This window comes from Sciurus vulgaris (assembly GCF_902686455.1).
Source record: "Sciurus vulgaris genome assembly, chromosome: 4".
NCBI classification, from domain to species: domain Eukaryota; kingdom Metazoa; phylum Chordata; class Mammalia; order Rodentia; family Sciuridae; genus Sciurus; species Sciurus vulgaris.
In genome coordinates, this window is record NC_136464.1 from 52,627,940 (window position 1) to 52,772,118 (window position 144,179).

The 144,179-nt window shown below is 38.9% G+C and overlaps 2 protein-coding genes across 3 annotated transcripts; one reads left to right on the top strand and one right to left on the bottom strand.

The window, feature by feature from the left end:
- Nucleotides 1-579: 579 nt before the first annotated feature.
- Nucleotides 580-38,180, top strand: DUSP29 (dual specificity phosphatase 29; the record flags this gene model as incomplete). Of its 2 annotated transcripts, XM_079135967.1 has the most annotated exons (4): nt 580-654; nt 12,035-12,268; nt 24,806-25,026; nt 34,423-38,180. In XM_079135967.1, the coding sequence occupies 3 exons, from the start codon at nt 12,069-12,071 to the stop codon at nt 34,650-34,652; spliced, it is 651 nt and encodes a 216-aa protein (XP_078992093.1). In that variant the 3' UTR covers nt 34,653-38,180. The 2 variants fall into 2 exon arrangements, with proteins under 2 accessions (XP_078992093.1, XP_078992092.1); XM_079135966.1 differs by lacking the exon at nt 580-654 and having other exon boundaries at nt 12,027-12,268.
- A 1,413-nt stretch (nt 38,181-39,593) lies between these two features.
- On the bottom strand, nt 39,594-121,317 carry KAT6B (lysine acetyltransferase 6B). Its single transcript, XM_079135921.1, has 16 exons — nt 121,203-121,317; nt 103,895-104,003; nt 93,777-93,892; nt 93,456-93,537; nt 90,882-91,014; nt 87,250-88,181; nt 86,120-86,241; nt 84,392-84,507; nt 81,824-81,965; nt 78,525-78,686; nt 75,459-75,552; nt 49,732-49,963; nt 49,298-49,457; nt 48,369-48,707; nt 45,696-45,987; nt 39,594-43,383 (listed from the first exon to the last, which is right to left on the bottom strand). The coding sequence occupies exons 4-16, from the start codon at nt 93,529-93,531 to the stop codon at nt 40,835-40,837; spliced, it is 5,349 nt and encodes a 1,782-aa protein (XP_078992047.1). The 5' UTR covers nt 93,532-93,537; nt 93,777-93,892; nt 103,895-104,003; nt 121,203-121,317; the 3' UTR covers nt 39,594-40,834.
- Between the last annotated feature and the right edge of the window lie 22,862 nt (nt 121,318-144,179).

Here is a 144,179-nt window from a genome sequence, read left to right on the forward strand (position 1 = left end):
ATCCTTTATCTCATTCAATTCTCAGAAAAACACAAGAGGATGGTATTGTGATCATTGTCTTCAATGAAGCCCAGAAAGTCTGGGGACCTGGTGGAGGGGTCTCCAGGAAGTGGCATAATGCAAACTATCACCAAGAGTCTTTCTCAGAATTTCATATATCACTCTGCACAATGTGGTGTCTATTCCATCAATCCCTCAGCAATGGCTCTATATACTCTCAGAAAAGACTGGAATAAAAAATTCTTCTGCATGCTGGATGCTTCCAGTCTCCCATGGGTTATATGCCAGCAGACAAACCTCCCCTGTCCTGGCCATTCTGGTCCCCAGACACCTGGTCTTGTCCATCCCAAGAAAACAAAACTGGGAAAATCCCCAGTGGCCTCATGTCCCGCATCTGTGGCTGTACTGGGGACAAGCATATGGGCTCCAGGTACAGGACTTCCTAAGTCAAGGGTTTCAGGTCACACTGGCGAATCATTTTGCAAGCAAATGCCGCAGGTCTCCTCTCCGATTGGACAGCACGCAAGGTCAGTGTCAGCAGATCTGACCCTAAAAATAGGCTCTCTGATTCCAGTCAGTGTGGCTGGGTGTGTGGCTGCCCACATGCCCCATAGACCAGTACCTCTTGACCCAGCCAGGCCCCAGCGCACACAGGTAAGGCCCTTGGGTGGGGAGGCTGGCACTTCTTGGGTTCATTCAAGTGTTCTTTGGAGGCTTGGGAGTGAGAGAAGCCCTTTTTCTTCTATTTCTGGAACTGTGGAGAACAGCTGACATCCTTTCAGTACAAAAGGCTTCTTGCTACCCCAGCATTTTCTAGAGACACAATGGAATTTTCTCCATTTTCTTCCTTCTGAATCTGTTTTCAGTTCAATGGCCATTTCTAAAGGATAACAGTGGGGGTCAAAACTCATCGGGCCCTTTCAGAAGCACTGGACACCATTGTATCGTATTTCACATTCCGACGGTTCTACATGTGTCTATTTAACCCGCAGAGAGGGAAAAATCTCGGGGTAGGGGAGCAGGGGAATAGAGGCACTGGAGTGACTTAGGCTGCACGTAGGGCAGCCAAAAGGCCAAAGTACATAAACCCCCAGGGATGAGCATTCTCTGTGTGTTCTGGGTAATGCTAAGCATCATCCGGACACTTAATATTTTCCCAGTCTTGGTGGGAAGACAGGGCTGGGGGTGATGCTGCCCTGGTAGAGATGGGGAGGTTGGTTCTTGGAGGGACTGAGCCAAAAGACCAAGACAGCACCATGTGTAGATATGAAGAGGAAAGACATCCTGTGTCTCAGGGCTCTTCAATTAGACTCTGGTATCCTTGTCCTGTGGCCCACAAAGGTCACTCATGGGCCTGGCACCCAAAACTGTTGAGACTACGGGGCTCTACCTGTTCAGGAAAGCTCAAAACATTCCAAAGGGGAAAATTCCCAAGTACGAAGGGAAAGGATGTGAGGAGCATGTCTGGAGAGGCCACCAGCACCCAAAGGTCCCTAATATGGGTGCTCTTTCTGCTGCCCTGACATATTTCTTGTGGTTCCTCCTTGTTTTCATCATGAGACAATCATTTTGGTCCCACCGATAAATCAGAGGACTCTGACATTTACAAGCACCACTTAAAGGGCTTCTTAGCCGAGTCTTTTACAAGGCCTTGGACTTGGGGGTGGGTGGGAAGTGGGAGAGTTAGGGGAAGATCAGTTAGTCCTGAAGGCTCTTCAGGGGCAAAAGCAGATCTGTGCTGAGGATGATGGGGAGGCAGTGGTCTTCTGCCCCTGATAAGCTGGAAGCCCTGAATGGGGACATTTCAGCCCTAGACAACACCTGGATTGGAGGGGAATTGGGATCCTTTCTGAAGGTGGATTCCTGTGCCTACTGTCAATTCTCCAGGTTAGATAAGAAGCATAGAGGAGGTTGGAGAGGCTGGAGGCTGGGCTGTTAGCATTTCCCGGTAATCCTACTGAGGACCAAAGGGGTCCAGGTAGGAAGGGGGCAAGCTGCCCTCCACCAGCCATGGAGCCAGAGCTGGCCTTCCCAGACACTGCAGTGTTTCCTGGTGCTACCCATGTGCCCAGCACTGTTCTAAGAGTTCTCTTTGTAAGTATTAATTCATTTCTTCTATGACAGAAGGTCATCACTGACCCCATTTTCAGATCAGGAAACAGAGGCACAAAGAATTAAGTGATCTGCTCCAGGTAATACAGCCAGGAGAGTGGTAGGGCCTGGAACCCAATGTGTCTCAGTATAAACATTGAGGTTTGGTGCTCCTTGACAGGATGAGGGGTAGTGGTGGCATCTCACTTTGCTGCTCTAACCTGGCCCCTCCCCCAGGGAGGTCTGGGCTTGGAAACAGTTGCACCAAGTGCTGGGGCCAGGGATCATAGCTCTGTTTGTCCTCCTCAGCTGACTACAGAGTTGACAGTATTTGGATTTCTGCTTCTGGTGACCCTTGATGTTTCTGAGCTCTCCTCTTCCACAGGAAAGAGGAAACAATGGCTTGTAGCAGCCTAATATGGCCATTAGATATTAACTAGTCAGAGAGAGTCTTTTCCCTACTCCCAAAAGCCTTCCTTGCACTTTACTCAGGAGTGAATGAGCCCCAACATCACAGGAGGATGATGCCCTGCCCAAATGGTTCCAGTCATCTTTCCCTTCACTGAACTCAAAACACAGCTCTACTCGCCTCCTGGCTGCCTCCATGACCCTGCTCCATGAAACATTCTGAGGCCATGTTGATGTATCAAGGTTTAGATTATCTCCTTTAATCCAACAACCAGTGAATGGATAATATCTCCATTTAATACCCAAGGAAGCTGGAGCCCAGGGCCAGTGAGAGCTCTTTTCACAACACTCTGCACTCTGCTTGGGAGAGGAGAGCACACAAAATTGAAAGGCTCAGACTCATTCTCTGGAACTCATACCTTGTAATCAGGAAGAGTAAATTATCTGTTGACCCAGGTTGGGTGCCAGGCTGCTAGGACTGAGGACCCACTTACTAACTTGGTCTAGTGTTTCCTAAGCCTCTCTGACCCTCATTCATTTTCTCATTTGTAATGTGGGGATCATTATTCCCCATCTGGGATGTTTAGAGAGTAGATCACCACTGGCACATAAGAGAAGTAACCACTTGTGTGATCACTTTCCTGTGTCTGGACAGAGCTTCAATTTCTCTGCAAGCTTTTACAGCACCAAGAAGCAGCCTGGTCTTCATGGTACCCAAAGACAGGCCTCATGAGGAATAGTGACCTAGAACAGGAAGAAGAGGGGCCCCTGGTGAAGGCCACACCCTCACACTGTCTGAACCCCCCCTGCCCTTCCCTAAAAAAGGAAGGCTTATTCTGAGGTGACGCTCAGTGGGGAATGGCTCTTAAAGGATTCCAATGCTATGAGTGGCCTGTAGTGTTTCCAAAATCTCCAGCGGTAGCCAAGGTTCAGTTTCTCAGGTGTCAGGAACTACAACTGGCCTGGTCAGACATCAAGGCCCTCGTTTCCCTCATCAGAACTCCTTCTCCACAGCCCAAATGTCCATCCCAGTCAGCTCCCTTGTCTGAGAAGGAAGCTGAGTGTGAGCCTCTGGCCTCCTCTCATTTCCGGGAGGCCCACCTCTGCCAAACCAAGATTGGGTAAATCAATTAGGAGTTCATAAATTACCACCCCGAAGCGCTTTGAAACCATTTGAAGAGTTAATCAAACAAGTTCATGACATCAACACCATCGCAGAAAGAATATTAAATTTCCTTTTAAATGAAAGCTTTTCTGTTTTTTAATAAAAGGATTTTATATTAATTCACATAATTGCCTCCTGTTAACATACTTGCCAGAATCCAAAAGGGAAAAAAAAAAAATTCTGTTAAACTTGGACTATGTCTGATACATTAAGAATTAAATTATAGGCAACAAAAAATTCCTGGGTTTTCATGTCCAAGTTTTAATTTTTAAAAAAATTCACCAACTTTTATTTTCTAGTTGGGATCCACTTGGGTAGATTTAAAATGAATAAAGACAAGTACTGACTTGTGGCAAATTAAAAATATGTATATATTTATGTATGGACACTGCTGCCAAATTCCATCCCCCCCACACCCCAGCAGTAGGTAATACTCTACTAACAGTCATTTACCCAACCACAATAACGCTTATACTCTTCCCCTTCTTTAAAAACACATTCCAAGCCCGACTTGGGTGGTGTTATGGAAGATATGTAGTGTGTACACATTTCAATGCAGACTAAGTGTCCCCACAAACCCTGCATTAGGAACATAAATGTGAAGGGAAGGCAATTTTATTTCCAAAGATTAGATTATAGACTGGTCTACCATGCCAAAAGTCTCTAGAAGGCAAAGACCTCCCTGGTCCAGCCCATCCCCACCCCCACCCCCCCCACCCCCGCCCAAATCCCTTCTCACACTGGTCTGGCCCAGCCCTATGCATAGGGACACAAGAGCAAAGATTTGGGGGCAGGTCCGGGTCTCACTTGGGAGATCAACTCAAGGAGGAAATGACACCGCTTCCCATCCCCACTTTTCCTCCCAGAGTTCCCCAAATGCTGGCTGAGTTAACCTAGACTAAGATCGGGCTAAGGGGAAGTCCAAGTCCTTGGCTCTGTCACCAAAGCTTGGGGATAAAAAGGAGTGCTGCCCTCTGCATCTGAAGTCAGAAGGGAAGACATTTCCAGGGGGATTTAGCCCCAAGTCTCAGAAATGCACACTTGCAAGGATCTCTTCTGAGGTCCTGTATCTGTGTGTTTTTCTTAAAGAAATATAAGCTTCAGGACCCACACAGCCTGGACTTTCCCTGGATTCCCAGGAAACATGAGGGCCTAGACTGACCTCCTGACACAACCGAGTCCTGGTTGCTGTCTTCAGACACCTCTAGGACAGGACCTGCCTTCAGAGGTTCCCACTTTACAGGAAGACAGTTGGAGCCTCAAGAGAGGAGTGAGGAACACTGTCCAGGCCTTGTCCTTAGGGCTGCCTTCTAGGCCCATAGGTTTAGGGTGAGCATCTTCTACATACAGAACAATTCTAAAATAGAACTTTTTTTTCCCCTCCATGTGCTCAACTAATACATGTTTATCATAGAAAACTTAGAAAAGATGGTTACTTAAAAAGAAGAAAACAAAAATCACAATTTTATTGGCCTGAAACAGCATATAGCCAGTGTTAACATTTTAGAGATAAGTATTTTTTTTTTTAATTTTTTTAGTCGTTGATGAACCTTTATTTTATTTATTTATATGTGGTGCTGAGGATCGAACCCAGTGCTTCACACATGCCAGGCAAGCACTCTTACCACTGAGTCGCAACCCTAGCCCTAGAGTCACATATTTTTATATGATAATGGGAACATACTGTGTATATTGTTTCATAAACTTGCTGTCTCTTCCTTCACTGGCACAAGCCTTTTTCTTTTATTTCTCAAAACTACCACAAACATAGCTGTTGTGTAATGGTTTTGCAGAAGGTTTAGGGTAACAACAAGAGCGCTGATGTAGCCATAGGGCACCACCAAGTTGACTTTGGGATTTCCTGTTACAGTACTCCCCTGGCTGTTTCTCCCCTGAATCTCTTTATACAGTTTCTGGTCCCAAACCCTCACCCACCAAAGCACCCTCTCATATCCCTTCTGGGATATTCTAGAAAACTCAAAACTCTCATTTTACTGTACAGAGCAATCTGTCCTCTGGACCACTTTCTAGGCCTTCTGTCAGATGGATCCTCACATGGTGTTTCTGTTAACTAAGAGGCCTGTACTGTGGGTCTTAAAAATGACAGACTTTCTTTATAAGCTCTCTTTCCTAAGCACAGCTTCCTGGCCAGTCTGCAGACTCAAGGACTCCACTCAGAAATTTAATGTTCCCATTGAAATGAATTATGCATCTCTCCACTGTACTTCTCCCATCTTCCACCTTAGGAAGCAGAATAGTACAGGTTGGGAGTTTTTGTGTTTGTTTGAAAAGGCATCTTTACACTTCCAGTTATAGCTCTGTTTTATCAAAGAAACCAACACTCAGGGAGGATGACCTGGGCAGATCTGTGTGTCCTCCATGATTATAGGGGCCAAGAAAGGAGAGCAGGTCCTGACATAACAGCAAGAAATAGAGGGGGAGCCACAAATGAGAAGTCACAAGCAGCTCCCTGCCCAGACTGTTCTGTTGGGCCAGCACAGTTAAGAAATATAGACATGGTTGTTTATTATAAAATGTGATTATTTATTAAAAGAAATCTAAAATAGAAAACAGAAAGAAAAAAGAATCTCCTTGAGGTCCCACCACTTGTCCATGGTATTAACATTTTGATTATTTTTTCTAGTTTAAGAAACAAGAAAATTACATAAAGTTTTGGTTTGGGGTTTTTGTTTGTTTGGTATCAAAATTGTTGTTTTTAATTCAGATCAAAATCTTTCTTCCTTGGGTGAAGGAAACCTTTAACCAAATGCAAGCTGTTACCACCGAAAATTCCTGGAAATAGCTCTCCAAAGCAAGGCTGCTGCTTCACACAAGGAAATGACACTCAAGACCTTAGTGGCCTGAGTACTACTTGGCCTCTTGCATTCTCTGCTATCACAATATATTTCTTTTTCCCTTTTCTTCTTTAAATTTTTACTTAGTTGACAAGTAAGAATTGTGTATATTTATAGGATCTAATATTAAGTTTTCATATAGGTAACCCACAATATCTTTAAATGTTTTAAAATTAGCTATATCTTAGTTTAGATTCCCTAAAAAGTAGACCCCAAGATCAGGGTCTGGGTGCAAGCTGTTTGTCTGCAGCAGGCTCCAGGAAGTGTGGGTTGGGTACAGGGGTCCCAAGAGGAGGAAGGATAGGAGTGAGCAGGTTACTTCTCTGGGTAACTGGGGCTCTAGCACATGGAAAGGCCTCCAGGGAGAATGTGTGGGGAAAGCTTCAATCCTGAGGTCCACTCAGGATTGGAGAAGCTGGAGCATTGATCTACCCGCTCCTGCCCTTGATCATGACAATTTCTGGAGTGTTAACTCCCCTCCTTCAGACCAACATAAAGACCAAAAAGTACCTTCCAGCAGGGAAACACAGGTGCTTGCGGTAGAAAGTCATTTGGGTATCAGGAAACTGTCCAGTAATGCTGCAGTGACTTGACACCACAAGAAGAGCATCTGCTACAGCTGCCTACACTTAGAAATTAAGAGATTTCTTGTAAAATTCTGGCTTTCTGGCTTCTCATAAAATCAGAAAATCTGGCTTGCATTCCTACATGGAAGCGCAAGCTGCTGCCACCATCAAAGGGGACATTTACTTTTTAATGTACCACAGTCTCCACCACTCCCTAACATTTCTTGCTTCGAGTCAATAGTCAAGTTATTGCTTGCTCTTTTTTTTAACATCCAAACACACTTCCCTCAGCTATGTTATCTGCCTGGCCCCTCCGTGAAGGGGACAAGCAGTCTTCAGAATTGGCATTCGAGGGGCTGGGGATATAGCTCAGTTGGTAGAGTGCTTGCCTCATAAGCACAAAGGCCCTGGGTTCAATCCCCAGCACCGCAAAAAGAAAAAGAATTTGCATTTGATTTCCTGGGACCAAATCTTTAACATGAAGCTGCAACAGGAACCTGGAGGCCTCTCTTGACAGCTTGCCCAGCTCTCATTATGACATTTAGCCTGTGATTGATATTGTATGTGTCACAGAGACCTTGGCAGTTAATCTCTGGGTCGAATCTATGGAAACCAAACAGAACAGATTTGTCTTCCCCTTCCATTCTGGCTGTGATCTGGAAAACAGACTCTCTTGGCCTCTCTGAGAATTAGAGATTTGGGAGCCATGCAGAGAGGGATGCACACAAGCCGCCTTTAGGATTTGGAAAGATTACAGGTCTGTGGTTTCTGGACGGCTCCATGCTTTGTTCTCTTCCCCCATCAAATCGGCACGACGGAGGATAATAGATCCCAGAGCTCCCTCTGCGTGCCAAGTTGCTCTGGGTAGACCGCACCACTTCCTCTTCTGTCTGGAAATCCAGCCGAGGCTTTCAGCACAGAGGTGGGGCCCGGGATGGCTCTCTCCACAGTATAATGAAGGAGGACCAGCCTCACCCAGGGTGAGGTCAACTTCAGTGATCAAAAAAGATAGGCGGAGGTTTCAGAATGGAATTGACTTCAGCATCTCCCTAAAATGGTCTCTTCCCAATCCTCCTTTCGTGGCAGGCAGGGTTCACGAGGGCTTAAATCACCACACTGAGGTGCATGGTACCCAGCTTCTAAGCAGTTCAGTACAAGAAGAGTGCGCACCATGGACGGGCTGAGTTCCAGGCCTCTTGGAATTAAGGCCCCCAGGGGCCTGCAGCAAGGAAAGCTATGACCACGCGCTTAGGAGCTGGGGATCTGTTCCTGCAACAGAAACTTCGGACACCCCTTGAAATAATTTCTCCCTTCCTACATGGGAACACCAATAGACAGGTCCCAGGGTCAAGTTCGGGCCTAACCAACCACTGGCTGGAGGAAGCAGGATTCATCCTATTCTGTACTTTTCACCTCTGCACCTGACTCTGGATCAACCGGAGTCCTGCTTCAGCAGCTCTGAGTCCCTAGCAAGGCCTCACAGGCCTTTGTCATTCATTTAACCAGCACTAAACCATTCCCTTGTTCAAGATATATTTCCTGAGCATTTTCTATGTTACAGACACTGAGACTACAGAGAGAACACCACGGAGCCTCAGACCAAGGTGGCTCCTTCAGGGACTGAACCTGCATTTGGGAAAGCCAAACCCCATCCTGATAGGAAGAATGGAAAGCATTTAGACTGAGCACTCTTATTATCCTTCTCGATACCTCCTTCACACACACACACACACATGCCCTCTCTTGCTCTCTCTCTATATATACATATATATGAGAGAGAGAGACTTATATATACAAATATATATATATATATTGATTGAACGCAGGGATGCTCTACCGTAGCGCTCCATCCCCAGCCCTTCTTATTTTTTATTTTCAGAAGGGGTTTCATTAATTTGCCCGGCTGCCCTCCAACTTTTGAACTTCCTGGCTCCAACCCCCAGTAGCTGGGATTACAGGTGTGTACCACCATGCCTCCTTGACTCTTTAGTCACACCTCAAACTTTTTAGTGATCATCAGACTCTCCTGGGAGTTTGTTAAAATACAGACTTTGAGGTTCCGCTGTACAGCCCAGGAATCTGTTTTTAGGCAGTGCCAGATGACTCTCTCAGAGGTGGTTTTTACATCACACTCTGAAAGGTTCCCCTCCGCTCCATGTTGCCCTCACCATCCACCCCAGGAAGCAAGGTGTTGAAGGAGGAAGTCACAAACCCTGGCTTCCCAGATCCCCACAGACACACACTGCTAGCTCATGATCCTTTAATGCATCAACTATGGACTTGAGAGAATCAAACCTGAAAGCAGTAGTTTCACCCTGTTCCTCTTCTTTTTAAGTTTTTTCTTTTTTTCTTCTTTTTCTTAAGAGATGGGTCTCACTATATTAACCAAGCTGGCTTTGAACTCCTGGGCTCAAGCAATCCTTCTTTCTCAGCTGCCTGGGTAGCTGTTACTACAGGACTGTGCCACCCATGCCCAGTACCTCTTTTAAAATTTTTATTACAGATCATTCCAACCCACACGAAAATAGCAATCACCTTGAAACCATCATTCGAACTCAACAGCCACCACCCATAGCCAATCCTGCCTCACATACCTCCATCAAGACCCCACCTGCCGGGCTGGTATGTATTCCTAAAAGATAAGGCCCTGTGGTCCTCTGAATCTCTTGCAAATTTCCCATCAAATCTAGACCCTGAGGACTCTGCTAAGATTCACATTTTGCTTTTAAAAGAAAAAAATTGGGGGGCTGGGGTTGTGGCTCAGTGGTAGAGTGTTTGCCTGGCACGTGTGAGGTGCTGGGTAATCTTGAGCACCAAATAAAAAAAAATAAATAAAATAAAGGTACTGTGTCCAACTACAACTAAAAAAATTTTTTTTAAATATATATTTTCTGGTTGTCAATGGATGTTTATTTATTTATTTATTTATGGTGCTAAGAATCGAACCCAATGCCTCACACATGCTAGGCAAGCTCTCTAACACTGAGATACAACCCTAGCCTTCACATTTTGCTTTGATGAGGCCACTTGACCAGTATGTTCTCCTAACAAAAAGCAAATAATGTCTGCTGTTTCTTCTTATTCTCACATTGTCAGCAGTCAATACTCAGTGCCTGGATCCAGTAACTCATTGGGTATTGTAAAATAGTGCTTCCTTCCTTCTTTATTAATCTGGAATACTTTCTCAAAGAGAAAATTTCCTATATTAGCCCAGTACAGTTTGTATCAGAAAGGAAGAATAAATGGTAGATTGTTTTCCTTTATTTATCCAGTTTATAGCACTAAGGCCATGTGGTATAAACACCCTCAATTTACAATTTTCCTCATCTGTAAAATGGGGATAACAATAGTGCCTTCCTTATAAGAGTTGTTCACATTAAATGAGTTTATAATTGTAAAGAATTTGGAACTGTCTAGCAATAAGTACAGTTCTTCCTCAGTATTCGTGAATAATTGAGGATAGCAAAATCTGGGAGTACTCAAAATTCAAATCCTTCATAAAAAATAGTATAGTATTTGCATATAACCTATGCACATTCTTCTATATCTCTCACATCATCTTTAGATTACTTATAATACCTAATGCAATGTATATGCTATGTGAATAGTCTACAGCATAAAAGTCTGTACATGTTTAGAACAGATGCAATTTTCCTTTTTTCTTTTTCTTTTATTTTTTTTTTATTTTTTTTTTTTTTTTGGTACTAGGGATTGGACCCAAGGGTACTTTACCACTGAGCCACATCCCCAACCCTTTTCATTTTTTATTTTGAGAATTTCAAGATAGGGTCTTGCTTAGTTGCTTAGGGCCTCTCTTAAATTGTCCAGGCTGGCCTTGAACTTGCACTCCTGCCTCAGACTCCTGAGTCAATGGGATTACAGGTGTGCACCACTACATCAGACCAGTTTTTCTTTTCTGAATATTTTCAATCCTCTGTTGGTTGAATCATGAATTTAGAATGTGTGGATATGGAAGGCTGACTGTATTTGTCAAATAAATAACATTCCCTCCCTGCCACATGCCTATCTCTACACTTCTCAGTCATTTCACCCTTTTCTCCTTCCCTTTAGTCTCAGAGCATGAATACAACTTTCCTTCCTAGGCTGTCTGGCCATACATATACCATTCACTTGGCTCATAGAGCATACACCACCCTATTCCACACTGAATTCATTTCTTTGGGGACAATGGAAACTCTTCTTCCACATTCCACTAGCAGAGCCTGACAAGCTCTCCAGACACTGGTTTCAATCTATAGACAGAACCGCTTCTAGCATGTACATCTCTTCTGACCCCCTGATAAATTAATGCAGCAACAACCAGCCTACTAGTGTGAGCGCTGGGAACAGGACCCCAAATGTCCTAATGAGCTGGCCACCCCTCCTGCAGCAGCTTGCCTCCCACCTCAAGGCTTCTGAAGCCCTGCTTCTGTACTCGGCTGTGCAGAACCAGACAGACCTGCTCTGCATTTAGCCATGTGCCCTTTTCTGCTGGCTGAGTGCTCCCTGCGGCTATCAAGGATGCCACAGTCCTGCAACACCAGGAGGCTCCTGAACTTTCCTATTTGAGTTGAAAAGGGCCCAAAGTAGGAAATTCCAATCAGATGACAGAAAAAGTAGGCACCAAGAAGGTGGTAAAGTCTAAAAGCATGGTAGAAAGGGACTGGCTGTGTGGGAGGATTTCTTGAGCAAAAAGCCTATCCTGGGTCAGCGGCAAATCAACCTCGGTACTCTCTGGAAACGCTGGAAGGTTGGGGAGTGCTGTTTAGCTGCCATCTTGGCCTGCCTTGCTCACCTGTGTGGCCTGAGATAAGCAAGTGGGAGCAGAGCAAGCCAGGGACACATAAGCCATATTTTAAGCTCAGTTTCTTCCCACCTCTTTCTGTAACGCCTGTTCCCTACTTTGGCATTCCCTGCCAATGCCCATCCTGACCCTCTCTCATGACCAGTTGCAGAAAGGAAAGAAACTCCCTTGACTTCAAAATGACATCTGGAGAAGCAAAAACAAGCCTCAAAAATGTCTACCCATCTGCCAAGAGGCTGTCCCTGAAGGCGGAGGAGGACAGGGAGACAGAGGAATACTGCACCCCTGGAGCCTTCGAGCTGGAGCGGCTCTTCTGGAAGGGCAGTCCCCAGTACACGCACGTCAACGAGGTCTGGCCCAGGCTCTACATTGGCGATGAGTGAGTACCCAGCTCAGCAGCTCCTCCCCACGTCACTGCCAGACCTCCCAGCAATGGGCTTGGCTTTTATACTTGTTCTGCGAGAATTCTATTGGTTAGGGCTGGATTCACCTTAAGAAAGAAAAGAAAAGAAAAGAAAGAAAGAAAGAGAGAGAGAGAGAGAGAGAGAGAGAGAGAGAGAGAGGGAAGGAGGGAGGGAGGGAGGGAGGGAGGGAGGGAGGAAGGAAGGAAGGAAGGAAGGAAGGAAGGAAGGAAGGAAGGAAGGAAGGAAGGAAAGGGGCTGAAGCAAGATAGGAGTTTATTTCTCTCTTGCATATAAGTCCAGAGGCAGGCAAGCTGGGGCGAACATGTGACTGCGTGATCAGCAAGGGCCCAGGCTCGTGTGCTCTGTTCTGCCATCTTGAGACCCTGGCTTCCTTCCTCAAGGTTGCTACAGGGTCCCAGACTGCTTATATGGCTCTGATCTTCAACTATACAATCAAGAAAGAAGGAAAAGTGGAGGGAAAGAAAAACGAAAAGGGCAATTTCCCAAGGAGAAGTCCCACCCAAGACTTCTCCTGCCCCTGGCTACAAGGGAGGCTGAGAAATGCAGTCTTTTATTTTAGCTGGGTATAAGAGCAACAAGATTAAAAATCAATCCTCAGGTCAATAGCATAGGAAAACTCCAACCTGTGTGCCTGAAAGGATGGTAAGCCTTTCACATCCCCTTTTCTGAAAAATGCCTACTGTAAATACTACTATTATTAATGGCTATTATTTATGAAACACTATATGCCAGGCACTTCACTAAGCCCCCTGCATGTATAACCTCATTTTATCCTCATGATAACCCAGTAAAAAAGATGATCTAATTACTTCCATTTTAAAGGTAAGGAAACTGAACAGTTTAGTATGCCCATAGTTTGATAGCAGAGAGCTACAGTTCAAGTGCAGTTCTTTCCAACCCAGAAACCTTGGTCCTAACTACCATTCCAACACCTCCCACTCCATCATCCAGTACTTTGGGGCAGAAGGGGCAGGACACCTGTGTGTGATATTAATACATATCTTGCTGCTTAAAATCTAGAGATAAATTGCTAGCTATGAGAATCACCCAAGGATAGTGCTATGGATTGGATAGGAGGTATCCCCCAAAAACTCCTGTGTTAATGATGAAACAATTAGATTACAAGAGTTGTAACCTAATCAGTGGATTAATCCACTTGATGGATTAATCATTTGAAAGTACTACTGTACTGGGTGGGGCATGGTTGTAGAGTAGGTCAGTGGGGGGTGTGCCCTTCGGGATTATATCTTGTCCCCTGGCTTCTATCACACTTCTTTGCATCCACTTTGAGCTGTGTAGTCTTCTCTGCCACACCATTCCACCACAATGTTCTGCCTCCCCTTGATCCCAGAGCACTGAAGTCAGATGACCAGAGACTGAGACCTCTGAAACCATTAGCCAAAATAAACTTTTCCTCCTCTAAGGTGTTCTTATCAGGTATTTTGGTCATGACAACCAAAAGCTGACCATCTAGCAGAATCCCTTGTCTTCTTTTTTTGCATTAATATTTTGAAATGTGAGAAGTTATAAAAATTACATGCCTTTTACACTAAATTAAACAAAATAGGGGGTTATAAAAAGAACTGCATACTCGTCTGTCCCCTCTTAATTCTACAGCTAACCAATATTAAGTTCACTTGGACGCTTCTACTACTTTACGTATGTTATTGCGAACATCAGGAAAAATATATATACAAAGGGTTTTCATTTCTTTTAAACAATTTCTTTAAAAAGCAATCATACTATACTTACTGTTCTGCACTTTTCATACTCCATAGTCTAACTGCACTACAATTATTCTAATCATTTCCCAGTTGCAAACATTAGGGGAACACAGGTGAGGGGTATACATGAACGCTCTGTACTGTTTTCTCTTTTGAATTCAGTTTTATTGGAGATAATTCACGTATCATAAAATTTATCTTTTTAAAGTATACAATTTAGTGGTTTTATATATTCACAAAGTTGTGCAGCCACTGTCACTATCTAATTTCAGAACATTTTTTATTACCTCAAGAGGAAACTGGGAATCCATAAGCAGTCACTCCTCATTCCCTACCTTGCCCCAGCCCCTGGCAACCACCAATCTACTTTATGTTTTTATGTTTACCCCTCCTGGAAGTTTTGTATAAACGAAATCATTCAATGTGTGGTCTTTTGTGATTTGGCTTTCTTTCACTTTGTATACTCTTCAAGGTTGATCCAAGTTGTAGCATACAATAATATTTCATTCCTTTTATTGTCAAACAGTCTCTGTACTATTTTTTTTTTTCCTTTGGCACTAGGGATTGAACCTAGGGGCTCATGCATGCCAGTTAAGCACTCTGCCAGTGAGCTACATGTCCAGTCCTTTTAAAAATTTTATTCTGAGATACAGTCTCGTTAAATTGCTCTGGTTAGCCTCAAACTTGTATTCCTCCTGCCTCGGCCTCCTGAATTCTAAATTCCTGGGATTACAGGTATGCATCATCATGCCCAGCTCTCCATATTATTATTTTTGAAATTTTTCTGTAAGTCTAAAATTAGTTTCTTTTAAAGGTATACTTTAGCCCCAAAATATCACTTTAAGAATGTAACTGGGCTGGAGTTGTGGCTCAGTGGTACAGTGCTTGCCTAGCATGTGTGAGGCACTGGGTTTGATTCTCAGCACCACATATAAATAAAATAAAGGCCCACTGACAACTAAAAAAATATTTTATAAAAAGACTTACACCATCCCTGCATCTTTGTCCATGCTCTTCTTTGCCCTTCACCTCATCTCAGTGCCCAGATTCTCTGCAGTCTTCCAAGTTCATGTGTCACTTCTGTCAGGAAGCTAGCTCTCCCCCACAGTGGGAAGTATGTTTTTTCCTTCTATATTTTACATATTACATTTTTCTTGCCTATAGCTTATAATAACAACAATAATAGCTACACTGTATTGAATTCTAATGTGTCATGCTCTGTGCTAGGCATCATTTAAATGCCACAATAGCCCTATGAAGGAGATAGCATTATTACTCCCGTTTTACACATGGGAAAACCAAGGCTCAGAGTGTTCATTTGTTCAATCAGTAAGCATTTACTGAGTAACTTGCTGGGAACTGTGGGGGATACAAAGAGGAAACTGAGACTCAGTTGGGCTTAAGTGATCAGCCCAAGGTCAACTACCTAAGTGGTAGAATTTATGCTCAAAACTCAGATTTTAAAAAAATGTCATCAGTAAGAGAAAGACACTATTTTATTTACAGATGAGTAGAGAAGATACATAAAGAAATGTATCAGGGAAGTGGAGTGGAAGAAGAGTGGGATTTGAGTCTTGGATCTGCAGATTACCAGTTTTGTGACCACTTTCCTTTACAAGGCAATCTTATGGGACCTATCTTATGGGGGAAGATTAAATGCATTAAAACAAGAACTAGAGTATCCGTATGCAGTGAGTGTTCCGTAAGTGCTTGATAGTATTATGGATCTAAGAAAGATCACGGCAGGTGAATTCTAAGCCTGGTTTTGGAAGATGGGTAGGATTTCAAAGGAATTCCAGATAGAGGGAGCAACATGAGAAAAGCCATGAAGGGGAGAACAAAGCGGGTGAGTGATCTGGAATACAGAGGATGATTGTGGTAGAAAGACCTTTTAGAAGGTCTGGGCTAATCCAAATTCTACTACTGTGTGGTCAGTTTCTATTAGCTGTGCTATCCAACAGGCCACCCTGGCATCTCAGTGGCCTTCCTCAACAATGGTTTACTTCTCACTCATGTTACAGTCCATTGTGAGTCAGTTGTGACTATGCTCCATGGACCCTGGAGTCCAGGGCCCAGGTTGATGGAGCAGCCCCTACCTGGCATATTGTTGGGATATTTTTCTCCCTTGCAGCAGAGAGAAAAGAGAGACGTGGCAAACCCTAACCTGATGTAGAAGTGACATGGACCATTTTTGTCTCCATTTCATTGGACAAAACAAGTCCATGCCAACATCTCACATTAAGGGGATGGGAAATTATAAACTGCCCTTAGGAGGGATAGCAGATATTCCAAATGATAACAACCTACCACAGCCAGCTGGTGAGTAGTGGTTTTGGGTAAGGCCTTTTACCTTTCTGAGTCTATGAGTTCATCTCTGAAATGAACTCAGTCACTGAGAAGCTTCAAAGAACTAAGGAATGTGAAAGCATTTTGTAAATTATAAAGAAACGGATAAACACAAATGTTTTTGTTACAATTGGTAGTAAAAAAGAAATCCAGAAAGTCAGGTAAGGGATAGCTTGTGGAAGGCTGAATGTAGGGAAAGTACTTCCTTCAGGAAGCCATGAAAGTGTTCGAGAAGAATTCACTCATTCTGCTTAAGAGAGTGCCAGACAAGGAGATGTGCTGGCTTCCTCGACCTCTGACTATAACCTTGCTTCTGCCAACAACAACAACAAAAAGTCACTTTCCTTTCAATTCAAGCCAGCCCTGTGTAATTGAGGCCCAAGATAAACATATACACTCGGTCCAGGTAGGCTACATGGTCAGGTATGTGGGAACTTGCTGGGGAAGGGAATCCAAAGACAGCATGGCCTGGTGCAGGCCCCATCTCAGCTCAGGGCTCCCTCCTGCTATAGCCACTTAACAAGGTTAACTAGACTCCCAGAGGCTTATTGCAAGTGCAGTGAATTCCACTGCCAATGCAAAATACTTATCAAGTATAAATTATCACAGGTGAGGCAGATTCTAGAAATCTGACGCAGTGTGTGGAAAAAGTAAAGAACAGGCGCCAGACTTTACCACTAAGGGCCCTTCCACTCAAGAGCAGCCTTGGGACAGAAAATACTCTGGACCAAATTTCTCCAATGAGATCCTATCATGAAGGCAAGGCCAAGTGCTGAAGGAAGGATCCTCCTTGCGGGCCTTGTCCACTCGTTGTCCTCCTCCCTTCCACAGACACCGTCCTGGCCTTCCTCTCAAATGAAGGTTTTCCCAGAGGATTCACTCAATACCGTGCCTAGAAACTCCAAGTCCTCATTGCTCACCAGCTCTCAGGGGAAGGGAGAGGTAGTCCCACCGCTGCAGCCTGATAAGAAGAGGCCTAGACAAGGAGGGTCTACAGTGTCCGTGGAGGGGGCAGGATCTGACCAGTAGGCCACGTTGAAGATACTCCCATAGGAAAGTCTTCCTCATTCAAGGTACAGCCCCTCTCCACCCATTTCCCATAACTTCGTAGGGGTCTGAGTTGGCCACAGTGGGAACTGTGGGCTCTGCAAAAGCTCTCCCACAGGACTCAAGGCACAGAGTTCAAGTCCCTGTTGTTTGTGGTCACTAGCTCTGTGTGGCCTTTGGCAAAACATTTTATTGTTCTGGGACTTGGTTTCTTTATTTGTTAAATAAAGGATGATTTCAAAGGTCCCTTCCAGCTCTAAAATAAAATTCTTTAAGAAATGTCCTATTAAATAAATTAAGCTTCATTAGGTTCAAGCACATACTTGTTTTATTACTTTTAAGTCATTCAAATTAGATTCAAATTAGGTTAACCAAGTGTTGCCCTCCAGAGAGCCAAGGACTCAGAGATAAGAATAATTCATCGCCTCTTATCAATCAGCAGTCCCTAAATGGGTGCTTCAAAAATGCTTGAGTATGCTTGAAAGCACTAAGTTTCTGTAATTTAAATACTCTCACTTTAATCTTTTTCAGATCTTTCATTTGCTTAGCAAAATCTTTTTTCTTTTTCTTTTTTCCCCCTACAGTCAGCAGGAGGGGAAATATCCTAGCTACTCTCAAAGTGATTGCAAATTCCTAGGCAGGGCAGCCTGCAATGATAAGGCTGGGCTGAAACAGGATAATTGAGAAATCTCCCCTCTCCACAATGTGGGCGTCCCTGTGAGCCAACACCAGGTGCTGTTAAGCTGTTCTGCTATTTGAATAGCAGAGGCCCTAAGCAGCTCCCATTTTTATTAAAGCTATAGTTGCCTCTAAGGTCTGGTTTTTAGGGTCATCAATAGCCAGCTGCCTTCCCCACAGAACCGGATTCTTCCCAAATGCCTATGGCCAGCTGCCGACAGCTGAGCTTGCTTTCCAGGGAGCACTCTGCTCTGTCTTCTCAGTTCTGACTTTATGCTCCCAAGCAGGCCAACAGCCTCAAAAGCCAGAGACATCGCCAGGATTTGCAGCTGGAGAGAGTAGAAAAGGAGGTGGAGGCAGATCCTCAGCTGAGAGCCTTTGGTGTTACCTGGACAGCTGTGACTCCTTTTCCCTCCAGAAAAGGAACTAACTCAGCTTCCAGGCACCAAGCAGAACTAAAACTTAATCTGCTTTTCCAAGATATGGCGTGGTAAGTTTAGGATGCAGCAAAAGCACACCACGGCTAACAATTTAACATGCTAGAGGATACCTAAAGGAATCAGAAAAACTAGACTCCGAAACTTCAACTACTGAAACTCAGTTAGGCCCAACTGGGCACCAGTCATGGGAAAGGTGGCCTAATGGGAGATACCTGAGACGGTGGTCTGGCCAAGTTTCATGCATAATGAAGCCTTCTCAGTCAATGCCCCAAACAACAATAAGATTCCCTGTAGGGCTGGGGATATGGCTCAGTTGGTAGAGTGCTTGCCTTGCAAGCACAAGGCCCTGGGTTCAATCCCCAGCACTGCCAAAAAAAAAAAATTCCTTGCACAGTTAGTAAGGAAAAGCATTAACATGACATCATTTCTCAAAAAACCAGGCCCCCAGTGTGTAGTCTCTCTCCTCCATTCTCATCTATCCTTAGAGGACTGGAGATTGGGGGAGTGAGACAGACAGGAAGAGATTTCTAACAGGAGTTTAAAATCCCAAGGCTGCCCCATTTCTTTGCAATAGTCTGTCTCTCCTGAGTACTAAGGAAATAACATCAATAAAATCATGGTACACATTAAATAGTAAATGAATACATGACATGTTCATTACTTAAAATCTACAAAACACAGACAAAAAGAAAATTAAAAATTCTCTATAATCCTATTACCCAGAGATAAACACATTTTGATGCACGTTTTTCCACTGCCTTTTTTTCCTGAATTTTTACTTTAACCTATCAAAGAAGCCTGAATATTAGATAACTTCACAGAGAACTCGAAAGGAAGGTACTGACAGTGTAATTGGTTCTATTCAGCAAGCAAGGCAAACTGAGGCCCCCAAAGGTTTCACAGTGTTAGCTCAAGCAGGAGTTTAAGCTGTCACCCTGAACAGCCTCTTCACCTACGAGCTTCACCATCAATGAGTGGCAGCACCCTAAGAAACTAAAAGGCCAGGGAACTTCACCTTCATATTAGGTGAGGTAACTGAGATCAGAAGCTCAGAAGGTGCTCACTGTTTTAAAGTCCACCTGCAAGGAATAGGCACAATCAAGACTCCACTGGAGATGAAGGATATCATCAAGGTCACACCCATAAAATGACATTTGACCACCAACAGTGTGACATGCCAAAAGATAAAAAGGTGCGAGATTGTAGGATACAGATCATCCTACATACAGTGAGGAGTACATGAGGGGTGTGGGAAAGCAATGGGTCTTCCTGACACCAGGACAGGGAGAACTGGCCCAGTTGCAGGTGGCTTTTCTTCAATGCCCAGTGCAGAATCCTGAAACATGGAAACATCTTGTTTTCCACCTGAAGGAAGCTGGCAGAGGGTTTGCACAAACATATATATGCAGGGTTTGGGCCTCCTTCCCTCTGTGTAAGGGCGTACATGAATAAAATGAATTTTATTCATTTATATATATATAAATATATATAAAAATATATATTTATATATAAATTTATATATATAAATATATATAAATATATATAAATATATAAATATAAATATATTTATATATAAATATATAAATATAAATATATAAATATATAAATATAAATATATAAATATATATAAATATATAAATATATATAAATATATTATATATATAAATATATAAATGTAAATATATAAATGAATAAAATAAAGGTCTATGAACATCTAAAAACAATTTTTTAAAAGTAAACTGCATGAGTCCAACACATGGGTAACAAAATGTCCAACCTCAAAGTTCAGACAAGTCAACAAAAGTGAAACATTAGCCAGGCTGAGCAGTACAAACCTATAATTCCAAGTAGGGCAGCTGAGGCAGGAGAGAGGAGAGTTCTAGGCAAGCCTGGGCAACTTAGGGAGGCCTTGTCTCAAAATAAAAAAATAAAAAGGGCTGGGGATGTTGCTCAGTGGTATAGTGCTCCTCAGCTCAATTTCCAGTACCAAAAAAATAAAAAATAACACATCTCTATTTTTTGCCTATTAAGTTTGCAAAAAATAAAAATCACAATGTAAATCTGAACCAGTTTTCTAGAGGGTCACTTAGTAACAAGAACGAAATATATTTTAAAATGTCCATACCATGAACCCAGCAATTCCACTTCAAAAAAATGACCCCTAAGAACATAATCAGATGTTTCCTAAGAAATACAGCAAAGTGATGGGTGAGATAAAATTGGGAGATATATATGTGTGTGTGTGAGAATAGCACACAGCTATCAAAGGCCATATGTTGACAAAGGAAGACATTTATAATATAGCACCATGTCAAAGATTCTGAAACTATACATACAGGCATACTTTGGAGACATTGTGGGTTCAGTTCCAGGCCACCACAATAAAGGAAAAATCAAAACAAAGCAAGTCAATCAAATTCTATGATTTCCCAGTGCATATAAAAGTTGTGCTTACATAATAGTATAGTCTATTTAGTGCGCAATACCATTATGTTTATAAAACAATGTAAATACTTCAGTTCAAAATGTATATTGCTAAAAAATGCTAATAATTATCTGAGCTGTTGGAAAAAGGATGCCAATAGACTGGGTTTGCCACAAACCTTTGATTTGTAAAGAATGCCATATTGAGGTTGGCCATATAGCTCAGTGGCAGGGCACTGCCTAGCATGCACATGACCCTGGGTTCTATCCCCAGCACCAGACACACAGACAAAAAGTATCTGTGAGGCACAATGAAATTAAATATAACAGTACAGTATTGCATTTAAAACACCTTTCTATAAAATACACAAATCTATCCACAGAAAAACACCTGGAGGCTCTTACATCAAAAGGTTAAATACAGGCCAGGCACAGTGGTACACATCTGTAATTCCAGTGGCTCACGAGGCTGAGGCAAGAGGATGACGAGTTCAAAGTCAGCCTCAGCAACTTAGCAAGGCACTGAGCAACTCAGTGAGACTCTGTCACTAATAAAAATATGAAAAAAAGGGCTGGGGATGTGGGGATGTGGGGATGTGGCTCAGTGGTTAAGTGCCCCTCGGTTCAATCCCAATTAAAGTACAAAAAAAAAAAAAAAAAAAAAAAAAGGCTAATAATAAACTCTTGTATCTCTAGCAGGTTATAAATGCAGTTTTTTTGTTTGTTTTTTCCTTTTCTTTTTTGTTTTCCACATTCTACATTCAGCATATGTTATTTTTGTAATTAAATGGCGTATTTTTAAAAAATGAACAAATTGATCAAATTTAGGATTTTTCTTAAACAATAAGACACTACAGCCCCTGCATCATCCAGATTCTAAAAGTAAATTCCTAAATCTATTTTTTTCCCCTGAAGTCTCTTCAGCAGATACACATAAATGGTCCTAGAAGAGGGCCATGTGGCCTTTTCTCTTTGTCCCTCACCTCAAAATGCCCCTGTTTCTTAGTCTCTTTCCCACATAACTTATCAAGGCAGAGAATGTATCTGGCCCCAAAATTTTAAAAGCAAAACACTTAGTACCAGACAACCACCCTCAATCCCTACCCCACTTCCAATAATTGTGGAGCTAGGCGTCTAGCCCAAGTGGGGACCAGCTGCTGTGTGTCTGAGATCTAAGAGGCACTGTTTGATTTGCAAATTCCCCATTCTGCTGTGGATGCTCTTCCAAGCCGTCAAATAGACTCTGAGTAACTAAGCTGGGGGTAGTCCCCTGAGTGGTGTGTGAGGACATCATCTCCCCTTCCTAGCCCAGATAGCCAAAGAGACCTGAAAATCTGCTGTGGGCCTCAGACACCCACCAGGTCAAATGCTCCTCATGAGCCCTTTCCTCACCGACACAGCCAAAGACAGCCCAACAGAGTGAATAAGGAGGTGTCATGCAATGAATCTTATTGCCTATCTATCCTGAGGCTTGACCTTAAAAGCAGCAAAGTGCAAACTGTTACTTATTCAGATTTTCATTTCATTATCTTAAAACCCAATTCCTGAACTCAGAGAGAATAGTCTTTCTGATGGGTAGAAGCTTCCTGTCAAAAACAGTTAATTTTAATTTTTCCACTGAGTTCAACCTCAAAGTGGGGTTGATTGCTACTCAGTAAAGATGGACTGCATTAGTGGAAGCTTTAATTGAGTGCAGATCTGGGTTCCAAAAGCATAATGTGTGTTGTATACATACTTTGGGACAAGAAGAAAAATGAAAAGCAGATCTTTCTGAGGAAAAATTGAAAGCAGAATGTGTTCCACAGTCAGGATGCCAGCACCAAGGCAGCTGGAAGGCTTGGTAGAACTCCCCACTTCCCCACACAACAGTCCAACGGGCTGTTTACAAATGTTTCTAAAGGCTCAACGCCTGTGCTCAGGTGTCTTCTTCCCAGACTCTAGACACCATCATGGTTCCTCTCATTGCAAACAGAAAGCTCCAAGAAACTAGTAGAAACAGCAGCACCCTTGGCAGAGGGGTCATGGCATGTGCTTCTGATGCAGGACTCCTCTCGGCCCAGGGTGTTGGTCCCTGTTGCCATCCAATATGGTCACTTTAGTCCACATCCTTTTCCCAGTGGTTCTGAGATAAGCTTTCAGCTGAAGCACAATGCCACTTTCTGTCCTCTTATTGTTAAGGTTCCAGGCCATGTCACCTCTTCCCTGAGCTGCAGGGTGATCTCTGTGCTACTGAGGGAGATGCCTTCTTAAAGCCAGATCCAATCACCCCTCTGTGACATCACCCTAGTCCAAGCCTCCTTCCTCTTTTGCCCATACAACTGCAACAGCCTCAAACAAACCTCCCTGCTTCTGCTTTTGGTCCCTCTTTAATCCCTCTCCACACATCAGCCAGATTGATCTTTTTAAAAAGTGAGCAGTGCTCACCCTTCCCTTAAAACCCTCTAAGGCTTACAATAAGATCCACACTCTTCCCTATGGCCTACAGGGCACACCAAGTTTCCACCTCTGCCCTCTGCTTACTACAGCCACACTGGTTTCCTTTCTCAGTACTTTTCCTTCAGCCTGAATGAAACACTCTCCCTCAACTCCCTCCCTCCCTTACTTCAATGCCACCTCCTGGCAGAGGCCTTCACCAGCTATCCTACCAAAAGCAGGACCATGGTCCTTCTGTATCATGCCATATGGCTTTAGTTCCTTCATAGCTCTTACTACTGAGATCTTGTTTATTTGTTTGTTATTTGCTATCTCTAGTAGCACCTAAGTTTCCTTGATTAACGTGTTTCCTTCTGTAAAATCAGCACCAGAACAATGCCTGGCACTCAACATATTCTAAATCATTATTTGGGGATAAATGTTTGACTGCAGAAAGTAATGAACACTTCCTGAAAGAACTTCATTATCTCCAGTATCTACACCTTAGGCTGTTAGTTCCATGGCTTGGCCTGCTCTTGCTTCTATTCCCCTCCATCACCAGGCCCTGACCCTTGTAGTAGGGTAGGCTCAAGAAGGTCCCATTCCCAAAAAGCTCTCCAACCATCCTGACCCCAGCAGAAACAAGTCCTGCTTCCTCCACGATGTTGCCTTTCGGTCTAGCAGTGTTCTGAGGCCACATGACCTTACTCTTTGTTCTTCAAAATTCTTGTCCAGAAAACTAAATGATTTCTGTGCTGGCTTCAGGAACTTTCCGCAAGTTAATTCAAACAATGGACGACTCAAAAGCTCTTCTCAGAACAATGCTTTGCTCAACTAAGCCAAGGACTCACCAAAGCAACTGTTTCACATTGTGCCCACCAACTCTGTGAATATCAAAAATTTTGCCCAATCTCAAATTCTCACAAAGAACAGCCTTTAACCATTATTTCTAGTACTGACCTCCAAACCCTATAAATATCCAGAAGGTTCAGAGAAGAAGCCTCTTTAAAGGTCTCCTGGGACTCTATGAAGGAGGCCCAGATGAATAGACTATTCTGGAAGCCTTTTGGGGAATCTGCCTGGCCCAGTTTAGCAGTAGTGTCCAGCACCAGGCTTAGCTGGATTTGGTGAACGATGAAAGAATGGATGAATGAACAGCTCAGCCGCACCATCCTCCAATCCTGCCCAGCCAGAGAAATGAAAAGGCCAAATGGCGCGCACGGTCCAGGGGTTGGTCCAAGCAGGGCTTTGGGACTTCATTTGAAATCACCTTATTTTAGAAAATGGAACTGGGTAAAAAGAACCGTGGACGGCCTTCCAAAGTACCCTCCTCGACTCTATCCACCCCAAAGTCCACCCCACTCATCCCCATTGGCGCCAAGCACTGCATAGCAGGCCTATCTCTCTCCCTTGCGCCCAGGGCGACGGCGCTGGACCGCTATGGGCTGCAGAAGGCAGGCTTCACGCACGTGCTGAACGCGGCCCACGGCCGCTGGAACGTGGACACCGGGCCCGACTACTACCGCGACATGACCATCGAGTATCATGGCGTCGAGGCCGACGACGTGCCCACCTTCGACCTCAGCGTCTTCTTCTACTCGGCAGCTGCCTTCGTCGACTCTGCGCTTCAGGACGACCGCAGTAAGAGGCCCCCCCCCGCCCCCCCCCGCCCAGTCCTGGGCCCGCCCACCAGCCCTGGGCCCGCCCCATAAGAGGCCCCGCCCCCACGGGGGATCTGCGCATTGTAACCGCGTTTGCAAATCAGGTGCTCTGGGGTTGCATATGATTGTGGAGGAGATCTGTGAGCCTCTGGAAGTTGTCATGGTTTGAGGACCTGCCTCACCGAGCATGCTACTGGTGGGGTTACGACTTTGAGGCCCACTGGGGAATCAGAATCGAAAGAGTTTAGAGCAAAGTGCTATCTATCATTAGGTGTGAGTCTTCCCTAAGGAGTATCAGTCATCCTTCAAAAGGAAAAGGTGAGGTCTAGAGGTAGAGCTCAGTGGTAGAATGCTTGCCAATTGGAGGCTCTGGGTTCAATCCTCAGTCCCCCTCCCCTAACCCCGGAGAAAAGTGGCCAAGACATTAATCAAGTACAGGGAACTGCCTTGGGTGAGAATCCATGAAAAGATTAAATTCTTCTAGTCTCACTAAATTTCCAAGCGCACTGCCTACCCTCTAATTCTAACACTCTGTGTAGCAAGACCTCCTATAGCAAACTGACAACCTTGGCTAAATTGGATCTGAGAATCTGAATTTTGTACCCACGATGTTCAATTTTCTAACCATTAATTACCCATCTTCTAAATCATAGTACTAGTCCTTGTGCTTAAAATGCAGTTTTAGCTGCCCTAATTCAGGAAAGGCTACAGGCTATTTTGGAGAAAAGGGCACAGATCAGGCATGTACCAGGGAAAACAATATGCAGTTATTGCTGCATATTGTATTTTGGCATTCCACAGAGGCCAGAGGAACTTCAACTCCCTAATCTGTGCTCTGACTTCAGCTCCATGTGTCACATAATTCAGGGTATCCAGTTACTGAAAGCCTTCTTGCTGTAAAGGTTGGAATCACAAGGCTCACTGACCGACCAACTGACCTGCTTCAGGAATTTGCAACCTGGGATTGGGCCTAGGCCAGTTCTGCTAGACAGTCATCCCATACTGACTCTGGCTCCATAGCCAGCCATAACCCCTAACAATTTGTCTTTATCATGGTTCAGAAAGCAATGTCACAATGGAAAAAACCCATGGAACTGAAGTGCTTGTGTTAAAGAATGTCTCAATTCTAAGTCATCCTTTTACAAGTCTACTTATGAATTATCTTTTGTGTTTTGTACATTCTGGATTTCCAAACAGGATAAAAAAAGTAACTGAACTCTGACTCATCACCAGAAGGTAAAGTTTGCCTCATGGTGTTTGAAGTTAACCAAAAACACATTTGACATGAAAAAAAAAAAAAAAAAAGCCTACAACAGTTTAATCTTTCAGTTTCTGTTTTATGTGTTTGCTTGCCATTTCTATGTCTTAGAACTCCCCCTTAATGGAAGAGGCCTGGCAGACTTTGGAGAAGACAGGACTGGGTTCAAATTCCTGTTGCAAAACTTACTAACGACGTGATTTCTCTGAGCCTTGGTGTCTCCATCTGGTGATGAAAATATTTACCTTGTGAGGTTATAATGAAGATCAGCAGTAACACACATAAAGCACTTGGCATAGAACCTGGTGCACAGCAGGCTTTCGGATGCATTTGATAAAAAGAGGTCATGTACTGTGAAGCTTATAGCTTCGCCAGCATATGCACATCATCATAATAAAGTTTCCAATCCTAAAAAAAAAAAAAAAAGAAAAGAAGGAAAAAAGGCATTCCAACTTTGAACTTGTATGATATATACTCACATGAAAGCTTGTTTTAGGTTCTTGGCACAGCCTTTGAGAGACTGCCCCCACTGCCAGATCAGGAAAGAATCAGGATCTCAAGTCACATGGTTAGGCCTGGACAGATCACAGATCACATGAAGATATATCAGGCTGGTGTGGGTCATGGCCCTTAAACCAGGTGGGAAGGGTCAAGGGAGAAGAGGATATACAGAGGCTAGAGAATGTGCAGGCAACAGAATTGAGGGGTCGGGTGTGAGGCTTAGACCAGTTGGCCAGAATCAAGGAGCAGGATGAGCCTGCATTGCCAGGTGGGAGACTGGGCTCCACACTCAGTGCCCTTTGCCCCTGAATGTCTAAAGACTTCCTCAGGCCAAAGAATCAAACATCAATCTCAGAACCAGGCAGAGCAGAAACAAAGGTAGTTGTGTATAAGGCAGTGGGATGTGGGAACAGGGATGAAGAAAGTCCTGTGCCCTCTTCAAAGCCAGCAGCTGCTGCTTTATTCCAGGCGGAATTTCTTGTGAAGATCAGTGCAAATGTGGTAGATTTTCTGACTTTTCAGGAAAAGTCTCTAATCTGGATTTTACTATAAAATCACTCACCAAATGGTGACAGCAAATTGATGCAAAGGGCAAAACCAAAGCAACCCAATGGCCATCAGCTTGTCACCTGTGTCCTGAATGGGCAGAGTATCAAACCAAAATGCTGGGTTAGCTTAGCAACAGCACTGCCATAGACTCCAGAGTAGGCAGATGACAGGTGCTCAGCCTGCCTGCCCCACACAGTGGGTGGCCTGGTTGTATCTAGTCATGCACTGGAAAACCAAAGGACACTTCTGTAGCATTTCAGAGGCAGACCCAGCTGTGTGTTTCTTATTATACTCCTGATGTAACAGGTGTTGATGAACAGTCTGGCCCAAAGGCAGGCCTCTTCCTCTCCTCCCTCGTTCTTATCTTTCCTATCCTCTATTGACTAGTTTCAGCCAAGGGTACACTGTTCCCTCTCCCTATCCCTTACACCCAGTCGTACTCATTCTTTTTTTTTTTTTTTTAATTTAATTTAATTCTTAAATTTTTTATGATGGGATTGAACCTAGTGCTTCACACATGCTATGTGGTTTTGGTTTGTTTGTTTATTTTGGTACTGGGGATTTCACCCAGGGGTCTAACCACTGAACCACATTCCTAGTCCTGTTTATTTTTTTTATTTTGAGACAGGGTCTCACTAAGTTGCTGAGGGCCTAACTAAGTTGCTGAGGCTGGCCTTGAACTTGTGATCTTCCTGCCTCAGTCCCCTGAGTTGCTGGGATTACAGGTGTGCGCCACTGTTCCCAGCAAACCCCATCCCTTTTCATTTTCTATTTTGAGAGGGTCCCACTAAATTTCCAACACTGGCCTCAAACTTGTGATCCTCCTGCCTCATCCTCCTGAGTTGCTAGGATTACAGATATGTGCCATAGTGCTCAGCATAGTCATTCTTTTGAAAAAGCATTCCTGGTGGTGCAGGGAACTGTATCCTGGCCAATCATCATGCCCAGGGGCCCACTCCTACCTTCACCCTATGCTGATTTGACCTTCTAAATAAACTCTCCAGAAAGCCTGTCATGCTAGAAAAATCTTAGAGATAACCTAGTCTGCTGTCCAGTCCTGAGAGCTGGGAAAACAGAGGCCTAGAGAAGTCGAGTGACCTGTCCAGGGTCACAGAACTAATCAGAAGCAGCATAGTCAGGACATGCACTTGTCAGGGAGATGGGTTCCTTCCATCACTGAGGCTTCATGGAAGTGTCTTTGGACCTTATATTGAGCATCTGGTGACTGTGGTATGTAAGAGGTTACCAATTATCATTGGAGGCAAGGCATGCCAGCTGGTTACAGGATCTGACACAAGTGAACTCATCCTTCTTCATCAGATAAAGAAGCTGTGACAGAATACATTTGGAGAGCCTTCACCATTCCCATGTGGTTACCAGGGTTTAAAGATCAGATTTCAGAGGCAAGCGCTCTACCACTGAGCCTCATCTCCAACCCGGTTCCTTCTTTCTTAAATCAACAGTCTTTAGCCTGCTGTTGAAGTCATTTTAAGATCTATTATGGGCCCAGTCATTATGAATAAATAGATGAAGTCTGCTTCCAGCAGGAGGTTGATTCTCTGGCTTTGGTTGATTCTCTAAGCTTTAACCAGACCAGATCACCAAGTGTCTCCTATCCTCCTTCAGCACACATGCCCCAGCAGTCCATAACATACTTTGTCCCTTTCCTGAGGCCCTCCACATCCCTGACCTGTTCTGGAGGACCAGGGGCACTAGCTACCCTTCTGAACATGTTGCTCAGGGAGGTAGTTGCAAGGCAATAAGCGGGAGGAGGTGCTGATGAGGACACACACCTGGCCAGGGGCAGGGGGAGGGTTTGTGGAGGACAGGCTTGGCCTCCGTATCTGATGTGAGTGACAGAGGCTTACCTTCTCTGGTCACTGCTGAAAACATGCAATTGAGGGGCAGTAGAGAGTATGAATTTGGTTTTCTTCCTACAAATATGAGTCTCTTTACCCTTTTGGTAAAAGGATAAAGGGGAAATATTTTATGGAAACTAGCATTTTCCAGACATAAATTGTGACCTATTAATGGATCAAAAAAATCTATTTAGTGGGTGTTTCTTTTGGAAAAATTGAGTAAATTAGAAATGAATGGAAAATATCAATATGCCTTGCATGCAGTGCAGTGTGGATTACTTTTGACGGACACACACACACACTGGCCAGTTGCTTGTGCTCAGATCCTGGGTCTGCCACTTCCTAGCTCTGTGACTTGTACAAGTCACTTCTCTGCACTTTAGTTACCTCATCTGTAAAGTGGAGAAAATAAGTTTGTCGATGTCATTGGGTCACTGTAAGAATTGACTATGACAACATATGTAAAGTGCTTCAAAGGGTATGCAGGTGTCAACTGCAAATTTTATCCTGCTCTATTATTTCCTGGGGTTGCACAGAAAAGTTTAAAAGTCAGTGATCTAGAAAATGCCAGCTCTGACAATGCTGCCTTTGCTGAGGACCCTACCAGTGACCATATTCAACTCACAAAGTCTCCTGCTTTCGCCCTGAGGCCCATGCTGGGATTAGGCCTTCCCAACTCTGCAGAGAGCTGATTCCCACCACCCGATGCTGAGCTCCAAAAGGGTGGTGCTTGGCAGAGCCACTGAGTAAAGAGGGAGCAGAGGCCTGAGATTCTGGGGCCACTCCCTGAGAGGAAAGAGGTGGGGCCCAATCAACCTCCAAAGAACAGTAGGCTCTTCACCTTAGGGAGGCCCATCAAGCACTCATGGCTGACTGCATTAATGCCAAGGTCTTGAAAACCAAATTCAGCTCCAGGAACTCCTGCCACAGTGTCCCTCCTCCCTCCTTTCCTGTTCCCCACCCCCACTGCTTCAGGCCCCCATCCCCATCTGTCTCCCCTACCTCCCCCATCTTCCGCCTTCCTCTCCCTTCCCCCACTCACTTAACAGACTTCAGGCTCCCTAAAGGCTTAATGAACTACAGCTTTCATCTGTTTTAGTATTTAGTCATGACAGAAAGAATTACTCTTTTTTGCCAGGAGAGGAAGAAACGCTTTAGTTATCAGCAGAGCTGGCCAGGGGCCAGGCAGCCTCTGGAGCAGCCCATGGGGATTAGAATGCCAGAGGTAGACACGTGTTGGCCTGGATGCATCCACACCCCAGAAGCACAGTTATGCTGGGTAAGAATGTGGGGCCAGCATCCCCTAAGCCCTATGCAACAATAAAGAGGGGGACCTGCTTCCTGCCTCCCTCTTTGGTCAAGGTGAAGAAGGGAAAGCTCTAGTAACACACTTGGGAGCCCAGCACCATGGAGAGGTGGGATGTGAGGGCCTGGTTAGCTTGTGGAGATCAGTCAAACAAATTGTGATAAAAATGAAGAACCATTTACAGAGCACCTCTCTGTACCAGGCACTGCCTGTGGAGAGGCCATTGTCCTTACTCTTGGCCAGAATTTGCAGGCTTTTCCAGCCATGTAGGGCTGGAGAGAAAATCCCATGTACTTGGTGTTTAGCACAGCTTGGATTTCTCATGCTACCTTAGCTTCTGACCATCATCACTCTCCTGGGCATTGGTCCCAGGGGTAAGGTGAGATGGTGGCAGTGAGAGGGACATGCAGAGCCACATTCATGCAGCTGTGCTTATATCCTGTGATACTCCATAAACCCACCAATGTCCATGAGTGTCTTCTTGGACATTTCTCCAGGTCTCAGGCCTGAGACTCAGGAGCAGGGCCACCACTGGGATCATATAGCTCAAGCAATCCCAACCACTGAGACCTCAGCAGAGAGATTCCACAGGGACAGGAGACAGCACCCACTGGCAGGTTGGAGTGACAGTTCGACGGGAATCTCACTATCTCAGCTGAATCTCATTGCTCTGAGCACAGATAAAGCAATGAATGAGATTCTAGTGGCTGGCACACAGTAGAATATATATGTGAAATATATGTTGCATGAGCTATTTCAAGCAAAAGATTTCTGAGTGACCTCTAGCAAGCATTACACCCCCAGCAAGCATTACACCCCCTGAGCCTGTTTCTCCATCTACAAAGCAGGGATGATGTTAATGAATCTTCAAAGGCTGGCCCAGCACAAAAGGAGATAAAGTGAGCTGATGCTCTAGGTGAGCTTTAGAGCGCCACCCATTGGAGGCCTGAAGGAGGGGAAGCTTCTTAAGCTCCTGGCTTCTCAGGGAGGCCCAGCTGTGGGTGCCAAAGGGGCCAAAGAGCTTTTCTCCTAGATCTCTGTGTTCCCAACTTTTTGGATTCAGAACTCTTTTCCACTCTTAAGAACTAGTGAAAATCTCAAAAATCTTTTGTGTATGTAGACTATATCTATCAGTAGTTACCCTACTAGAAATAAAAACTGAAAATATTTAAGATATTTGTTCATTTAAATATAGTAAGACCCATTGTATAGCAACTTCATTACATAGTTTTATGAAAAGTTATGTGTTCCAAAATAAGTTAGGGAGAAAACTGGTATTATTTCACATTTTTCACAAATCTCTTCAATGTGAGGTTTAGCACAATTCAGTTGGATTCTCATATCTGCTTCTGCATTCAGATTGTTGTGATATTTCAGTTGAAATATATGAAGAAAATCCAGTCTTATTTACATATGTAGTTGGACAAGGGACAAGGGAGGAGCATTTTAATAGGCTTTTCAGATAGTTGTGGATATTCTTCTTTGAAACTATACCAAATCTCAACAAATGAAAAAATTTTAAGGTCACTTGTGATGTGGAATCACAAACCATATCAATGACCTTCATAGACTATCACATTAAACTCCATTGGTCTGTCCTGAGTGAATCTTTTGATATAATAATATAATGTCCTACACCATTCATTTGAAAATACTGGTTCATTAAGTTATATGGGTCTTTCAAATGTGACATTTTTCATTGTAGATTATCCAAAAAGCCACATTTGTTAATATCATCATCTGTCCTAAAAGAAATATCATGACGTATTAAGAAACTCTCAATCTCATAGTGATAGATACAGGTTTTCCAAAATTCTAATTTTGTTTGAAAGCCTGCATTTTATCCCTGGCAACAAATGCGTCAATTGTTTTCTTTGAAATGACAGGCTCACTTTGTTCACTTTTGAGGAGAGTACTGCTAAATGCCCAAGTTTGAATACCCATGGTTTTTCTGTCATTTGTTCATTCAAGGAAAAATGTGTTTCATGAAAACAGCAGCTATTCAGCTGGCATCTCAATCTTGCACGTGCTTTTCCTTGAGATATCCATTGTACTTTGGTATGTGGCCAAAGTGCTTTATGTATACAGCCCATTTCATCACACAGAATATTAAGAAGAAGTACACCCAAGGGCTGAGATTTGATAAAACTCATTTTTACTGCTTCATTGAAGTTATTCTTAAGGGAAATTGCTGCTTGCCCCCTGAGAGTGTGTGGTAGCAGCCAGCCCAATGCTTACTAGTTTAGCTGGTGCCTGTCCCATGATCCCTGCTAAGATAGCAGAAGTTCTGCACGCCATTGCCTTTGTGACTGTCACAAAGGCAATGTCAGCGTGCATGTCAACACAGTGAGACAAATATCACCACAGTACTATGATGGAAATCATCTTGACTCCATGCATCTCCTGAAAGTTTCCTGGGAACTCCCAGAGATCTTGGAATACACTTGGAGAACAGCTAGTATAAACAATAATGTAGCTAATTTAAGTTGTAAGAATATTCATCCCTTGCCTTTGGCACATAACAGTAAAACTACTTTCATTTTTTTTTTTTAAAAAACTCAAGCATGTAATTTTACAGAATTAGATTTGCTCACTGCTGATCTGATTTTGCTCCACTCTTGACAGTTGAGGAAATTAGAGCTCCAGAGATTGAGTGACTTACCTATTTGTTAGCCAACTGGCAGTTAATGGCAGAACCCTGTTTGGAACCTAGATATGCAAGAGATCAGGCCAGGGTAATATGGTCTCCACTGGCCATGTGGATGCTCACAGATGCCACAGCAAGCAGACCACATCCTCTGGGCTGCTCAAAGGGCCTTCGGGGACTGAGGCAGCTATCTCCTTATCCAGGGTCAAATCTAGCAGCACTGTAGATAATGCCAAAAGTGCACATACCTCTCCACTCCACATCTAGCCCACGCATGGGATGGTCATTCCAGGGTCTCCCAGGGAATGTATTCTGTCTACAGTTGCTTATGGATCATCTCTACAGAGGAACTTGGTATAGACACAAGAAAACATAAATAAATGAATGAATCCTTCATATACAAATCTGTAGAGATACTGTTAAATGGAAAAGGCAAGGTATAGAAAAGGATGTAAAACTTGCTACCACTGAGGCAAAAAAAAAAAAAAAAAAGAAGAAGAAGAAGAGAAATAAACCTGGTTTGTTATGCATATGCACTGATTCCTCTCTGGAAGAAAAAAACCCATAATGCCTGTTGCTTCTGGAAGCTGAGGCACTGGAGTCTTTTCTGGGCATCTTTTGTTACCTCTTGACATTTGAACCCTAGTGACTACCTTATTCAACATAAATAAATGAGCGTTGAACACACACACACAAACCCATAAAATCATTTTCTTCAGCACACTGACTTAGGAGTTCTTAGAGGTATTTAGGCAGGTTGAGAGCCTTAATTTCACTTCCCTCTTCCCCTTCCTAACTGAGGCGACAATATAAATAAACATCTTCTGTTTATTTATTTATTTGTTTAGTACTGGGGATTGAACCCAGAGGTGCTTTACCACTGTCCTAAGTCCCCGGTCCTTTTTATTTTTGAGACAGGATCTCACTAAGTTGCTCAAGCTGGCTTATGAACTTGCAATCCTCATCCCTCAGCCTTCCTAGTCACTGGGATTACAGGCATGCACCACAGTGCCCAGCAACTAATACCGTTTATTGAGTTTTAATAGGTGTCAAACAGCATACAAAGTGCATTATGTAAAATTGCCTTCACAAAGAAACAAAAAAAGAGATAATTTCCCCATGCAGATGAGGAGCTGTGGGTGAAGGTGGGCAAGCCAATCAGAACTGAGCAGGACTCCCTGGGCCTCATGCAAGTCCTTCTCTACAGGCCAGCCACCCCTTCAGTGTGGGTTTTCTTCTCCCCACTCCATCTGCAGATAAGATCCTGGTTCACTGCGCCATGGGTCGCAGCCGGTCAGCAACCCTGGTCCTGGCCTACCTAATGATCCACAGGAACATGACCCTGGTGGATGCCATCCAACAAGTGGCCAAGAACCGCTGCGTCCTACCCAATCGGGGCTTTCTGAAGCAACTTCGAGAACTGGATAAGCAACTGGTGCAGCAGAGGAGACAGGCCCAGCGTGGGGACGTCCCAGAGGAGCCATAGGGCCCTCTTCATCGCCAAACACTGACTCTTGGGATGGAAGATGAAAGGCTGAAATGGCACTGTCCTGTGACTTTGGTCACAGAGAAGGGACAGTGAAACCAAAGCTTGACTTCTTCATAATAATCTTATTAAACTTCCCAGCGTGTGCTGAGAGCAGGGAGGCTTCAGAGCCGCCTCCTGGCAGAGTCCAGGTCTCAGCCCCGTGGGGGGAGACTGGCGCCCGGCTCAATTGGTTGCAGATGAGAGCACCGTTCTGCACAGTCTCCTGTGATTTTTTTTTTTTTTTTTTAAGATGGAAACAGAAAAGGATTTTAAAATGTGTGGGAATTGTGTTGTGATTAAATGTTTGGCTTTGTCTGAACGAAAAGTCACATTCTTATAAAAAATAATTTTAAAATAGAACTTGATTTTCTATAAACACAGAAAAGTGCCTGTGCAGCTGTTACAGGAGAGCTTTCACAGGTATCAGGGAGGGGGTGCACCCGCATTCTTTACCCATGGAATCCCCAGGTCACCATCCTCGGATGCTGCTGTCCTGGCAGGGGTAGGGAGTGGGGTCCTAATCCCCTTAGAGCCCCCTGCCCTCGGCTTCCTGCCTGCCTCAGGGAGCCAGGGCTCTTCTGAATGGTGGCCAGAACTGCCTGCCACTACTCAGACAAATTCAATAAATTGTGGCAAATTTGGACAAGAATTTGGCTTTATAATCTTGCACAAAATGAGGGAAAGGATGACACTTCTCAGCAGACCAGGATCCTGCCTCTAGTCAGAGCAGCTGGGACTGGGTTGTTTTCAGTCCCATCAGGAAGTATTTGTAAAGGGGTTTGCTGTGGCATGGGAGGATGGGGCAGCCAGTGGGGCTCAGGGCTGAGGTCGGCTCTCACAGCTAAGCCGCTCACTGTGAGCATGTGTGCTCTTTGTTCTTGAGAAAATAGTAGCAGCACCAAGTGGGTAGTGGTGACTTCTGGAGCCAGGAACCTGAACCAGACTGAACCCAAAGAGAGATGCTGGGGGTGAAGATACTAGCAGTCAAGGACCAGAAATGGAAACCACCTGGAAAAAGCCAAGAGCATGAGTCCTCTTGGGAAACAATGAAAAAGGGTCAGGTCTCCAGTTTGGTTGTGATTCTCAATAGAATAAAAGAGGGAGTTCTTGCTAGAGGGAGGTAAGAGTCCAGGGAATCAGCAGCTGGATAAAGCCACCCAATAGTCTCCCTATGACCTCAGGGAAGTTGTGTCCTGAGCCCTTATACCAGGACCTGGTTCCTCAGGACTGCCTGGTTCTGCTCTGGGAGGGTCACCTTGGCCCAAGAGAAGTCTGGTCCTCAGATTAACATGCACATGAAGGGGATTCCCCTGAGACGTCCCCTCCCGGCCATCAGGTAAAAACCCTGAAACATTGCAAGGGAATTGCAAAGCAAAAAGGCAAAGCTGAAATGGAAATATGTTTAGTAAATTGATCTTGGCGGTAAGATTGAAAAGATGGGATGTTCCATCTGAAATTGGGACAGGGCTAAATGGGACAGGGATCAGCCACAACTCTTGTGTGAGGGAGAGAACAGTGTTGTAGGGGCATAATGACCAAGGGTGATGGAATTGCTTGACAACTCAGGTTGGGGTGTAATGGGAGCCATGTATGGGCTCTTGGGAAAGAGATGCAGACGGAAAGACTCATAGTGATCTCTACCTAGGTTTGCCTATCATGGCATTCCAATGGCTGCTCTCTGAACAGTTTTCTCTTAGGTCTGATCTATTCCATGCCTCGACACAAATCATTACTTCTATTTTAATGAACTATTTACATTTAAGTGAATTCCCTTTAGGGAGGATGTGTTTTCTTGAGCATCTACCACCCCTGTATTTCCCTGTATGCCACCATCTCTTTGTAAAGCTAAGTCCTGCTGAGGGCAGAAGCAGCAGAGAACTTAACACTAGAGGGTCTGACTCTTCTGGTGACTCCTGAAAGCCAGAGATAGAAGAAAGAAAGTTTTTCCAATAGTGTTTCACATCTTCACAAGTAAAAGGTTCATTCGATCCACAAATATTTGTTGAGAATGTACTATATGCCAACAGTTGCATTATAATGGAGGCCAAAAATAAAAACAAGTGTGGGTTGTAATAGAAATACAATAAGGGAGATGGGTGCTAAGGTGGACAGCAATAGGGAGCATGGGGAGAGCAACCTACTTTAGAAGCTGGGTGGTGAAGGGCAACCTCTCTGACAAGTAAGCTTAGGTTTGAAGTCAGCACACCCTTCCAAGGTGGAGGGAGCACTCTAGGCTGAGGAACTGCAGATCAGGTGACAGGGGAGTGCAAGGAAAGGGGTAGAGAGGTTAGGTTTTATTCCCAGTGCAAAGAAAAACCACTGACAGATTTTAAGCAAGGAAATGGTGTGAGCTCTTTCAAGATCACTCCAGAAAAAATCACTTTGGCCGAAGTGTGGAGAATGGGTTGCAGGAAATTGAGAAGGGAGACCAGAAGATCAGTTAGGGGGGGTGTTACAGGAAAGAGGAAGGTGGCCTGGACTGACGATGCCAGGATTTGCGTTCAAGATTATTTTGGAATTATGCAGGAAGAGGGGAAGACTTGCTGAGAGGAGAGAAATGAAGGTTAGCGAACTGGGTATGACTTCAGTATGGCATGTCCAGAAGACACAGAAAGGTGTCCCGTCATTTGATCAAGACTCTAGAGCTCAGAGGAGTGTGCACAACTGGAGATACAAATACAGTGAAGGAGTAGAACCTGAAGTCACCATAGTAGATAAGGACACCAAAAGAGGATGCTTCAGGCCAGAGTGTTGCAGAACATGAACATTTGCAGCCGGGCCCAGGTGGAATCTGGGAATGGGAACAAAGAAGGTAGCAGGCATCAGGGGTGCCTGGGCACAGACACTGAAGGCACTGCTGGGTAACATAACGGTACTTAAACTTTCAGTATATCAGGCTGACTGCAGAGCAAGGCTTGCTTGCAACAACAAAGGAACCTATATTTATATAGCACTTAGCAGTTTTTACAGCATTGTGTATTCATTAGCTAAGCCTTTAAACCAGAGAGATGACCAGTTAGAGCCTTTTCACGGGGTACAGTATTTTAGGAGAAAGAGTTGTGATTTGGGAACCCTGGGTTTGTTTCAGCTTACAAATTTTAGCTGGGTGAGTTCAGGCAATTAGGTTAGCTTCTTTGAGCCTTGATTTCTTGATCTGTAAATGAAAATGACCGCCCCATTTCCTACACAGGGTGAGCGTGTGGATCAGGCAGAAGGACTGTTGGTGAAAGCTCTTTGTGACAACGTTGTGAGTTGTTATTTCTAAAACACCATGTTGGTGAAAAAGGCCAAAGTCCGAGGCCCATGTACCTAGGGTGGTGCCACGAAAGTAGGTTGGCAACAGTCACGTTAGACTTTCATGAAATAAATGAACAAGAACACATTACTGGTTTTTAAAGATGTGGCCTGTGAATGAATCCCAACCTAATGGGGAGTGTATTCAGTTGTGATGAATCCAAGTCCTGTTTTCCAGGATCTGTGGTGTCACATTCAGGTCTGAATTCATTCATTCAGGTGCCTCTAGTGCTGTCTTGATTCTGGTGTGGCAGGTTTGGGGCAGTGACTGGGATTTGTCTACAAGCTCGCTAGAGGGCTGTGGGGGCAGGCAGGAGTGAGCACATTGGAGCCCCGCATTCCACAAACCCAACAGTGTAATCAGCAAAGGGAACAGAGGGGAGTCTCCAGAGTCCCCCAAAACTTAAAGCAATAGGAAAGAGACTGAATCATGACAGTTTCAAGGTGGGGCCCGTGGGAGTCCTGCTTCCCAGGCTCAGGCAGCCTCATGCCTGATGGGTGGCCATTTCTGACCTGCTGCAACCATGGATTCATACAAGCCACACACGGCCCAGTGGGTGGATGGGAAGTCTCCTTTTGCCACAGTAGCCCTTGCAGAAGCATCTTCCTGGAAGCTCTCCCTCCTACAGGCGTTGCCCACTTTGCAGGTGTGGAAGGAAGGGACTCAAGGGTAAATTGTGGATGTTAAACCCAGTATGACTGCAACTAACTGAAAGAAACTGATGATGCAGGTGAGAGCACAAGGCCTAGCTCTGCCAGGCATCCTCCCTCCACACGGACCCTTTATCCTGGTGTGTGCACTCTGTCCTACCCTTTCAGGGTTTTATTTTGAGATCATTTTAAGGTTTGTATCTAGAATCTGTGTAACACCTAATTATTATGTGCTGAAACAACAGTAGTGACTTGCTTAGTGGAGAGTTATGAACACCTATTTCTAGACTTAGTGCTTGAGTAATGTTTAAACTCATGCAAAACTTTCTCCGAATGCCATTAAATAATGTTTGTGAATATTTTCCCCCTTGGTCTGACCTTTTAGACTAAAGAAAACATACAATCAATCATTCACAACAGAGCAAAACTTTCACACTTAAAGGAAATAAATTTTCAAACATACAATCCCAAATTGGGTGTTTTGGTATTAATCTTCATAAAAATGAAGCTTGCTATCATGGTACTAGGCCTGAGGGGAGTTTATACAGACTGTACAAACAAAGCAGCTGGATATTTGGGACATTTGTGCAGGATCTCTTTGCAAATGAAGATCAAAGTCAAAAAGAAAAAAACAAATTCACTTTATTTTAAAGACAATGATTGGCATACAGAAGGTATGCACTAGCATAAAATAAACTTTCATGAAAAGCATTAAAATCCATTATAAATTAATTTATTAAATAGGTATTTGGTATATGTGATGGTTTTATTAGATATTACTTTTATTTATTGCCAACCCCTCCCCAAAGTCAAAACAAATCAGAAAATCTCATAACTCCAATTTACACTAAATAATTTATTTTCCCAAAATGTGTATGTGTTCTGAGATGTGACACATGATACAGTTCAATTGGTCATTCTCTATCAATCATAATATGACAGGACACAAGAGGCTAAAAATGGCTCATCATAATTTATTTTATGTTAAAATGTACAGCTTTTTTTGTTTGTTTTTGTTTTTTGTTTTTTTTTGAAGTAACTGACTAAAAAGATAACAGATAAATACAAGAGTGTCGCTGGCTCCTATTTTATACAAGGATTACGCCTCTCCTGCTTGGCCCTTACTGTCACCCTGTACAGGTACAAAGGCTACAAAAAAGGAAGCAATATAAACAGACACAAATAACTTTTTTGCTTTTTTTACATGCGATTTGTAAGCTTAGTTTGAGCTATTCACAAGCTACTTCTCTATTTTTCCTTAAAAAATAACTCCAATATTTTATAAAGATAGAAAAATCTACAGATGGAATGAAAATGTAAAGTTAGAGGCATTTCCATAAAATAGCAACTTTACACCAAATTCACTATTTTTTTAAATTCTGCCAAGTATTTGGACATATATGAAATGTTTCAAAACCTGACAGATAAACACTGAGATATGCTTCATTCAATAAACAGAAGTCTGCATTTATAAAACAGAAAGCTGCCTTTTTCCCCAAAGAAATCTGTCACCAAAATGGAAAAGGGTCTCAACTTTACACCAAACATTTAGCAATAAAACCCTCTTGACTAACCAAATGGGAATAGCTTTTATAGCTCTTTACAGTTTTATAATTAACAAAAATATAGTTTTTTTAAAACCCTCAAATTAGGGCACCCTAATCAAGGCAAAAAACTTAAGAAATGGCTTACTGTTAGCACAACACTTGTACAGTACTACAAAATGCACTGTCACTAACAAAGACATTAGCGGCATGCTGAAGTGTCACCTTAAACAAAATATACAATAACTGAAATGCTAAAGGCATTTACATGGAGTGGACAGGGAAGAAAAAAAAGCTCTAGGTTCAATATTAAAACAGATAATCTGGGGGCTTGATATCCACATTGTTTAATGGAAGCAGGCACAACCAGTGGCTGCCTCCAGTTGTAGTCCAGAGAGGCCTTCCTTCGCAGAGAATGTCATATAAAAGTAACAGAAACAAAGGTACCAAAAAAGAAAAAGGAAAAAAAGAAAAACAACTTGTATAAGGCTTTCTGCTGCATACAGCTTTTTTTTTTTTTAAATAAATGGTGCCAACAAATATTTTTGCATTCACACCAATTGCTGGTTTTGAAATCGTACTCTTCAAAGGTATTTGTGCAGATAAATCCAATAGTGACACCCAGTGGGTCTCATGGACTGCCCAAGTTGTCTACCTTCTCATGTAGGACCCATTGAGAGATTGTTTGGACATGCCTGTGTTCATGTAGCCGTGATGTCCAGGGGCTGTGTACATCATGTTACTGTGGGGTGGAGTCTGCATTGGCTGCTGGGCATATGGCTGGGTTCCCATCATGCCCATCTGCATCTGCATAGGGTACTGGGGAGTTTGATTCATGTAGCCATGATTGCTGTGGTAGCCACTGTTCATCATTGGCTGGGACATGCTGTACCCATTCATGGCATTTAGAGTGTTCATGTTCATGTTCACAGAATTGACATTGTAGGCTGGGGCTGGCATCAGGTTCACACTCATGTTCATGCCTCTTTGCATTGTTAAAGTTCGTGCAGGACCCTGCATGGCTACAGTCTGGGAGCGCCCATAGATTTGTGACTGATGGGTGGCAGCGGCTGGTGACAGAGATGCCGACTTGGTTCTCATGGAGACGTGGCCCTTGCTGGCAATCTGGGTTTGCAGTCTTTGGCTGTGGGAAATGCCAATATTTGATGCAGCCATGTTCCGCTGCAAAAGAGGCGGTGGCAGATTCATTGGAGGAGGAGTCAGGTTAGGGGGTGGGGTCATGGTAGCTTGTGCTTGGGGTCCCCCAGGGACGGAGTGTGGAGACTGAGAAAGCTGAACAAGCCCTGTGTTACTTAATGGTGTGGACAAAGAGGCACTGTTTGCATAGGAAGTCACAGCAGCGGAATGGCTGTAAGGCAATGAATGATCAATAAGTGTATTAGTTAACTGCTGCAGTTTGGCAAGGCTGAAGGTGGCAGATGGCTGTGGGTAGTGCCCAGCCCCAAAATCACTTTGACCCATTCGCTCATATAAGCCAATGTTGGCGTTGCCTGTCTCGGGGATGTCAGCCAGCTGCATCGGTGGGGTGAAGTTAGCAGCCATGCTACACTGAGCCAGCTGCTGGCTGCTGCTCGGAGGCCTCTCCACCACACAGCCTTGGGGAGACTTGACGCTGCAGGTTGGGGGAGAGCTGATGCTGGTTTGTTGCAGCATGCTACAGCTCCCGCTGATGTTGGACATCTGCTGGGTGACGGCACAGCTGCTCTGTGTCAGATTGCTAGAGGTGAGGTTGCTATAGGAGCAGCTGTTCTGTGAAGAGCCGTTTCCACAAATGCTGCCACCCATAGTAGAGTCATAACTGCTTGGATTTTCATAGTTCTCTGTTGTGCTCTCAATACTGCCCAGGTCACTAAATCCACTATCCACAACTTGCTGTGAGTGATCTGAAACCGATGGGACATCCATCATTGGACTGGTTTCCATGTTCTGCAGAGATGGTACTGAGATGGCACTCTGATCTGGGCTGATCTGAGCATAGCTGCTCTCTAGGGCAGGAACACTTGGACTATTGACAGAACGGACTGACTGGCCAGGATGGGAATGAACTGATGACACTGGGCTACTGTGATCTGACTGTTGGCAATCGTCCAGTGTGGCAGCAATTTGTGGACTTTGGTCTGCATGGGTGTAGTTCTGTAGGCTTCTGCAGGCCTCTTGAGTCTCGGCACAATCCTGAAAGGTGTCGTCCTGTTCCCTGTTCTCCTGGGTTAAGGACTGAACTGCCTGAACAGTCTCCGAGTCGATTTCCATGGTGGCTGTGTTTCCCTCTTTGAACTCAGAATCTACTTCACTATTCTTTTGGTCCTGCTTCTGTGTCTGTTCCTCTGGGGGCTCCTCATCAGACTCAGGTGCATTTTCAGTATCCCCAGCAAGCTCTTTAGGCTCAGTGTTACACGAAGCTGCAAGGTCAACGCCACACTCCATCAGGACCTCTGGATTTGCATGACTAGGTTGAACACTAAGGTCTAAAAAAGCCTCCTGGTTTTCCAGCACTTCTTTGAAGGTTTCCCTTGGGAGTTCTTCCTTCTCCACTGCGGCAGACTCCATGTGACTGTCATCTTCATCATCTGCATCATGATCCTCATTGTGAGATGGCTCTTCATCCTCCTCTTCTTCCTCTTCATGATCATCTAAATGCACAGTGTCTTCTTTATCCATGGAGATTCCTGGTTCCTCTTTTTCCTGACTTTTAGCACTATCCTGGTCTTTTCCTACAGTTTCTTCTTCCTCCTCCTCCTCTTCTTCCTCTTCCTCCTCCTCCTCCTCCTCCTCTTCTTCCTCCTCCTCTTCCTCAGGTTTGATGGGGTCCTCATCTGGCTTTTCACCTGGTGATTTATTTGGACTTACAGGTGCACATATTTCTTCCTTTCTGTTTCCATCCCGAGGCAGCAGGGTTTCCACAGTCTCCCTCACCTCTTCCCCAATCCCGATGGGCATGGGACTAATTTTGTCTTCCAAAATCTCCTTCTGCTCTTCCACTGTGACCTGCTCCTCAGGTTCCATGGGTGTTTCTGGTGGGGTATACAGGTTCAGTTTAAATCCAGTCTTCCTCTCTTTGTTTTGCCTCCACTTAGAAAGACCACGCTTTGTTCCTTTTGGCCACACTTGTTTGCACTTTAGAGGTTCAGGATTGTCTTTGCTCCCTTCTTTCAAGTTATTTGCATCATCGTCTATTTTGTCTTAGTAAAGAGACAGAAAGGGGAAGGAAGACAAGCAAATTTTTAGAAAGCATAGCCATGGACAACTTGAATTCATTCCTCTAAATTCATTAGCCAGCAGTGCTTTCAATTTAGCATTTTAAGAGTTGATGGTCAAGATAATCAAGACTAATGTAGAATAATATTGTTGCATAAATCAAGTAAATAACCTAGGCCTGGGAAAACATTCAAGTTTAACCAACAAGACATTCTATGATGCAAAAGCCTCAAGTTCCACAACATTAAAAAAAAAAAAATGAACTTGAACATTTAGAAATTAGGAAATTCTAGGGAAAGGAATTAATGCTAGCTTATATCCAAATCATCACTGCATTAGAAAAATAACTGCTATATCTATCCTGAGGAAATAAACTTTTGTGGATATTTACTCAATTTAAAGGATCTCAGATGACGTTATTTAATTTTCGTTGAATGTTTCCTCTGGCATAAAAATAAACTGTGTACCTCTGAAACGAATAAATAACTAGATTCACAAAACACAAATGCATCTGTAAATCACCATTTTTAGGATTATCTTTTTTATTTTTCCCTTTGGCAGTATAAGGGATTGAACCCAGAGGCTTTCTGCACATGCTCTGAGCTAAATCCACAGTCCTTTTTAAAGTTCTATATTGAGACAGAGTCTCACTAAATTGCCCGGCTAGCCTGGAACTTGTGATCCTCTGGCCTCTGCTTCCCGAATAGCTGGGATTACGGTCGTGTGTCACCACACCTGGCTTAGGATCATCATTTCTGCAAGCTACAACCTGCAATATAATGACCATGAAATTACTGAATATTGAAAATATAAGTATTCTTCTTATCACTAACTCTGTCCACATTGTATTTTGGATCAGTTTACTGCTCAACTGGAAGATTTAAATTGTAAAAACAATTAGAAACACACTGTGATTGCAAAGTTCATTTCAATTCAGTTAACCTTATTTTTCTGTACCTATGTGCACATGTGAATATAAATAAATGCTTATATAAATATAAGTGAACAAACACATGAATATATTTACACATACATAATTATAAATAAATATATAAAACACCCAAGTCTTAACCGCTTTAAAGACCATACTAGTCCCCTAAAATAAATAGCCAATTTAAAGGGAAAGCTCTAGAAGGAGCAACTAGAAATGCTATTTTTGGCCAGATATGGTGGTGCACTCTTCCAGCTACTAAGGATACTGAGGCAGGAGGATAGCAAGTTTGAGGCCAGCCTTGGCAACATAGCAAGATCTTATCTCAAAAAAAAAAAAAAAAAGAGAGCTGAGAAGGTAGCTCAGTGGCAGAATAGCCCTGAATTCAATCCTCAGTACTCTTCCCCTCTCCTCCAAAAGACAAAACAAAACAAAAAAATCAACATCACCAACAATAAAAAACAAAACTATCAAACACATTTTGGAGAACACAAATAAGATCTAATAAATGAGGAAAAGAGATCCTTTGTGTCAGAATGGAGTGATTTCTAATTCAATCAGTGCATGGCAGGGTAAGCTCTAGCTCATTTTTGTAATACAAGAACTACATATAAACTTACCTGCCAGCATTACATTGAAAATGGCCAGTTGAAAAGAACATAAATGTCATGTAGGATGATCTTCCAGAAGTGCCAAGTACCAGGCCTAAGTTCATGTTCATATTTTTTCCTTTCTATCCACAATGGCAGATACAGCCATGTCAATGGCCACAGAATCCACATTCTTACTCTACATGCTACTGATCCTACCATCAAAGACAATTCACTGGTAGTTTGTTAAGTTTTTTAGAGCATGGGGAAGGGATATCCCCTGTCAACTTAAAAGGAAGAACAATTTCCTGATTTCTATATTATCCTATATTATCAAAGCTAATATTGATGGTGTGGGTAAATTCATGTTTCTTGATCATAGTATCCTCAGATACTATTGATGATTACAATGTATCACTAGTTTACTAATAAGTGTTTTCTAGGAAAGGAACTATTCTTATTAAATTCTCACACTGATGATAATACTCTGATTTCCAAAACATTAAGTGAAGAAGAGTACATAATAGAATCAAGGAAATGCAGGGTGTTTCTTATTAACAGACTTCAAATTTTTGAAGCTGAGCTAATTTCTGGGAAGACAAACCCACCTAGAGGAACGTTCTGGTCTTAGGAGTTGTTTAACATAAAATCCCACTGCAGGGAGAAAGGACAAATGAGCACTTATTTCAGGTGCGCTGGCATGACCTCCCAGATGCCTTTGGTATCAAGTCAGACTGACAGTCATAGGGTAACGTTTTTATAACCCTCTACTTACTTCTACACGGGTCAGCATTCTTAAAGCAATGATTGTCTTTTCCTTCCTCTTCCTCTGTTTGTCTTTTCTTCCCAGGCTGGTGTTGGAATGCTTTTCTCAGGACTGGCTTCCTGCCATCTTCCTCCACTTCAATCTCACAGGTAGGCTCCAGCTGTGGCATTGGCCTCTCTTCATCTGAGTTGTCAAAGGGCTCATTCAGTACTTCTGTCGTCTCAGAAATGGTCTCGGTTGTTACACTGCTGTTGATCCTTCTGCGTTTACGACCCCTTTTCTTTTTTAGTACAAAAGGCCTCTGAAATTAATTCCAAACATAATACATAAGAGCTCATGAGAAATTAAATGGTTGTGTCAATATGCAGCAAACATGTATTGAAAATGCGCCTGAGAATCTTACACGTAAAGACTTCTGTAAATGCCTTTGTACTTAACCTTCTATTTGATGTTTAACATCCCTCTCGGGCTCCAACTACAGAGGCAAGTGTTTTCCAAATAAAACAGTTGTTTACTCAAGCAGATGCTTTGAGAGGGCACATCCTAGCAGCTTGACTGTATATTTTAAAAGCTAAGCTTTGCTTTTCTAGCATGTATTTTCCAAGTGGTACTTGCTGGCTTCAATATCCTAGACATCATAGATCTTTGTAGGGCACCATGGACCCCAATGTTTCCATAAATGTTGCAATAATTAACTAGCCATTGAATCACTCATTTAATGCTTGGAAACCCACTACATGCAAAACACTATGGAAAACATGATGGTATACAACAGTGGCTTACTTGTCCCGTTTCACAGGACTTCAGGAACTACAAAAGGGGAGGAAGGAAAGGGTACTTAAGGAAAGTATTACTCTCCTGCTTAAAAAGCCCACAAGGTTGTGTAGTGGTACTTACTAAACAAATGATAATTCTGCTGAAAATTTTAATATGAAAGGCAGCTAAAGAAGATAGATTTGTATTCTCCAGGGCTGGGGAGATAGTTCAGCTGGTAGAGTGCTTGCCTCACAAGCACAAGGCCCTGAGTTCGATCCCCAGTACCACAAAAAAAAAAAAAAAAAAAAGATTTGTATTCTCCATATAAGATATAAAAATATTTCTTCTATTTGTACTAAAGGTTGGCACAAATGACTCCAAGATCATAAAAAAACTAAAAAAGTATTTAATAATACAAATTAAATCAAGGAATAACAGGTAGATTTGCTGTTAAAGTGTAATCTGTCAATAATGAGCCCCCAAATTGTTGGAAATAAACTACAAAGAAGGGTTCACTAAATTTGGTTAAAAGCCACCTAGAGCTGGGAGCATAGCTCAATGGCATAGCTCTTGCCTATCACGTGCAAGAACCTGAGTTCAATCCTCAGTATAAAAAAACAGAAAATCCAACCTTCAGGTAAACTGTATCCAAAAATTCCTGTCTTACATTATTAATGCTCTGAATGTTCTTGACAAACACACCTAGGCCTGTTAATCATATTCTATAGTTTAACATTTGTGGTTATTGATACCACCCCCACTGGTCTGTCTACCCTCACAAACCACTTGAATTTTCCCAAACACAAGTAGGAAACATAAAAGAACTGGTTTTCTTAAGGCTGAGTCCATTTATATGGTAGTGGTCCATGTCATGCCTTGGATAATTCTGGATTTTCATATTTTTAGGACAAGTTTCTCTCGTTATATACATAAGATATGAATGCACTCTCCTTGTAAGAAATTAAAAAATGGGCTAGAGTTGTGGCTCAGTGGAAGAGTGCTCGCCTAGCATGTGTGAGGCTCGCCTAGTATGGGTTCAATCCTCAGCACCACATAAAAATAAAAGTATTGTGTCCACCTACTAACAATTAAAGGAAATTAAAAAAACATTATTCAGAAGCCTGAAGTCCACTTCATGGGATGTTCCTTTCTACTACCTTCCAACAATTACCCTCCTACTAGTTGCCAGGCTTAGAAGAAAGCACTGATCTGGGAGTTGAGTAGCAAGCTGCTTGATAGATACTATATAGTAGTGACCTTGGCATGGAGCCTTACCTTGTATCCTGTTATCTCTATTTGTTTTGGCTTTACTAACAAAACCTGGCCCCCCTTTATGTCACAGATATTGCTGACAAAGATATCAGATCTGGGATAGCAGTTACCTAAAAACAAAATCAATTGTTTACTTTCTATATTTCTGGAAATTAGATGGTATAATTTAGAAAAACCAGTAGGTTACTAAGATATGAGGAATTTAATTAATGTGCCATAAGCCACAAATACAAAACATCAGCCAAAAGGGCCCCAAAATACCTTCTAACAATTCTATGCTGAGAACAAGAGAGAAGCAGTAGCAAGAACACCGGCTTGCAATGACTCTGAAGTCTCTTGGCTACCATAGGCCTTGAAGGTGGTTAAGTGCTCTCTGGGGCCCCTTTTCTTTCTCATAACTGGATTCTACTCCTGCAGACCAGCAGGTGGCAGTGACTGCTAGACTAGGAAGCTGGTCGTTCCTGGTTTACTGCCTTAGCCACCAGTAGACACAATCCTGACTATGAGATAATCGATTACGATATCCGATCAGTGAGACTGTATACACAGAACTACATCTAAAGTAGAAAGTGAAACAAATAATAACACAATGTTGGCAATGACAAAGATGATTTGACTGAAAGCTGCTCAGACTGAGATCTAAACAGCACATACCTTTCTCTTTATGGCAACTGACTGTGGTTTTGTCAATCGTGGGGGAGAGCTTTGAATATTTTCTTCTTCCTCTTCCTCATCTTCCTCTTCTTCTTCCTCCTCTTCCTCTTCTTCCTCTTCCTCTTCTTCCTCTTCCTCCTCCTCCTCCTCCTCACTGCTCTCTTTAGACAGCTCCATCAATTGCCCTCGTTCCCCTGCTACTGGCCGGCTCTCCGGGGAATGCAAATATTTATTTTTCGATTGTACTTTTGCAGGTGATTGCCTACTGTTAGCTCTAGATGACAGGATTTCTTGCTCCTCCTTTTCCCAGCAGCTAGCTTGCTCCATTAGCCGCTCAGCCTAAGGGGGAGGGTAAAAATGGCGGTTGGTAAGAGGGCAGTTATGCAGCCAGAGCCTCTAAGGATCAATGGCAAAGGGTCTCTAAGTGGATTCTGATCAGGACAGTCAGCCAGCCAAGCAAATTCCAGCTGCATCATCTCAGGACCCTTTGCATCAGTTAGGATAACAAATCAAAGAAGATTGGGTTTCATGGGATATTTAGCAGTATTAATGATGCAGCGAATTGATTTGAGTCCTTTATCACTACATTACATGCTCACTGGCATGGAGCACTTTAAGCAAGTTCATAAACACAAAGAATCGATTGACATTGCAGCCTTGGAGCTCAGCACCAAATCTGATCTGATTACATGCTGTCAGTAGTGAAAAATGCTGCTTTGTGATCAATGATAAATGTTTCATTTTTCATACTCAATTCAATAAAATTATCATGTCTTACCATGCAACCTCAGTTACGATAAATTAGTGACATATCATTTCACAAGCCCTCTATATTACCAAGCTTTTGACAATGATGTTAATGATTTCTTAGTTTAAGGGAGCTGTAAGATTGAAGTTACACAACTTAGGATGATGAAGTCAATCATTACCTCTTTTTCGGCTTCCCGCTCTTCTTCTGAAACTGCAGCATTAGAAATTAAAATTGGGGTCCACCTCAGACTCTCTGGATCAAGTTCATTGGCTCGGGAACAAGTTTTCAGCTTTTCCATGTGGCCCAATATCAACTTTTCCCTTCTAATGATGACAAATCTGTAATGTGATAAGGCAGAACAAAGCACAATCAAAAGATAAAATTTCACTTTACCTTTGCATACTGACACATACTAATGCTAACATTGTGTGAGTTAGGAAAAAAAATCAGGAAAAACATCAATGAAAGAGTACAGTAAATTGAAATACAAACAGCAAAAGGATTATTTCATGATTTCTTTCTCAGAGAAAACTTATGATAATATCACCAAGGAACTTCTACAGTGTGAGGTGTTTGAGGGATAGTGGTGATACCCAAGGTCTGGGGACTCACCTGCCATCTCTCTTGTCAATCATGTGGAGGTGCTGTAGAGTGGTGGCGATGTCATGTGGGCACATGCCTGTGGCTCTGCTAATTGCCTTGATGCTGATGTGTCGCTCATGGTGGTGGTAGAGGTATTCTAAGATGACGCTCTTCCAATACGCCAGGTAGGAGAGACGGCCCAGATCAGACAGTGGTTTTTCAGGAGACCCTGCTTGGCCTTCTCTTCTAGAAAGCAAATAGCCTAGGGCAAAAAAAGGCAAATGTCCACTCACTGTGGTGTTTCCACAGCTAGGAACAGGAGCCACCAGAAATAATACAAGTACCAACAAGGTAAAAACATCACACCAGTGAATTCATCTTTTTATGTGTGTAGCTTCTTTTCAGTTACAGTGATTTTGATCCCTAGGAAGTTTATGCTTCTGAATCTTACATAGTGACACTATGAGTCAATTCATGCAGCCAGTGATAGCATTCCAAACACATTGTGACATATTTAACAAAGACTGAAAACTAAGACTGAAGACATTACTTCTGGTAAGTTTCAACATCTAAGTCTCCTGCCACTTTTAAATTCTTTTAAAACTCAATGTCAGGCGCTTACTCAGAAATCCTGTTGAGGGACCACCCCAAACATTAATGGGCAAGTTTTTTTCCACAGGAAGGACCTAATGACCCTTTGACAGCTGGGTCTTAATACAAAAGAAGGGCCTCCGTTGACTCAAGAATCTATATTGCCTGTTACGTTTAACTAGCCGGGTGATCTGAAGCTCTGTTTTAGGACTAATAAAAGAATGCCTTTCAAGTCAACTCTGTAACTGACATCGGCTCCACTAGCTCTATTTTCACCTCTTTCATGGAAATTAATTTATAATCCAAACTCAGAATGTTGCCCTAACAAATTAAAAACACACACACAAAACAAACTAACAAAAATAACTCCTTAAACTATTTCATGCATACTCGGAAAATCCCTGAGCCTATTAGCTTTTGAAGGCATTCTACAGCTTTTCTGTGAAGGTTCCTTGGCAAAGCAACTTTGAAATGAGAAAAACTTTAAATCCACTTGAAGGTAATGAATGAAAGCTGGCGGCTGTCACGGTAATTAAGAGCCACTTATGGAGTAGAGAAGAAATGCTGTAAACTAATGATGTCTACCTTGCTTTAATTATCTATTTCAACAGCCTCACCTTCGTGAACTTCCTAAATTTAAACAAACATCAACCACATACAGTAGGTGGCAGCAATTACAAAATCATGCTGCTCTGTAAACCACCCAAATCTTCAGCATTTTTCTTTATCTACATTTTCAAAATGGCTGCATTCTCAAGAATTCTCTCAATTTTAGTTTTTTGTTACAAGGAGAAATCAATGGCTCTGATGCATATTGCTGCCTCTCAAAAATCACTGCAAATAATGCAGAAATATGGAACAAGAAATTCAACCTGGACCCCATAGGGGTATAATCACAGCATTTTACATCTTGATAGCTTTAATCTGAATGCCATTAAAAAGAACAGCCATAAATTTAACATTTGGTTTTTCTGAAGTTCTTTGACTTATTTGTCTCTTTAATTCATGTTTAAGTGCAAAGTATTTGATTGAATGCAAACAAGCACCACAATATTTCACAGTCAAACCACTGTCAAAGTCATTCGGCTCCAGGCTGAGGCTTTCAACAGCAGTGTCAGGAATGCTAACACCAATGGCTGCTGTGCGGAAGCCAGCCCGTATCATGCCCTGTCAACATAGGAAAGAGCTCTTTCTCTGTGGCCAGAATACTAAGGGAGCCCAAATCTCAGAACACAGATAATTGGCACATCCGTCACCTGCCTCCTAAGTGCTTGGCCCATGCTGAGAAATGTACTCAGTCAGCTGGAGGTCCCAGCTCTGTACTCCTGGGGGGAAAGAACCATAGAACCATGGATAAGGAACTATCCCCTTTTGTCCAAGAGATCCCACAATTAAAAGTCCCCCACAGTGACTGTGGAAGTCCCTAGGCCCTCACTGGTTCTTATCTAAACCCCACAGAAATCCTCCCTTTCAGTTTGGCGGAAGGACTTCTGTACAACCAAGAGATTCAGAAGGTGGTCCCCAGACCTCCCTACCTTACACTCCCCACTGCGAAGGGCTACCTTACCCAGGAAGCACGTGTTCTTTGTTCTGTCTTCCCTTCCCACCCTCCTTACTCTGGACTAAGAGGAAAGCAGCCAGGATTCCAAAATAAGCATCCCTGCCCCCATTTTACCCAGACGGTCCTGTTTTTCACTAAAGGCTGTACAGGTGTACCTTATCAGGGCCTGAGCTAAATGGGTGAAGCCACTCAAGCTGGCAGGCAACTGGGGTCTTGGGGAACGTTTAGGTACAAACCTTTCAGCACCTGCTGCTCCTATCATGCTAAAGGTTGTATCCTGAGAAATTCTTTAGACAACAATTGTAGCCTGTGGCTGACACTGCCACCGAAGTCCAGGTGACCAGCCCCGATGAACATGGCATACTGAGTCCATTGGTTTTCCCCAGCAAACACCCTCCTACTTTGCAAACAAGGGTAGGGATGAAGCAGGGAGACTGTCAACACATGCCAAGAGGACATTTTTCTGGGTGCCAGAGAGAAACTGGAAACCCAAACTCCAACCAGAACACATCAGGCGGATTTTCAGGAATGATGTGCAACAACACTGTGGACCACACAAAGGCCCCTCTTGGATTCATGAGACCCTCAAGGAACTCAAAACTAGTGGGAAGAAAGGACACTTCTGACAAGAGTCATCTGGAAGTCCACAAAGTCTCCTGAAGGAGGAAGCTTTGGGTTTAAATAAATTCCACCAGAACAATCAAAACAACCACAGATATATTTCTTATTCCTTACTAGTTAAGGGAAATCACTTGTAATCTGTTAGTGTACATAGTTTAGAAAAAAAAGGGTGCCGGGTCTACCCTGTTGTGCGCTAGGTGGATGGAAGTGAGAATCCAAATGTTACCTGCAGCTGCCTTCACAGATGCTGCAGTTGCTGGCACTTCACTAGTAACATTCATATTATGGGATTTTAAAAAAATTTGTTTCTTCCTACTTTTTCTAGGCCCTTCAGAGAATAATTATGATATAGCTCATTGACAGAATAATTTTTGGTAAGAACATTTTACTTATTGAGTAATTATAGAGGTGTGGTGGTTTAAGTTACAGCTCTTAAATTTAACTTACCAAAAAGATTCCAAATAATTGATCTAAGATGCAGGGAAATAAAAAGCACTTATCTTGGAAGCCGGTGTATTATCCTGAAGCATCTGAAACAAGTACAATACACCCCTGGTGAATAGATTCCCATGGCGTGCTAACACCTCTCCTTAACTCAGGATACGTTCAATCAGAAAACCTCAGCTACCCCTGGGGAAACCTGGCTAATTCAGATGGAAAACAAAGTGATATGTGGGGACAAATCCCAGTAGCTGCAGTATAATTAATCGCTGGTGAAATTATTCCCTTGAACTTGCCTGTGAGCCAGGGGTGCTGGAGAACAGCACTTACTCGTGAGTAGGAGCTTGTAATTGAAAACTGAGTGGTTCATAAACCCCTCACCCACATCAACTATCTTGAAGCTGGCTTCCTTATTTGCTTCACTGGAACTACTTAACCAGGGGAAGGTGAGGTCTGAGTGTTGGTGTCGGAACCACACACTTAATTCAAAAAAGATTATAAAGGTGTCTGTTTGAAGGGACAGAAGAACAATGTGATCTCGCCAAGAAGTAAGCATTTCTAAGCTGTACTGCATGGGACCCAGGTGCACCTCACTTCTGTCAAGGTTGACCTACTTGTCAATTCTCATGTTACCAGCCCTGATCCCTTGAGTTTGAAATGGTTAACATCCTCCCAGGGGGAGAGAGAGTGGGAAAAAAAAATTTTTTTTTTTAAGTGGTAGAGAGTTGCTTTCATGTAGGCAGATCAATTATGATAAGAAAGGAACAATATAGTCAAGGTCAAGATTTGTTTTTGAAGACACAAATCCCCAAATTAATTTAACTTCCAGTATAATAACTGCAAAGTTAATCCTCATTCATATGAAAATTCTGTCCTTTTAAAAGAATGATAGTCAAGATTATAGAGTGGACTAAGAATAGAATACTGTTCTTATGCAAGGCTGTGGATGTGGATAAGGGTCTCCCCTTACAAAGGGGCCACCATTCATCCTTGCATGCCTCCATCATCTACTACCTGAAACCAAGCCATATGAACTTCCTTAAACCCCAAAGTGTAAACTTTGGCAAGCTACTCACTCCCAACTCCCATCTGTCTGGATTATGTGAGTTCAGGGTCGCCAGCTGCTTTTAGGAGAAGATAATCTTTGAGGATTACACACCTTTCATCAGACACCTGTTTAGCTCAGCAAACCCTGTTGAAAGGCCCCATCAGCAGACAGCACTGGGTTTGCAAGCCTGGGAACCGACAACAGGCCAGGGATTTATGGCAGCTCTGGAGTAGAGGAAATCGGATGACTCTAACCATGTAGTTTATGCTTGGAGATGGCAATTCACTGGTCTACGCTCATCTGTTAGTGGTTTCCGGGGGTAAGCACCACTGTGATCAAGTGGATGCATAAACGGCAGGTTAGCAGTTCCAATTCTTGACAGGCTATCTATGTCTCCTTGTTTAAATTTTGCGGTGATTTTCCAATTAGTGCAGAACGAAACTGAGCTGAATAGCAGTGTTCTAAATGATTATGACTTGCCTAAAAATCTAATGCTTTCTATTTATTAGAGGACTCATACAGATGTTTCCTTGGTAAAAATGGGCATTTTGAAAAAAATCAAATAGTTTTTAAAAGATTGGTTTTAAAACTGGAAGTTTAAGACAGCTTTCCCATAATGGGTAGGCCTGGTGTAATTATGTAACAACTTGAATAAATACTTCTTCTCAAGATCCCAAAGTATGTTCTTTCAGACCCATATCATCAGTATCACCCGGAAATCTGCTAGAACTATAAATTCTTAGACCGTATGTCTGACCTGCTAAATCAGAAACTGTGAGGGAAAGTCCAGCACCTGTGCGTCTACAAGGCCCTCAGGCGATTCTGATGCACACCAGTTTGAGGACCACTGCTATAAACCCTGCTGTGGCACTGCTAATTTTGATGAGCATGTGAAGTCAGTGGAGGGTGGGGTGGGACTTCTAACTTACAAACAAATCATTCTTGCTAACACATGAATTATGATTCAGTAGATCTGGGGAGTGTCCCAAAAGCATGTATTTTCAACAAGTTCCTATACCGCAAGCCACACTTGAAGAGCAAGGGTTCTTGGAAATCTTCATCTCAGGACCATGTCACATTTTAAAGTTCTTTATGACTTTGAAGAACTTTTGTTTATAATGGCTATATCTACTGATTTTACTAAGAAGTGACAAAAATTTGTTAAACAAAATAGAAGAGAGGCACTGTTTTACATTTTTTAAAATGTCTTCAATGTCTGGCTTAAGACTGGAATGGAATCCAGGGCCCACCATGCACCAGCTGTGTGATATTGTGCTATTTAACCTCTTGATGGTGGTCCAGTATTCTCATCTGTAACATGCAGATAATAATCACACTTAAAGTCTTAACAATGAAATAAGTTAAACAGTGTTTGACATATTACTGTAGCCCTGTGTCAGCATTGGCTATTACTAATACTTAGCAAATTCTATGAATGAAATCTCAAGGTGATCACCTGGGTGACCAAACACCCTTAATGTAGGGGAATAAAAGAAAATTTGGGTGGAAAAAAGAGACAAAAGACAACCTGCTTTATAGAGCCAGATTGAGAAGAGTTACTTCCCATTTCCTAATTTTGCATGAGGTTATCTGAAAACCATCCCATTCCCGTGATTAGAAGTTCTTCTATCATGGCATTCCCTCCTCCTCTATTTCTAGTTAACCAACCAAATATAAATTTAATTAATGGAAGAGACCATAAAAAAAAAAAAAAAATTCTGCTTCAGGAATATTCTCAAGAAACTAGTTTAGGACAGTTAGGACAGTTCTGTACCCCAAATTCCCTTTAGCATTTAAGTCCTTAACTTCCAGGACTATCCTTAAGAAATAGTAATCCCTTCAAACTACAATAACAATGACTGCTTAGGGCTTCTGCAGAACCCAGAAGACAGCCTCAATACATAGGTAACAAAGGCCCACCTATTCTAAAAGACTCAGATGTCCCTAGGAAAATGGCATAAGCCAGTGAAATGCAGGGAATGGAGTCAGAGGATCGTCAGGGAAAGGCAGCTAGCTACCCTGGGGCACATCCCTGGCTTCTTCTCTAAGCCTTTAATATGTTTCTTCTCAAAGATTCCACATGTTCCCTGACACTGGAGTGCACTGACCACTGTAGCATTGAGCTCTGCTTCAATTATGTGGAGGGGACTGCTGGTCTTTCTTACTCCATGTTCCCCATCCCCCCAAGCCCACACCAGGGAGGGATGACATTCCTTCAACTCCTCCCAGGGGAAGGTGTGTGACAGGGGCATGTGATGTATATGTGTATGAGCTTAGAGACTATGCTGGGGTTTACCAGATGGTTTCCACAGTTCTGTGGGCAGCTGTAGATTCCCTTGAAGGAGGTAGTCAATCTGCATGTTAGTCACAGAGGGAAAAGGTAAGTGTTCAGATAGAAAATAGGGCATCAGTTGGCAGGAAAGGGACTCCCTTTCCTCTGTGGTGCCTGTATGTTGAGGGGATGAACATCCACAAATATGCTCCTGAGGTGGGTAGCCAGGGTAACACCTGCTGCGTAGGAGCAGGCAGAGGGCCAGAGACAAACCCTGCAACACAGCCACATGCCAAATATGAGTCAATGGTATTTTTATAACTGATAATAATTCAGTGGGAATGTGTCCCTCCATTGCTTCTATTTTTATCCTCTAGTCTGGCCCATGGTTCTCAACCCTGGCTGCACAATAGAATCACTTGGGGACTTTAAAAAAACTAGAGATGTCTATCACCATGAACCTCAAACTTTTGCCTATCTCAGGCCAGTGGAGTTTCAGATACATTATGGGTTACTTTAAATAAAGGGCCTTGGGGATTGTACTCAGGCCAGAATATTAAAGAGGGTAGAGCACCAATCCTTCTCCATTTCTGTCATCCCAAAGGGTTATGAAGATGGCAGAGCTTGGGGAAATGGAGACCTGGAGATGAGTCATGGGAGAAGGGTGGCCATCAGTAAAGGAAGCTCTGTGACATGCTTCACAGTTTCATTCGGCAAAACCTTCAACTGAGAAGCAGTTATTTGTATATAGTATGCTGCCAAAGGCAAGGGCCTTTCTGGTCTAGTCTATTAGAATAATATTTTTCTTTCTAAGAAGATGACAAATTATGAAACTGACCTGATCCACCAATTTCCTTATTAGGAAAACTGAGGTACCCACAACAGGATAAAATGGTGATGGAACAAGAGATGCTATGCTTTTGTCAATATCACTTATGCCCAAACTAAAATCACTGGGAAGGCAGGCAGTTTTAAAAATCTTTACTTAAATGTATTTGGGAAACAACCAAATTGTTCATGAAGCCAATTCCCTATCATAAATCTAATAAAGCTCTGATGTGTGATTCAGAGGCATTTCCATGAGGCAATGGTGAAGCACCGGTGCCATCATCTTCAATGCAACAGAATTAGAAAGATGTCAGAATGATGCCTTCCTCTTTGGCCATTTCTGATTTTTCACAATTCAAACCACTTTTTTTAAAAAATATTTTTTAGATGTTGATAGGCCTTTATTTTATTCATTTATTTATATGTGGTACTCAGAATTGAACCCAGTGCCTCATACATGCTAGGCAAGTACTCTGCCACTGAGACACAACCCCAGCCCCACAAGGAACATTTTTAAGATGAAGTAATTTGGCAAATAAAACTTTTTTATTCGCTTACAGATAGGCAGAAGTTCACATTAGAGATTCCACCTAAAAAACTATTTCAAAAAATAATTTGATTCTTCACTTTATACCTGTAAAAATTGCATCTTAAAAAAGCTACCCCCTGGGGGCTAGGGATAAATCTACCTACTTTAGATTAGATAGAGGGGATTGAAGAGAGAAGGTATGAGGATAAGAAGGAGAGTAGAACGAATCAGACATTATTACCCCATATACATATATAACTATACGACCCAAGGGATTCTACATCATGTACAACCAGAAGAATGAGAAATTATACTCCATTATATATGATGTATCAAAGTGCATTCTACTGTCTGTCATGTGGAATTAAAAAAAAAAAAAAGTTGTCCCCTGGTTTTATACCCTTTTGAAATAAATATGGATAAAAGTTTTACAATAAGTTACAAAATCTGATAACAAGTATTTCCCATTGAAAAGTTAGTGTTTCAAATTCTTCATTAAATACATACACACTTTGAATAGAGTTCCAAGCAAATGACTACCTGTACCTACAGTACTTCATCTGGAAGACCATTTTCCTATATAGCTAAACCCCTATTGCATTTATCCTTTAGCAAATTCCTAAAAGCAAAGCTGGGGCTTCTTTTGCCCATTTTTATAAGTCTGAGGTTCTGTAGAGCAAATGAGACAGTTCCTTTTACTATCCAGTCATCTGTTCTAATCCTATCAAAAGACTGGGGTTTTGGGGTGGGGGTACATTTAAACTATTGAGGATGTTGCCACTGATTTCAAAACCAAGCCCTGGAATACAGGATGGCTGGAAGACAAATCTCCCACAAGCCCCTTAATATACTGTGTGTGTGTGTGTGTGTGTGTGTGTGTGTGTGTGTGTGTACACACCAGCTGTAATTTTCAAAAATAGGACAAAGCATGTTGTAATTCCAATTCTGGAAGATGAGCTTTCACAGAGGAAACACAAACATACACTAAGATGGAAGAAAGAAAAAAGTGAAGATACAAATCTCCTTAAATTTTTTCTTTGTTTTCAAACAAAGTACCTTTCAAAAAGGGAGTTTTCAGTCTTTGAGACAACTTTCTAAAATCAAAGCACAGCCCTGATCTGACTAATCAACTACTGTTGAAAAATGTAGGACCGAGAAATATCTTTAAGTTGTCCTCAGGTAATCTAAGACAAACAATCCCACTGCACTGATCTACAACTCTTTCTGCTTATTTTTTATTTATCTCCCAAATGTTTTCATGATTTGAGGCAAAAAGCCTCTGGCAATAAAATGGCTGTGTCCCCACAGGGCTGCTACTGAGCCCATTTCTGAGCCCTGCAGCACAAACACATGCTAGGCACAGGAGCTAAGGTGGGATGGAACATTCAATGAAGTTATTAACTAGTTTGTCAGTGGATTTGGTGTCATGTGGGCATCTTACCCCTAATCTTAGAGGAATCTAGGTCCAAACTGACTATGGTAGATGTTAGCTTGTTAGAAAAGCAAAAACATGCAATATCATCACTAATAGTATTCAGAGACATCACTCTCACTCTCCTCCTGTTAACACACTTCTCTAAGCCTCTTGAATGAGCTGCTATTTTCTATTCTGTTTAGATACACTCTATAATACTAGTAATAGCTACAGTTGAGACTTCAGTAAAATAATAGTATTAGCACAGCATCAGACATAGTATCCCAATATTAGCCCTGTGAGCCTTGACAGTGTGTTGACACTATTAAAGAATCTGACTCAATTTTCAAAGGTTTGGAATGATTTAGTAATGTGTTTAGCAGTTGAGCATCTACTACATGCTAGGCAATGTTCTAATTAGGTTGTAGAGAAGACATTTTCCATATTTAATAAGGCGAAAGGCTCTGGGAGTTTAATTTGTAAACTAGCATGCAACTGTTGAATGCAAGGACCACAACTATGTAAGCAACAGGAACTCAAATAGACATGTTAATAGCTAAAGTTCATTTTTTATAAAATCAATTCAATATGCTGCATTGCAAGCAATCAATCACACTGCAATCATCGTTTCCAAATCAAAGGATAACACTGATAATCACTCATGGGGGTACATACAACTAGGTGGAAGTGTGTGATTATGGATGAGTAGATTGGAATAGATTGAAACTGTAAATTATGTAACTGTCTCTTGTAATTATCCTGCTCCAGTACAGAAACAAACTTCCTGTATAATTTTGTGGGAGAATGGAGACTGAGATACAGAATCACTTTTTAGTTGGTTTTAACCCTTCAACAGCTACTTGATTATGTGTGACGAGGTCAAAGAAAGTTTATACTTAATTTATGAAAAGCTGGCAGGGAGTTATTTCAAAGAAAATCCTCTGAATAGCTATAGATTATTAATTAAATCATGATTTCTTTTTCTCTTCAAGAAAGATTTATCTAAATTATTTGGCAAAATAAACAATGTTTAAAGTAAATTCATGGGCAACATTCATTTTATTTCCTTTCTAAAACATTTGTTATGCTCTGCAAGTTTTTAACTGAATGTAACTGAAAGCTGCAGGGATGGGAGGCTGTGAGACGCAGCTTCAGCTTTGGTAGGGAAAAATCTTATTAACTTCTTTAAATTCATGGGAAGAGTTCTAGTTCTGGGCCAACCACAGGGCAGGACTTCAACTCTATGAGCAGAACCATCTTCTCTGTAAGCATGAAGCCTGCTTTTTAAAATAATCAGCCAAGCTTCATTTTAGCATTTTCTTTTCCTGTTCTTGAAATCTGTTTTAACATATTTTCTCTTCTATAAGCATTGTTTTTGGTGCCTGAATATCTGCCCCAAATAATAGAACAGGCTAGGGTCCAGCATTCTAGGACAACAAGGAGGTGATTTCCTCTCCACACTTATAATGCCTGTCAGGATTTTTCTTCATTTAAAAAATTAAAAACAGCCCGGCACGGAGGCACATGCCTGTAATCCCAGTGGCTAGGGAGGCTGAGGCAGGAGGATCAGGAGTTCAAAACCAGCCTCAGCAAAAGCAACTTAGTGAGACCCTGTCTCTAAATAAAATACAAAATAAAGCTGGGGATGTGGCTTAGTGGTCAAGTGCCCGAGTTCAATCCCTGGTGTACACACACACACACACACACACACACACTAATAATAGTAATAAAATAAAAAATGGAAAACAAAAAAGTTCTATGCTATGATGTCTCTTCTTTATCTCTTTGTCCTCTGTTAGGTATTTTCCCTTCATTCCACCCCTATTCTACACTACGATATCTTGCCTGAATCTTCCATTTCATCACTAATCTGTTAACCCACAACTCTTCAGTTATGTTTCTCTAAATTTAAGAGTTACAGCAGGGGCTGGGGTTGTGGCTCAGTGATAGAATACTTGCCTAGCGCATGTGAGGTACTGGGTTTGATCCTCAGCACCACATAAAAACAAATAAATAAAATAAAGGTATTGTGTCCATATACAACCAAAAAAGATATTAAAAAAAAGTAAAAAGCAAAATTTACAGGAAGGCTGTTCTTGTGGACTAGATTTAACAGTTGAGGATATGATTCTTATAAATTTCAGTACATTACCTTCACATAAAAAGGCTCTGCAAAAGTTGACCTGGTGTTGATGCCAATATACCAAACACTTGAATACTCACATTTTCATCTTAAAGCAGTAAAGGCAAAAACCTATATCTAAAACATCACTAATATAATGCCACTGAAAAAAATGTTTTTAAAAAACTGACCACTTTTAAGTTACAAAAACCCAAGCACTAAGACAGACACCATAGGGTACAATCTCCATTTTAAGAGGATCACATTTAAAAAACAAAAACAAAACAAAACAAAAAACCAAAACAGATACAGAAAACAACATAACACAAATACATAGCTTCATGGATTACTGTAAGGCAACTGTCCTTGCAACTATCAGCTGGTCAGGAAATAACAGTTTGCCAACTTTCCCAGAAAACTTTCCATTTGTCTCAGCCAATCAATTACCCTTCTTTTCCCTTCCCTTCTCATAAGTAACCACTATCTGGACATTTACCGTAATCCTTTGAGTTTTTAAAATATTTTCATCATCAAAATATGCTAGGAAGGTAGTAATACAGTCTTGTCCATTAAAAAACTTTTTTAAAAAAGTCTTTTAAGTCTCCTTTAATCTGTGTGTTCCCCCCTCCACTCCTATCTTTTCTTTCCAATTTAACTGTTCATTAACTGGGGGTCCTCTGATATTTTCAGAGACAGATTTTGCTGACTGCATATTCACAATGCAGTTCAATGTGTTCCTCTTCATTCCATACTTTCTATAAAATGGCAGTAGTACCTTGATCAGAAGGTACTTTATTTCTGGTTGTCCCTCTTTTTTCAGTATTTGCAGCTGTTAATGTTCAATGTCTAGATCGATTAATTCACCATGGGAGATTGCACATGGCAATACATGCTTTCCCTACAGATCATGTAGGAAAAATGCTTTGCTCAACAATTTTCAAGGCAACGCTCATGCTCTAAATTAGTCTGTTTTTCATAAGTTGCAATCCTCTTTATTAACATGTTTATTGTCCAGAGGGAGTCCTTCAAATTGACTCCTGAGTCCTTTTGACATGACCCTAACAATTTTTGTTTCTTTGCTGCCTAATGTGACAAGAAGGAACATTCTCTTTTACAGAACTAACTACTCTACTTCTGATAAAATGATGACTCAATACCCCCACATCATACGCCAATTTATTATTAGAGTGAGGCCAACCTGTATCACATTCCCTCATGATTTCAGCAACACTTTTCCCCCAATACCTTCTGCCATGTAATTGTACTGTTTTTTTTCAACATGAACAAATGTTTACATGCATAACAAAATCACTTTTAACCCACTCAATTATTTTTATGCATTTTAGAACATTAAAACAATCTTGTTGAAAAAAGTTCCTCTGTGGTGTTAACCCAATCAGGACTCAATATGTATAAACAATTACAATACAAAGGTTTTTAAGTTGGTAAACATGATAATCTAGCATGAATATTGGAGTAATCACAAATCTATGGAGGAAAAAAGAATTATATTCCTGAATAGTATTTTTCTAATACAAATGCTAAATAAGTTAAGGGAAATCTTTTGTTAACCCAAAGCAAATTCATTTTTTTAAAGCAAGCAAACAAAATATTACCTTACAACCATCTGAAATTATGAAGTTATGAGAGGAAGTTAGCATACTTTTTATCTTGGAATATTCTATATCAAATACAATGTCTCTTGTACAAGCTGAGAAATATGTTCAAAGGGCATGGTTCCCTTGAAACCAAACCAGGTATTGCCCTAATTTTAACCAATAAGAACAAAATCTTTCTTGATCTTGTTTTAACAGTGGAAAAATGCTTCCCTTGCATATATCTTAATTAGGAAAAAGGAAAAAAGAATTGGAAGCACTCCCCCTCATTCCTATACTACCAGGGCCTTGTGTGTATTTCACATCACAGGGGTGGGATGAGATGAATCCCTTCTGTTTGACTCCCACTATCCTACAGGCAAGGACTAGACCATTATTATTATTATTATTATTATTATTATTATTATTATTATTATTTTAGTTGTAGGTGAACACAATAGCTTTATTTATTTTATTTTTATGTTGTGCTGAGGATCCAACCCAGTGCCTCGCATGTACTAGGTAAGCACTCTACCACTGAGCCACCACCCCAGACCCTCAATTATTCTTATATATGCATCACTTAGGCCATCCCTGGCATAGTCTAGGTAAAGCACGTTTGCAGAAGGGAGGTAGAAGGGATAGGTAAGGGAAAAAAACAGAGAAGATCTGAATCAGGTTCTATCAGAAGCTAGCTAAGTATACCTGGTAAGTGCTGAAATGGATATAAAGAAGAGGATGAACTGACTCAGGCATTTGCTTATTCATTTATTTCCTTAACAAACCACTAATGTGCACCCACTGTGTGCTATGCACTGTGCTTGTGGCATCAAGTTCAGCAGTGAACAAGTCGCTGTCCTCCTGATGCTGATGCTAAGGTTCCATTCACTGGTAAAGATTAGGTCATTTGCTTATTAATTATTTGAATGGAATTTGTCCAGTAGTGGGTTTCAACATGACTCACCACAAATGCCAATCAATGTGAGAAACCCAAACAGACAAAGGAGTTGTTAAAAAAAAAAACCAAAAAAACAAAAACCCACCTGCATGCCAAAACTTGAAAAAGCTATGTAAACAGTATCTTTCAGAAACAGTATATTTCAGAAAAAATGAGAGTCTGCAGACCGTATGTTTCATATTTACAATGTTTTCATTGAAGCAATGAATACAAACTGTTCTATAAGAGCCATTTATTTGCTTTTATTTATGACAGGCTTAGTTTAAAAAAAGATACATAAATAAATTGTTAGCTGCACTGCCTCATGCAACTCATTTCAATGCATTCAGTAACAGTCAACCTCTGAATAAATCACCAAGAGCTCAATTTTCAACCTTGATGTTATCTTTAGCATATTAAAATATATCATGCTTCAGCTCAATGTAATAAAACAGTAATGGCAAAGGCTTTTAGTGCAAAGTATTATAATGAGCACATAAGGAAAAATAGCCATTTTCCTTATTATATTATAGACTAGAATCCTATTAAAATATATGTCATCATTATCTTTGATTACACATGTCAAAATGAGTCTTCCAAAACCCAGCAAATGCCTGGAGGACACAGCTGCCGGCCCAGTCAACAAGTGTCTAGGGAAGAGGTTCTCATCCTTAAAAAGTGTAGGAAGGACCTGAGCACCAATTCTAATGCACAACTTCTTATTCTTTAATGATTGCGTTGACTGTTCACCAGGAAGGAGGGCTGCCGGAAAAGCTGAGCAAAGAGAGTAGCCTTTCTTCACAATTTCTGATGACTACTGTTAAGAGTTTTCCTTCTAAAATAAATGCACCAAAAATTAATTATTTGATAGGAAAAAGAAGGAAAGTAAGTGTGCCCTGGACCAACCACGTGTAAATATGACTTGTATCACAGTTCTCCTTTCTCTGACCCATGTTCTTATTGCTGCAACTTAAGTGATCTTGAGACAGAGGCTGAAACCCAACAAAAGCTCCAGGCCTCATAAGAGGGCGGGCAAACCTGACAACACCAGGAAGTATACCACTGCTGATTATGTTCTAATAATAAGACAGATCTCACCTGAGAATCACACATGACAAGAGAAAGCATCTTGTTCCCATGGTAATTCATTTAACAATTGTCCAACAAATAATGAGGACAAACTAAGCACCAGACTCTTCCAGAAGCGGGAATCCAGCAGAGAACGAAGCCACGCCCTCATGAAAGTTCCTTTTGGTGAAGGACATGAACAATAAATATGTAAAAAAACCTATGCAACATTTTAAATGACTTTCTACCTGCTCAGTCTAGAGGTTTTTTTTTTTTTTTTTTTAAATTTTTTAATTTTATGGTCAGTGCCTCTGAAAAATATCCTCAACTTGCCCTCGGAGAGAGAAGTTGGTGACTCTTGTACACTGTTGGATTCCTTAGGTCTTGCCAAGTGTCAGATAAAACCACTTAATGTAACCCAACTTACCACAGAAGGCAGGCCAGTTAGTATCAAATCTTTATTCCAAGAATCAATTTCCATGTAGGATGAAACCACGCTAAATCACAGTTTAAAATCGCTCTTGTTTTATGTAAACTGTTTTGAGGAGTCTTTTTTTTTTTTTTTTTAAAGCAGAAAGTCTTTTATTTAAAAAAAAAAAAAAAAAAAAAGAGGCCTACTGAAAGTGTTAATACTGGAAGTTAATAGCCAGCAGTTGGAATTACTATGAAAGACATCCCTATATTCAGATATCATATACATTTAAGCCTATGGCCAGCAGACAAGGGAGAAAATTTTCTCTTTGAGAGGCCATGCTTAGTTTCCTGGAATCATATTCTCTAGGTAGACATGAAATGTAGGACTTTTTTCTGAAGTGTGCTTTATGGACTTCGAAAGGCAGAGAAGAAGGAAGCAGGAAACTAGGGAGAAAATGCCTTTCTTCACCTAAATAGCACTTCCTCAAGAAATCAGTCAGGAGCTGTGAAGAGGATGAATCCCCAGGGATGCAGGTGATAGTTGCACCCAAGCAAGAGAGATAGATCCCTGTCATTAGAATCAGAAGGGGGAAAAAGGAGGTGCGGAAAAATCACGCCAGTTAATGCTCTTAATGCGCAAGTGAGAATAGAGATAAGGTACTAAATTGTACCTCCTTTCTGTAAATGTTTATTGTATTTCCTACTTTTCTTAAATCAGGCTGTGTGTTGGGCATCATTTTTAAGAAAATAAGTGGAAGCACATGGCTCATCATGATTAAGACATAAGTTCATAACTTGGAGGCATAACATCAGGTCACTTGCACCCATCTTCCAGCAGCACACACTAATGAGGGACTCAGTTTTAAATAGGATACAATCTCATGAAAGCCAAGGTGAAACCCTCAACGTATCATAGAAAATGCCAGCAAAGTGAATTTCCTGAAGTGAACACCTAATTCATTCACTCTCATTTCCTGTGGTTACAGTCTTGTTCCATGAACACAGCCCTGACACTGTGTACTTCAAGTACTTCAAGACTGAACAAAGAAAGCCAAGGACTGAAACTGCTGACAGGTTTTTAGGATTATTCTCAAGTAATCAGATACTAATTTTAAAAATGCCTGAATATATAGTTGGCTGAAAAAAATTTATATATAATACTCCAGTCTTCCGAGCTTAAAACCAACCAGGTTTCTGTGTCCCAGCCCTTGACAGTCAAACTTTTTCAGTTCACTTTGTTTAATTCTACTTAAATCAGAGTCCTCCAAAACATACCTCTTACCCCATTTTTTCTGGGACACTGAATACTGGCTGAGGAAAGACCTCAGACCTGAGTTTCTTAGTGTCTCTATGACCCCCAAAGAGAGATGATAACAGTAAACTACCTTATAGCATTCTCTGAAAATTAAGTTAATGTATATAATTCAGGTGACAGTGCCTGACACACAGCAAGTGCTCTACAAATGTCAGCTATGATTATTACTGTTACTGCTGCAAATGAAATGATGACATCCTCCGCTTTTCCTGGCAACATTTTCTCCCGATTTTCTCCCAATTTCTGGACTCCTTCCAATTTCCTCAATTAAGCTCCTCATTCTCGTTTAGCTTTTTAGATGTTGGAACTTTAAATACCTTATCCTCAGCTCTGTTTCCTTACACTCTCTCCACTGGCTGTCCTCATCCACATCTACAGCTTCAGCTACCATCTCACGCCAACAACTTCTAGCAGCTTCCTTGAACACAGGCCCCTTGTTGAGCTCTGGCCTCCATGGAAAGCTGCACATGGATGTCCAAACTGGCAGCCTGGCATATTTGTTGCAAACATCTTTCCCATTATGTTTGCTTTTAAATATTAATATACCCCTGCTACTAGAGACTGAACCCAAGAATGCTCTACACTGGGTACATCTTCTGTCCATTTTATTTTTTAACTGAGATAGGGTCTTCCTAAGTCACTTAGGCTGGCCTCAAACTTAAAATCCTCCTGCCTCAGGGATGCACTACTCAGCTAAATATCAAGACTTTTTGCTACACAGAAGCTTCAGATTTTTATGTTGTTCATCTGCATATTTTTTCATTACTTCTCTCATTGCTTTGATGCCCAGAATTTTTTTGACCATCCAAAGATCAGATAAGTAACTATATATCCTTTTAATATTTTAATGTTTTTGTGTGTCTGTTTTTTGTTCATCATAATTCTTTAATCTACCTGGAGTTTCTTTTGTAGTCACTTAAACATCTAATATGCTTCCTCATGTAGTCAGGCTTTTGAGTGTCAGTTCCCTCAGCCTACATTCCAACATTCAGCCTGGAATGTTTTCATTTCAGTTTCCTGTGAGCTCTCAAAGCATCCAGTACAAACACACTGTACAGCAACTGATGACTGGTCAGTGAACTTGACCACCTAGCAAGAATTGTCTTCTCATTTTGTCACTGGTGTTTAGCAGAGTGTAGACTGGAGTTCCCCAATCAATAAAGGCTGAATCAGAGAGGTAAAGAATGTAGGAAATGAATTCTCTTCCTCCTTCATCCCCCAGTTTGGCATCAGATAAATGCATAAACTCGTGGTGAGTGAGGATGCCATCCTCTCTCACCACCAGCTGCCATGCTGTTCTCCCATTCAGCAGAAGCTGAGTCAGTCCATTTCCCTGTGTCTCTGCTGGGTCAGCCCGAGTGAAAGACAATTAATTACCTGCTAAATCATCAGCCAGCCAAGAACTGAACCATCAGAGTACATATTATATACTCTAACTACCATAAAAGTAAATTTTATCAGTAAAAACCTGACCAAGATAGCTCACTATAGCATCTTTAAAATGGCAAAAATACTGAAAATAATCTATAAGCTCATATGTAGGAAAGTAGGTGAATCAACTATGTACCTCCACACAATGGAATATAAGGCACCTGTATAAGAATACAAAATCTCTATGGAGTGATATCCAGGATATATATATTTTTTAATTTTTAAAAATTATTTATTTTTCTAATTTTTTATAGACTGCATTTTGATTCATTGTACACAAATGGGGTATATCATTTCATTTCTATGGTCGTACACAATGTAGATTCATACCATTCGTGTAATCATACGTGTACATAGGGTAATACTGTCTGTCTCATCCTACCATTTTTCACACCCCCCCCCATTTCCTTCTACTTAATCTAAAGTTCCTCCATTCTCCTCTCACCCCCCCCATTATATAATCATCATTCATTTATCAGGGCAGGATATATTGTTAAATGACAAAAAGCAAAACACAAAAGATTAAATCATGTTACCTTTTATGTAATAAAGGAGGAGAAATTAGGAAATCCATAGTTAGCTACTCATTTGTACCAAAAGAAATGGGAAGGATAAACTGAAAACTAATGAAACTGGTGACTGTCAGAAAGATCAGGGAATGAGAATGCAAAGGAGGCCAGGGAAGGGAGGGATACTTGTCTGAGTGTACCATTTAGTATGGCTTCCATTTTAGAAATTATGCTCATGGGGCTGGAGACGTAGCTCAGTTGATAGAGTGCTTGTCTTGAATGCACAAGGTCCTGGGTTCAATCCCCAGCACCACAAGAAAAATAAATAAATAAATAAATAAGCAAACCATGTTCGTGTTTTATATTCTAACTTTTTAATTTTTTCTTGGTACTGGAAATTGATTCCAAGGGCACTTTAACACTGCACTACATCCCCAGACCTCTCATTGTTTTTTTTTTTTTTTTTTGCGGTGCTGGGGATTAGAACTCAGGGCCTTGTGCTTGCGAGGTAAGCACTCTACCGACTGAGCTATCTCCCCAGCCCCTCTCATTGTTTTTTGTTTGTTTGTTTTTGAGACAGGGTCTTGCTGAGGCTGGCCTCAAACTTGTGATCCTTTTGCCTCAGCCTCCTGAGTCACTGGGATTACAAGTGTGCATCACTGTACCCGGTGTGACTGTTTTTTTAAAGACAGAGGATGGAGAAAAAAAGTAAAACTGAAAACAAATAAGCCTAATTGGATTTCAATGAACAATATAACCACATAAGAGAAAAAAAAAATTTTAAAGGAACTAACCTAAATAACATGTAAAGAGGCTCTTTTGACTAAATATACTAAGAAATATTAAGGGTAAAGTCAAAAGGAATTCTACACAAACACTGACCTCTAGTTAAGAGGTTAGTTTTTCTCAATGGTATGAATTAGCAATTCTGAAACTACTTAATGTTCAGTCTAAGACAAAGCACATGAATAAATATACTGTGGAAAATGAAAGTCTGAGTTACAAACACACATACAAATATCCTTTCCTAGCTCTGTATTCTGAGGGCCTAAAACAGTGATACTCCAGTAGCAATAAGTGTGTCTAAGTGCTCAGATGTTTCCTTCCTTCCATATTGACCAACATCCCCAGTTTTTTTTTAATGTATTTTTTATTTTGAGATAGGGTCTCATAAGTTGCTCAGGGCCCTACTAAGTTGCAGAGACTGGTCATGAGCTTGCAATTTTCCTGCCTCAGCCTCCCAAGTCACTGGGATTATAGGTATGTATCACTGTGCCCAGACGTTGCTTTCTAAAAACAATGTTATCTACTTTAAGGAATCAAGGCCCTTAGGAGAAATAGGTACTTGGCTAGGTTAAGGAAAGGATAAGAATAAGATGAACCTGGAAAAACATGTTGTACCAGAAAGCAAGGAAATATTCAAAGAATGGGAACATGTCCAAAAGGCTTTACAAAGGATAGCCTGAAGCAGTTTCTATTAACTACATTTGAAACAATTTATGTTTAGGAGACAATCTGATGTTTTGGAAACATCAAAATCAATAGGAAGCAAGAAGTAATTTTATTTTATAGATTAAAAGCCCATGACTTTAAAATTACATGAACAAATAAATGAATAATTCAAAAAATGAGGAACAAGAGAAAGTTCTTCCTTATAGAATACGAATTAAAAGGAATGGAATTAGAATTATCATTTGGTAACTACCACAATAATAATTATTTTAGACAAGAATCATAAATGAATGCTGAAACTAGCAGGTAAAAATTGGAAGAGAAATAGGATTTTTTTATAATCCTCAAGTATCTTCTTACCACATACTTACTGATTACAAAGAGGAAAACAGTAATTTCACAGTGAAGAAAACTAGCAGATACCACCTTAACCCAAGAATGGGACAAATATATTATTATGTGATAGCAGTAAGAGGCACCAAGGAGGACACAATATCACTTTTCTGGTTATTTTTTTGCAAAAAGTATATAACCTGCATCTAATTATGAAATATCACATAAACCCAACATGAGGAACACTGTGCAAAGTAAGTGACCCATACACTTGGAAAACGTTGAAATGATGAAAAATAAAGTGAAAAATAACTAGGTACTACTCCAGATTAAAGGAAATTCAAGACATAATAACTAAACATGATGAGAAACATAATAAGTAAATATAATCTATGATCTTGGACTGAGTTTTGTTTTGTTTTGTTTTTAAACTCCATAGAAGGGATGTTAGTGAAAACTGGCAAAATTTGAAAGCTGAATGCAGTATACAGAATTAGATGATACTGCTAAATTGACATTAATGTCCTGGTTTTGATCATTTGTATTGTGGGTATATATGAGAACATTTTGGTAGAAAACACTACAACATTTAGGGGTAAAGGTGAAATATTTCTGCCATTTACTCTCAAAATGATAAATTTATCACACATATGAGAGGGAACGGTAGAGCATAATAATGCTAATGTAACAAAATAATGTAATAAAATGTTAATTTTGTTAATGTGGAGGATCTAGGCAGAGAATTATGGAAATTTGTGGTGATACTTTGATAATTTTTCTCTAAGTCTAAACTAATTTCAAAATTAAAGAGAAAAACAATGAGATGGATAAGGCATTCACTGTTATGTGGCTCTGGGATCAGGAGTCCACCAGGGAACACTGGTACTGAAGCACCTGGCAGTGTCCTGTGGGAAGAGCAGCTAGTGGCCTTGCCTACGGGAGGACCTGGACCAGGAATTGCAAAAGTCTTGTGGGAAGGGGACTTCTCTAAAACTGAGATGTCTCCTGGGGACAGAGACTGGTGGTCATTTGTGTGTATGCGCATGTGCACACATGAGTGTATGGACAGAGACAAGAGATGGGGAGGGCTTTAAATTTTTCTAAGGAATAGAGAAAATATCAGAGTTCAGGAGAAAGAATGAGGAATCGACTTCAGTCATGACAGTCTCCACCAACTTAGGTTTTGAGCAGAGTCACAAAACCCATGAGGTAGTTTAAGAGCAGGCTGGGAGTTAATGGTCTTCAGTCATGTTGGCCAAGCTCGGCAAATTGCCTCCTGGGGAGCATTCCTCTGACAAATTCCAGACAAGTTGTCTTAGGAAGCCAGAGACAAACAACTTATTCCAAGGGTGGCATCTGGCTCCATGGATGACCCTTCCACCTTTTCCACTATTCTGGAGAACAGTGATAAATGCCCTGTATTTGCGTTCCTTATTATATTTAACCATGCCTATGGTTCAGGATGAAAGTGGGCAATGATAGTTTTCACTCTGTCTGCATCTTGTTTCAGTTGGCTAAACTAGCAATCATAAACAAAACAAAAATTTTCTTGTTTTACAATTTTATTTGACTTACTGAAAACGCAACCTGATCAAAAGACCCCAGATTTATGTGCAAAGAAGAAATATATGAAACCATTAAAAGGTTCCTTACAAACCAGAACAGATATTAGAAAAACCTCCAACCCTAGTTTATTTTTCTTGCCCTGAGCTCTGAATAATGAGATTCAAAATGACTGTAAGAGGTCAAGTGATCCATTCCCTCCATCAGCAAAAGAAGGGATGTAAATAGTTCTGGGAAGATGTTTATCTACTGTTATTTTAAATAACGTCCAAGGAGATGCTATCAATTTTTTCAGTAGATTGCTCTATCTTCTTTAAAAAACTTTTATTGCTAAGAAATTCTCTTGGTTTTAAACTGAATTTCTATTGGGTTTACACCAGTTCCCATGGTCCCTGAGGCAGTGGTAGCATATGAGAGGACGGGAGTTCCACCCCTAACACTGAAAAAAAAAAATTTTTTTTTTCCTTCCCCTAGTCTCTTCTATAAGGGAAGAATACCAAGTCCCTTTCAACTTTATTCAAATCTTTCACCACACTCCTTAAATCACTCTGATGTAGGGGCACTGCACCAGGTACAGGAAAGAAAATCTAGAACCTGACCATTAGCACCATCTTGCCTGTTCACATTCTGGGGGTGGAAGGGATCACAATGTTGCCATTCAGAAAAGGTTCGGCTGCATTTTGTAGTTATGTTTGAAAACACAAGATAGACTCACATACATTTTTCACTAAAATGGTTAAAATAAAACAAAGCGTTAGTCTTAGCCTTTATTAGTACCCTTCTTGGGATCTGAAAGCCTTTCTCAGGTCAGAGGAAGTCTTAGCCTTTAACAGAGAGGTGGATCATTAGTTCAGAAAGGGACCATGGAAATCACCTCATCCAATTTCCTTTTGATACAGTTGGGTAATGTTGGTCCCAGGGAGGGGAAGGCACTTATGGAAGCTAGAACTGGAGAGTCTCCCAGAGGCCCCTGCCTGAGTCCTTTCTGAAGAAGAGCCCTGGAAGATGGGAAGGAAGTAGATAGCTAGGAGGAACCAGCTCCTGCAATAGTCAGGAACAGCCTCCCTGCTTCCGGTGTCCCCAGTGCAAAAGGGCCCTCTTGTTCCAAGTCTCATCAGGCTCTGATTGTGCTCAAGTAGAGGTGAAATACCCCTCTACTTATTCCATCAGGAAGAGGATGGTTTACTGTTAGCTCTGAAAATGACAGTGTCCCCATGGAAAGGTTGTCAAATCTCCAGTGGGATCCAAAGGACCTTCCTGAGAAGTGTTCTTGTAGGAGACAGGCCCTAGAATTCTCTGGAACTAAAGCTCCCAGATGACAAGGACACCTCCAAACAACTACCACTATGACAGGGCCTGAGTGTCAACATATCAGGTTTCTCTGACCTCCCAGGGCCCCTGAGAGGAGGTGTTTCTGGGATCTTCATATGGGCCAGGCAACTTACCAGGCACAGTTCTAGGAAATGGCAGGGGATGGTGGAATGGGCTATAAACCCAAGTTTATCCTCCAATCTCCTGCTTCTATTAAAAACAGTTAGCAAATGATACCTGATTTAAGGGGAAAAAAAAGTCTGAACCAGTAAAATAAATAAAAATATAAAGCTTCAGTCTTTGAAGGAAAAGTCTCCGTTACCTGGGCCATTCGTGTCATGGGAAGGCCTTAGTACCAGATCTTGCTGTACAAGTGAGAGGCTACAATATTTAGAGCTTGATTTCTTACATGGTAAGTAACTGCTGCTTTTTAATTTTACATAGAAAATTATTGTGGGCAGCAACCATATCACTTGGAAGATTTAATTTTTATTGACAAAAATATATCTCATGCAGATTATTGAGGAAACTGTCCTACTAAATACAAATAAGAAAGTATCTAAGGAGTTGGACGCATGACACTTACATTGATGATTAGTACAAAGAAGGAAAAAGGGTATAAGTGCAATAGTAGAGTATATGGGGTAAAGAAGTATATGAGATGAAATTCCAGGAGATGGCATCAAAAGGCAGGAGCTCTTGTCAATGGGCAGGATTTTGAATAGACAGAGAAGCAAGCAGTCATGTCAAGGAAGGGACTGCATAGACAAAGAACAGTGGTATGGGAGCATGTTCAGAGTTTTTGAGAAAAAAAGAGATTAATGAATTTTTAAAAAAAAAGGCTAAAAGATGGGCTGGAACTAGGTGTTCAAAGATCTTGAATATTGAGCTAAGGAGTTTGCCTTATTCTGTATGTACACAAATACAATTGAAAATTTACTTCAAATGGCAGCTGTGTATACCAGAAACAAGAATATCCATGAATAACTTATGAATGATGGGCACAAAAAAAAACCCTCAAGAACAGGTAAATGATCTTGCCCTTAGAAATGATTTTACAGCTATGACTAAAACTAAAAATGGTACACCAGTAAGATGGCCCTTCTAGGGATAACTAGGTAAGGAAAGAATCTATAAGACTAGGGTAATAAATTAAAAATGGAAAATGTTACCTAAAAATGTAAAAATAGTCAATCAAAAATACTTCTTTTAATATACTTATATCTTTCAATGCCAGCATATTATACAAATCAGTCCAAAACTACTATACAGTCATTTTGTCCCTATACTTTAATATTTCAGTATCTAATAATAGAGATTTGGATGTAACATATTTCCTCATGGATTTGTGACTTTTACATGGATGGTGGTTTTTACATTTGAAATGCCTTATGAAAATTATGGAAAAATCCTAAGTCTTCCTCCTTTCATTCAACAATCAGACAAACTGCAATGTGATAACCAAGAAGCACACAGTTCCAAGTGACAGATTTTAACACAGCCAGAAATGACTAGTATCATGGGATTCCTAGCCTTCATATTACCTGGATAAATTGAATAATTTCTCTAAATGCCACTGTAACATTACATTTACATATCTAATATAAAATAGACAAGGAAAAAAACAAATGACCATTTTTTAAAACATCTTGCACAACTGATTTTTTTTTAAATATTTTTTTTTTTAGTTGTAGATGGACATAATACCTTTATTTATTTTTATGTGGTGCTGAGGATTGAACCCCATTACTTACATGGACTAGGCAAGCACTCTACCACCGAGTTACAACCCCAGCCCAGCTCACAACTGATTTTTAATTGAGGAGGAGGCACAGAAGATTTCAAGTGTATATAAAATAAATATATCTTAGGAAACCTCTAGACACAAACACTGTAATAGCTTCCATAATAGAAAAGGGAAATTAAAACAAACCAAAACAGGAGTTATTTCTACTAGTGAGGCTAAGGATAGGCTACCTAAAGAACTGTGTTTGTAAATGGAAATATTCCTTTCCAAGTCTGTACCTTACAAGATTACAAGCAAAATTTTAGGAAGCTGAAAATCCTTTTAAATAACACTTCCTTTAGCTTTAATTGCAAATAATTGCCTCTTTTGGTGCTAATGAGCATGAGCACCATAGAATGGAATGTAATTCTGCCAGTTCCTTCAGCATAATGGCTTTGTGAGCCACTGACACTGTGAGAGATCTAGTCTCAATTTCCTAGAGTACAATAACAGCAGCAGTAAATTTTTCGCTTGAGGAAGATTTTCTAACCTATGTAAATATAAATAGAAAACCCGTTATCTATTGATGAAAACCCCAAAGTAGGTTAAATAAAGTTTTATGTGTTACTGTATCCTGCTCCCTGGATCATGAAAGTAAATAAAGCACTTCACTTACTGAAATCAATGAGAAACCGTCCAAATCCTTGCCTTTGGTGCTGGGGCATGATCATTATGCAGGAGACATTATACTTCTGCTGGCAAAGCTTTTCCTGAGGGAAGGAGAAACAGATCAAGTATGTCAGAGCTCTGCTGAAGTGGGCAATTCCTACACCTGCCACTGTCCTTGTAAAACAGAACACTCAGGTGAGCAGTGGGTCAGGTCAGCATCAAGCAAAATAATCCTATTGTGTTAATCAAACTACTAACAACAAACCATCAATTCTGGGCACGCCTCACAAATCTTTATTCTTGAGAGTTAAAACCATAAACTATGAAAAATGAATTCAAGGAAATATGAACCAAATGAAACAGAATACAGACAGTATGTAAGAAATGCTTTTCTTGCTCATACAACTTTGGAGATTGAGAAAATAACATCCAGAGAGTTACCCAGTGGAATAAGTTAGAATTTAGCTGGGAACTTTACTAAATAATAATTTACTCCTCTGCAACAGCAATCTGTCTTTTGCCTTTGAGCAAATGCCCCAGTCAAACTAAAAGAGTAGACATGTGAGTAGATGTACACAAATACAATCTACTGTAAGTAAAAAGTCAAAGCCAAAAGGTAGAGCAATAACTAATCTGCATTTCAAAGTAGGAAAACAAAATAAAACAAAAATGAAAACAACAAGAAACCCCAAAGCCTCCAGACAAAAAAGAGACCAAAATACCACCAACGGTCTGAAACCAGGAGAAAGACTAGGTAGAATATGGTGAGAAACTGCTGAGGCTTGAAAAAATTTTTGCAATTATCATGGGATGTGGCATCAGGGCAAGCAACATTTTATTCAGAGTACACAGAAGCTGCCAAAACCTTCACAGAGAAGATCTGGAAAATGCTGTTGAGTTTGGGAAAGCTCTGGCCAAATACAAACCACAAATGAGATTGACCACAAATGGAACCAACCACATCAAAGAAGTACTTCAGAACACCCAGATCTTTAATGAACCTATTTGAGAGATCACAGGAAATGATTGTGGAAAAAACCCTACAGGGTAGAATTAAAGATTTCTTTGTGAAAAAGATGAGCTCCTAACTTTGGCACATTTGTAGCTGTCTGTGGAGCCTCTAAAAAATGAGGAGGAAGCAATAATGTGAGTCCGTTTTCTTTGGACGATGGATTGTCCATCACTGGATGTGCGTGTATCAATGGCAAAGGTTCAAATAATTAATTTTACATTGCAAAGTTAAGATAATGGGTCACTCTATCTAACAAGAGATATACTCTGGGTTAAAAGGACTTATCCATGAAGCTATTCCTTTCTTTGTCCAGAACTATTTCCAGTCCAGGAGTTTTTGAAATCCAAACCAACAGTGATCCTGTCCCCCTCCTTAATACATGTCTTTCTAATAACCTCTAGAATTTGATTTAATATAACCCCAAGGGCCAAAGTCCTCCACAATCCAATTGAAATGTTGGAATATGGTTTAACCGAAATCCAGTCTTTTAACACAGTTACTTTTTCTATTAATTTTTGTTTCACTATCCTGTCAAAATGTATTAGTATTCTGGAATATTAAGGAAAGACAGTAGCTGCTGCCACGTAGAACAACCTGTAACAAAACAAGATAAAGTTGAGCTTATTCTTATTAAAATGTTGGGCACCCAGAGAGGAGAGACAGGGAATGAAACACCCAGAGTCACCACCAACTGTATGTGTTATTACTACCCAGAAACCAAAGCAAGACTCAGTGTACAACAAGGAAGGCAGGCAACATTAATCCCTGTTTAAACTCATACCTGTTTAAAGAAACACCATTTTCCAACAGGAAGGACAAACTAGGATCACTATTATTTTAAACTCTGGAGAAAAAGACCTTCAAATACCTATGTAAAAGGTAAGGTGTCTTGTAAATGATATAAATAAATTTCCTATTTATTGTTTTATTTTGTGTTAATTCTGACATCTTTTCAATCAGTAATGTACAAATTAACTTTTTTCACATTCATTTCATAGTTTTACCAAATATGCAGATTAAAACACTGAGGCAGTTTTTCGTGAATGTTGGCTCTCATTCTTAACTTTTGGCTATAGTCTCAGGGTTAATTCTCAAATTAGAATAAGTATAGTTTACAAATAATTTCATATATATTCTATCTTTCGATCCTCCATAAAACAGCACTTCTATAAAGCATTCCATTTATATTATAGAAAAGCAGATTCAATAAATCTCATTTATCTTATCACCAAATATGAAAAAAATGTTTAAAAAATTACAGGGTTTGCATGGTTTACCTTCTGCGCAGAAGTCTCAAAAGTACCATGTCTATTTATGTGACCATTTCCTTAGGTACCTAAAAAAATTAAGATTGCTACCTGGTAATCATCCTAAAACCCAGTTTGTCTTTACTCCATATGAATTATTGTTTCTCAGTAGCCTCAAAGCAGAAGAATGTGAGAAAACAGCTCTGAATCAATGATAAAGACAAGTGATTGCCACTCAATATGTCAGGTCTTCCCCATGTTAACAGCTGGGGATCAGGAGGCTTTCTAAAGATGAGGCTGCTTCAGACTTAAAACAATAGTACAGAGAGAATAAGAGAGCCAAGTGTCAAACCTAGTCATTGTGTCAGCCTCACTGTCCAAATGTCAATATTCTAACTCACTGATATTATTATTGACCACAGAAGGAAGGCAACAAGGAGAAAGGAGAATGGGTTCTTAAAGGCTACATTACACTAAAACCTTCATGTTGACACCATTTAGGGGGATACAGAATATAAGGTTAACATTTAGAAAATCAAAGATGACAGGTGGTCTGCAAGACAGCAATTATAACATCACGCAGATGCTGACAGTTGACATAGCACACAGGGCAGGGATCCTTTACACACTTTCTAGGCACCATGCTCTTTTGTTTTTTGTCTTTTTAAATGAGCTCTAAACAAGAACCTGAGCTTTTCAGAAACATGTGCCACTTATTCAAATTATAGTCATAAGAAAGCCCTGTTCAAAGAATTGGGTTCCACTATAAACATTTCAAAGAAGAAAATGAAGGTCATGCTGGCTCTTGTTTTACCTTAGAGAAGTATCCAACCAGATGACAGCCTTTTTCATCATTTTTTGTAAGGACATAAAAAAGGAATGGCTCGACATCATAATACAAGGTTTTGTGGTCCAGGAAGAGCTTGGCTAACAAGCAAAGGTTTTGGCAATAAATTTTGCTCATATTCCCATCAACCTAGCAAAAAGAAACAGACACCATTATTTAACATAAAAATATCACCCAATACAAAATTGTTTCTTCTACATGGTATCTCAGAAAGTATAAATTTTATTCCCATATCTAAAACTGAGAGATTAAAACACTTCATTAAACAAGTAGAGAGCAAACCAGAAAACAGCTGTCACTTGGCAAATTGGAATTTCACCTTTTCTCTTAATTAGGGTAAATTTACAGAAGCTCAAATTTCTCTTTAATCTGTGTTAAGGAAGGGCAAACCACCAACAATGGAACAATTTTTACTTGCAATTTATTATGAGTTACAAATGACTAGGAATGTCTTCTTTCTTTATTTGAACCAAATAAATCTGAATTTAAAATTATAAACAAATAAAAACACTTCTCAAGTGCATTAAACTTTATGTTGTTTTCAAAAAGGCTTCTAATAAAAATAAAATAAATGAACTGTATTCTTCTGATTCCTCAGAAGTGTGGATTAGCAAAACAGGCTTCCATTTTGGTTTTATCCCAAGTATCATTTTAAATATAATTGGAAAAGATAAAATTTCTATGCTGGGAATACTTACAGAGAAAGTGAGATGAATTTCGACCTACAATAAGTACCGTTATTACAGTCTACTTCTCTTCAAAATAAAAGAATCAAGCTGTGATACTGATGGCTATAGACAAGAAACTAGGCACAGATGCCAATTTCTTTGATCAAATGTAGTTACTTGTTGAAAACAGAAAGCACAGCAGATTTCCTAGCACTTTTCTTAGGGGAAATGGATATTTGCTAACCAGAGCTCTTTAACAATGAATTTGACCGTTCTCGAATCTCCTGTGGGCCATACGGGTTCTCATATTGCACAAATTATTTTTAGACTTCATATAACTATTTCCCATGGATAAAACCTAGGTCCCACACGTTGAAACATAATCAAATTCGGGCAACAGATAGAGAGGATACAATTCTTACTTTAATTAAAGGAAATTTTTATGTATTTGGGAGAATAATTCTTTGGAAATGTAGCATAGCACAAAAAGGAAAGATGGATATGTATGTATCTGTGAACTAGATATAGCAATGATGATGCTGAAAGCAAAATTCTGATCAGATATAAAAGAGGGATAGATAGAAGACAGGAACAGTAATCTGTGATTATTCTTCATTTATTTTATAAGTTACTTAGGAAATGGCAAAATGGTTTTTACATGTTATACTTGAAATATTAACTCAGATTTTAGAATAGCAACCTTAGTACTTATCAATTCAAGCCACATATTTGTATGAATAAATTTTACAAACTTCCTCTGATATTTCCTGGCTCATCTCTATATGGTCTAAAGCCTGTGCCCTGGAAGAGCAAATCATTCTCACCTGCCTAACAAGACCAATTATCTTGACTTTGATAAGACTCCCTGGATTTTAGAGAACATCAACCCCATAGGCAGACTCAACAATGTGCTTTGTTCTTTGGGAAACAACAAAACAGTGATTTCCATTTTATTTTGGTTAGAAGAAAGTACCCAAAGTGTCCAGGATGGAGCCAATAGCAAACTTCACACTAGTTAAGTCCCCAACTCAAAACAGCTCTGTGGCTTCAATTGGTTGGGGTAGCTGGGTAGCATCCCAACGTTAACAACAGGAAGGTCAGACAGTATGTACCCTGGGTTCCCTCTAGTCAACGGTTCTGGTTGGGGGCAATTTTGCACCACTATGGGACATTCAGCTAAGCTCAGAAACATTTTGGGTTGTCAGGGGGTTGCGGGGTGGGGTGGTACCATTGGCTCGTAGAGGACAGCAATGTTGCTAAACATCCCATGTAATGTATAGCACAGCCCCTAAAAAAATGAACTATCCAGCTTGAAATATTAATAGCGTCCAGCTTTTAATAAGAACTAACATACCATCAAACCTACTCAGCAATGATAACCTTCATTCTTCAATCCTGCCAAAATAGTCTGATATAACTATAAGGAAGATGTTAAAAAAAAAAAAAAGAAGCCACAGGTGGAGGATCCTGTGTTCTCTGATCATTCTTGGTAAAGACTAGTGGGCCCAAACCTTATCTGAGAGAGCTTGGTGCACATGAGAAATCCATGATCTTCCCTTCCTTACTAACCATGATGGCAATACTACAGTGCAGAGATAAAAGAACTGTGGGGCAGAATGCTACACTTCAGCCTGAACAATTCCAAAACAAAGAACCTCAAAGTAAAACTGTATTTCAGAGAAAATAAGAGACAACGTTTGCTGTATAAGGAAGGCTTATTCTGTGCACTCAAGAAGGAAAAACAGTGCAAACAAGATGGCTGACAGAGAAGAAAATAAAGCAGGGCAATGAAAGTATGCAACTGGAACGGAGAGAAGACAGGAGGGAATGAAGAAGCCAGTAAGAGGCAGTAACATAGACAGAGGCAGAGGCAGACAAAAACCTAAAAGGCTAGTGCCTTCAGGGTACAAATGACTCAGCAAAACTGGACCCTAGGAACTGACAATAAAAATACAATTAAACAATGAAACTATACAGAGGCAAAGACCTGCTACTAAAATCTATTCTGAAAACACAAACTGTCTTCAAAAAACCCACCATGACAGACATATGGCCACAAGGGGTTCCTGTGAACAGAAGAGTTCTCCAGGGGTGGCCATCCACCCAGATGGGGGTAAGTCCCAACATCTGCTAGGGTCTCACCAAAAGGATTATCCATCCTGCCAAGAACTGGATGGAAACACAGGTGGTTGTGTATTGAGGAGATAGATACAGCTGCTCAATTCCCTGGAAGAGTGAGCACCTGCCAGACATTGGCTGGAGCTGCTGAACAAAGCTAATTTCTTCAACAAAGAAAGTGGAATTTACAAAGAGCTAAGAAAATCATAACTTCACTGTGAATATATCTGGTGTAGATAGGGATTCGGGGAAGACAAAAAAGTTAATGTGGTGTAGTACTGATTCTTCAACCATCTAAAAGTTTGCTTAATACGGTTAAATAAACATTCCAAAACATGAGGATACTTTAAAGAGCAGTCTGAATTTCAGTGCCAACATTAAATATACTTTGTCCCTTCCAGACACAAATCACAAATACATAATCAACAATTAGGAATACTAGATTTCAAAAAGCTGAGCTTTTTATTTATACATGCTTACCTCAAATACTGAAAGGTCTTTCCTTCGGTAAATTTCATTTGCCGGAGGATGAAACCATCCACACTTCTTTGAGTGTCTTAGCAAAATATTTTTACTTTTCATATACTTAAGACAGAATTCACACAGGTAAAGCTTTGGTAATCTGTAATTTTTAAAATGAAAGAATCTATCAGATTGATTATACAGTACAACAGGGGAGATTAAATATTGCTTGGTTTTCTGTCATAAAAAGGTTATAAAATTGTTTGAAATAAAGAAAAAAGAAAGTCAGTCATAAAGGGAATGTAAAAACAACCATACAATTTAACACATAACACACTCAACCTTTCAACATAATTCATAATATGTGTTGCCTTTAATTTGTGAAAAAATCATTCATTTCCTTAAAAACATCCCATGGAGGGCTAGGGATGTGTCCCAGTGATTAAGTGCCCCTAGGTTCAATCCCTGTTATCAAAACAAAACAAAACACCAAAACAAAACAAAACAAAACAAAACAAAAACATTCCATGGAAAGAAAGGTTTCAAACTGGGACCACCACTCTAAAAATCAACACTAAAGAGTTGGGTGTGGTGGTGCATGCCTATTAATCGTAGAAACTTGGGAAGCTGAGGTTCTAGCTCAGTGATAGAGAGCTTGCTAAGCACATGTAAGGCACTGGGTTCAATCAGCAACACATAAAAATAAATAAAATAAAGGTATTGTCTCTGTCTACAACTAAAAAAAAAAAAAAAGTGTCAGCCTCAGCAATTTAGAGAATCCCCCCAAAAACTTAGTGAGACCCTCTCTCAAAATTTTATTAAAATATTTTTTAAAGAGGGTAGGGTGTAGTTCAGTGGTATAGTGCCCCTTTTACAGGTTAAATTCCCAGTCTCCCTGCAACTGCTAATCAACACCAAGGATGCCATCCTACAATGTGGTCATGAATGTTTTACAAAATTTTAATATAATGTCATATTTCCAAGTTCCTATGGTTAGTGCTATAAGTAAGTAATAATCTTTTACTTAGATGTGAATTTACAATTTTGAGAAAAAAATGATCTGTGTCCTTATGAGGCAGAGAAGTTCGAGAAATTAGTCGTTTTAATTTTTACTTCTGGATGAAGTATCTAAAGATATAATCATAAATAAATATGAACTCTGAAGCAATAAATACAGGCCTGAAAGTGAAAAGCCCTGATCTGTTTTCTACCAATTCCACTGTCTCTTTGAGTAACAGTTTTCATGTTCCTACTGACTTTTTTCTCAACCTTAAAAATTAAGAACACTTTTTATATGTATCTTTTCCACACTTATGGACTATTCCTAGGATTTATAAGAAAATGTTCAGAAGAACATGCAAAGTCTTTGGGGTTTATGAATCGGGAGAAATGTTTTGAGAAAAGATATACAAATACAGATAATGTCAAATCTTGCATGTATATACATATTTTATTTAAAGTTGTCAGATAACTTAAACACCCATAAAAATTAAAATGGGCATATAAAAAAATGTTCAAAAATAGCGGGGTATAGCTCACTGGTAGAGAGCCTGCCTAGCATGCACGAGTCTCTGTGTTTGTTCCCCAACACTAAAGGGGGAAAAAAAAATCCAGAACACACAGCTAAGTGGTAAAGATGGGAAGATAAACAAGACTCTTGACACTTCACTTGCCACTCAATGTCTAGAACTCCCTTCCCATCTTCCAGATTGGCCAGACTTCATGAATTATAAAGAAAACAGAAACATTCTATTCTAGAAGAAAAGCAGGCTACCAAAAACTTACAAGCTAAAGCATTTGAGAATGTACTAATAAAGTATATCCTGATGTACATGATATTAAGAAATCTACTCATATCATACCCACTTGGAGAACATCAGCCCAAGACAATTTCACAGCATAATCTTAGTGGAATACAAATGAAAACTTTCACATCATTGTTTTTTCTTCATTTTTAATAATTAACTCACAAATGGCTCTAAAAGAAAAGATGTGGAGAAGGGTCTCTTAATGCTATCCACCTTTACACTTCCCCACTTCTTAATTCTTCTGTTAAATTTCTATAAAATATTTGAAAATAAAATGACAGAAACCAAGCTGGGTGCAGTGGTGCATGTCTGTAATCCCAGCTACGTGGACGTCTGAGGCAGGAGGATCACAAGTTCAAGGTTATTCTGGGTAAGTTAGTAAGATCCTGTCTCAAAAGAAAAGGTTTTTAAAAAGGGACGGTGATGCAGTTCAGTGATAGTTTTCCTGGCCATGTGCAAGGCACTGGGTTTAATTGTCAGTACAGCTTAAAAAAAAAAAAAAAGTCAGAAATCAGAAATAAAAATCACAGGCCTAATTAGAAAAATGAAAAGGCAAGTAGAAAAGAAACTCTGCCAAATACTTTACAATGACTAACTAGGCCAAATTATAATGCCTGTGTAACTAAGGAGTTTCAAGGATTTACATACAACAAGGATCTCTATAAAAAGGTGCTGGCGAATGGAATCACTTGGGAAGTAGTTCCCCAAATTACTTCCTGCTTTAGCACCGAGAGATTTCCTTTCTTGCATACGTAGCCCATCAGCCTTATTCTATTACCTTGCATATTCCTGTGGGTAAGGCGAAGAGTACCAGGTTTGGATTTCATATTTCCCAAATTCTATTACAGAAGGGTACCGGCCACAGTCTTCTACCCCACTTTCACACTCTATTTTCTGACAGAAAGAAAAAAATAGAAAAGTTATAAAAAATACAAATATTAAGAAAATACTTCACTTATATTTTGGTTTTATCATTAGAACCTATCAAAACCTATTGAGAGCAGAATGGCAATTCATGTTGTTAAAAAACACACTATACACCCTCATGACATAAGAATCACTTTTATAAAATTCATGGATCAACTGTTTAGTATGCTAAAGAACAATATGATGAAGCCAGGAAATAAGTATGATGTAAATACACACAATGTCTATAGAACTGGATTCAGTAATCTGTTACATGCATTAAAACTACATTACAAGGAGTGGGGGGAAGGGAAAAAAATAACAGAATTAATCAAGCAACATTGCCCTATGTAAATTTATGATTTTTAATTAAAAAAAAGCATATAATGGTAAAAAAAAAAAAACTACATTACAAGATGATGCAGCTACTCCTGTACCCCTGTACAGTTCCCTGTTCCTTTACTACAATTAACTACAATTAAATAATCAATCGTGACATATTCGGTAGGGTATGTCCCTTCTTATTTCCCTTATGCGCATGTACCCAAGGTTAAGAATGTTGCTTGCTTGATTCCTTGTGGTTGCCCCAGGGTCTAGAACAGGGACTGACAGAGAATAAATATTTCTTCAACAAAACGGCCAGTTTTACTATGTTATAAATAAAGGACTTTAGATTTAGTAGTGTCTTTCAGATAATGGCCTATTCATCGTCTGTTTATACATGAATGGCAAAAGGCAGTGGGAAAAAAAAAGGTAATATTTAAGGACTTCAAATCTTAATGTGTGAGGGAAATTTGGCATTTATCTTAGCCAAAAGACAACCAATACAAAGCATCCTGTTAGGGGCAAAATGAGGAATGGAAATAGGCAAGAGTTCCTAAGGTAAAGGCTATCAGAAAATTTTAGCCCAATTGGTGACTACTAAAAATAAAGTTTAAAAGCCCATAGAAGACACTATCCTTACAAAAAAGAGGAATGTGAAGGTGGGGTGGGGAGTGTACCCAAAAATGTCTATAGAAACTGAATGTAGTGTGCTGACCAAAAATTTACAATTCTCAACAAATTTGGCTTTGAGAAGTGCAATAGTCTTACCTTTCAAAGTTTGCCAACTTAAACAGTTAACGTTTTAAGTAGAAATATTTAAAGAATTTACAGACAGTAAAAATAAAAATGACTTGAACTGATCATGAAACACAATATTGTTTTCATTGATGCCAAAGAGTTAAAAATGAGACACTTTTCATATGGTTGACCATCTGTGTCAGAAAAAGCATTGGTAAACTGAAAAGGAATGTTCTTTTGGTAACAATTTTAAATTGTTTTCTAAGTTCAGGCAAAAATAATCAGAAATCTACTTTGCATCTAGAAACATTTTTTCAAAATTTGCCTCATCTATTGTCAGACAAGTTGAGTTCTTTTGGACTTTAAGAGTGTAGACAATTCTAAAAACAATTGCTTTTGTATGTACAGTGAACAAAAATGGGCTTAACAGTTACAGGATATTGATGGGGATGCTCTGAAAATCAACACAGTAATCACATAATAATAGTTAGCAGCCACATGTTACTCTTGTCACTCTCATTTGGTATCCTGGCCTTACCTCCCAAGAAAGTTCCTGGGCCTGTTTAAAAACATCCAAATCCTCTTCAGTAACGACATCCTTGTTTCCAATCACATTTACATCTGTACTTTCTTGTTTGATGCTTATTTTTATTTCAGTATCTGTCGTTGAAAACCAGCAGAAAGTGTATTCACTGACTTGAATCACAAGCAACCTCCGTATATTACCAAATGGCACCAAATTAGAATAGTGGGCAAACAGGGATCTCTCCTTTTCCTTTCTTTCATTCTTTCTTTCTTTTCTGAATGTCTTAAGCTGCTACATCTAAGCACTGCTCACAGATCCCGCAGTATCCTTTCCCTACTATACCAAATAAAACAAAAAAACCTCTCATCTTTTTAGAACTTTAATAAACATGAGGGAAAGTAAGAGCAATACAAAGCAAAATCATATTTTTCAACCAAGATTAGAAGTTGTATCAATGTTTAGTTACAGCATTCCCATTATCAGTTTTGAGATCATAAAATCTACCACTTTGTCCAAATGACACATATTTGCTTTTTTGTTGTATAAAGGGTAGCAAATGTAAAGGGACAATTTGTTCAATGAATGAAATTATGAAATCAGGTTCCTTCCTAAGGTGGATACACACACAGACACACTCAAATCCAAATGCACACTTCACAGAATCACAGATCAGGCTTTGCTGAGACGGAAGCAGGATGAACTTTGTCATGAGAAAGCAATGGAGCAGAGGGAAATGAAGAGCTAAAATACCCCATTGGAAGCACTGACAGCAACAACCAAACGGCACTGTGGCTGAAGAGGCGGCATGGGAGAAAACATGGCAGAAGCATGACAGTGGCTACTCATGCGGGACTACAAAGCCATAAGCACGCTATGAAGGCATCTGGGGGTCCTAGTGTCACTACGGATGGAAGTAAATAATAAAAGGTGGGAGAGTATTAGTTGGAAAAACAACATTTTGGAGGTTTAGTCAGCATTAGAAAAAGGTCAAAGTTTCACTGCTTCTGTATGAAAGTGAAGTGAGAACAAGAGAAATAGCTAAGACCTATGTGACAAATAGGAATTTATTTATTTATTTCTTGGGGGGTTGGGGAGAAAGGGACGGGGCGCAGGTTTGGTTGGAGCTTTGACCTTTTGCTTACCATCATCCTGATCAGGTTTAATCCTTCCGTCTGCCAAGCTCCCCTTCCCTGGTGAGGGGGTCCCCATCTGAGGGGTCACTTTATATTTTAATCTGCCTAGCATCCTGTGCTTTTTAAGAAAAGTTGTTCGCTTGAAGTGAGCAATTGCTTTAAAAATACGTCCTCTAGCCATCCCCCAGCTAGAGGAGGAGGAGTGAGAAATAAACCTACTTCTAATATCTCTTTTGCCAAAGAAATGGGCTTTAGATTTTGCCGTGGAAGATAATTCAGTTTTACGACGCATACGTTTGGGTGGTGCATAACTTGGGTGTCCCTTTTTTCGAGACTGTCCCTGAGTGGTATAGATATGAGAAAGTCCATCAAAGAGTGCCTTCAGCTGGCTGTTATTAGTAAGACTGCTAAAGGAGGGCACACTGGACTGGCTGGAAGAACTCTGGGGAGAGGTAGAAGAAGTGGAAGTGCTGGACTTTTGTGAACTGGGGCTCTGACCAGAGATGGGGGTTGGGGGTGGAAGTGAAGAAGGTGGAGGTTTTAGCTTTTGTGTGGTACCTGTAGCCAACACATGAGAAGTGCATGACTGTTTCTGAGAGACCTTTTTCCTTGGACGATAGTGCTTTGAAAAGTCTATTATTTCACCTCGTGATCTGCGACCATCAGGTGATGGTGTAAAAAACTTAGTAAGGCCATCAATGAGCCCTTTGGTTTTCTTGTTAACTTTAAGTGTAGAGGCAGAAATGTAGGTGGAGGTGGTGGTGATTTTGGTGGTGGCACCAGGCCGAGTGGGGTCTGTAACAGCCAATCTGCTGCTTGAGTCCTTCCCAGATGCAGCATGACCAGATGAAGGTGTGGTACAGACTTTAGTCTTTTGACCCCTACCAGGTGACCCCCTTCCTGTGAATGCATTCATGGATCCTTCATCACTGGTTACAGACCTAGGCAAAAATTTAGAGAATAGTATCAGCATTTAATAGAATTATAAAGGTATCTAAAAACAAATTTATAGCAACTAGAAAGCATATTCAATGTGCTTAATCTTTTAAGAAACTGAATTGCAACCCTGAGAACTGTTTTTGTGTGTGTGCCACCACCTACATGTTTCTCTTGCTGAAAAAGGTAACAGCAACTACATTTGCATATTATGATTCTCCCAGGGACCATCTAACAGGTACTGGAAAAATCCAGGTGGACCCAAAGGCAATATAAGGAAGGAAAATTTTGGAGAGACTAAGGAACACTCAACGCTTTCATTATAATTAAATAAAAACAAGTTATCCCTTGTGTTGTCACAAGTAATTATGATTTCCTGAAATGTCTTTTTTAAGGTATTAGAGGAAGCAAGTCATATGTGTTATCTAGAAGCAAAAGAATTAGCTTATCATCTCTAGTTAAATGCAATTTTAACTCAATTGGAAATTTATATAAATTTAGAATTTGGGTATGTCTGTAAGTTTATACTTAGAAAAAACACAGAAAAAGATATCCTCTTCTTCTCAGCAGTTTATGCTTAGGATGATAAAATAGCCAATAATACTCTCATAGGAGAGAAGACAATTAATTACAGCATAAAATATTGCTGAAAAAAGGACAACAATAGCAAAAAACTGAAGAAATGATTAAAGAAAAGCTACAGCGGGTCAGACATGACATGGAAAGTCTGGTGAAGAAGCAGCACATTTACCATGGTCATTATCAGACACTTGGCATCAGAATATTTGCCCCCTGGTTCTGACTGATATCTCACTTCAGGTGATGCTGAGCTCTGCCTGTACTGTCGTGGGAGGTCCACTAGCACAGCCACCAATGTAAATAGCGGCTGACTGCCTTCATCGCAGGCCAGGGCTTGGGAAGCTACCCCATTTTGTAGCAGAGTTTTATAGAATAGAAGCACTTGCATGTGTGTTATGACAATGCCAGGACTCAGGAATGCACTTTCAAAAGTATTAATTTAGCTGAAGGCTAATAATGGAGAAATGAAAGCCTGAAAAATGATATGGTATTAAATTACATATCTTTAAGTTATTATAAATAGGTCAGCTTGTACACAAAAACTGCATGAACCAATTTCTACCAGGTTCATCTGAGGTGGTTCAATTGCCAGGAACTTTGCCTGACGTCATTAGTTTAGACAAATCAGGTGCACTGAAAATTTCTAGTGTCACTAGTAGACACAGCGAGGGTTACCAACAGACAACTCATCCAGGCTAAAATGTTTCACATCAGAATGCTGTATTTGGACTGTATCTGGAATCGATTGTCCAAAAAGGATAATATGCTTATAAAGCATGTAAAAAGGAAAACTCCCCAGACAGTCTTAAAAATTCCTAAGCTCAAAGGACAATTTTGGACAAACAAAAAGTTAGGATTGGTGCCAGACGCAATTTTCAGCTGTGTCTTTTGTTTAGAAAGTTTATATCCTAATTTGGTTTTTAAAATTGGGCCCTGAGGATACAGTTCCATTTCAAGAACAATGCTTACATGGGATGAATGCAAAAACATAATTTCTACTTCAAATAATACTAATATAAAAAATTTTATTCACAAATATGTTTTAATGTTTGCCTTTAGAAATTAACAACAACAACAACAACAAAAAACCATTTAAAAATGTCTCCCAGTAAAATGGTTTTCATTAAGTTTCATAGAAAACTCTTGGAAGAACCCTGTAAATTTTTGTTTATCTTTTGTGAGGTAAAGTGCAAAAAGATACTATTCTTCTGAGTGTATGTAATATAGTGAACTACGTTAGGTAAAATTAGGGAGAAAATATTAAATAAGCAAGTAGGATTCTAAATTACAATGACCCTTTCACTAAGCCTAAAGAGATGCTATGGTGACAGTATATTAGCAAAACTGCTAGATGCACAAGTTTACTAATTTCATTTGCAAATACTTAATACTGATAGTCAAATCTATATACAGGTTAGAAATATATTAATTTTACTTCCTATCTTTTCTTAATTTTTCCAACTAAAACTTGCTAAATGTTCTACTGGGCTAAAATGGAAGTTACATGGCAACAGGACGGTGGAAGTGGGACCATCAGTAGATCTGCAGGCCACTGCAAATGTATTATCTGTATGTCCCCACACACACGCCCTTGCCAAATGTCCTTGTCTAACCCTTTGGGAACAGTCATTGCAGGTTTCTTAGAAGTTCCCATTTTGGAAAAGGGGTCTTCAAAAGTTGTAATACCATAAATTAGCATCAGAAGAGCAAGGCATCTTTCTGAAATGTTATCTGGAGTGACAAAAGAGATTTACCAAAGGCATGGACAAATTTCTTTTTTGTTTTAAAATTCCCATAAAAATATTTATATAATTAAACTCTTTTAATGTTCAGCCAGTAATAAAGAATGATTGTTTCCAAATCTTATATTCTGCTTCCATCCTACTGCTTGAAAAATGTCACTTAGTATCACAGCTACTGCCAGCAGAAGACCCCAAAATGCCAATTGTAATTAAAAACTGTTATTTCAAAAAATTTCCACAGCTGATATAAAAGGAGAAATATTCCTCATCCCTTAAGTTTGGAAAAATGATGCTAAAAAAGTCTAATGGAATTTAAGGGGGATACAACCACCTACATTTTAAAGCACAACATAAAAGATTTCTTTTGATAAGATCTCAACCTACAACAATCGTTGCTTTAATTTATTTTTCGGTCGTCCAATGGGTTTTGCATATCGTCGTTTTATTTGTGCAGCTTTCTCATGAAGTAGTTTTCTTCCCTTTTTCTTTGGTCTGCAGACTTGGCAAATCCACATCCCTGAATTAATATATATATGAGAAAAATATTTTAATGTTTCATCTTAGGAGAAGATATTAAATATAAACTGCAGCTATAAGCTGCCCAAGGAGGCCTGCATGTAGAACTTTACTCTAGAAAGTGGGTCATTCTCTTCAAGCAGCTATCAATGAAGGTCAGTTTCCCAGGGATCAAGGTGCTGAGAGCAGAGGCTGCCCCTATCTCAAAACCCTTCCCTAAAGCTGTTCCAACATGTCACTAAGCCTCTCACTGCCACATAAACACACATGAAAATTTGCCCATTTCAGTTATATATATATATTTTTCATTTAAGGATAGACATTTTCAAGTCAATCAGTTTTTGGAAATGAAAATTTTCTTTTTTCTTTCATCATTTTTTCTGAATGTTTCTAAAACTAAAAATGATCGGTATAATATATAATTTTAAAATTTTAAGTGCTTAAAATTTTAAGTACAATGGAGCTATAATAATTAAAATTATACATTTAGCATAGGGAAATTGGTCAATGGACAGGAACTGAAAAGACCAGAACAACTGACACCTATAGATAAGTTTAGTGTATCAAAAAGGTCACATTTCAAACCAGTAGGGAAAGGATGAAATGATGCAATAAATTATCTGGGAGGAAAATACTTACTTCCTATCCCTTATAAAAATAAATTCTAGGGCTTTGGCTGTGGTTCAGTGGTAGAGCGCTTGCCTAGCATGCATGAGGCACTGGGTTCGATCCTCAGCACCACATAAAAATAAATAAACAAAATCAAGGCATTATGTCCATCTACAACTAAAAGAAAAAAGTGATGTGTAAGAGAAGTGATTTTTAAAAAGTTCTAGACATGTGAATATTATGATATGAAGAAATAAAATGTTATAAGCACTAGCAAAACTATGTGAATATTTATACAAACTAAACATGACTGACATTTAAAACTGAAGCCATAAATAAAAAGTCTCATGAACTGGACTACATAAAAAAATAAAAAGCTTCTGTAAATCTGAAAGAAAAAGTAAGAGCCACAATAGAAAAATATTAATGCATAAAAATAAGTACTTTACAAATGATGATATACAACCAACCAATAATCAAACACAAAAATCCCCTTCAAACTCAGTACCAAAGAAAAAAATTATCAGACATCTTTATTCTATTATCAAATAGGTTTTTAAAAAATTAGAAATGTTAAAATGTTAAAAAAAAAAAAAGTGTTTTAGACTCAATCAACACTGTAGTGGTGAGTGTTGGTCATAATATAGGGAAACATACCGGTGGTTAGTGTTAAAAATGATATAGCCTCTTATGTATGTGGTCTTTGTTCCAGCAATTACTATGCTAGGAATTTAGCTTAGGAAATAACTGTCAACAGGAAAAAACTGGCAACATTTGAAATATCTATTACAGAGGATTGTCTAAATTAATTATGCCTCATTTATGCATGAGGATGCAAAATCGAATACTTTCAGGAAGCCCTTCAGTTGTATAAAAACTGAAGAAAATGGGAACATAAGACAATAGGGAGTAGTGAGATTGTGGCAAACAATGCAATGCATATCCTACCTAGAGAACTCAAATTCAAAAATTTTAAAATGTTGTACCAACAAAGCTTATCAGTGTCCATAGTCACCAGGTTTGTAATCCCTGCTCTACACTACAGAATTCATATAGTTCATTAAAAACATGTTTAGGAGAACGTTTAATGATATGGGAATGTTTACAATCTATTACTGACAGGAAAAAATGAGGTACTAAATAAAATATGCTTAGAATGCTCTATTTCTTTTATAAGAGTATGTGGAAGCAGGAAAGGAATTGCAATTGATTTTTCTTTTTACTTTTCTGTGTTTTCTATACCATCTGTGAAGTAAATGTATAATTTTGTAATAAAAAGGCAAAGGTATTTTTAAATGTTTAATATATGGTGACACAGGGTGTGGGGAGGCTCAGCTAGGTTGACTTACACAATAAACAGAGAAGAAAATCCACATTTTGTCAGACAAAAGATCATTCAGATGCTTACATTAAAAATATCAACAACTTGGACAAGAAAATGATGATGGCTTCCTGTTGTGAGATGCTGAAGTCATCATTATCATCAGGAATTTTGAAAACACAAAATTTCTTACCTGTAAATATACTGTACTGAATAATATGGAGTATGTCCTGAACTTTTGACCTACACAATCCAAATTCATTCTAATAGAGAAGTGGTTTGGGGAAGGAGATGGCCATTTTCATTCTTAGGTCTACACTGGAATCTTTTTTATATAAATTACCCCAAACAAAATAATTTTATACGCTTCTGTTCACTGTCTGCAAGTATCTGGAGGGTGGGAGGGATGGAAAAATGCTTAAGGAACCTGTATACTTCTGAAATGCCAGACATCAGGACAAGGCTAACAAGTATGTAATCAAATACATTTTTAACATGGTTTAAAAGTTCACCTTTTGGCATTCTGGAAAGTGGTGGGTCACAGCACTCCATATGGAATCCTCTATCACAGGAGTCACAAAAAAGCATATTATCCTGTAATATAACATATTAGAGCTAATTGAGACTAAAACCAACTGTAAAATGCCAAAAATTCTTATGTTGCCAGATTAACAATAATAAAATATAATGAAGGAGCACCAACTTCCCAGTTGTGGTTTGACTCATAAGTATTTAAAATTTTAAAAAGAAACATTGTTTTTTAAAAAGAGGAAAAAAACCTTAACACTAAAAATTAATTTACCTGGAGACAAACTATTGACAAGCATACTTACTGCATTTTTGCCTTGGATTCTACATGCACTGCATGTCTTGCATTCGATGCACTGCCACCTTAAGGCCTTTACATTTGTTGTTAATTCAGGACAAAATTTCAAACAGGATGGGTGTCCTAAAAGAATAAAAAGCAAATTGCTTTATGGGAATGGTGCCTTAGAATTTTTTAAACTCTCATTCCCTATATTTAATAGATAGCTGCTGACCAACCAATGAACCTTAGGAATTTGAAAATTAAAAAAAGGTCAGAATCTGATTTATAGATTTTCTCTGCCTTCCTTCACAGTATGTTCCAGAATGTAACAGAATGAACATATAATTGGTTCCCCTAAGAGAAATTTTACCAGTTTCAACCACAAGTCTTTGAGAACTTAAGCACAAGGAGTACTCAGCTGGTGTTCTTATCTTCTGTGAAATCCCTGGAACACCACCTTCATCAAGCACCGTCTAACAAATATGTCCTGGTTGATTGCACTGGGAGGGGGTAACCAAGTTCAAACGACTGCTCTGTGTGTGTGTTGGGATCATACAACTTAAAACAACACAGTTAAGCTTTAAAAAAACAAGTGGAGATGCTCAATGTAATATAATTACAAATTTTAAAAATACGATAGTGTACAAAGACCATCCATTGCTGGGTCAGACCAAGAATATGCTAATGTCATGTTGCTCCTGGATCACTGAGTTTAAATTCTGAAAGGAGGAGCAGAAAGAGTGAATTTGAGAGTCAAAAAGATGACAGATTCACGTCAAAAGGAACAAGCCAAGAAGGATATCCTCAGGAGATGTCCACCATTTTCCTGATCACTGAGCTTTTCCACCCCAGTCTGGGCACGTTTTCCCTAGCAGCACTGGATGCACCAAGTCTTACTGCTGGGTCCACAAAGGGCAACCAGAGACCCTAACAAGCAAAACAGCGAGCCTGACTCCCATGAGAGACAGCTCCCCATAGTGCAGGGGGTGTGAGCCTAGGTTAAGATTTGAGGGACTTTTATCACATAACCCAGAGGAGATATCCAAGGTTGAAGCTATTTCTTTGAATCTGATCTTTAAATAGTAAGAATATTAGTAAATTCCATGTGAAAGAACTTACAACCAAGTTGCAAAAGAAATCTGAGGGGTAATAAAAAAAAAAAAAAAAAAAAAGCAGATTCCACAATTTCAAAACTGTTTTATAATTTCCTGACTTTGGCAGCCTCAACGTTTAAATATGTATTTTGGGTTGCTGCCAAAAAGGTCCTCCTCCCTAAAACTTAACAGGTGCTTCATAAAATTCCACCCATCAGGAGACTTGGCCTTTTGAAGTAAAAACATTCAAAAATCAATCAATACTATTAATAAAAGCACACAATTCCCAAATTAAAAAAAAAAAAAAAGTCCAAACATCTGTATTTAAGATGTTGAGAAAATAAAATGCTGTCAGAGGATTATGACCTCAAAGGCAGGAAGAGACACCTAGGCAGATGCATTTAACCTCTGACACCATTCTTTTACAAGGCCTTCTGTCATTCAAATGAATGGGAGAAAAAGGTTTAAATATATAAAAATGGTATCAATCACTTCTCTCTGCTCAGGAATGGCAAACAAAGACAGCCTGCTCCTGAAGTTTTAAAGAGTATGCTATGAAGGGGAGAGGAGAGGTCTACTTTGATCAGAACCTCCCCCTCACCCTTATATAGTAAGGGGACTGAAAATCCAACTTTTAAAGAACAGTAATTTAAATTCCACCTTAATATGGGTCCCATCAGCTTAAACATATACCATTTCTTTCCTCCCCATTTTTTATTACTTCCTGTAAGTCATACATCACTGGCACATATGACCTCAATTTCATGCACTGAATCTCTCTACATTAAAGTCTGCTTTTGTAGTTTGCAGCTTAATATTCAGTAACTAAGGTAATTCACATCATCTTAGAGTTTACTATTTATTCCCATGGATATCTATGAAACAGTCTTTTTAATAATTATACATTTTGAAAATTCATGGATTTCAGTCATTTTCAATCAAGAACAAGAAATATTTTCCTTCTTAATGCTTTCTAGTGATGTCTCAAACTTCTACTAGAGTTAAGCTACCATATCAAATTCTAAAATCTTCAGCTCATCTTTCCTTTAAGCAGCAGTCTTACCTTTATTTAGCACAAGAGAATTGGCCATAGATCCCTTCCAGCTCTACATTTCTATGATTTTGTAAAAGATGCTGAGGGATGAAGAAACACTTCCATTTGATTTTCTCACTGTCAACTTCAAAATAACACACAAGACTATAACTAAATCTTGATATATTATATAATGTATAGTAATAAAGGAAAATGATGCTATATAATTCCTTACCTCCTATTTAGCTATTCCATAAACTTGACAATTTCCTCAAAAATTCTAATTCTCTCTCATGACATAATTCATGGTAGTTTGTCTTTCTGAAGTTGGTTTTACTATTGTGTTTTGCAATTTATTGGATTTGAGAGTCACAGTAAGTATTCATTCACTCATTCATTCTTATACAAACACATTAAGTATTCAGAGCTTAACAACAGTTTTATCTAGCAAAACCAAAGAACTACTGTTTAAAATTAAAGAAGTACTAGTAGAACCATAAACTAGTAGAAATAATTTTTGGAAAGTACTCTGGAAGAAAAAAACGTGTTCTGTAGAAGAGAGAATAAGAGCTGTGAAAGAGGTCTATGACTCAATCCCCATAACATGTAAATATATTACCTTTCATGCCAAAAGGGTGTGACTACAGATGTGATTAAGGGTACAGACTGTGAGATGGGAATAATATCCCAGAATATCTGAGGTCTAACTAACCATACGAACACGAACGAGCAGTGAACCTTTTCTGGCTGGATTAGACAGACAAGATGAAAAAGGAGGAGCATGAGAGGGACTCCACCTTCCATGGCAGGTTTTGCAGACAAAGGATGGGGGCCACAAGCCAAGGACTGGGGTGTTAAAAGCTGAGAAGGGCTTTCATCTAAAAAGATGGGGTTCTCCATTCACAAACAGCAACCCAAAAGAGCAAGGACCAGTGTCTTCCCATACACTCTTTAGAGAGGAGCACTGTCCTGCTGATACTTTGATGGTAATCTGGTGAATTCCATCTTGGACTTTTGCCCTACACATTTAAGATGATAAACATGTTGTTTTAAACCAGTAAATACATGGTAATTTGCTAAGAGCAACAATGGAAAACTAATAAAGATAAAGACACTGAGCCCCTTGAACAGGCTATCTGACCATCTATGTGTCCAACTATCCTTCCTTCAACTAATATTTAATGAGAACTGGAGACACAGGGAGAGAAAGGACACACACAGTCCCCACTCTTTCAGATCATATAGTCTAGCAGGAAAGACTGACATTGAACAAAAATTAGTGCTAATGGCTGGCTATGGTGTGGCTTAGGGATATGGGAGAACCTAGCAGGAGGGTAGAGGAAGGGCTTCCTAACCAAAGGAGGAGTGGGAATAGATGGGATTCTACAGAGAAGGGACAGGGCTGGGGAAAGATGGCATGCACAGGAGGAGCAAGGAACATGGTACAACCAAGGACAGAAAAGTTGATCAATATAATTAAAGTGCAGAATATGAAGAGGATAGTAGTGTGGGGGACAGTAGACAGGAATCCAACTGAGAAGAGTTTGGGAGGGGCTATATGAAAAAACTTGGAATTTTCCTAACAGTAATTGGTAGCCATAGAAATATTCTATGATTAGATGTATAATTTAAAAAGGTAACTTAGGCTGCAGTATGAAAAATGAATGAGAAGAAAGATGGTCAGTATTAGATTTAGGTTTTAGTAACAGCAGATCTTGAGTGGGGCTAGTGGAGATGCATGGATATATTTAAGACGCAGGATATACATCAGGATGTAGAATCAAAGTACTTTTGATGATTCCTTGGTATGAGAGAATAGGAAAGGGGGTGACTTCAGAATTTCAGTCTGTGCAACTGAATGAGTGGCTAATGGTATCCCATTTGCTCAAATGATAAATCCTAGAGGAGAAGCAAGACATTATTTCTAGGCTGGGATTTCTGTTATTATTGTTGTGGTTGTTGTTCTGGGGTGGAAGCAGCAACTCAAGGTTAATGAGCCGTTTCAGATATTAACTTTGAGGTAGCTATGGGATGTACAAGTGGATACATTCTGCAGGCAAGTAACAAAGGGTTCAGAGCGCAGGAAGGCTCTGAGGCAAAGTGAGAAACAGCCACAGACAGAATTCTGAAGAAACATGTAGGGGACAAAGAGAAGACAAGGAGCTAGCAAAAGGCATGGAAAGAAGCAGTAGAGAAAACAGATAATGTGTCAACACAAAAGCCAAAGAGAACATTTAATTCTTTTTCTTCCTTTTCTCCCTTCCTTTCCCTTTTTTCTTTTCTTTTCCTCTTTTTCTTTTTGTTGGTGCTGGGATGCACCCAGGGCCTTCAGTGAGCTTCCACTTAGTATAATGCTGTAATACTGAATTGTACACTTAGGTTTGCTAATTTGAAAACACACATGCACACAACACATCTGGAAGTAAGATTTAACCATCCAGCACTCTGCACTCTGATGCTGAGCTATACCCCTATTCCCCAATGAAAGCATTTTCCAGGAAAAGAAAATATTCTCAACAAGGTCAAATGTGGATAAGAGGAGTATCTGGTGTGGATTGAAAGTCGTCAATTAGATTTTGATAAAGACTGAGAAGTGCCCATTAATTAGATTTTGCTGCTTAGAGGTCACTGTTAACCCTGACAAACACTCTTTTAATGAAATAACAGTCCAGAAGCAGATTAGTGCTCCCTGTTTCTCACTTTGGGTAGTTAATCCTGCTTTGAGCTTTTCAGGATGGGGTAAGAAGGGGGCTCACCTTCCTCCTCCCCTCCTTATTTACTCCTCTTTGGAATTCCTTCTAGTAAAGTGACTCCTTTCCAACTTAATGATTCAGTCTGTGTCTAGTCGCTGTGAAATGGATGATTAATCAACCAATCCCTGCCCACTTCCACACAATGACCTTAGGAAATCAATGTCCTTTTTTTTTTTTTCCTTTTTAAACATATCCATATTCCCATCGACTGTACATACCAGCTCCCTCTAGGAGCAGAATGCGTGGAAGCTTTTTATGTTGTTGTTGTTGTTTTCCTTTCCCAGGATTAACACACAAAAAAAGACAATCCCAGGAAAGACTCCAGCTCTTCTAAGGATGGACTCATCCTACCCATGGCTTGTCCTCCTTTACTATACAAAAGGAGTTTTTCTCCCTTTCCCAGCTGCATCCCAGCAGCCTATTCTCTGCCTCCCGCTTCAATGAGCTTCCACTTAGTATGATGCTGTAATTTTGAACTGTACACTTATCTTAGATTTGCTAATTTGAAAACACACATGCACACAACTCATCTGTAAGTAAGATTTAACCACCCAGCAATCTGAGCAGCAGACACAAAATTTCATTTGGTATAATATCTAATATTATGTGAACCTAATTAAAGATAATTTGGTCTTAATGAGGCAAAGAGAATATAACAGTGTTAATTTCAAAGTAGGCTGATCCATGAAAGTCAAGTAAAATCACTTCCTAGTCTCAACATTTCCATAGACCTGAAAACTATCTGATGGTTCCCACATTCATACTAGTGGCTAGAATAATCCTTCACATTTGACTAAAGTTTTATACTTGATACAATGTAACATAATACAATCTTCAAATCATTATTTCATTGGATCCTCACAACAGCCCTGTGGATGCAGGATACAGATAGGACTCTGCCCATTGTACAGATTAGGAAAACTGCAGTTTCACGGCCAGCAAACAGCAGAAGACAAATGGAACACCTGGTTGGGGACCCCACATTTGGGGTTCCTTGAATTATGTGTTATCACCCTCACATTTTCGCTACACATAAACTTGAATGATTTCTTTTAAAAAGAAATTTCATCAGAAAAAAATAGTTAAATTCTGACCATTTGTATCACAGAGTCATCTTAAAAATAAAGAAATATCAAACTGGCTTTACTTTATGATGTAACTAGAAGGAAACATTTATTACATCTCTGAAATCTAAGCACAGTCTAAATGTGACATCATACAAATGGTACTTCAGACAGAGATGACTAAAAAGGGTCGGGCACATATGGGAAACACATTTCAGAATGATCTTCCATTTGGACTGCATCCATATTTTCTGGTTTTATACCACTATGAGTATTTTTTCACATAAACATCTTATGTTAGGGATCCCTTTGATCATTACCAACGGTCTCAATTTAATCTTTGAACCAATGGATTGTTCTAAGTGTGAGAAAGTGACCATTTTCACAAGGTCAACATGGGGGGCGGGTAGGCAACCAATCTGTAAATCCCACTTGAGATGCTGAACTAGACTGTGATGAAGGGGCTTCCACTGTTATCAGAGGGCACTGCTGAGGCAAGTGGTGTATCATATTCTGTTCTCTTTGTTCTTAACAAAATGATAAAACTACAAGAATCCCCAAACTCTCTAAAATGAACCATATTTTATTTTGACCCTTCAATTTAAAGAGGAACAAACAACAAAGTTCACTCATCTGATATTCCATATGAAGTAAATGTGTATGAAGCATTTCACTAAGGAACAAAAGTTTTTTCTCACTAACGTAGCCAAATCCAGGCTGGCACAGCACACACAAGAAGATGCAGTGAATCTCCAAGTGAGAGCTGGATTCCACTGCAGAGACCAGAGAGGCACTCTGAGGCAACCTCTGTCCTGCACAAACAGATATCATGACCCTGGGGCTTGGATTTCTGCCATGACCCATACCTGGACTCCACAGCCTCTGGCTCTCTCTACCTGAAGGCAGAGGGAGAGACTAACATGACTTCGGATACAGAAACCTTCTGTGACAGTATCCTCAATCCACTTGTCTCCATTTGTTAAAAGGAAAACAGGAGGAATTATTGAGAAAGCATAACACTGCACTACTGACACACCTGTAGCTTTATCCTGAAAAAGTATGAACGAAAACTAAGAAGCCTCAGAAGAAAGGAATTTTTAGTGACCTCAAAGTGTAAAAGAGATTAGACCTCCCCTTGGCAGGTCTTCAGCCCACGAAAGACAAAAGGAGATTGATTACATCAGAAAGTCTGGGATCTAGTGTTTAGAATTACACCTTGATACCCTGTAAAGAAGGCCCTGAAGTTATAATTGAGAAGATAATGATCTCGGATGCTTACCTGCTCAAGTAAGCGAATCACCAGAGGTAAGGAAATACATGAAGGGAAATTTTCTTCCCACATTTAAGTACGTCTGTAATCTGTGTAGGTACGCAGATAAACAGACATCAAGAAAATAAGACAGTGAAGTGTATTTTTTTAAATACCACCTTAAAAATCACAACCGGTAAACCCCTAGATAAGTGAATACCACGGAATTGATCAGGCAGTTACAAAAAAGAATAATTCATTCAGAACAAGCCTCATGAGAAAATCCAAAAGGTAACTACAGAGTTAGAACTGAGTGAGGCACTACCTCACCAGCATAGAATAGGGAGATTGTGGGGTTGAAATTTATTAAACTGAACACATAGATAATGTTTCCATGCCCTTTTGTCATTATCCATGATACCATGGCCAGGTAAAAGAATTTTAATGAATCTGTAAAGTCCATCAAAAAGACTGTCGGAATGCATTTTTCAAGCTGGGTTTGAAATGTCTTATTTCAAAGGCTCTCCCCTCCACATCAGGTCCAAGAAGCTGCTGAACCGCAAAGGACCTATCAAGTTAAAGCTTCACATGAGGAATAAGAATCATTCATTTCTCAATGTGGAATATTTCCTCTACCCAACAATCAAGCAGCTGTTATAAATGGTGATAAGATTTTAAATTACTTGTAACAATCAAGAACAACAATATCAAACATGCCAAATCATAACAATGGCTGACATTTACAGTACACTTACCACAGTTCTTGTACACTTTGTGTTAGATTATTTACTCATGTTCTCTCATTTAATTTACATGAAATTCAAGAGGTAGTTGCTACCATCATCCCCTATTTCTTAAGAGGAACTGAAGCTTAGAGGAACTGAAGTTAAATACCTCAATATGAAGGAACTGGTATGTGGTTAGTTCTTGAGTATCCTCTTAACCACTGCACTATAAGACTTCCTAAATGAGAGTGACAGTATGCTTCAGTGTTTTGAAGGTTGTTTTTTTTTGTTTGTGTTTGCTTTTAATGGTGCTGGAGGTTGAACCCAGGACTTCCATTGAGCTATACCCTCACCAAGGTTTACTATTTCTTAAGATGATTATAACTAGAGAAACACTTGGTCATGAATTTATATGTGTGTGTGTGTGTGTGTGTGTGTGTGTGTTTGTTTTTTGGTGCTGGGATCTAACCCAGGGCCTTGCACATGCTTAAGCAAGGGCTTTACCACTGAGTAACCCCCACCACCCATGGCCCCTGGCCATGAATTTTATTTTATTTTATTTTTTTTTTTCATGAATTTTAAAATAACATTTGAGAATAAAGTTTCAGTAAGATCTAGGGGAAAAGTTTTAAAGATTAACACAAAAAGATTAATATTCTAAAATCCTGGGCTGAGGGTGTGGTCCAGGGGTAAAGTGCATGCTCAACATGTGCAAGGCCCAGAGTTCAATCCCTAGCATCAAAACCAAAAAACCAACAAAGAAAAAAACCCACTAAGAACTAGTACTTTATCTGTTAGTATGTGTGTATTTTTCACCTAAGCAACACAATTACACCTGCTTACAGGAAGGAAGAATGAGTAATAAAACAGTTTTTAAATCTAAGCACGATTTGCCTTTAAATTTTCATTACAAAACTAGAGGCATAACTTAAAATCTTAGAGAGAGAAAAAAAAAGCAGAGGTAAAAGCTACCGTGACAGCACCTGGGCTTCTATACTTCGCCAACAGCCCAGTGTTCCTATCCAACAAATCCTTGATTTCAACATTACCTTCTGCACACAGTATCTATTTCCTGTCTTATTTGAGGCAATGTGAATTTTTTTCTTGTCTGATGTTTTTGGGTTTCCTTGTTTTTGTTTTTTGTTGTTTATTGGCAGTACAGGTGTTTGACCCCAGGGCCTTAAGAATGCTAGGGAAGCACTCTGCCACTGAGCTGCATCCATAGCCTTTTTAATTTTATGCACAGACAGGGTCTCATCAAATTGAGAGGCTGGTCTCTAACTTGAGATAGTCCTGCCTCAGCCTTCAAACTCACTGGGATTATAGGCAGGTGCCATCATGCCTGGCTACATGCCTGATGATTTATTGAATCTAATGTTATAGTTTCCAGAATTCTGTCCTTTTCATTTGGAGTTGGGCAGAACTGGGTTGTAATATTACATTTTACTAGTTGGTTTCATGACCTGAACCAGTGTAAACTCCAACTCCCATATCACTTAAGACTTCAGGTTATAGAAAACAAAAGTGCTTCTAGTTGCATTCAGTTTGAAAGCTTAAAATTCTCTATCCTAAGATAGGTGCACCTATAGTCCAGCTACATGGGAGGATGAGACAGGAGGATCACTTGAGCCCATAAATTCAAGACCAGTCTAGGTATTACAGTGAGACCTCATTGCAAAAAAGAAAGCCACAACAAAAACTCTAACCTGAATTTATCTACTGCACAGATATCTCCACACTGAATTATCAATACTGTTATAAAATTGAAGCTGCATAATATTAATATGTAGTATTACATAAAATATCTATTACATAAAATATCACTACTAATATCCTCACATTTTCCCTTCTACATTTAAAACATATTTTGCTACCAAATAAGTGCTTTAATTAACAAATACCATTCAGTTTTGGTAGAGAAATTAATGTCCTGAAGCTACAATACTGGGAAGTCACTGTATAAAACATAGAAAAAGCTCCATGTGCAAGTTATATTGTATAGTATTATACACCTATAATCCCGTTGACTTCGGAGGTTGAAGTAGGAGGATCTTAAGTTTGAGGCCAGCCTTGGCAACTTGGTGAGACCCTGCCTCAAAATAAAAAACATTAAATGGGGTTGGAGTAGCTCAGAGTAGAGTGCCCCTAGGTTTAATCCCCAATACCACAAAATAAAAACCAAATGAAAGCACATACCAAAAAAATCCACAAAAAGTATAACTTACCACTACTGCCACAATCTGCACAAGACAGGAGTTCTTCTGGCTTCTTTTCACGATTTGATTCTTTAGTCCCCAAACAGAAGCTACATATTGGAATGGGATCGGCTCGGGGCTATGACAAAATTAAAATGAAAATGCTAGGTTACTTGTCATTTTTATTAAACCAGTAGAATCTAAGTCCTTCAAGTATAACTTTCTGAATGAACATTATTTAAGATTCATTTGAAATCTCAATCATTCCCACAATCTATATGCCTATAATAAACTGGTTCATCTATTCAGTGTTATAATCCATGAATATCATCTAGTTAGGTCAAATTATTTAGCTAAATCAGCATTACAGTCCATAAATATCACCTAGTTATTTACACTTTATGAAATGTTGTAATGCAGGTTACTATAATTCACATATTAAATACTGAACATAAAATGTAGGTATGTTTTCAGTTGACAAATTAACAGAGAATAAAGAATTTAAGAAGAGAATAAAGAACTAAAATTCTGTGACTCACTTCAGAAGATCAAAGACCATTAACAAGGCCTTTTTGGCACCAAGATTTTCTAAAGGAAATCACAGCACACTAGAGCACACACAGGAGATAAATTCTCAATCTCGAACATTCCCACTTTATAAAAGAAACAACAAAACATTTGTCTAACCCCCAGCACCCCTTAACTCTCACTATGAAATTGCTTTTTAACAATGTATAAATCTACATACATTTTAGTGTCTCCATTGTTATCTACTACTACCAGCAATGCTGGATGTATTCACATGGATGGTATTTCCATCCATATGAATATGGCTGGCTGTGCCTACAGATCTGGTCACATTATTTTGAAAAGCCAAACTGTATAAAAACTAAAATTTTATTGCATATTTCAAGCATTCACACATGTTGCCTGCTAGCCATCTGAATGTTACTATGATGTCTTTATATTTGAATTTCATGAATCAAAAAATTCAGGGCAAGAAAACCCAACATAATTACAAATGTTTTTAAATGTAAATCAAAAACAAGACTTAATCCTGTAGCTATATATCAGCATAGAACAAAGCTTATCTGTTCAACCATTCAGTCCAAATACATAAGACACTGCTCCTTGTTCACGGTCAGCTCTCAAAATACATTTGTTAACTGAATAAAATAGTATATACTACTTTGTTTAAAAAAAATTAACCTCATCTCTAAAGTAATACTTCTAATAGTTATAATGATTCCAACAAATGTCTTGGTTCCTTGTGACATGTCATGAAAATCAAGAATTTACCTTATGACCAATTCTTCACAGAACTTTTAATATGACTTTTAATTTCTTTATGACTTTTAATTTCACCTTACCATATGAGTGTTCATTATCCTGCCCTTACTTTCAGTTTATTTGTTCTTTTATTATGCAAAGGCTTTGCTTTCTGAAGGAGCTTTGCAAATGTATTTTTGTAGCCTCAGTTAAAAAGCAGAGCATAAAACATTCTGTACTAGAGAAACCAAAAAAGACAAGCTACAACAAATTGGTCACTGACTCCAGCCACAGTTTTTTAAATGCCAGATAATCAGCACTGCATAATTATGGATCCATAGTTATTACTTGCAACTGCTCAACTGCAGTACCTTGGGAACACTTTTGTTCCTTTAAATAGCAATTAAAAGAACAATCTGGTTTTAAAGTGACAACATTCCCCTGATAGATTCTAGCTAAAACACAGTCCTGGTACTAATGGGATTCTTGCTTTCATTTGATAGAACAATGTTCAAGCCACTGCCGCCATCCTAGCAGTGATAAATAATTTACGAAATGTCACATATCATTCATGCAATGAAACAAATCCAAATGTGCAATCCCATTTTTCTTTCCCAGATGAATTTTTCGCTGTAAGAGAGTCATGGCCATCAGCCAGCATTCATGCTCATTTTTCGTTTTTAACTAAAGGTAACACAAAGGACAAAGGTTGCTAGTAGTTCATGGCCAGAAAGACTGATGTCCTGCACTCTGCCCAATCACAGAAAGCACAGATGCTATCGCTTTATGCTACATTCAAGTGAACCCCACCATACTGGTGGATGCTCACAACCATTTATTTTAAGGATAACTATCTCACAATACTCCATAAAACCACTGCATTATACAGAAATGTCTGCCCTGCTGAATTATTGATAATTCAAAGCACTTTTTGCTAACCTCAGTGTAGCCGAGTCTAATTAACTTTAAAAAATTGTCACTTGCATGAAATGAAACTTTTACAGTAATGCATGTAAATGGGCCACAGAATTATTATGATTCACTATTCTCAATCAGACTACATATAAACTGTTTTAAAAAAAATTCCCTTGTAATAAAGTAAAATGGACTACAGTCAGAAAGGGTTCTGAATAAATAGCAATTTGATTCCATACAAATCACTATAGACAAGTGGTATTTAAGAGGTTTAAAAATGGAACTCCAAATCTCCAAATTAAATCCTTTCTTGGAATCTTATGAAGGCACCTAACCTGTTGATTACATTTTCTCATGAACATGTCTGACTGTACCCTATGTTCTAAACTAATTTTAAGAATGAACACTCACAGATAGGTCCAAAGATGAAAATAAGCATGCTCTGCTCTGGAAGTCCCTCTTGCCCCTCTTCCAAGCAATGGCCCTGGGACAGCAGCAAGGCTACAGGCCCATTGTACAAAGTCTCCTTTAATCACTGTAACTGGGTATGTACATTATTCCCATTTTAGAGAAAACTGAGGGTCAAAGAGGTTAAGTAACTTTTCTAAATGGTGCACAGGTTCAAATGTAGAGCTCAGACTACTCTCAAGTCTGCCCTCACTCCGTCCATTTCTTACCTTTGCTACCTTCCCCTCCACACCTTTCAATTATTTATCAGTGACAATAGCTATTATGAAAGTATTCATAATCTCTTCCAATTTCTCCCATGACGAATTGAGAATGTTTTAAAAACTACTAAAAAGACAATCACTACTATAATCACATTAGATTATTAATTACAATGGAGAAAAGGTACTTCCACAATGGAGAAACCTGGTGAACACTTCCTAAACCAATATGGAACAAACTGACATCATGTGCTTCCAAGTACTGCTTTGAAGGACTAGTACTGCTATATACTATTCTTGATTAATCTAATTATAAGGAAACAATCAGGTAAATTCAAATGGAGAGATATTCTGTACAACAACTTACCTGCGCTCTTCAAAAAATGTCAGTATCACATAAGACCTAAAGAGGGCAGAACCAGAACCAATCTAGGAAACTATAGTGATATAAACAAAAAACAATATAGGATCCTTAATTGGATTCTGGATTTTTAAAAAATGGCCACTGAATGTTAAAGAATGTTACTGGGATAAATAGAAGAATCTCTTAAGTGAGCATATTGTGATTTTGTAGGACAATGTCTTTGTTCTTAGGAGATATGTGATGAAATATTTAGAAGTGTCATGATGTCTAACTCTCAAATGATTCAGAGGAAAAAAAAAAAAGAAAAAGAAAAACCTACATATGTATGTAAGTATTCAGAGTAGGAGAACGAAAGCAAATGTGGCAAAATGTTAAAGTTAGGTGAAATCTATGTAACGGGGATATGAGTATACTATGGCTTCAACTTTTCTGCATGTTTACACTTTTCCAAACAAAACCTTGGGGAGTTGAACAAGCAGTACCCCTCTGCTCTCAAAAGAGGTCTAGAATGAATTACTATATAGTTGGAGTATAAGCATTTGTAAAATAAAGTACCTCAATCCAATTACCAAGTCAAAGGAAAAATAGAGGACAGAACAACATATTAATCTATAGAGCAGGGAGATGTCAGTACCAAGACCCCAGAGGACAAATGACCCAGTTTCTTCAACAAAGAAAATAGAAGGAAAAGCAAGAATACAAGATATAGACATGAAAGAAGAACCAACAGGTTAAGAGAGATTTAAAAGGCACATCAATTAAAACATGGGCTCTATCTTGATCATGATTAAAACAGTGTATAACAAAATAAAACATTATGACCTAGTGAAGGAACCAGAATGTGAAGCCTTAAGAGACTGTTGGGAGTGGGCAATCTGGGTGTCTTCCTTAAGGCAGAAGGGGTAGATTTGTTCTCCATGGCTCCAGAGTCTGAAACTTGAACCAACAAGGGTATCTATCATACAGAAACTTTCCAACAGAGTTGTCTAACACTAGGATTTCTTTTGTGTGTATGTGTGTGCCAGGGATTGTACCCATGGGTGCTTAACCACTGACCCACATCCACAGCCATTTTTATTTTTTATTTAGACACAGGGTCTTGCTAACTTGCTAGGGCCTCGCAAAATTAGCAAGCTGGCTTTGAACGTGGAATCCTCCTGTCTCAGCCTCCCAAGTCACTCGGATTACAACATGCACCACTGTGCCTGGTTGATGATTCCTTTTTTATCCTCCTTCATTTATTTTTATTTAAAAAATTATGGTAAACATATACAACATAAGATTTCATTTGATCTTAACCAAAAGGCTGCAAAGTGATTTATAACAAAATTTACCATTTGACTTTAAAAGTACAGTTCAGTTCATTAAGTACAATCACAATGCTGTAGAAATATCACCAGGAGCCACTTCCAGAACATTTTCCATCTTCCTAAACTGACACTGCACTGTTAAGTACTAAGTCCCCACTCTGCCTTTCCCACCCCTGACAATCATCATTCCTCTTTTTGTCTGTTGTTGGTATCGCATATGCCAAGATTACAATACAATATTTGTAGACTGGATTATTCTTGAGGTGCAACAGGCCCTGTAATCAAAAGATCATAAAGAGGTTGGATGGGCCTTACGGGAATGGTGAGGATGTGACAGTGCACAAAATCACCACACTCAAACAGAAGATCTGGGACTCTTCAAAGGTCCTTTCCAGACCAAATATTTTAATGGCTCAAAGGTTGAATAATCTCTAAATCCTTTTCTAGCTCTTATTTGTTATTATAGTCATATAAATACATTCCAAGAGCTTTTGGGATTCCTGATCTCCTCAGCCTTTCCTGAGGAGTCCAGAACAATACATTTTCCAGCAGTTTTATTTTTGTCAGTGGTTACTTTTGTTTCTGCTCAGAAGGAAACAAAAAGTTCATTAGGCTTCTTAGTCTAAGTAACTGGACAAAAGTAAATGAAAGCTCATATGCTAGAGCAGAACCTGAAGCATTCAAGCTTGCATCCTTTTCCTGACAATGACAAAAAGGTGGTTTGAAGACCATTTTCATGTTCTGTGTTCACAATGATCAGGGACATTAACCCTCTTTTCCCTAATCCCTTATGGATCTGCCCGAAATCTCTGCAGCTTTCTTGAAACTATTAAATGTTTAACAAACTGTTTTAGTAATCCCAAGTGTTAAGAATGAAACAATACAGCATCTTTCATTCATACTTGCAACATGGAAAGACCTGGATTTAAATTCTGCTCTCTTGATCCTTGGGTTTCCTCATCATAAAAGTGCACAAATAGTGTTCATGTTGTCCAGCTCTGGGGTTGCTAGAAGTTCAAATGTGAGTGACTGTGAAAAGTACTTGTAAATTATAAAGTTTGATTCAAATATTGTTAAAATTATTGCAAAATTCATTCTGGCTATAAAAACAAAAGACCAAACAAATAACTTCAAGCCCTTAATAAATGCTGGCAATGTTAACAATCCTTAACAAATGGATTGTTGTGGAGTTCAGAATTACTCTATAACTGATTCTCCAAACTCCTGTAATGAATATTAATCTAAAACCTTGTATTTTTTTTTAAGAATGAATTAATACGGAGTACAAGGAACAGTGTAGAAAATGCCTCAACTGAGAGCCAAGAACCCTGTAGCTATTAAATAAAAGGAGAACTCAAAAGAACAGATGTCAAAGGAAGAAAAGTATAAACAAATCTTAAATGACTAATACCACAAAAGCAAAGATGAATATAAATCTATAACCCCCAAGTAACAAACAGGTCATCATGGTCATCATTGGAGAACTAAACTTGAGCTCCAAATTCAGTTTTGTGGAAGGGCTATTTTAAGACTCTTCTACAGCTCCTCAATCTGTGCCCCTTTCTCATACTGTCCTGAAATCATGTTTGGGTGATGCCTCGCTGCTTACCACAACGCTTTTCCTACGTGTTTCACTAGTACTGAACACAAATCCTGTGGGACAAGGCCTGGCAGTTCCTTCTATCTCCGTTTTACAGTAAGTTAAATGTCCCCTAGGGTCACATTGCCACTAAGCTTCATGACTCCAAGCCCTTCTCTCTTTTGCTTTGCCCATGGTTCGTCCCTCATTTCTTTTGGAGCTTGATTCAGGTATCCCTTTATCATGGGGGCTGCTCCTGACCATCCTCTGTGAAAATGTATTCCACTGGCACCACGAGAACCTATAAACCTTGTTTTCTTTTTCTTTCACTTTTTACACATTATAACAATCAGTCCCGCCCCCACCACTTTATTTTTCTTCATACCACTGGTCACTCTGGCATATTAAGTACCACTTATTTATTTATTTATTTTCTCTTACTAAAGGGTACGCTTAAACAGGGTAGAGATTATTGATTGCTGAGGCCCAGCCTCAAAGTACATTTGTTGATCAAATGAACAAACTGTTTTGAGGTTGGGAAGTGGTTTCTTCAATTCAACAGGTCCTAAAATATGGACTAATATCATTTATTTTCATGTATATCCTTAATGACTTTTATAAACATGGCAAGCATGGCAGGGTAGGTTCTATCACTGTGTAAACTGATTTATTTATTTTTACTCTGGCAAACTTAATGACATTTATGTTTATTATCTAACAAGTCAGGACCAAATTTTAAAAATCAGCCAGGAAGAGTAAGAGTATATGCCTAGCATGCAGAAGGTCCATGGTTCTATCTTTGCACCACAAGCAATGAAAGAAAGAAAAAAAAAAAAAAAGGAGGAGGAGGAGGGAGGGAGAGGGAGGAGAAGAGGGAGGTGGAGGAAGAGGAGAAAAAACAAAACATTATCTGAAACTATTAGGGCTTGCTCTGAAGTAATCATTACAGGTTCTCTTGAAAATTAATTTGGGGCCATGACCAGTTGCCAGCATCAAGTTGTGGTGATACTCTCAGCCTACCTACCACCATCTTCCCCTCTCAAGAAACAATACAAGTAAAACCAGAAAAAGAGAAGAAAAAAATCGAATAAAATGATTACACACACTACAATGGGAGTAACACAATTCTGTGAGCATAGATTTTTTTTTTTTTAACTTTTTTTAGTTCTCAGTGGACCTTTATCTTATTTATATGTGGTGCTTAGGATGGAACCCAGTGCCTCACACAGTCTAGGCAAGTGCTCTACCACTGAGCCACAAACCCAGACCGATTTATTCTATTTTTAAGAGAAAATACAAACTTTTGTGCTTTATTACTGGTTAATAAATTATTGTCTACAACTCCATAATTGACAGCATTACCACAACAGAGGCTGAAAACTGTTCCTGTCGTTTTTAGAGTAACTAACATCCTTTTTCACCATTTCAGCATTCTATTTGACATTTACCTAATAAATAACTAGACTTCATTTCTTGCCACTCAACCCACTTATTCAACTGATGTCTGTAGGAACAGATCAAGCCTACTCTTAATTGGGATACAGATCATGCACACTCAGGACTTTTCCTTTACAGCAACCCACTTAATACACACACACACACAAAAACACAGTCTTCGGAAATACACTAATTGTAAAAGTAGGGACATCCTGTGAGGCTATAAATCATCTTATTTTTTTCAAACCTTATCTTGCTCCTGTGGGCATCTGCAATAACTGAGGTGCAGCCCCTCCGCAGCAAGGAAGTTCAGTGTCCAGCACACCCTTGGAGCACCACAGGTCTACTTCAGACCCTTCAGGGCAGAACAGAATTCTGTTTATGACATGCCCACTACTATTTTTTTTTCTACACTCATGTACCTTTTGCTTTATTTTAAGTCAATTCTTGCAATTCCATCATGAATTTGAACCTGAATAGACACTAAATAATTTTTTTCCAGAAGGTAACTGGAAATATGCTTAATACAAGACGTTACACAGGCAACAGTTCTACCATAATTTTTCTCTGGCTATATATATTTTCATTGTATCACCTCCCCTGCTCATTATACTTCTCTGTGGGTAATTGGTTCTGTGAAGGAACACTATACCATCCCCACTGGCTCTGTGGATTGAGTTTCTGTATTACTCTGGGCAGAAGGATTTATTATTTTTAATGTATGGAGATCTTGAATGTGACAGCTGTATTTTGCCTCTTTGTCACAGTGATGAGGATTCTCTGTATTTGAAGAGTAACGATAAGTAAACAAAATCCAATAAAAAATTTAAAAGCACTTCTACAAACATTCAGAAAAATATATCCCTTCTCTTTTCATTTAAAGAAATAATTTAGAAACAAACAAAAATATATCAATAACCACTTACTACTGGTAAATTCCCATCACCAAAGTCTTATTCAGAAACATGAAATAAAAGCCTAGTCAGAAAGAAATAAGGAGGAGAAGCAGGCTTTCTAAGAATATCAGCCACAAGAGCTATCAAATGTGTGAATTTAATTGAAATGCTCACACTGTATCCTGAAGTCTAGAACTTGTTCTAATTAGGCAGGTGTACAATTTACAAGAGTGCTGATTAAGGAAAGTGATTCTATTGGACGGAAACAAATTGAATCCTGCACACTGTGTTTAACAATAGCATCTCATTTGTTTTTTGGCTTTTGTTGCTGTTGTTTTGATAGATTTTCCTGTGAATTTTGAAAAAAAAAAAAAAAAAGACAATGAAAGAATTATGTTTCCTAGAGCCTTCAATTTCTTATCTGGACAGGGACTTGGCTTTTAAGATTACATCTGTAAGTCTATCCTCCACCCTTGCCATTAGAAACTGCAGATATTGCATTTATCTCCGTAAGAGGGATCAAGTCTGACTCAACAAAGCTGGAAATTCAACACATGGTTACAGAAATTCTGTTTAGAATTCACAAACTATTCTCTTTGGTAAGCATGTCACAGTATCTGAAATATTAACTCTACATTTATATTAGCAATATACTTTAGATTTAGAAAAAGAGAATTTTAAAATCATCTTGCATAAGCATCACAAAGCTTCAGCAGTTCCTTTTGTAAAAAAAATCATAAAGTTATCTTTCTCAGTGTTTCAAGACCTTTATTAAAGCAGGTACAAATTTTAAGATCATTATTTCTTTAAGGATAAGAAAAAAAACTGACAGGGACATAAATAGATATTCTATCTTAAAGATGGCAAGAAAAACAAAAGAAAAATTTAAAACTCTGGTGCTGAATTTTGAAAAACTCAGTGGGAACTGTTGTTGGTAAAAATTCTGCATTGTAATTCATCTACATGACTTGGGGATTTTTCCCAGGTAAGGCTAGAGTGAGTTGTGATGGAGAGACTAAACCACAGGCATTATCACCAACATGCAAAAAAGGCAAATGATGGATGCTGCTCAGGAGAGCTGCATATCAGCCAGAGGTAAGGGCAGCTGGCTTCGGTGGATTGCCCCAAGGCACCATTTGAGTCTAGATACATGCCTACAACTCTGCCCAGGCATAATGTGAACTGAATGTAGCCATTCTCAGCACAAATCCCACCAAGAGAAACCTACAGTAACTGCTCAGAGATATAGAGCTCAACTCAACTGACTTTAATTAGATCCAAAATGGGAAGTAGAATGCCAGTGTAAGACATAGGTAGGTAGATATTATTAGCAAGGCAGAAAAGCCACATTAGTCCCTTTCTCAAAAATATTATTGTCACCACCCCCAGCCCTGACAATACCCCACATTCATAGAGATCTTCATGGCAAATGAGATGTTTTATGCACCACTCGGTTCGTGACTAATATTTACTCAGCACCCAAAGTGCACCAACTAGAATATAATTGGTACTCCAAGGGTTCATCTTCACAGAACCAATGAAAGAAATGTAATTCCATTCCGTACACTTAATTCTCAATTGCCCTGTGGGTACACAAACCATCTGGTACACAGAATTTCCATGCCCCTATTTGGCTTTCGTTTTCCTCAGTTCCTCTGACACTTTCAATTACAATATTCCTAAGCAGGAAGACAAGAGGATTGTTTGGATAACTACTACCTAAGAGTTAAGAGCTCTGATCTTGTTTTTTGGTGTTAGTTCTGTATTGCAGAAGATTTGTCCCTTCAGACCCTTTTTGGTGATAAAAGCTCCAGGTTCGCTGTTGCTTTAGGCCAGGCACCATCCTAGGCCCTAGCATGAACATTATCTCAGAGACTGCTCCCAGAAGTCACAGCATCACCATCAGCTAGTGGGAGCTGCACAAATCTAAGACCCTCCCCCTCACCAAGCTACAGTAGAGCCAGAAAAAGAAACAGCAGACATGATAGGCTTTAACCCCGGGGCAAGGATTTTTTAAGTTCAATTTCCTAGAAGTTTCTAAGTGTACAAAAGTCCACTAAGGGTATATAAAAAGAAGAATGGTCATTATTTTTGAAGATTTAGTAATATAATGTGATAACTCTTTGAAGGAGGTCTTCATTTAGTTTGTATTAAGTACTACCCATAATAAGGAACTATAGATTTCTGGTAAATATTTGTTGAAAATATGAATGTAACATTATTTTTCATACTTGGTACTTTATCATCACTTTCTAAATTATGTTCTTACTTTAGCATAAAAATAAGGAAAGAAATGATTATACAATAGCACACAGCTATGGGGGAAATATGTACTTTTTTTTATGGTGCTGGGGATTGAACTCATGGCCTTGTGCTTACAAGGCAAGCACTCTACCAACTGAGCTATCACCCCAGCCCCCATTAAATTTTTTATTTTTATTTTTTTAATTTTTTTGCGGTGCTGGGGATCAAACCCAGGGCCTTATGCTTGCGAGGCAAGCACTCTACCAACTGAGCTATATCCCCAGCCCCGGAAATATGTACTTTAAATGTTTGCCCCTGTAGGACTCACACATCCAACCATTTACATTTTTTCAACTGTGATAAAACACAAAAGACAAAATTTACCATATTAAGCACTTCTGAATATACAGTTCAGTGGCACTAAGCATATTCACACTGTAGTACAAAAAGTTACAGTGTATTTACATATAATAAAGTGTTCACTCTGGTAAATTCTGAATAAATGCATATTTGCAACCTATGCCTGCATCACAATAGCAAATATTTTATAACTCCTAAAAGTGCTCTCTTGCTTCTTCTCAGTGAAATCTTTCCAACTCCACTTGCCACACAAACATTATTCTGATTCCAACCATAACAGTTTGATTTGGTCTGTTCTGAAACTTTGTATAAATAGGGGGAGACACTGAATTCTTTTGAGTAGAGCTTCTTTCACTCTCCATAAGGTCTGAAATTCACCCATATTATTGCATATATCAGTAATTATTGTTACTAAGTAGTATTTTATTGTAAATATTCAAAATTTAATTTATTCCCCCTAGAGTTGATTAGTGTTTTCAGTTTTAGGGGCAAATGAATAAAACCATTATGAACATTCTTATACAATAATTTCTGTTTATATGTGTTTTCATTTCTCTCACATAAATACCAAGGAGTGGAACAGTTGGGTTATAAAGGAGATAATATATGTTTATTCTTATCTGAGATGCCTAGGTAGGTTGATCAAGAAAATGCAAAAATGCAAATGACCTATATCAGGAAATAAGGGGAAAATTTTATTACAGACTTTGAAGATATTAAAATAATGAGAAATATTATGAGCAATACTAAAATTTTATATTAAAGCAGATAATATGTACTCTTTTTGTGAATTCGTTGTGCTCAATGTTTTTATAACTGTGTGTGTGTGTGCGCGTGCGCGGCTGGGGATTTAAACCCAGGGCCTTGTGCTTGCGAGGCAAACACTCTACCAACCAAGCTATATCCCCCGCCTGTGCTCAATGTTTTTAAGATTCATCCATGTTGCTTCATATGAGTAGTTTATTCCTTTTAATGCCACACAGTATCTTATTATATACATATCCTAAATTTGTTTTCTTCATTCATCTCTTGACATTTGAACTCTATAGTTTTGGATCTATATTAATAAAGCAAATATGTTCATGTAAAGATCTTTTTGTGTACATATTTTCATTTCTCTTAAGTAAATACCTGGAGTTCTACTGCTGGGTCATATGGTTAAATGTATATTTACTTTTGCAGAAATGGTCAAATTGTTTTCCAAAATGCTTAAAATATTTTATACTCCCACTTGGAATTTGTCAGTCTTTTTAATTTCACCCATTCTAGAGAGTAGGTAGTTCTGCCTCTTTTCTATTTTAATTTCCCTATCTTTGATGGCATATTTTTAATGTTCTTAATGGTCATTTACATAAGTTTTATTTATCTGTTAAAATCTTTTACCCATTACAATTGTCACTGTGATATATTACCAGATCCTGTTCCAGTGAAAAACCTATTGCCACAGCTAGTAAGAATGTGATAGGAAATCAGTTTTCAGCTGTTACTCCCTTCAGGGATTACTTCAGTTGAAGTCAATCATAACACTCAAGCACGTGTTCCCTTCCTAGGGTGGCCCACATTACTGAGTGATGCATAAATAGAAAGGTGTGGTCATCTGGGTTAGCTAACTGGGGGCAACTATGAAGGTCCAGTCTAGCTCCAGAGCTACCTGAGAAGTCAGTCAAGGATTTTGCTCAGGGGCCTCATTGCTCAGCAATCCCTCTCAATGTCAACAAGTGAATGCTGCTTTGTTGCCTTCACTTGCACCAAGGGCAACCCTTAATAAACATATACTATTCCCAAAATGTTATCTTACGGTCTGATTCCTAAGGAACCTAACATGGAATTTTTTTAACCAGGTCATTTGTCTTACTAGTTGTAAGAGTTCCTTATACAAACCAGAGACTGTGTGTGTGTGTGTGTGTGTGTGTGTGTGTGTGTGTGTGTGTGTGTAAAGTAATACCTAAGATATGTGTTCTGTCTGTTGCTGCTTTTTATTTTCCTAAGAAGTTTCTTTTGAAAAACATTAGCTTTTAATATTGATGAAGTTCCAATGACTAATTTTTATCCTTTCTGTGTCTTAGATATCTGTGCCTATACAAAATTTGCAAGGATTTATCCATATTTTCTCCTGTTTTTTAATGAAAAATTTTACATTGTGTCTATAAGCCATTTTTAGTTTATTTTTGTGGATGAGGTGAAGTATAGGTTCATTTTCCCCTGAATATTTATAACCAGTAATTCTTACACCATTTGTTTAAGATTTTCCTTTACCCATTGAATTAGCCCTTAAACTTAGTTCTCTTAAAAACAAACAAACAATAAGGGGGAAAAAACCTATTGCAGAACTTTTGCAGTGACATACAACTTCATTAATGAGCTTATCTATGTCTAGATAAAAGCCTTCTGGGATCTTTATTAGGATTATTTTTACTGTATCAATCAGTTTGGAAAGTACTGACATTATAACTTATTTGATCCTCCAGTCCATGAGCATGGACATCCCTTCATTTATTTGGGTCTTCTTTAATTTCTTTCAATAATGTTTTCAAGTTTTTAGGGTATACATTTTGCTCATATTGCCCAAATTTATTTGTTTGTTTTTGTGGGGATACTAGGTATTGAATGCAAGGTTTTCTGACTGCTAAGCACATACTTTGCCACCCAGTTATACCATCAGTTTCCTTATTTTCATATTTCTTGGAGCTATTGTAAATGGTATTTCAGTTTCTGAATGTTTATTCCTACTGTTTAAAAAACAACTGTTCTTTGTTTTTATGTTAAATCTATAACTTTACTAACTTTTCTTTAGTTATAGTAGTTTTCTTAAATATTACTTAGGATTTTCAATGTAGATAAACATCTGGTCTGACATTAGAGACAATTTAAGTTCTTCCTCCCAATCTACATTCCTCTTGTACTGGCTATGAACTTCAGTACAATGCTCTTATAGAAATGATGGAAGGGGATATTCTTGTCTTATTTCTGACATTAGGAAGAAAAGTATTCAGTCTTGCACCATTAATAATAATGTTAACTATAGTTTTTTAAGGTACTTTTTAAAAATCAGGTTAATGAAGTTCCTTCTATCACTAGATGCTGAGTTTTTATTATGAATGGATTTTTAGTTTTGTTAATTGCTTTTCTGTATCTTAAGGTGTTCATGTAATTTTCTTCATTTCAGAATATCAAACCAACTTTATATTTTGAGATAAAAATCTTTATGGATAAAACTCAAAATAGACTGTCCTTTTTACATATTCCTGATTTTATTTGCTAAGTTCTAAAAAAAGATTTTTGTTTATATCCATGAGAAATGTTCCATAGTATCCTTTTCTTCCAATATTTTTGGTTAGCTTTAATATGAGAGTAATGCCATTTTTATACAATGAATTGGGATATGTTCCCTCCTCTCCTATTTTCTCAAATAATGTATTTTTAAATGTTTGATAGATTTCATCACTAAAGTTGTCGGAGCCTAGAAGAGTTTTTTCTGTAGCAACATTGAAATTATAAACTAAATTTCTTTAATAAATAAAAAGCTATTCAGAATTTTTTTTCCCCTTTTTTCAGTGTGTGCAGGTCAGTTGTAATTTGGGTCTTCAAAAAATTTCACTATTTCATCTGAGTTGCCCAATTTAGTAGCACAAATTGGCTCATTAACACTCCCTTACTGTCCTTTTTATGTCTTTAATGATAATCCCTTCTCCTGGTATTGGTAGCTTGTGTCCCTTTTGTTCCCTAAACCTTTTTGATCAGGCTAGCTAGAGACTTCTTGTGAATTTGTTGGACCAACTTTTGAATTTTCCTATTACTTTTTAATGTTCTGTATTTACAGAAATTTGATTTTTACTACAGAAACCTAATTTGTTAATAACATCTCTATCATAACTATTATTCCAACTGAACAGAAAAAAAAGTTGCATAACTTTTAAAAGTGTTACTTCCTCTTCCTTTGTAGAGAGTGTCCACATTCAATTCTGGTACCACAAATACATTCTGCGAACCGGGCATGGGTGTGTGGGTCATTGTATGAATGAGATGGTATTCATACAAATTCTACCAAAAATTCCTCTCTAGACAGTGGTTCTTAACTAGGTGTGAACATCAGAATCACCTATGGAGCCTTTTAAAAGTGCCTAAGACATACACACAGATTTTTTTTTTTTCTTTTTCTACTGTAAATAAATGGGGTACAACTTGTTCCTCTGGTTGTACATGAAATGAATTCAACAAATCTGGGAGCAGTGAGCATCTTGATTTTTTAAAAATTTGTAGAAGGATTCTGATAATATCCTAAACTTGAGAATCCACAGCTCTGAATGATTAGAACATTGGACACTTGGTATGCTAAGAAGAGTCTAAGTGAAGTGAAGTGAAGTGAAGTGGGAAGTGGGAGAGTAAATACATAGCAGAAAGTCCAACAAAAATTTGTTGCCTATCTTTAATAACTGTGGGCCTGTGGTCCCAGAGATATAAACGAGTTTATGTACATGAACATTCTTTAAAAGAGAAAAAACACGCATGTGTATTTATAAGTACATTATGACTTAAATTTCCTCAGTATATAGGCTAATTATTTTTGATTTTGAAGAAATACATTTGTGTGTGTGTGTGTCTTAAAAAATACTCAAACAGTACAAAATGGTAGAGAATGGAAAGTAAGTCTCCCTCCCATGTCTAATCCTGACTTCCTCAAATCCCTCTCCAAATACAGTGAAGAGGTTTTGTTGAGATGCTTTCATTACAAGTTCTAGCAAATACAAGCATGTAATGCTTTTTTAAAAAAGGCTAGAGACATAATATAACCACTCTCATTTTAACAGCTACTGTTTTGCTTCTACAAAAAAATGTGCGTAGCTGGGTGCAAGGGTGCACATCTGTAATCCCAGTGACTTACGCTGTTGAGGCAAGAGGATTCCAAGTTCCAGGCCAAGGAAACTTAACAAGACTCTGTCTCAAAACCAATAAAAAGATTTTGATTTGTAGTTCAGTGGTAAAGTCCCTGGGTTCATTCCCCAGTACCAGGGGATGGAGGGGAATGTACATAAGTACATTTGCAAATATACCTGCAGGATAAATTCCTAGAGGTGAAATAACTGGGTCACAGAAACATGGGCATTTTTAACTTTGATTGTACCACAGTGTATACCTAACATATCTAACATATTTTATCAAGTACTTTCTCTTTGCCAATTTAATTGTTTAAAGTTGTATATACCATATTTAAACTTGTTTTTCAATTTTTTTTTAACGGATTCATGGCTGGGGAAGGTGGAGCTCAAAGATCACATTTTAAGTCAAAAAGCAGCAATTTCTCATATCTTGTAGTGTGTGATGATACAAATAAAGCAGTGTCTCCAAAACCATCAACAACTTGTGGTTAATCAAAGACCTGTGTTCTCAGACACCCTCACATCTCTTAACCTTTTTATTGGAGGAAGCCAATCATACACCAGAAGAACTAGCCAAAGGAAAGAGAGTGGTAAACTAAACTCTCCTGTTCAATCCTTCAGGATTGACATGTTAAACACATCATCTTTACATTAAAAAGATAATTAAAGCATGAAGCACAATTACAGTAGGAATTCAGTGTGTGTGTGTTCAGAAAAATGTGAAGAATAATTGAGACTGAAGGTTAAAAGGAAACTCCATGTAAGTCAGAGAGGGATGGTTGGAACTTATAAGGTCATGGAAATTTTTTTTCCCACTGGCTCATAAAATTTCAGTATTCCTTTCCACATTCAGTGTCACAGCAAAGAATTATTTTAAGAATAGTAAGTGAGCATAGACTTATCCAGAGAATAATAATATTGATATTGTAAAGGCATGGTTTTCTTCTTCTTCCTTCCTACCCTCCTTCTTTCCAAATATCTGCCTTATGTCTGTTTGAGGCCTGATTCATGTGATATTGTTAACAGTCCACAGTTGGCAGTCATCTCTAATGCATTAAGATGATTCTGGGGATAGCTGAAGGAAACAATGTACATCAGTGTTTCTACAACTTTAATGTGCAAACAAAACACCTGGAGATCATGTAAAGATGCAAGTGCTAATTCAGTTATTTAAGGGATAGGGCTTGAAATTCTGGATTTCTAACAAATGATCTGTTATCCACATTTTTAAAAAAATAATTTTAGTTGGCAATGGACCTTTATTTTATTTACTTGTTTATATGTGGTGCTGAGAATCGAACCCAGTACCTTGAACATGCTAGGCAAGCGCTCTGCCACTGAGCCACAACCCCAGCCCTGTTATCCACATTTTTGAGCAGTATGAATACATATACTTTATAGATAGTTTAAAGGTATTACCTCAAAATAACTCACATTCAGCTCTGAAACATGTTTTGCCTTTTCAACATAAGGATTCACCAAAGAGTAAAAACGCTGGCATAAAGGCCCTGCCAAAGGAAATGGAATAACACTAACAGTAGTAGTTGATGGTGACAGAAGTTATTGTAGTTACTAGTAGTTACTATACTAGTAGTAGTAGTAGTAGTAGTAGTAGTAGTAGTAGTAGTAGTAATAGCAGTGGCAACCCACAAACATTGGAAGAGCACTTAGTATAGATGGATAATAAGGCAGGAATTTAAACAACTACTAAAACGCCAGAAGATAGGTCCTAGTATCTCCACTTCATTGATGAGAAAACTGAAGTTTCCCAAGACATTCAGGCTCCAGAAACAAATTACACTGTCTCCAGTTATCAAATTAACCACCACTACACAGTTGTCCCTAGCTATCTGTGAAGGATCCATTACAAGACACCCTTGCAAATATCAAAATCTGCAGATTTTGCTCAAATCTCCTAGATAAAATGGTACAGTATATGCAAATAACCTATGCACATCCTTCCATATACTTTAAAGCCATGTATAGATTACTTACATATCTAATATGGTTGTTATATTACATTGTTTAGGGAATCACGACAAGAGGGGAAAGTCTGTACATGTTCAGTTCAGAAGCAATTCCCACCCCACAAAATTTTTTCTATCTACATTAGGTTGGACTGTGGGGGCAGAAACCACAGATACAAAGGGCCAACTGGATAGTTAGTAACAGTTGTCATCATTTCTCAAGTTGACCTACTGGAGGAGGCGATTGTTTAAAGGTCGCCTTTGCTAGCTCCTGTAAAGTCCAGCTTAGATAAATAAATAGATCACTGTAACTGGTAAGTTTAGGTCAAGGTCAGGAGGAATTTTAAACTACTATTTGACAACATAGACCATCTATCCTTAGGTAATCCAAACTGGCTGTACTTTCACAGGCTATCCAAATGATGATGATGATGATGTTTTAGATTCCTTGGCTTTATTTGTTAACTAAGGTGTGATAGAGTGGAACAGATTGCTTTTGAAGTTATTCTAAGGCTAACTTTGGTTACAATATGAATTCCAGCATATTTGGCTTGGAAGTTACATTTTATGCTTTTTAGAGATTAAGCTAAACACACATTTCTCAGTCAAAAAGCTCTGTAGAGTAACCTGATCTGAGAGGGGTGCTTAACTCACTGCCAAATAAAAACCATGATTGCTTTATTCCACATACACACAAATACCATTCTAGGATAGGCCAATTAATCATGAATATAACTTTTCAGACATTACATAATTTCACATAGACTTGCTTCCAATGCCTGCCAAAGAAAACAGCAATTTCTATCACTTGGAATAAATTTTTGCTTGAAAAGAAATGAAAGTTACAAACATAAAACAGTGAAATTCTGGTCACCTCTTTCATGCCACCTTCCCTCATAATTTTTCTAATAATTTTATTTTATAAAACTGGCATTAGTAAAACAGACTAGAATAAGTGTGTTAAAGCACTTAAATAAGATAAAAATTAGGGAGATTCAAGTACTTTTTATACCCCCAAGAGTGGCAACCTCTCAGATACAACTAATGGCACCAGAAAAATACATAGTAAAGTCATACGCATACTTCGCTGCACACTTGAGTCCTCCAACACTAAACACACACTGTGCTGGTATATTAATATTTATAAAAGATTCAATTTTTCTAGCTAAAATCATTGCTTTTCTAAATAAATGTACAGATATATCCCTGGTATATCAGGAGCGATTAATTTGAAAGTAATCCATGAATATCTACAGTTAATATTTTCAAATATAAATAATCAACATAAAGTCTGTTAGTATGTTATCTTAATAATGAACCCGTCAGCCCAGGATTTCTCTCCTCATGTTTATAAAATTTCTCAACAGAATATTTTTAAGCAGGAAAACAAAAGCAATAAATCATTCTCATGCTAAATAATATACTGAAGATATATTAGACTTGAAAGGGGGCAGGCATAAACTCACGACAGATTTATCTGAACAGTCTTCTTCTATAATTATTTTTGGGTGTTCTCCCTAACACAATCCTTTTGAAAACAAAAATGAGTTTCTCTTTCACTTAGTTAAAATTAGATGGACACGTACCTGCTTTTGAAACTTCTCCAAGGAAAATCTATCATTCTCATCATCATTCAAAAGCATGGAAGTGCCCGCACATACATACGACATTCTGGTGCTTTTGAACAAAGACCAGACCACTAATGCAAAGTCTGCAGTAGTGTGTAAAAATAAGTGGTATGGTGCTTCTCCACTGTTGTTTAAACACTGGCCTTATCAGGCAGTATTATACTTTACTTTGTGTGTTTTTGCATTTAAAAATATGTGGGGTTTTTTTTTTTTTCCACTTTCTAAAAGAGGTATTATATACAATTTTGAATGTTTTCCCCAAACTACATAAAGGATATATATGTATGTATGTATGTATGTATAATATGAGATGTACTAATCATTCTCCCAATTAAAAAATAACAAGAACAGCTAATGTTTATTGCAAGCTTACTATATGCTAGGTACTGCATTAAGTCCATATTTAGTAATACTATGAAGCAGATGTTGTTATTGTCCCAGTTTTACTGAGGAGAAAACTGCAGCACAGAAGAGTTAAATAATGAGCCCAAAGACCAGAGTTGGAAATGACAGAGCTCAGATTCCAAGTGAGATTTCACCCCAGTGAGAATCTCTAAATTAGGAAGGATAGCCAGAACATAGATGGGATACTGTCATTTCATCTAAGTCAAGAGCAAGGGTCAATCTGGAAGTGGGAAGCAGAGGAAAGTTTATAGTGTTTGTGGATATTAGAGGAAGAAACTGGGCTGGGGATGCAGCTCAGTGGTAGAGCGCTTGCCTAGCATGTGGGAAGCACTGGGTTTGACTCTCAGCACCACATATAAATAAATAAAATAAAGGTCCACTGACAAAAAAATAAAAAAGAAGCTAAGGGAAGTCTATTATCATCAGAGTGGATGGTGAGAAGACAATTATCAATTAAGTAGGGACTTAATTCAAAAACATGTTTAGGGAAGATGGGCATTCAGGAGTTCCTCAGAACACAAGAAGAAAAAAAGAGTTTTGAGAGGAAAGTCTAGGAAAATGGCACTTGGAAGAAGGTTCAAAAGACTAAAGTAGTTCAGTCAACTAAGAAGCACAGAAAAGATAAATAATGAGCCCAAATATCACAGTTGGAAGTGACAGAGCTCAGATCCCAAGCCAGACTTCACCCCTGTGAGAATCTCTAATTTAGAAAGGATAGCCAGTACAGGGATGGGATACTAAGAAGGTGCTACTCAGAGCAACTGCAAAGAATAAGGGGAGAAATCAGGGGCGGGGACTGAGCAGCGGATGAGGGAAGTGAGATAATCCAGATCCTGCTGGTGACTAAGCTACCAAGCTTAGTGAATTTCTTGACAATTTCATAAAGACTGGTATTGTCCTGAATAAGTCTGCATGTCAGGGGAGGGGGGTGGGGAGAGATCAGTCAGAAATTATTCTAAATTCAGGGAAAATTGCCAAGGCTGAAATCTTCCTAGTGACTCACTTTGCTAAGTACAGCTAATTGCTTAGAAATTACTGGTCATGATCATCACAGAGACTGTAGACATTTTAAAACTCTACACGGTTGAAGATCTGTGTCTCCAGGCCCTTGAAATTTTTAGTAGTATTTATCAAGACTCTGAGCAAAGTTCTCTACTCATGTCATCAGAATAAAGATGATAACTGTCCAAAGGAACCTGTTCTTCTCTTCTCCATTAAGATAGACTTATCCTCAGCTAAGATGTACATATGAATAATTCATACTCACCTGGAATGGTTAACATACAGGCAATTATCCCAAAGATACAGCTAGTTTTCTTAACATGCTAGATCAACAGCCTTACTCATTTAGTTAAAGGGATAAAATACAAACATTTATGGAGAAAAAACAACGTTAGTGGCTTATTGATTTAGCTTTAGGAGTATTTCACAACTGAGTTCTTTTTAACAGTATACAACCAGAGGCATGTGTCTAATCAATACTGAACATCTACCTTGCAGTTGGGGCTCATGAATTAATCAACATCTGCTCAAACTCAAAACCATCAGGCAAAAATCAACAGTGACCTTAATCTTTTTTAACACTGTAAAACTACCCAAATAGTGTTATCATTTATAAGGACGACAAACTCAAATCCTAACCACATACACCAAATTCTAAGTCTCTATTCATCAGTTATTTATTTCCAGGTTATCTCCTTTTTGCAAGAAAATAATAGTTGGCACTAAGGTGCCTATAGTCAACACTTCCTATATGGCTGTACTCACTGCATAATGTAATGCCAGAAACCAAAAGCTTAGAAAGGGAAGGGGTTAACCGAAGCCACAGAAAAAACTTGGGAGGTATGGGAGATAATCTGGCTTTTTCCCCTGTATATAATGGTGGATGATGAGGTCAAGTGACCTGTTTCCTAATCAGCATGTGAGACAACACAGAAAAAATGGTGGGTAAGCAGATAGTCTTACCTCATGAGCTTCACACTGTATAAAGAAGGTTTTATTTCTAATTATGGTCATATAATTACAGACACTTTAAGGAGAAGAGTCTGTCTGTTCTCCCTGGTGTGAACAACTCACTGATTCAGGCTCTTTTGAAGCCAGCAGCCAAGTGGCAATGGCACAGATCCAGGAGTTCCTGGAGGAGAACAGATGGACAGCCATCCTAAAAAATAGCTCCCTGATGTTGTCCAGTGATGAGATGTGAGAGCTCGATAAATAGAGCATACTCATTCAGGTGTTACATGTATGAAATAAGAGGGTAAGGAGTGTAAGGAGATTTTTTTCTCACTAGGTAAGAGACAATACCATGCTAGCTGTCACCCTCCATTCCATTCTCTCTCACTTTCTGAAGAGGCCTTCCCAAGGCTTTCCATTTAGCAAAAAATCTATACCATCTAAGGAGTAAAATTTTTAGTTTTCCATTTAGTTAAGGGAAAATTCGCATTTCTTCTAAGTTTTCAGGACTTATTATGGAAAGATTCTGAAAGGTCACTGATCCATAAAGTAATTAAGGAATTAAGGTAAGGAATCAGACTCAAAGGGTTTGGTTCCTAGCTCTACCACTTTCTAGTTGAATTATATTTGCCAATTATTTGACCCCTCAAAGTTTGTGTTTCTACATTTCTAAAAAGGACTAATAACCACTATGGTGGAAATTGCATGAGATGATACACAAAAAATGCTTAAGACATGAACAGCATGTGGAAACTACTCAAAAGATGTTATTAGCTATGAGTACATACTGTATTTGATATAGGTACTTTGGCCAATCAAAAAATTTTGAGTGCCTGCTACTTACTTCCATTGTACAAGAGTGTATGAAGAGCAGAGACATCTGCTATGACACATAAGATTCAAAGAACAAGAACTTACAACCTATACTTTGCTGAATTCACAAATTACATGGAAAGCATAAATAAACAATTAAACATGCTTTCAGACAGCATAATCCTGCAAAGAGACGTGTTTCTTGCTTTTTTCAACAGAATATTCTGTGGAACCCTGGAAAGTCACGTAAAATTCCAGTTCCCCTAAGGTATGGTGAAGTGAGTTGTTTTAAACTTCTAAGTATCTCAAGGATTGACCCACTTTCTTTCATAAGTTATGTAGTTAAAAAAATATTTGAATACTGGTTATATATGAGGGTTCTATATTTGATATAAAACATGTTTTTGAGACTTTACTTCATTCAAGTTGTACAGATAGAACATAAATGATCGATAAAAAGTTTAAAAATTGGTTAGAGTTGATCTGTAGGCTTCTATAAGAAGGTGAATTTTGATGCAAACTTTAAATGGAGTGAGAGATTTCACTCAGAAACATGAGGTGAAGGCAGACGTGGGTGGATAGGGGCAGGTGGTGGCTGTAATGATTTAAGTACATGGACCTGAGCACAGTTTCAAGCAGGGATAAGAAAAGGGAGAATATTTTTTTTTAATTTTTAGTTACAGATGGACACAATACCTTTATTTTATTTATTTATTTATTTATTTTTATGTGGTGCTGAGGATGGAAGCCAGTGCCTCACACATGCTAGCTAGGTAAGTGCTCTACCACTGATGTAGAGCCTCAGCCCCAGGAAGGGGATCTTTTAGATGGAGAGGCAATTTGGCAAGAGCTTCAAATAAAAGCCTTCCTAACTGACCATCATATAATTGTTTTACTAGTCCAGAGCTCTTCATTTCCCCTCAAATGCTCAACACTAATGACTAGGCTATGGTATAGGACATTCCTGTTTTCTATCGTTGAGTTCCGTGCTTTACTGTATTGGTCCTTAAACCTCTTTGTCAGTTATGCCTGTTACTATAACTAAGCACCTGTATTAAACAGTTATCCAATACCCAATAAACTAAAGACACAAAGAGCTGCAATATCTATGCACACTTAGGTGGATGTTTTTAGACCGATTTTGATTAACAGTGGAGGGAAAAAAAAAAAAAAACTGTACAGGGAGGAAGTTTCAATCTAGAATAACTCTGAATTCGAATTAGTTCACAAGTATTCTTAAAGAAACGGAGACTGAGTCAGAAGTGGCGGTGCATGCCTGTAGAGTCTAAGGCAGGAGGATCAGCTGAGTCTAAGAGCTGGAGGTCAGCTGAGGTAACATAATGAGATCTCATCTCAAACAAGAAAAGAAACTATGACTGAGAATCCTTGAGAAAAAAGATGGAGAACTCTGACACATATCAAAGAAAAGCCTAGAGTCTCCATCAAATAACCAGCATGATACATATTTTATACACTAAAATACTGATAAAATGCTCAAGACATATGTGCAACTCGTTTTTCTTTAACTGCTTTTAATCAATTTTTTTTTTATTAACTAGTCAGTTCCTACCATTAAATAAATACTTCTACTAAAATGAAATCATTTTATTTCATTCACAAAGTACAAAAAAACTGTACTGCATACAGGTGGGAAACCGCTTATTCAAAAATGTCATCTTGTAAAGTTATACTTACTAAGTCTTATTTCAACTAAGTCTATGTGAATGCAAATTGCCAAAAATCAAACACAAATCTTACTAAATACTTTGCCCACAAAACTCCAATCTGAACACTAAATTTAAACAGGTATTTGCAGTGTGTAGACCCAACCTATATATTGTTTTTATCTTATCTAGTACAAAGTAAATGTATCTAACACAAAAAAGTGTAAATGGGCATTAAGTATCTTCAGTAGTATTCTAAAATAATTGAGGAAGCATACGTAAATAGGAAAAGTCAAGGGAAATTTAGTCTGTGAAAAGCAATCATTTTCAAACAAATAATTGCCATTGATTGATTTTAAGGTCCAAACAACACTACCATACAGAATGGTGGGTGTTAGCTACTTGTGCTCACTTTCTTTCTTGAATGGGTGAAACACAGGTTAAGAATTAAATCTAGGATGTATCAGTAATAAGAATTATTGCATTTAGTGTGAATTCTATTAGATATACCCTTATTGCTTATAAATCTGAATCTAGCAGCTCACTCTACACCATATATATTTTCCCATTAATTACCCACAGCAGGTTATTAATCACAATTGCAAACAATTTGCCCAATTGATGGTTTCTTGGTTTTTTTGACATGACCATTTTACAGATAATTAGACTACGAAACCAATAAATAGGGACTGTGTCCTGCACATTATGATGAATATACTGGGGGCACTCAGACAATGTATGACTAATGATAATACTGCCACTCGTTTATTTTTTAAATACTTTATGTTCACTGAAAAATATTTATCACAAGATTTCACTGTATGCAAGAGCATCTGTAACCACAGGATAGAAACGGAATGTTTTCAAAACAGAGTGCATGGAAACATTAGCCAGAACTCAAGCAAGCCAGTATTTCAGGATGTTTCTGGCAGACACATAACATACATCAGACATTCTGGTTAAAAAAATTAAACTCCCAGCAATAGGTAGAATAAATTAATTTCACTGAAGATAAATAAGGAAAAGAACCTCTAATATAGACAGCCATAAAGTCATGGAAAGTATGAGGCCCAAAGCATTACCACCCTTGTATTACACAGCATTTCCCAATATAGAGCCCAAAGTCTTTGAATTTTTATGTAATTAGTTAGGAATCACAAAACAAATCCTGAGAATAGTGAGAAGGCTACTTGAACAGAAATAGTCTTGAGTATTTTAAGCTCTAAGTTCTACCACAAAACAAAAGTGAAAAATATTCAACAAGGGAAAACAAAGGTTCTTGGCTAAAAGCTCAAATCACCATCTTGTCCTTATCAAAGTCATCTGAAGAGGCATTATTGCAGAGTTGCTTTACTATTGTCTAAAAACTAAAAAATGTACATGCAATGGCCTAATGCCAGGGCTTATAAATACATGCTGACTTGATGTCTTAATTTTTCAAAAAAAGTGCTATAAAGCCTTTAGAGTTTTAACAACTTTATAAGAAAACTGAAGATCTCTTTCTCCTGTAAAGTCAGGTTCGAAGGACAAATGGCACAAATGAGCTAAGAGTTTTAAGATACAGGTTAAAGCCAGGCTGTCTACCAGCTATTAAACCAGTCATTGAAACTGTTCTTCATGACAGGTGAATAGAGATTATTATAAATATTTACTTCTACTGCAATAGTAGATTCTGATAAATTTTTTTTCATCTCCCTTCCTTTCTGCATTAATCACATTCAAAACTGAAATCATTTATCATTACCATTTAATTACCACCCAAAATATCTAGCATTATCTGTTGCACATGCAGTAGCTCTGCTCCATTCAGTAACACACTAGCTTCTTAAGAGAAGGGACTCTCTTTGGGGTCTAATGCACCAACAGAATGTAAAAGATTTTGAAAAACACATCCAGTATGTAAATGATAATTTATTTAAGCTGGTGGTGCATGTGTGTAAACCCAGGTACTCACAAAGACTGAGGTAGGAGGATCACAAGTTCAAGGCCAGCCTTGGGAACTTAGACCCTGTCTCAAAAATAAAATAAAAAGGGATAGGGTATAGATCAGTAGTAACATGCTCACCTAGCATGCACCTGGTCATGGTTCAATACCTGATATTGCAAAATGTATGAATGAATAATCCTGTTGTATAGATTGGATTAACAATTTCAAAATTTGGGGGCAGAATAAAAAATTTAAAAGTACAGTTATATAAAATGTGGTTTACTTTATGCATTATATATTGATTATTATTACCCTTGATGAAATGGAGGACTGACAGATAGAAGAATTATATATATAATAAAATGCCAGGTTTTCTTTTTCCTGGAGTACTCTTTGCTGGTGGGTTCAGATGGCTAACTCATAACTGTGTTGTTTTACACAAAACCAAAAAGGATTTTCTCATGAGTTAGGGCGGCTCAGGGGGTCTCCCCCACTTAGAAACATGAGAAAGTGGCACATGACCATTTAGTCTGAACACTTCTAGGCTTCAGGTATAGGGTCCAAGGGCAAAGATCACTGTGGTGGTGGCTGTCTGCAAATGTCACAGGATATCAAAAAAGGCAACTATGTAGGAAAAACATCATCCGCTCCAAGCAAACATGAGGAAGAAACCTGAGGAAGGAGGAGGTCAAGATGAGAGGTTGGGGAATGGGCTAGTGAGAAAACCCAGAGCCCCTGAGGCTTCCTTCTCCCCAAATCAATAATTCAGCCATCACTACTTTCTGAGATTATGAATTGAGAAATTATTTTAAGTTATTGGTTTTATAAAAAGGATATTTTCAATTTCCCTAGCAAGTCTATCAGAATCAAAAAAAGTTTGTTTCTTTGTTTTTCTTTTTTCTTTTCTTTTCTTTTTTTCTTTTTTAACAAGGGGCTCTAGCTGGCCAAGCAGAGGTGCCTCCTGCAGAGTCACTGGCTCCCATAGTTCAGATTTCTGAATCATTCAGGCCCTCCCTGAGAGGTTTCTTTATACCCACAGAAGCAGTAAATCTCACTCCACAGGGGTCTGCTCAAGGCAGTCCTTTGCTGGACAGATATGACTCCTAATTCATTAGCAGTCTTTATTAGAGTATGAGAGAGGAGAAGGCAAGTTGAGAAATCTGAAAGAGGTTTTGTCAAGTACCTGTCCTGGGCCAACATATTAATTGGTAGAGAATTCTTTACATCATCATCTAGTCAAACCTAGAATCCGCAGTAAGATTCTGTAATTATATTTCTGGCCTGGGTATTCTGAGGAGCAAAAGGAGTACATTAACAATAATGTTGATTGTCATGATTCCACTGTCTTCAATTATTGCATATATTTAACTGCTACTTCATAATTACATTTAATCCAATTTGGAGTGACAAGAGAAAAAGTACAGTAAATGGGATACAGAGCTGGATGGATCAGAGGTCATTTCAGCCGTTTCCTGGGAGTCTTTAATGTGCACTGAGGAAGGAACCTGAAAGGTTCATTTGTTCGTTAATTCATTTATTCATTCAACAAAACTATGTCCTGTGCTTCTATGTGAAGTAAAGGACCAAGCTCTGGGATTTCACAGATATAACACAGTACTTGCCCTCAAGGACTTGAGATTATGTGCAGGGAACAGAGTGGCTTTTAGGCTAGATTTTGGGTGGGGGGTGGGTGGTGGAGGCGGTACTAGGATTGAACTCAGGGGCACTTGACCACTGAGTCACATCTGTAGCACTATTTTGTATTTTATTTAGAGACAGTGTCTCACTGAGTTGCTTAGTGCCTCGCCATTGCTGAGGCTAGCTTTGAACTCATGATCCTCCTGTCTCAGCCTCCTGAGACTCCAAGATTACCACCATGCCACCATGCCCAGTTAGGCTAGATCTTGAAGGGCAATATGCATTGCTAAATGAAATGACTAGAATGTGTGCAAGGTGTGTATAAGATAGATCCAAGAATAAGCCTTGGTGAGGTTATTGAAAAAGTCAGTGAATAGGGCTAGGGGGACCACTCAGTGGTTAAGCATTTCCCTAGTATGATAAGGTCCTAGGTTCATTCTCCAGCACCACAAAATAAATAGATATGTAAAATGTTTATATTTTCTCTAGTAGGCAATATAGATACAGTAGATAAAAAGTAATAATAATCACCTCATTTTGTACTAGTCTAAAACCTGAAATGTCTAGTTTCAAAGTTAAATTCAACAGTCATTAAATATTCACAATAGGGGCTGGGGAGATAGCTCAGTTGGTAGAGTGCTTGCCTCGCAAGCACAGGACCGTGGGTTCAATCCCCAGCACCACAAAAAAAAAAAAAAAAAAAAAAAAAAAAAAAAAAAAATTCACAATATATACACTAATATACATATTAGATCTACTTATGTGTATATATGCCCTACACATATCAAATCCACTATTGTGATTATCTATGTGCTCACTTGTTTGGTAGCTCGCTGGCCCTCCACCCTGCCAGGGCTAGAAGAGCATGTGGTACACAAGCTGCACCTGTTCTACCTACTGCTATGGCACTTACACACCCTATGTCCCGCATGTAGAGACCATACAATACATTCTTTCAAGGAATGAATGATGTATATAAGATACTGTGTTAAAAAGAATTCTAAGTCTAGTAGAAGAAAATGACATCCTAACATTAAAGTGATGAGGCCAGGCATAGTGGTGCACACTGTAATCCCAGTGACTTGGGAGGCTGAGGCAGGAAGATCACAAGTTCCAGGCTAGCCTCAGCAGCTTAATAAGACGCTTATCAACTTATCAAGACCTGTCTCCAAACAAAAAATAAAAATGACTGGGTACATAGGTCAGTGGTATACCACTCCTGGGCTCAATTCCCCAGTAGCAGGGGGAAAAAATTACTGATAATGTTCTGTAATAAATGTCATAAAAGTTATTGATAAAGCACTTTGAAAATACAGAAAAAGAAACAACACAGCTCAGCTATACTCCCACATATCAACCTGTATAGACAGTTTCTACCCTTTAATAATTTGCTTTTACAATAAATACTCATCCAGCAGAGCCTGTTTTTCTGTGAAGGAAATTTAAGCAATAAAAGTAATTCAATTTCCAGGTGTAGGTTTCATAAAATGCTTTATTCTCTACCAACCACTGTGATTACCAGTGCCTTTGTGAGGATTATGGAAAAGAAAGGTTGTTATAAAGAAAGATTGGAAGAAGACTAACCCTAGACCTGCTTAGGAAATCCTCTTCATTGAAAGGGGGGAAGGGAGCTTAATAGGGAGAGAGATATGTGGAACTATTATCCCACAATTAAAAAAAGAGAGAGAGAGAGAGACTGTTATGTTTTGGTTTGGATACAGAGGCTAAAAGATCTCTTCAACTGTCCCATAAATTTCAATATTAGATCTTAAGCTCTCAGATGTTAAGAAATAGTTTATGCCCCAAAGGCTCAATTACAACAAAGTTGAAGAAAAAAATTTAATAGAGCAAACTGACTGATTCCATCATCTGATTCATCTGATTTCATCACAGAGCAGTAGGAAGCATTTAACCAGCCTATGGAGAGATAAAAGTGTGCTTCTCTTGGCTGGAAGGCACAAAATCCAACCATTTTTTTTTTTTTTTTTGGGGGGGGGGGTAGGTTGCAAAAGGAAGAATGTCCAATAAGCATAGTCGGAACTAAGCCACAGAACTCAAAGTTTTAAGTCCATTTTGTGTTTCAGAAGTGATGTTTTAATGGTAAACTTTTCATTTTTAAAGTCCAACCACGAGTATTAAAGTAGGGAATATCCAACTAAGATAGCTGTTTCCAAGGATAATGTCACATCCATCCTCTCAAAGTTAAAACTCTTAATATTCATTTGGCTTGTAATAACATAGTTTTTAGTCATTCCATTCTTTGACTCTCTGCCTAATATAAGCTTTCATTTGGATACCCACCCATTGATGTTTATAAGAATGTCTTGCTATTAACCTCTAACCCGATTAGTCATCATATTGGCAGCATTACATTGCTGTCCAGAAGCCAATTGCTTGTGAAGTAAATTTTTTTATAAAATCCAAACAAAATGAGCTGTATTACAACCACCTTATTTATCATTTTCAAAGTATTCCAGGAAATCTACAGTAGTAATTCAAAGTAAAAGCAACCATCAGGTTCTGTGTGTGTCCTGGGCCAGAGAGGAGAGAAAAATTAAGTAAAAGTTGTTTTTACAATGTAAAGGTACAATCCACCTTCTTCTACATGCCACCTTTCCACTTTGCTCTCCTATTACTATTTCCATTCATATATATATATTTTGTGTGTGTGTGTGGTGCTGGGGATTGAACCCAGGGCCTTGTGCTTGTGAGGCAAGCACTCTACCAACTGAGCTATATCCCCAGCCCTCCATTCATCTTAATAAACAGCTCCATCCTTCCAGTTATACACGCCAATATCCATTAAATGTTCTCTTTTTCGAACACTTCAAGTCCATCAACAAATTTTTTTGGCTCTACTTCAAAATATACCCAAATCGATCCTCTGCTCACAGCCTCTACACCATCACTTCTGGTCTAGGTTATCATTATCTCCTTTTGATTTATAGCAATACTCTTCAGGCTGTCTCCTTGGCATTTTTTCTGAACACAACAGTGGGAAACATCTTGTTAAAACATTAAGTAAGTCAGATCATGTGCCTCCTCTGCTCAAAATCGTGCAGAAGCGTCCCATCAAAGTCTCTGCAAAATCAGAGGCTTAACCATGGCTCTGGAGGCTGCAGTGCTAAGGTCCTTATCTTGTCTCTGTCCTGTTTACTACTCGCCACTCTCACTGCCTCCAGCTACCCTAGCCTCTGGTCTTTCTCAACATGTGAGAGGGCGCTCTCACCATCGGAATCCTTGTACTTTTGGTTCCACCATCCAGAAGATGTCTTCTTCATGTGTGACATGCTCCCTTACTTCTGCAGAAGTCAGTTTAAATGCCATTTTTTTCCAGGGAGGTCTTTCCTATTCGAACTACTTAACATAGGAATCATATCTCCCCACCCACATGTTCCCTATCTTCCTTACTCTGCTTTATTTTTCTCTATAGCATTTATCACCAGCTGACATGCTATATATTCGCTTATTATCTCTTTCTTCCTATTCAAAAGTAAGTGAATTTCATGAGGGCAGAGACTTGTCTGGTTCGCTCCTTGCTGTATGCCCCATGCTCAGAATAGTACCTGACATACAATACGCACTCAGGAAATAGTAGTTGAATTCATAAATAAATAAATGAATGAACAACAGTCTTTCTCCCTTCTGTTGCTCTGACTCCTTTTCCATACTACTTCTAGCAACAGAATTGTTAGTCCTTGAGTCACTGATAAATGGATCTTGCATTCATTTCCCAAATACCTGGTTTAAACAACACTGTTGGTTATCACTACTATCTGAGTCTACACTCAATAAGTAAATGAGAACTTAAGAAACCAACTTACAGGGCTACAAGTGTAGCTCAGTGGTAAAGCGCTTGTGGAGGAGGTATGATAGGGCCTGGGGTTCAACCCCCAGAACCACAAAAACCAACTCACCTTCCAGTTTCCTGCCGTGTGCCCTATGCCCAGCACTTTGATCTTTCCAATCACCATCCCTCTTTCTTAGGGCCTACAGTTTCTTCTGCCCCGGTGTAAAACTCAGACAGGGTTTCCTAAACCTAAGTCATTCCCAAAAAACCCAGTGATTTTGTTTCATCTGTATTATCACCTGTGCTATCATTTTAATAATTTTAAAAACTATTTTATTTGTTCTAATTGGTTTTACATGACAGTCAAATTGACTCACTGTACACAAATGGCACATAAGTTCTCATTCAATTTAATAATTTTTAACTTGATTGATTTTGAATCTTTAAACAAATTTTATCTAAAGAGAAACTCATCTTAAGAAATAGTATTTCTGAAATGACAGGTTTGAAGCAGAAGGACCAACCCCACCTAGCTGCCAATACACATCAAAATAAAAGGATGGTTTCAGAAATCAAGTATTTGTCTATTGTTCATCATCGATGCTGAATATCATAGTCTAGGATTCACTATAATCCCAAAAGCCTACCCATGGGGATATGAAATAGTTTGAGGAAGTAACATACACACACACACACACACACACACACACACACACACACTTTCCCTTTTGCTTTACACAATGTATATTAGTAGCAACAGAATCAGGTCATCTACAGACTTGAAATATATCATGAAGAGATGTCTAAATTCCTGGTCAGAAGAAAAACAAAAATTCCTGGTCAGATAAATTTAGGCCATCAAAATTGAGATCTTAAAAGGAAAATCTATACAATTGCCTGTTGTACCCTTTGTAAAACAGTATCTTCTAAAATGCTTTGGTTAAAAAAATGTGCTTATGTATATGTATGAATGTAGTATAATGAATCCTATTCTTATGTGTAATTAAAATGCACCAATAAAAATTATTCATAAAAAGATCATGCTTATATGCTTTTTTATAAGCAAAGGTTTTTTTTTTTCCCCCTGAGTACTATATTCTCATTCCTCTCTCTCTATGTATCTATCCTCCTTTCTTTTAAGAGAAACTTGGTTGAGATAGAGGCTGAGAAGTCATTTCTTAAACTGAAGAGGTTTCCTATAACAGCAAGTTTTCCTTAGTCCTTTATCAAACTTGACTTATAAAGCTCACAGTTCAATTTTAGAAAATTATATTAAAGCCAGTCACAGTGGTACACACTTATAATTCCGAATATAAGAGCCTGAGGCACGATCCCAAGTTCAAGGCCAGCCTGGACAACTTAGTGTCACCTTTTTTCAAAATGAGAGGGGGACTGGGGAGGGAGAAGAAAGAAAACCTCTGGGACCACTAACAAAAGTTAGGAAAACTAAGATGAGCAGTTTAAAGATGGCAGTTTAGTTTCCTACAAACTAAAAAGTCATCCCTATATTCAAACATGCTTTCAAATGCAGGTAGTATTCTATACTTGCTTCAGACAACCCATACAATCACATAAGTTATTTTAAGAAAAAGACTCAGTTGGACACATCTACAGAAGCTAACACTAATGTGCTGTTCTTCCAATGAAAAGGTTACTGACCTATCAGTAGGAGGTGTCTTTTCTGGCACAGATGATAGATTTGCCCGGTCTTATCTACACCCCCTGCTCTGTCCCCATAATGAGCCATAGCATACATGTGCAAGACAGCTGGTAAAGGGGAGTCAGGGTCTATGGCCATGGGCCAGAGGAAAGCTTACCAACCCACTCAGACCTATGACCTGTGTCTCATTAGCACCTTGCTCTAAGCAACTGAGCTGCCACAAAAATCAACAGTGGCTTAAGCATTTTGTTTACAAGTGAAACAAATTAAGTCAGTCTGACAACCAATAAGCAACTAGAGAAGCAGCCACTAGAGAACTGCCAAAAAGTACCCAAGAACCACTGATGAGGAAGAGTTATAAAGGGTTTGCAGTTTGGTTAGTATGGTACCCAAACCAAAGAAAGAATGATTATGGAAAGTGAAAATGTAATGGACAAGTCCATTTAAATACACCAAGTATTCAGTGCATGTTCTTCAGAGACAAAACAAACACACACATAAACACAAAAACACATATGCACTCCTCATATGCCCTTCTTACTCAGTGGTTAGAACATATTTAATAAATGCACACACACACACACACACAAAGCAAGAGACAGTTTACACTCAGGAACAAAATCTATAGTCTAAAAATATTTAGATTGCAGTGACCCAAAGACAAAAGGAAGGAAAATAAAGATAAAGCTACAGTAAATCAAGCTCAAAAAAAATCATTATGTGAATATTTTTGCAACCAGAATTTTAGATGCTCAAGCCATCCAAATAATCTGTCCTTTTAAATTAAAAGGAAAATTAATAGTAAGAAAAGCTCCCTGGGTATCATTTTATGCACAGGGTTCCAGTGGTTAGTTTAATTGGGTTTATCCCACCAATTTTCCCCACTCTTCTTTGGAGTAGCAAGAGAAGAGAAGGAAAATTGACATAGCCATTTAAAACACTATAATAAATCTCTCCGTGGGAAACAAAAGCAGCCTTACAAACAGGAGAAATCACCAGAATTTGTAGACTTGTCCCTTTGGTGAGTCAATTGACTAACAGATAGTGCAGAGAACCCATTATCCATTTACCACTTTGTGAAATGTTATAAGCAATGGATAAGAATATCAAACCTAAACCACAAAGTTTATAATCTGTTTAAAACCATAAATTTCGAAAATGTTAAATAATCCAACTAAAACACTCCATTGTTTAGGTTAGGCAGGAAATGCCAGAGCACTCTTCTGGTGATGGCGGAATACATAATTCATATCATTGCTCCTGCTAAAGATGGTTTTTAAAGTTAACAATATATGAAATGTATCTTCATAGAAGTACCAATTAGATAGGATTAAATTATCAAAGACTGGTGAGGAAAGAGGTAGAATGATCCTAAGCCCAACACTCAGAGTCACTCCTGTTGTGAAGTTATTTACCAATCCCAGAAGAGAAGGTGATGTGAAACTTTGCAGGCTTCTGGGTCCAAAAAGGTGGGGTCACTAATGGGCCCATTACACAATGATGGACTACCCTGGGTAAGAGAACCTTAAGTAACTTGCCTACACAAAGACCTGCAGCCTAACTCACAACATCTAAACACATCTAAACATGAACCTAGCCTGAGGAGGCCTTTAACAGAAATTTAAGCAGAACACAGAAGCACACAAAAATTTCAGACATCAAAATTGTTGTTTCAAAAATAACATCTAGTATGTAACCAAGGACAGAAAGAGGTAAAATACTATGAGTCAGAACTTGCAGAAACAACAAGCTACAGAATCAAATGCATAGAAATGACAAGATTTTAAAAAGAGGCAAAATTTTCAAACAATTACATTTACTATATGCAAAAGTTTACTATAAGCTTAAAGGTTTGGGCAGGAAAACCATAAACCATAAAATATGAAAAACCTGAAAAATAACTAAATAAAAATTCTACAACTGAAATAAACAATAATTGAAATTAGGAACCCAATCAATAAGTTTAATGGCAGAAAAGACACAGCTGAGAGAATTAGTAAACTTATAGATGAGAAGAAATTATCTGATTATAGCTTTGAAAAAAAGAAAAAATAAGGAAAGGTAAGAGGCAAAGGGCATACAGTGAGAAAGCTAACATGTTTAACTGGAGAAGAGAGAAAGGGAGAAGGCAGAAACAATATGTAAAGAAATAACGGCTACTCTTCAACAAATGGTGCTGGGAGAATTGGAAATCCATATGCAACAGAATGAAACTAAACCCATATATCTCACCATGCACGAAACGAAACTCAAAATGGATTAAGGACCTCGGAATCAGACCAGAGACCCTGCAGATTATAGAAGAAAAAGTAGGTCCAAATCTTCACCTTGTTGGTCTAGGATCAGACTTCCTTAAGAGGACTCCCATAGCACAAGAAATAAAAGTTAGAATCAACCACTGGGATAGATTCAAACTAAAAAGCTTTCTCTTAGCAAAGGAAACTATCAGCAATGCGAAGAAAGAGCCTACAGAGTGGGAGAATATCTTTGCCAATCATACTTCAGATAGAGCACTAATCTCCAGAATCTATAAAGAACTCAAAAAACTTTACTCCAAGAATTCAAATAATCCAGTTGACAAATGGGCCAAGGAAATGAATAGACACTTCACAGAAGAAGATCTACAAGCAATCAACAAACATATAGAAAAATGTTCAACATCTCTAGTAATAAGAGAAATGCAAATCAAAACCACACTAAGATTCCATCTCACCCCAATTAGAATGGCGATTATCAAGAATACAAGCAACAATAGGTGTTGGCGAGGATGTGGGGAGAAAGGTACACTCATACATTGCTGGTGGGGCTGCAAATTAGTGCAGCCACTCTGGAAAGCAGTGTGGAGATTCCTTAGAAAACTTGGAATGGACCCTCCATTTGACCCAGCTATCCCACTCCTTGGCCTATACCCAAAGGACTTAAAATCAGCATACTACAGAGATACAGCCACATCAATGTTCATAGCTGCTCAATTCACAATAGCCAGACTGTGGAACCAACCTAGATGTCCTTCAATTGATGAGTGGATAAAGAAACTGTGGTATATATGTACAATGGAATATTACTCAGCCATAAAAGAATGATAAAATTATGGCATTTGCAGGCAAATGGATGAAATTGGAGAATATCATGCTAAGTGAGAGAAGACAATCTCAAAAAGCCAAAGGACGAATGATATCGCTAATAAGTGGATGATGACACATAATGGGGGGAGGGAAGGGTTAGGGTTAGAGTTAGGGTTAGGGAGGGGGCAAGTATGGAGGAAGAAAGCACTGTATAGAGGGAAAAGAGGGGTGGGAGGGGTGGGGGGGAAGGGAAAAAATAACAGAATGAATCAAACAACATTACTCTATGTAAATTTATGATTACACAAATGGTATGCCTTTACACCATGTACAGAGAAGCAACATGTATCCCATTTGTTTACAATAAAATTAAAAAAAAAAAAAGAAATAACGGCTGAAATTTTCTTGAACTAATAAAAGAAATTAGCCATCAGACCCCTAGCAGAAAAATAAATAAAAAGAAATCTATATCTAGACATATTGTAGAAAAACTTCACAAATAAAAAGCAAAGAAAACATTTTTTAAAACAGAGAAAAATAAATCAGAAGACAACGGAATAATAGTACAACATACTGTGTTTTCAAAGAAAATAACTCAGAATTCCACACCTAGCCAAAATAATTTTCAAGACTGAATGTGAAATAAATAAAAATTATTTGTCCCAGCACACCTGCACTCAATGAAATTTTTACTCCTTCAGGATCCAGACAAATATTCTTTTTTTTTTAATCTCCTGAGCACCTTGAAACAATGCATTGAACATTAAAGGCAATTAAAATGCTTACTCAAATATGTCACAACTAAAACCACCAGAATGTGTTAGAATAGGAGCAGGAATTTTTTATTTTCTTTGCTGCTACATCTATGATACCAAGAATAGTATGTCTTAAAATGGGTGCCCATGAGATATTATAAATTGAATTATTATTAACATAATATAAAAATATTACATGAAACTATAATGGCTAGACATAATTATTTTTACCTTTGTTTATATAAATGAACAATAAAAATCTTACTGTACATTACAAATTAAATGCTCTTAAATAATTTAGAACTTTTAAAGAGCCAAAATATACTCCACAAGTATGAGGACATACATATTATAAAAGGGTAGTCTGTAACCACCTTTCTAGTTTCATGTCTTCCTGTGCTCTCCACTTACCCATATTCTATTCCTATTAATCAATTGCCAGTCTGCAAATACACAGGTTCTTTTTATGCCACACTGCTGCTTCTATCCACAATGTCTTCATTCCCAGTTCTCCAAAAGGAAAACTTCCCTAGTTCTTTAAAGGTCGAGATCAAACATCATTTCTTTTGAAAAGGCTACCTCAACACTGTTATCAGTGAATTAGAAACTTTCTCCTCTCTATTCAGATAGTACAAAAGCCTTTTTTATAGAAGATACCACATTGTGTTAATGTGACTTGTCTACACATTGGTCTGCCTCGTTAGGTGAGGGCCACCTCTCATCTCTTCTTTTATCTCCCAACCTTCAAGAACCAATTTTAGTGACTACCACACAGTAAGTATCTAAAACTGTTTCCTAAGTTCATAAAAGATAAAGAAAGGGGTTGGGGTTATGGCTCAGTGGTAGAGCACTTGCCTGGCAAGTGTGAGGCACTGGGTTCAATTCTTAGCACCACATAAAAATAAGTAAAATAAAGGTATTGTATCCATCTACGACTAAAAAATATTTTTTTTAAAAAAAGAAAGAATAAGGAGCTCTAATAAATAGCAGGAAACTAAGGAAAAACAACTAAAGGCAATGGTGGGATCATGGATGGGATCTTGGGACAGAAAAAACAGGGTATGGGGGAAACTGGTGAAAGACAAGGACTATAATTTAGTAACAGTGTTATGCCAATGAATTTCCAGGTGACATTTTTTAATCCATAACATTTATGGTTGCATAGTGGTTAACATCAGGGTAACCTGAAAGAGGACACATATAAACATACTATTTTTGCAATTTTTCTATAAATATAAAGTTATTTCGAAATAGTTTAAGAGAGATTTGTAGGCATGAATTATTTTGTTAAATTGTAGAAACACCACAATGAAATGTTCAGTTTTACTACAAACTTCTCAGCTATATCACATAAAAGTAATAATGAGAGAACCAAAGGGACCATTGCCACATCTACACCTTTGAATTTTTACCAAGAATGAACTCATGCACATATGCATCAAGCACAATTAAAAACAAAACCAAACAAAAAAATCATGTGAAAAGTACAAAGCATATTTAATATACCTGCAAACATGTCTATGGCCAGTGCAGTCAATAAAGAAACATGACTCCCAGGCACCACTATAAGCATTCTCTGGATAACATGGAACTCAGTGATACACAGAAGAATGTGTAAATCACAACACATGAAATTCAAAACTACCATACAGATACTTCATTCTGGCACATTGTTACACATGAAATTAGGCTCTCTATAAAGCACCAAGCTATGCCATGCCCTAAGACAGAAAAATGTGTTCCTGTTAAATTATCTTCAAAACATCAAAATTGTTGATTGTGAAAATACAATTGTGGAAGAAGGTTAGTTTAAAAATATAAATTATCAAATAAAACACCTTTCAATAAAACATGTAGGACTACAGATGTAAGTGAAAATGCAAAAACAATCTACAAGACAAGCATCACTAAAGCATTATGATGTCTTGGGGTCACTACACTGGTAATGAGTACAAAAATTACAGATTTTAAATACCACTGGCACATGCTAAATAAGTTAATTTTAAATCATCTTCAAAACATCAATAATAGTGGCAATGGACAGCAATATTGGAGACATGGATTTGAATTGATCCACCAGGACATGTAACATTTTGAAACTGTTTCAGTTTAAAATAAAGGTATCTAAATAATTTTTTTTTTCTTGAAAGAGGATGATAAAGGAAGGAAACAATCATCCTACAGATATTCATTGTTACCTAATATGTGCCAGGCCCTGTGATACTGCTGGGGACACAAAAGATACAGTTTCTGCCTTACTGGTCATTTACAAATAAACAATACTAATAAATGTGATGTTACGTTAAACACGAAAAACAGAAGGCAACAGACTTTCAGAACCTAATCAGTAAGGCCTCCTAGATTCAAATTATACTAACCCTGAGGTGGAGAGGAAGGCTGAGAATTGGCTAGAAAGAGGCAAGGGAGGTATGGCATGGGGTTCTCAATAGAGGCAGCTTTGGTGATGGAAGATCTGCAAGTAAGTGGAACAGGACATATTCAAGGCAGTGAGGAAAACACAGAATGCTAGAATATGTGTACAGCATGATTCTCAAAAATACTCAGAAACTTACCTGGATGTTTTAAACAACTGACTCTTTTAAGCTACCTTAAGCTATCATGATGATTACCAATACGAGTAAACCCAGCCTTTTGCCAAAGTAAGAGTGTATTTTAATGAAAAACTTAATTTTTAAGGATATGTTCTTTGCTTTTAAAAAAGACCTTATAAACTAGCCTTTGAAAACAAAGAATATGTCACCAAAAAAAAAAAAAAAAGAAATTAACTTTCACTGAATATATACTGGAATCACATCTTTAGTGTGCAAGCCTTTCAAATTATTTAATTTGAAAAGAGAGAGAGAGAGAGCAGGCTCATTATTGGAGAAATTCCTAAATTCTTGAGCTAGCTGCTTGAAAGAGTTGCCAATTTTGGCTGAGGTCCCTTACTCAAAAGATTCTAAAATTTTCCAAAAGAAATAAATTGTTGTAACCTTTGCAGTAAATAAGAACTAAATGTGACACTGAGTTAACTACATCCAAATTAGTCCTAAGTATCTAACACTGGAAAAATTGTTCAAAGCTACCCATATAATATTTCTTCAATTTAAAAGAAATCCACTTAAGTAAAT

What these genes read in the sequence shown, in the direction of transcription:
- KAT6B (XM_079135921.1), bottom strand. Translation starts at nt 93,531, where the DNA reads ATGCTTTTTTGTGACTCCTGTGATAGAGGATTCCATATGGAGTGCTGT. An exon ending in ACGGTTTCTCATTGATTTCA is followed by an intron (nt 49,964 to 75,458) that starts GTAAGTGAAGTG and finishes TTTTTGCCCTAG; the next exon opens with GCTATTTGCTTTCTAGAAGA. An exon ending in AGCGGGAAGCCGAAAAAGAG is followed by an intron (nt 48,708 to 49,297) that starts GTAATGATTGAC and finishes CCTCCCCCTTAG; the next exon opens with GCTGAGCGGCTAATGGAGCA.